Source organism: Hyla sarda, chromosome 11 (assembly GCF_029499605.1).
Source record: "Hyla sarda isolate aHylSar1 chromosome 11, aHylSar1.hap1, whole genome shotgun sequence".
NCBI lineage: Eukaryota > Metazoa > Chordata > Amphibia > Anura > Hylidae > Hyla > Hyla sarda.
The window spans coordinates 90511989-90656167 of record NC_079199.1 but is presented as its reverse complement, the minus strand read 5'-3'; the positions used below and the strand labels follow the sequence as shown (position 1 = coordinate 90656167).

General features: G+C 42.0%; 1 protein-coding gene and 1 long non-coding RNA gene across 2 annotated transcripts; both read right to left on the bottom strand.

Annotated features, from left to right (window-relative positions):
* Window positions 1-49209: 49209 nt before the first annotated feature.
* On the bottom strand, window positions 49210-57836 carry LOC130295917 (uncharacterized). Its single transcript, XR_008849046.1, has 3 exons — window positions 57455-57836; window positions 55598-56195; window positions 49210-49718 (listed from the first exon to the last, which is right to left on the bottom strand). It is a non-coding gene; the product is annotated as an uncharacterized LOC130295917 (long non-coding RNA).
* Window positions 57837-81009: 23173 nt separating this feature from the next.
* ZC3H6 (zinc finger CCCH-type containing 6) lies at window positions 81010-143216 on the bottom strand. Its single transcript, XM_056547241.1, has 12 exons — window positions 142833-143216; window positions 122075-122273; window positions 120601-120711; window positions 111395-111617; window positions 108252-108382; window positions 98718-98834; window positions 93981-94092; window positions 91985-92094; window positions 91448-91515; window positions 86534-86883; window positions 86322-86417; window positions 81010-83036 (listed from the first exon to the last, which is right to left on the bottom strand). The coding sequence occupies exons 1-12, from the start codon at window positions 142913-142915 to the stop codon at window positions 81583-81585; spliced, it is 3054 nt and encodes a 1017-aa protein (XP_056403216.1). The 5' UTR covers window positions 142916-143216; the 3' UTR covers window positions 81010-81582.
* Window positions 143217-144179: the final 963 nt, after the last annotated feature.

The following is a 144179-nucleotide window of genomic DNA, read 5'->3' as shown; positions in this document are numbered from 1 at the left end:
TAACTCCACTTGGCAATTCAATGTCGGTAGGCACCTTTGCATGTAACCATGCCAGATGCCTTTGTTGCTCCTAGATACCACCTGGTGGCATCAAAGAATTTTCATCAAGATCCACAGGTGAAAAATTTGTGCTAAAAATTTCTGCTACCTGTTCCTCTTCATTTGTGGTATATTTACTAACATGCACTCGGCATCCAGTACGTCGGCCGCACTACACAAACGTTACGTGCTAGAATGAATAATATTAATAACAAATTCACGTTACATAGTTTTTCTCGCCATGTAACACTGGTACATGGTGGAGATATAAATGGTTTTTCCCTTTGCGTAATAGACTTTATCCCCATGGACAGCACCAATTATTTACAACAACTTATTAATCGGGAGTCCTACTGGATTCTTAAGATTCATACTTTGAATCCAGATGGATTAAATGAGATGATTGAAAGAACTTCCAGATAACAAAATTAAATATTTTTTTTAGTCTATTAATTTTTATATAGTATTTATTGTTTTTTTTTAAATACTATATATATATATTTGTATTTTGTGCAAGCATTTTATTGAATTGCTTATGGTCTATTATGTTTACAAGTGATTCTGACTGTGGACGCCTTTTTGTCTGTTACCTGTTGAATTTACCTGAAATGTACTGTTGTCACTTCCGTGACCAAATATGTGCTCATTATCACTAATTGTTTCTACCTATATATACAGGCTTTTTAGCTTATTGTGCATGCCTGATGAAAAAGCCAGTTCGGCTTTGAAACGCATTGTATGCTTAAATAAAAATTCTTCTACAATACCTGGCCTTCCGAGTATCTTCCAGAGATTGGCAGAGCGGGACATCTTCCAAAATTTCCCAGTGTGCTTGTTTGAGTATGGATTATAAAAGGGTAGCAACATAGAAGAAAATTACACATTTTGAACCCAAAAACCCATTTGAGTTTTTAAGTACAAAATACAGGCCTACCTCCTCCCCTTCAGCCTGCCTGTCCATCTCCAAAAACAGCCTTTTCAACAATGATACACTCCTCTTTTGGTTTTAAAAATGCAAACAGTAAAGTTGCCATATGATGCCATCCTTTAATTCATTTGTCCTTCTACACCCATTTTCCCAAACCATCTCACAATCATACTGTTTTCACGTCGCCAAGTTATCGGACTACCTGGCCCAAAAATTATGGATTATAAAAGGGTAGCGGCATAAAGGAAAATTATACATTTTGAACCCAAAAACCCATTTGAGTTTTTGAGTACAAAATACAGGCCTACCTCCTCCCCTTCAGCCTGCCTGTCCATCTCCAAAAATAGTCTTTTTAACAATTATATAATCCTCTTTTGCTTTGAAAAAATGCAAACAGTACAGTTGCCATATGCTGCCATCCTTTAATTAATTTGTCCTTCTACACCCCTTTTCCCAAACCATCTCACAATCATACTGTTTTCACGTCGCCAAGTTATCGGACTACCTTGCCCAAAAATTATGGATTATAAAAGGGTAGCAGCATAAAGGAAAATTATACATTTTGAACCCAAAAACCCATGTGAGTTTTTAAGTTCAAAATACAGGCCTACCTCCTACCCTTCAGCCTGCCTGTCCATCTCCAAAAATAGCCTTTTTAACAATGATACGCTCCTCTTTTGGTTTGAAAAAATGCAAACAGTAAAGTAGCCATATGCTGCCATCCTTTAATCCATTTGTCCTTCTACACCCATTTTCCCAAACCATCCCACACTCATACTGTTCTCATGACGCCAAGTTATCGGACTACCTGGCGCAAATATTATGGATTTTAAAAGGGTAGCAGCATAAGGGAAAATTACACATTTTGAACCCAAAAACCCATTTGAGTTTTTGAGTTCAAAATACAGGCCTACCTCCTCCCCATCAGCCTGCCTGTCCATCTCCAAAAATAGTCTTTTTAACAATGATATGCTCCTCTTTTGCTTTGAAAAAATGCAAACAGTACAGTTGCCATATGATGCCATCCTTTAATCCATTTGTCCTTCTAGACTGGATGTCAGCGCTTTGTATTCTAATATATTGGAAGATAAAGGGATCAGTGCAATAAAACATTTTTTTGTATTCAGACACCCTGATTTGTGACGTACAATCACAGTTTTTATTTGATTCTATTTCATGCATTCTACGGAACAATGTTTTTACGTTTAATGACCAGGTGTTCAGACAGGAGCGGGGCTGTGTGATGGGGACTCGATTCGCCCTCAGTTATGCAAATTCCCTATTTGTCGCACAGTCCCGCTGGTATGGAAAGGAAATTTTATTTTATCGGCGTTTTATAGACGATTTACTGTTTATGTGGCATGGCAGTGAAACAAAGGCACTTGAATTTGTGAAGCACCTCAATACTGATGACTGGGGCTTGACTTTTACCCCTAATTTTTCACCTACCAGTATTGTATTTTAGGATTTAGACATTTTTAAAGATACTAATAGTTGTTTATGAACAAAAACACATTTTAAAAAAGTTGATGTAAACAGTTTTTTTTAGATTTTTCAAGTTGCCATTACCCTAAATGGGTAAAAAATTATACCCTATGGCCAATATCAACGTATACGAAAAAATTATGGTTCGGATCAGGATTTAAAAATTCAATCTGATCTGTTACGGGAACGTTTTAAAAATAAAGGATATCAGAAAAAAAGTTTAAAGCGATGCTTTTAATAAAGTGAACAAATTTGAACAGAAAGATCTTGTAAATAATTCAAGCAGAAGTGATAAAAATAACAATGACAATAAAAATAACTCCAGTAGAAAATGTAACTTCATGACCAACTATAATTCATGTACCACGAACATTCGAAAAATCCTATCAAAACATTGGTCTGTTCTTCTTTTAGATCCGGTATTAAAATGAGTGATTCCACAAAAACCAGGGCTTACCTCTCGACGGGCTAAAAGATTACGCAACTATTTAGCCCCGAACCGAATTAGGAAATTTAATAAACAAAAATATTTAACTCCACTTGGCAATTCAATGTCGGTTGGCACCTTTGCATGTAACCATGCCAGATGCCTTTGTTGCTCCTAGATACCACCTGGTGGCATCAAAGAATTTTCATCAAGATCCACAGGTGAAAAATTTGTGCTAAAAATTTCTGCTACCTGTTCCTCTTCATTTGTGGTATATTTACTAACATGCACTCGGCATCCAGTACGTCGGCCTCACTACACAAACGTTACGTGCTAGAATGAATAATATTAATAACAAATTCACGTTACATAGTTTTTCTCGCCATGTAACACTGGTACATGGTGGATATATAAATGTTTTTTCCCTTTGCGTAATAGACTTTATCCCCATGGACAGCACCAATTATTTACAACAACTTATTAATCGGGAGTCCTACTGGATTTTTAAGATTCATACTTTGAATCCAGATGGATTAAATGGGATGATTGAAAGAACTTCCAGATAACAAAATTAAATATTTTTTTAGTCTATTAATTTTTATATAGTATTTATTGTTGTTTTTTTAAATACTACATATATATATATATATATATATATATATATATATATGTGTATTTTGTGCAAGCATTTTATTGAATTGCTTATGGTCTATTATGTTTACAAGTGATTCTGACTGTGGACGCCTTTTTGTCTGTTACCTGTTGAATTTACCAGAAATGTACTGTAGTCACTTCCGTGACCAACCATGTGCTCATTATCACTAATTGTTTCTACCTATATATGCAGGCTTTTTAGCTTATTGTGCATGCCTGATGAAAAAGCCAGTTCGGCTTTGAAACGCATTGTATGCTTAAATAAAAATTCTTCTACAATACCTGGCCTTCCGAGTATCTTCCAGAGATTGGCAGAGCGGGACATCTTTCAAAATTTCCCAGTGTGCTTGTTTGAGTATGGATTATAAAAGGGTAGCAACATAGAAGAAAATTACACATTTTGAACCCAAAAACCCATTTGAGTTTTTGAGTACAAAATACAGGCCTACCTGCTCCCCTTCAGCCTGCCTGTCCATCTCCAAAAACAGCCTTTTTAACAATGATACACTCCTCTTTTGGTTTGAAAAATGCAAACAGTAAAGTTGACATATGCTGCCATCCTTTAATTCATTTGTCCTTCTACACCCATTTTCCCAAACCATCTCACAATAATACTGTTTTCACGTCGCCAAGTTATCGGACTACCTGGCCCAAAAATCATGGATTATAAAAGGGTAGCGGCATAAAGGAAATTATAAATTTTGAACCCAAAAACCCATTTGAGTTTTTAAGTTCAAAATACAGGCCTACCTCCTCCCCTTCAGCCTGCCTGTCCATCTCCAAAAATAGTCTTTTTAACAATTATATGCTCCTCTTTTGCTTTGAAAAAATGCAAACAGTACAGTTGCCATATGCTGCCATCCTTTAATTAATTTGTCCTTCTACACCCCTTTTCCCAAACCATCTCACAATCATACTGTTTTCACGTCGCCAAGTTATCGGACTACCTTGCCCAAAAATTATGGATTATAAAAGGGTAGCAGCATAAAGGAAAATTATACATTTTGAACCCAAAAACCCATGTGAGTTTTTAAGTTCAAAATACAGGCCTACCTCCTCCCGTTCAACCTGCCTGTCCATCTCCAAAAATAGCCTTTTTAACAACGATACGCTCCTCTTTTGGTTTGAAAAAATGCAAACAGTAAAGTAGCCATATGCTGCCATCCTTTAATCCATTTGTCCTTCTACACCCATTTTCCCAAACCATCCCACACTCATACTGTTCTCATGACGCCAAGTTATCGGACTACCTGGCGCAAATATTATGGATTTTAAAAGGGTAGCAGCATAAGGGAAAATTACACATTTTGAACCCAAAAACCCATTTGAGTTTTTGAGTTCAAAATACAGGCCTACCTCCTCCCCATCAGCCTGCCTGTCCATCTCCAAAAACAGCCTTTTTAACAATGATACACTCCTCTTTTGGTTTGAAAAATGCAAACAGTACAGTTGCCATATGCTGCCATCCTTTAATTCATTTGTCCTTCTACACCCATTTTCCCAAACCATCTCACAATAATACTGTTTTCACGTCGCCAAGTTATCGGACTACCTGGCCCAAAAATCATGGATTATAAAAGGGTAGCGGCATAAAGGAAATTATAAATTTTGAACCCAAAAACCCATTTGAGTTTTTAAGTTCAAAATACAGGCCTACCTCCTCCCCTTCAGCCTGCCTGTCCATCTCCAAAAATAGTCTTTTTAACAATTATATGCTCCTCTTTTGCTTTGAAAAATGCAAACAGTACAGTTGCCATATGCTGCCATCCTTTAATTAATTTGTCCTTCTACACCCCTTTTCCCAAACCATCTCACAATCATACTGTTTTCACGTCTCCAAGTTATCGGACTACCTTGCCCAAAAATTATGGATTATAAAAGGGTAGCAGCATAAAGGAAAATTATACATTTTGAACCCAAAAACCCATGTGAGTTTTTAAGTTCAAAATACAGGCCTACCTCCTCCCCTTCAGCCTGCCTATCCATCTCCAAAAATAGCCTTTTTAACAATGATACGCTCCTCTTTTGGTTTGAAAAAATGCAAACAGTAAAGTAGCCATATGCTGCCATCCTTTAATCCATTTGTCCTTCTACACCCATTTTCCCAAACCATCCCACACTTATACTGTTCTCATGTCGCCAAGTTATCGGACTACCTGGCGTAAATATAATGGATTTTAAAAGGGTAGCAGCATAAGGGAAAATTACACATTTTGAACTCAAAAACCCATTTGAGTTTTTGAGTTCAAAATACAGGCCTACCTCCTCCCCTTCACCCTGCCTGTCCATCTCCAAAAATAGTCTTTTTAACAATTATATGCTCCTCTTTTGCTTTGAAAAAATGCAAACAGTACAGTTGCCATATGCTGCCATCCTTTAATCCATTTGTCCTTCTAGACTGGATGTCAGCGCTTTGTATTCTAATATATTGGAAGATAAAGGGATCAGTGCAATAAAACATTTTGTTGTATTCAGACACCCTGATTTGTGACGTACAATCACAGTTTTTATTTGATTCTATTTTATACATTCTACGGAACAATGTTTTTACGTTTAATGACCAGGTGTTCAGACAGGAGCGAGGCTGTGTGATGGGGACTCGATTCGCCCCCAGTTATGCAAATTCCCTATTTTTTAGCACAGTCCCGCTGGTATGGAAAGGAAATTTTATTTTATCGGCGTTTTATAAACTATTTACTGTTTATGTGGCATGGCAGTGAAACAAAGGCACTTGAATTTGTGAAGCACTTCAATACTAATGACTGGGGCTTGACTTTTACCCCTAATTTTTTACCTACCAGTATTGTATTCTAGGATTTAGACATTTTTAAAGATACTAATAGTTGTTTATGCACAAAAACACATTTTAAAAAAGTTGACGTAAACATTTTTTTTTAGATTTTTCGAGTTGCAATTACCCTAAATGGGTAAAAAAAATATACCCTATGGCCAATATCAACGTATACAAAAAAATTATGGTTCGGATCGGGATTTAAAAATTCAATCTGATCTGTTACGGGAACGTTTTAAAAATAAAGGATATCAGAAAAAAAAAGTTTAAAGCGATGCTTTTAATAAAGTGAACAAATTTGAACAGAAAGATCTTGTAAATAATTCAAGCAGAAGTGATAAAAATAAAAATAACAATGACAATAAAAATAACTCCAGTAGAAAATGTAACTTCATGACCAACTATAATTCATGTACCACGAACATTCGAAAAATCCTATCAAAACATTGGTCTGTTCTTCTTTTCGATCCGGTATTAAAATGAGTGATTCCACAAAAGCCAGGGCTCACCTCTCGACGGGCTAAAACATTACGCAATTATTTAGCCCCGAACCGAATGAGGAAATTTAATAAACAAAAATATTTAACTCCACTTGGCAATTCAATGTCGGTAGGCACCTTTGCATGTAACCATGCCAGATGCCTTTGTTGCTCCTAGATACCACCTGGTGGCATCAAAGAATTTTCATCAAGATCCACAGGTGAAAAATTTGTGCTAAAAATTTCTGCTACCTGTTCCTCTTCATTTGTGGTATATTTACTAACATGCACTCGGCATCCAGTACGTCGGCCGCACTACACAAACGTTACGTGCTAGAATGAATAATATTAATAACAAATTCACGTTACATAGTTTTTCTCGCCATGTAACACTGGTACATGGTGGAGATATAAATGGTTTTTCCCTTTGCGTAATAGACTTTATCCCCATGGACAGCACCAATTATTTACAACAACTTATTAATCGGGAGTCCTACTGGATTCTTAAGATTCATACTTTGAATCCAGATGGATTAAATGAGATGATTGAAAGAACTTCCAGATAACAAAATTAAATATTTTTTTTAGTCTATTAATTTTTATATAGTATTTATTGTTTTTTTTTAAATACTATATATATATATTTGTATTTTGTGCAAGCATTTTATTGAATTGCTTATGGTCTATTATGTTTACAAGTGATTCTGACTGTGGACGCCTTTTTGTCTGTTACCTGTTGAATTTACCTGAAATGTACTGTTGTCACTTCCGTGACCAAATATGTGCTCATTATCACTAATTGTTTCTACCTATATATACAGGCTTTTTAGCTTATTGTGCATGCCTGATGAAAAAGCCAGTTCGGCTTTGAAACGCATTGTATGCTTAAATAAAAATTCTTCTACAATACCTGGCCTTCCGAGTATCTTCCAGAGATTGGCAGAGCGGGACATCTTCCAAAATTTCCCAGTGTGCTTGTTTGAGTATGGATTATAAAAGGGTAGCAACATAGAAGAAAATTACACATTTTGAACCCAAAAACCCATTTGAGTTTTTAAGTACAAAATACAGGCCTACCTCCTCCCCTTCAGCCTGCCTGTCCATCTCCAAAAACAGCCTTTTCAACAATGATACACTCCTCTTTTGGTTTTAAAAATGCAAACAGTAAAGTTGCCATATGATGCCATCCTTTAATTCATTTGTCCTTCTACACCCATTTTCCCAAACCATCTCACAATCATACTGTTTTCACGTCGCCAAGTTATCGGACTACCTGGCCCAAAAATTATGGATTATAAAAGGGTAGCGGCATAAAGGAAAATTATACATTTTGAACCCAAAAACCCATTTGAGTTTTTGAGTACAAAATACAGGCCTACCTCCTCCCCTTCAGCCTGCCTGTCCATCTCCAAAAATAGCCTTTTTAACAACGATACGCTCCTCTTTTGGTTTGAAAAAATGCAAACAGTAAAGTAGCCATATGCTGCCATCCTTTAATCCATTTGTCCTTCTACACCCATTTTCCCAAACCATCCCACACTCATACTGTTCTCATGACGCCAAGTTATCGGACTACCTGGCGCAAATATTATGGATTTTAAAAGGGTAGCAGCATAAGGGAAAATTACACATTTTGAACCCAAAAACCCATTTGAGTTTTTGAGTTCAAAATACAGGCCTACCTCCTCCCCATCAGCCTGCCTGTCCATCTCCAAAAACAGCCTTTTTAACAATGATACACTCCTCTTTTGGTTTGAAAAATGCAAACAGTAAAGTTGACATATGCTGCCATCCTTTAATTCATTTGTCCTTCTACACCCATTTTCCCAAACCATCTCACAATAATACTGTTTTCACGTCGCCAAGTTATCGGACTACCTGGCCCAAAAATCATGGATTATAAAAGGGTAGCGGCATAAAGGAAATTATACATTTTGAACCCAAAAACCCATTTGAGTTTTTAAGTTCAAAATACAGGCCTACCTCCTCCCCTTCAGCCTGCCTGTCCATCTCCAAAAATAGTCTTTTTAACAATTATATGCTCCTCTTTTGCTTTGAAAAAATGCAAACAGTACAGTTGCCATATGCTGCCATCCTTTAATTAATTTGTCCTTCTACACCCCTTTTCCCAAACCATCTCACAATCATACTGTTTTCACGTCGCCAAGTTATCGGACTACCTTGCCCAAAAATTATGGATTATAAAAGGGTAGCAGCATAAAGGAAAATTATACATTTTGAACCCAAAAACCCATGTGAGTTTTTAAGTTCAAAATACAGGCCTACCTCCTCCCCTTCAGCCTGCCTATCCATCTCCAAAAATAGTCTTTTTAACAATTATATGCTCCTCTTTTGCTTTGAAAAAATGCAAACAGTACAGTTGCCATATGCTGCCATCCTTTAATCCATTTGTCCTTCTAGACTGGATGTCAGCGCTTTGTATTCTAATATATTGGAAGATAAAGGGATCAGTGCAATAAAACATTTTGTTGTATTCAGACACCCTGATTTGTGACGTACAATCACAGTTTTTATTTGATTCTATTTTATACATTCTACGGAACAATGTTTTTACGTTTAATGACCAGGTGTTCAGACAGGAGCGAGGCTGTGTGATGGGGACTCGATTCGCCCCCAGTTATGCAAATTCCCTATTTTTTAGCACAGTCCCGCTGGTATGGAAAGGAAATTTTATTTTATCGGCGTTTTATAAACTATTTACTGTTTATGTGGCATGGCAGTGAAACAAAGGCACTTGAATTTGTGAAGCACTTCAATACTAATGACTGGGGCTTGACTTTTACCCCTAATTTTTCACCTACCAGTATTGTATTCTAGGATTTAGACATTTTTAAAGATACTAATAGTTGTTTATGCACAAAAACACATTTTAAAAAAGTTGACGTAAACATTTTTTTTTAGATTTTTCGAGTTGCAATTACCCTAAATGGGTAAAAAAAATATACCCTATGGCCAATATCAACGTATACAAAAAAATTATGGTTCGGATCGGGATTTAAAAATTCAATCTGATCTGTTACGGGAACGTTTTAAAAATAAAGGATATCAGAAAAAAAAAGTTTAAAGCGATGCTTTTAATAAAGTGAACAAATTTGAACAGAAAGATCTTGTAAATAATTCAAGCAGAAGTGATAAAAATAAAAATAACAATGACAATAAAAATAACTCCAGTAGAAAATGTAACTTCATGACCAACTATAATTCATGTACCACGAACATTCGAAAAATCCTATCAAAACACTGGTCTGTTCTTCTTTTCGATCCGGTATTAAAATGAGTGATTCCACAAAAGCCAGGGCTCACCTCTCGACGGGCTAAAACATTACGCAATTATTTAGCCCCGAACCGAATGAGGAAATTTAATAAACAAAAATATTTAACTCCACTTGGCAATTCAATGTCGGTAGGCACCTTTGCATGTAACCATGCCAGATGCCTTTGTTGCTCCTAGATACCACCTGGTGGCATCAAAGAATTTTCATCAAGATCCACAGGTGAAAAATTTGTGCTAAAAATTTCTGCTACCTGTTCCTCTTCATTTGTGGTATATTTACTAACATGCACTCGGCATCCAGTACGTCGGCCGCACTACACAAACGTTACGTGCTAGAATGAATAATATTAATAACAAATTCACGTTACATAGTTTTTCTCGCCATGTAACACTGGTACATGGTGGAGATATAAATGGTTTTTCCCTTTGCGTAATAGACTTTATCCCCATGGACAGCACCAATTATTTACAACAACTTATTAATCGGGAGTCCTACTGGATTCTTAAGATTCATACTTTGAATCCAGATGGATTAAATGAGATGATTGAAAGAACTTCCAGATAACAAAATTAAATATTTTTTTTAGTCTATTAATTTTTATATAGTATTTATTGTTTTTTTTTAAATACTATATATATATATTTGTATTTTGTGCAAGCATTTTATTGAATTGCTTATGGTCTATTATGTTTACAAGTGATTCTGACTGTGGACGCCTTTTTGTCTGTTACCTGTTGAATTTACCTGAAATGTACTGTTGTCACTTCCGTGACCAAATATGTGCTCATTATCACTAATTGTTTCTACCTATATATACAGGCTTTTTAGCTTATTGTGCATGCCTGATGAAAAAGCCAGTTCGGCTTTGAAACGCATTGTATGCTTAAATAAAAATTCTTCTACAATACCTGGCCTTCCGAGTATCTTCCAGAGATTGGCAGAGCGGGACATCTTCCAAAATTTCCCAGTGTGCTTGTTTGAGTATGGATTATAAAAGGGTAGCAACATAGAAGAAAATTACACATTTTGAACCCAAAAACCCATTTGAGTTTTTAAGTACAAAATACAGGCCTACCTCCTCCCCTTCAGCCTGCCTGTCCATCTCCAAAAACAGCCTTTTCAACAATGATACACTCCTCTTTTGGTTTTAAAAATGCAAACAGTAAAGTTGCCATATGATGCCATCCTTTAATTCATTTGTCCTTCTACACCCATTTTCCCAAACCATCTCACAATCATACTGTTTTCACGTCGCCAAGTTATCGGACTACCTGGCCCAAAAATTATGGATTATAAAAGGGTAGCGGCATAAAGGAAAATTATACATTTTGAACCCAAAAACCCATTTGAGTTTTTGAGTACAAAATACAGGCCTACCTCCTCCCCTTCAGCCTGCCTGTCCATCTCCAAAAATAGTCTTTTTAACAATTATATAATCCTCTTTTGCTTTGAAAAAATGCAAACAGTACAGTTGCCATATGCTGCCATCCTTTAATTAATTTGTCCTTCTACACCCCTTTTCCCAAACCATCTCACAATCATACTGTTTTCACGTCGCCAAGTTATCGGACTACCTTGCCCAAAAATTATGGATTATAAAAGGGTAGCAGCATAAAGGAAAATTATACATTTTGAACCCAAAAACCCATGTGAGTTTTTAAGTTCAAAATACAGGCCTACCTCCTACCCTTCAGCCTGCCTGTCCATCTCCAAAAATAGCCTTTTTAACAATGATACGCTCCTCTTTTGGTTTGAAAAAATGCAAACAGTAAAGTAGCCATATGCTGCCATCCTTTAATCCATTTGTCCTTCTACACCCATTTTCCCAAACCATCCCACACTCATACTGTTCTCATGACGCCAAGTTATCGGACTACCTGGCGCAAATATTATGGATTTTAAAAGGGTAGCAGCATAAGGGAAAATTACACATTTTGAACCCAAAAACCCATTTGAGTTTTTGAGTTCAAAATACAGGCCTACCTCCTCCCCATCAGCCTGCCTGTCCATCTCCAAAAATAGTCTTTTTAACAATGATATGCTCCTCTTTTGCTTTGAAAAAATGCAAACAGTACAGTTGCCATATGATGCCATCCTTTAATCCATTTGTCCTTCTAGACTGGATGTCAGCGCTTTGTATTCTAATATATTGGAAGATAAAGGGATCAGTGCAATAAAACATTTTTTTGTATTCAGACACCCTGATTTGTGACGTACAATCACAGTTTTTATTTGATTCTATTTCATGCATTCTACGGAACAATGTTTTTACGTTTAATGACCAGGTGTTCAGACAGGAGCGGGGCTGTGTGATGGGGACTCGATTCGCCCTCAGTTATGCAAATTCCCTATTTGTCGCACAGTCCCGCTGGTATGGAAAGGAAATTTTATTTTATCGGCGTTTTATAGACGATTTACTGTTTATGTGGCATGGCAGTGAAACAAAGGCACTTGAATTTGTGAAGCACCTCAATACTGATGACTGGGGCTTGACTTTTACCCCTAATTTTTCACCTACCAGTATTGTATTTTAGGATTTAGACATTTTTAAAGATACTAATAGTTGTTTATGAACAAAAACACATTTTAAAAAAGTTGATGTAAACAGTTTTTTTTAGATTTTTCAAGTTGCCATTACCCTAAATGGGTAAAAAATTATACCCTATGGCCAATATCAACGTATACGAAAAAATTATGGTTCGGATCAGGATTTAAAAATTCAATCTGATCTGTTACGGGAACGTTTTAAAAATAAAGGATATCAGAAAAAAAGTTTAAAGCGATGCTTTTAATAAAGTGAACAAATTTGAACAGAAAGATCTTGTAAATAATTCAAGCAGAAGTGATAAAAATAACAATGACAATAAAAATAACTCCAGTAGAAAATGTAACTTCATGACCAACTATAATTCATGTACCACGAACATTCGAAAAATCCTATCAAAACATTGGTCTGTTCTTCTTTTAGATCCGGTATTAAAATGAGTGATTCCACAAAAACCAGGGCTTACCTCTCGACGGGCTAAAAGATTACGCAACTATTTAGCCCCGAACCGAATTAGGAAATTTAATAAACAAAAATATTTAACTCCACTTGGCAATTCAATGTCGGTTGGCACCTTTGCATGTAACCATGCCAGATGCCTTTGTTGCTCCTAGATACCACCTGGTGGCATCAAAGAATTTTCATCAAGATCCACAGGTGAAAAATTTGTGCTAAAAATTTCTGCTACCTGTTCCTCTTCATTTGTGGTATATTTACTAACATGCACTCGGCATCCAGTACGTCGGCCTCACTACACAAACGTTACGTGCTAGAATGAATAATATTAATAACAAATTCACGTTACATAGTTTTTCTCGCCATGTAACACTGGTACATGGTGGATATATAAATGTTTTTTCCCTTTGCGTAATAGACTTTATCCCCATGGACAGCACCAATTATTTACAACAACTTATTAATCGGGAGTCCTACTGGATTTTTAAGATTCATACTTTGAATCCAGATGGATTAAATGGGATGATTGAAAGAACTTCCAGATAACAAAATTAAATATTTTTTTAGTCTATTAATTTTTATATAGTATTTATTGTTGTTTTTTTAAATACTACATATATATATATATATATATATATATATATATATGTGTATTTTGTGCAAGCATTTTATTGAATTGCTTATGGTCTATTATGTTTACAAGTGATTCTGACTGTGGACGCCTTTTTGTCTGTTACCTGTTGAATTTACCAGAAATGTACTGTAGTCACTTCCGTGACCAACCATGTGCTCATTATCACTAATTGTTTCTACCTATATATGCAGGCTTTTTAGCTTATTGTGCATGCCTGATGAAAAAGCCAGTTCGGCTTTGAAACGCATTGTATGCTTAAATAAAAATTCTTCTACAATACCTGGCCTTCCGAGTATCTTCCAGAGATTGGCAGAGCGGGACATCTTTCAAAATTTCCCAGTGTGCTTGTTTGAGTATGGATTATAAAAGGGTAGCAACATAGAAGAAAATTACACATTTTGAACCCAAAAACCCATTTGAGTTTTTGAGTACAAAATACAGGCCTACCTGCTCCCCTTCAGCCTGCCTGTCCATCTCCAAAAACAGCCTTTTTAACAATGATACACTCCTCTTTTGGTTTGAAAAATGCAAACAGTAAAGTTGACATATGCTGCCATCCTTTAATTCATTTGTCCTTCTACACCCATTTTCCCAAACCATCTCACAATAATACTGTTTTCACGTCGCCAAGTTATCGGACTACCTGGCCCAAAAATCATGGATTATAAAAGGGTAGCGGCATAAAGGAAATTATAAATTTTGAACCCAAAAACCCATTTGAGTTTTTAAGTTCAAAATACAGGCCTACCTCCTCCCCTTCAGCCTGCCTGTCCATCTCCAAAAATAGTCTTTTTAACAATTATATGCTCCTCTTTTGCTTTGAAAAAATGCAAACAGTACAGTTGCCATATGCTGCCATCCTTTAATTAATTTGTCCTTCTACACCCCTTTTCCCAAACCATCTCACAATCATACTGTTTTCACGTCGCCAAGTTATCGGACTACCTTGCCCAAAAATTATGGATTATAAAAGGGTAGCAGCATAAAGGAAAATTATACATTTTGAACCCAAAAACCCATGTGAGTTTTTAAGTTCAAAATACAGGCCTACCTCCTCCCGTTCAACCTGCCTGTCCATCTCCAAAAATAGCCTTTTTAACAACGATACGCTCCTCTTTTGGTTTGAAAAAATGCAAACAGTAAAGTAGCCATATGCTGCCATCCTTTAATCCATTTGTCCTTCTACACCCATTTTCCCAAACCATCCCACACTCATACTGTTCTCATGACGCCAAGTTATCGGACTACCTGGCGCAAATATTATGGATTTTAAAAGGGTAGCAGCATAAGGGAAAATTACACATTTTGAACCCAAAAACCCATTTGAGTTTTTGAGTTCAAAATACAGGCCTACCTCCTCCCCATCAGCCTGCCTGTCCATCTCCAAAAACAGCCTTTTTAACAATGATACACTCCTCTTTTGGTTTGAAAAATGCAAACAGTACAGTTGCCATATTGTCACGATGCCGGCTGGCAGGTGGTGGATCCTCTGTGCCAGAGAGGGATTGGCGTGGACCGTGCTAGAGGATCGGTTCTAAGTCACTACTGGTTTTCACCAGAGCCCGCCGCAAAGCGGGATGGTCTTGCTGCGGCGGTAGTGACCAGGTCGTATCCCCTAGCAACGGCTCAACCTCTCTGGCTGCTGAAGATAGGCGCGGTACAAGGGAGTAGACAGAAGCAAGGTCGGACGTAGCAGAAGGTCGGGGCAGGCAGCAAGGATCGTAGTCAGGGGCAACGGCAGAAGGTCTGGAATCACAGGCAAGGAACACACAAGGAACGCTTTCACTGGCACTAGGGCAACAAGATCCGGCGAGGGAGTGAAGGGGAAGTGAGGTGATATAGGGAAGTGCACAGGTGTAAACACTAATTGGAACCACTGCACCAATCAGCGGTGCAGTGGCCCTTTAAATCGCAAAGACCCGGCGCGCGCGCGCCCTAGGGAGCGGGGCCGCGCGCGCCGGGACAGAACTGACGGGGAGCGAGTAAGGTACGGGAGCCGGGGTGCGCATCGCGAGCGGGCGCTACCCGCATCGCGAATCGCATCCCGGCCGGAGGTGGTAACGCAGCGCCCCGGGTCCGTGGAACCGACCGGGGCGCTGCAGTGAGGGAAGTGTAGCGAGCGCTCCGGGGAGGAGCGGGGACCCGGAGCGCTCGGCGTAACAGTACCCCCCCCCTTGGGTCTCCCCCTCTTCTTGGGGCCTGAGAACCTGAGGATCAGACTTTTGTCCAGGATATTGTCCTCAGGTTCCCAGGACCTCTCTTCTGGACCACAACCCTCCCAATCCACTAAAAAAAAAGTTCTTCCCCTGACCTTTTTAGAGGCCAAAATCTCTTTGACAGAGAAGATGTCCGAGGAGCCGGAAACAGGAGTGGGAGGAACAGATTTAGGAGAAAAACGGTTGAGGATGAGAGGTTTAAGAAGAGAGACGTGAAAGGCATTAGGGATACGAAGAGAAGGAGGAAGAAGAAGTTTGTAAGAGACAGGATTAATTTGGCACAAAACTTTAAAAGGACCAAGATAGCGTGGTCCCAACTTATAGCTCGGGACACGGAAACGGACATATTTAGCGGAGAGCCATACCTTGTCTCCAGGGGAAAAAATGGGAGGAGCTCTTCTTTTCTTATCTGCGAATCTCTTCATGCGAGAAGAAGCCTGTAAGAGAGAATTTTGGGTCTCTTTCCATATGGTGGAAAGATCACGAGAAATTTCATCCACAGCGGGCAGACCAGAGGGCAAGGGGGTAGGGAGGGGGGGAAGAGGGTGACGGCCGTACACCACGAAAAACGGAGATTTGGAGGAAGATTCAGAGATTCTGAAATTATACGAGAATTCGGCCCAAGGTAGAAGATCTGCCCAGTCATCCTGGCGGGAGGAAACAAAATGTCGTAAATAGTCACCCAAGATCTGGTTAATTCTCTCTACTTGTCCATTGGATTGAGGATGGTATGCAGAAGAAAAATTTAATTTAATCTTGAGTTGTTTACAGAGAGCCCTCCAGAATTTAGACACAAATTGGACGCCTCTATCCGAGACGATCTGTGTAGGCAACCCGTGAAGACGAAAAATGTGTACAAAAAATTGTTTAGCCAACTGAGGCGCTGAAGGAAGACCAGGAAGAGGGATGAAATGTGCCATTTTGGAGAATCGATCAACGACCACCCAAATAACAGTGTTGCCATGGGATGGGGGTAAGTCAGTAATAAAATCCATACCAATCAGAGACCAAGGTTGTTCGGGGACAGGTAGAGGATGAAGAAAACCAGCGGGCTTCTGGCGAGGAGTCTTATCCCGGGCACAGATAGTGCAGGCTCGCACAAAGTCCACCACATCAGTCTCTAGAGTCGGCCACCAATAGAAGCGAGAGATGAGTTGCACAGATTTCTTGATGCCCGCATGACCTGCGAGATGGGAGGAGTGACCCCATTTGAGGATCCCAAGGCGTTGGCGTGGAGAAACAAAGGTCTTTCCTGGAGGAGTTTGCCTGATGGAGGCTGGAGAAGTGGAAATCAGGCAGTCAGGAGGAATGATGTGTTGAGGAGAGAGTTCAATTTCAGAGGCATCTGAGGAACGAGAGAGAGCATCGGCCCTAATGTTCTTATCAGCAGGCCGAAAGTGAATTTCAAAATTAAATCGGGCAAAGAACAGAGACCACCTGGCCTGACGAGGATTCAGCCGTTGGGCAGACTGGAGGTAGGAGAGGTTCTTGTGATCGGTGTAAATAATAACTGGAAATCTTGATCCCTCCAGCAGATGCCTCCATTCCTCAAGTGCTAATTTAATGGCTAGAAGCTCTCGATCCCCGATGGAGTAGTTCCTCTCCGCCGGAGAGAAGGTCCTGGAAAAAAAACCACAAGTAACAGCATGCCCGGAAGAGTTTTTTTGTAGAAGGACAGCTCCAGCTCCCACTGAGGAGGCATCAACCTCCAATAGGAAGGGTTTAGATGGGTCAGGTCTGGAGAGCACGGGAGCCGAAGAAAAGGCAGACTTGAGTCGTTTAAAGGCGTCTTCCGCTTGAGGAGGCCAAGACTTGGGATCGGCATTTTTTTTTGTTAAAGCCACAATAGGAGCCACAATGGTAGAAAAATGTGGAATAAATTGCCTGTAATAATTGGCGAACCCCAAAAAACGTTGGATGGCACGGAGTCCGGAGGGGCGTGGCCAATCTAAGACGGCAGAGAGTTTATCTGGGTCCATTTGTAGTCCCTGGCCAGAGACCAAGTATCCTAGAAAAGGAAGAGATTGGCATTCAAACAGACATTTCTCTATTTTGGCATAGAGTTGATTATCACGAAGTCTCTGAAGAACCATACGGACATGCTGGCGGTGTTCTTCAAGATTGGCAGAAAAAATCAGGATATCGTCCAGATATACAACAACACAGGAGTATAGGAGATCACGAAAAATTTCATTAACAAAGTCTTGGAAGACGGCAGGGGCGTTGCATAGACCAAAGGGCATGACCAGATACTCAAAGTGTCCATCTCTGGTGTTAAATGCCGTTTTCCATTCATCCCCCTCTCTGATGCGGATGAGATTATAAGCACCTCTTAAGTCCAGTTTGGTAAAAATATGGGCACCTTGGAGACGATCAAAGAGTTCAGAGATGAGGGGTAGGGGGTAGCGGTTCTTAACCGTGATTTTATTAAGACCGCGGTAGTCAATGCAAGGACGTAGAGAGCCATCTTTTTTGGACACAAAGAAAAATCCGGCTCCGGCAGGAGAGGAGGATTTACGGATAAAGCCCTTTTTTAAATTTTCTTGGACGTATTCAGACATGGCAAGAGTCTCTGGGACGGACAGAGGATAGATTCTGCCCCGGGGTGGAGTAGTGCCCGGGAGGAGGTCAATGGGACAATCATAAGGCCTGTGAGGAGGTAGAGTCTCAGCTTGTTTTTTGCAAAAAACGTCCGCAAAGTCCATATAGGCCTTAGGGAGACCGGTTACATGAGGAAGCACAGGGACACGGCAAGGTTTACTGGGAACCGGTTTTAAGCAGTCCTTGGAACAAGAGGGCCCCCAACTCTTGATCTCCCCAGTGGACCAATCCAGGATTGGGGAATGGAGTTGAAGCCAGGGAAGTCCAAGAAGGATTTCAGAAGTGCAATTGGGGAGGACCAATAGTTCAATCCTCTCGTGATGAGATCCGATGCACATTAGAAGGGGCTCCGTGCGGAAACGTATAGTACAGTCCAATCTTTCATTGTTTACACAATTGATGTAGAGGGGTCTGGCGAGACTGGTCACCGGGATGTTGAACCTGTTGACGAGAGAGGCTAAGATAAAATTTCCTGCAGATCCAGAGTCCAAGAAGGCCACAGCAGAGAAGGAGAAGGCAGAGGCAGACATCCGCACAGGTACAGTAAGACGTGGAGAAGCAGAGTAGACATCAAGGACTGTCTCACTTTTGTGCGGAGTCAGCGGACGTCTTTCCAGGCGGGGAGGACGGATAGGACAATCCTTCAGGAAGTGTTCGGTACTAGCACAGTACAGGCAGAGATTCTCCATGCGGCGTCGTGTCCTCTCTTGGGGTGTCAGGCGAGACCGGTCGACCTGCATAGCCTCCACGGCGGGAGGCACAGGAACAGATTGCAGGGGACCAGAGGAGAGAGGAGCCGGGGAGAAGAAACGCCTCGTGCGAACAGAGTCCATATCCTGGCGGAGCTCCTGACGCCGTTCGGAAAAACGCATGTCAATGCGAGTGGCAAGATGGATGAGTTCATGTAGGTTAGCAGGGATTTCTCGTGCGGCCAGAACATCTTTAATGTTGCTGGATAGGCCTTTTTTAAAGGTCGCGCAGAGTGCCTCATTATTCCAGGATAATTCTGAAGCAAGGGTACGGAACTGTACGGCATACTCGCCAACGGAAGAATTACCCTGGACCAGGTTCAACAGGGCAGTCTCAGCAGAAGAGGCTCGGGCAGGTTCCTCAAAGACACTTCGAATTTCCGAGAAGAAGGAGTGTACAGAGGCAGTGACGGGGTCATTGCGGTCCCAGAGCGGTGTGGCCCAAGCCAGGGCTTTTCCAGACAGCAGGCTGACTACGAAAGCCACCTTAGACCTTTCAGTGGGGAACTGGTCCGACATCATCTCCAAGTGTAATGAACATTGGGAAAGAAAGCCACGGCAAAACTTAGAGTCCCCATCAAATTTATCCGGCAAGGATAGTCGTATTCCAGAAGCGGCCACTCGCTGCGGAGGAGGTACAGGAGCTGGCGGAGGAGATGATTGCTGGAGCTGTGGTAGTAACTGTTGTAGCATAACAGTCAGTTGAGACAGCTGTTGGCCTTGTTGCGCAATCTGTTGTGACTGCTGGGCGACCACCGTGGTGAGGTCAGCGACAACTGGCAGAGGAACTTCAGCGGGATCCATGGCCGGATCTACTGTCACGATGCCGGCTGGCAGGTGGTGGATCCTCTGTGCCAGAGAGGGATTGGCGTGGACCGTGCTAGAGGATCGGTTCTAAGTCACTACTGGTTTTCACCAGAGCCCGCCGCAAAGCGGGATGGTCTTGCTGCGGCGGTAGTGACCAGGTCGTATCCCCTAGCAACGGCTCAACCTCTCTGGCTGCTGAAGATAGGCGCGGTACAAGGGAGTAGACAGAAGCAAGGTCGGACGTAGCAGAAGGTCGGGGCAGGCAGCAAGGATCGTAGTCAGGGGCAACGGCAGAAGGTCTGGAATCACAGGCAAGGAACACACAAGGAACGCTTTCACTGGCACTAGGGCAACAAGATCCGGCGAGGGAGTGAAGGGGAAGTGAGGTGATATAGGGAAGTGCACAGGTGTAAACACTAATTGGAACCACTGCACCAATCAGCGGTGCAGTGGCCCTTTAAATCGCAAAGACCCGGCGCGCGCGCGCCCTAGGGAGCGGGGCCGCGCGCGCCGGGACAGAACTGACGGGGAGCGAGTAAGGTACGGGAGCCGGGGTGCGCATCGCGAGCGGGCGCTACCCGCATCGCGAATCGCATCCCGGCCGGAGGTGGTAACGCAGCGCCCCGGGTCCGTGGAACCGACCGGGGCGCTGCAGTGAGGGAAGTGTAGCGAGCGCTCCGGGGAGGAGCGGGGACCCGGAGCGCTCGGCGTAACACATATGCTGCCATCCTTTAATTCATTTGTCCTTCTACACCCATTTTCCCAAACCATCTCACAATAATACTGTTTTCACGTCGCCAAGTTATCGGACTACCTGGCCCAAAAATCATGGATTATAAAAGGGTAGCGGCATAAAGGAAATTATAAATTTTGAACCCAAAAACCCATTTGAGTTTTTAAGTTCAAAATACAGGCCTACCTCCTCCCCTTCAGCCTGCCTGTCCATCTCCAAAAATAGTCTTTTTAACAATTATATGCTCCTCTTTTGCTTTGAAAAATGCAAACAGTACAGTTGCCATATGCTGCCATCCTTTAATTAATTTGTCCTTCTACACCCCTTTTCCCAAACCATCTCACAATCATACTGTTTTCACGTCTCCAAGTTATCGGACTACCTTGCCCAAAAATTATGGATTATAAAAGGGTAGCAGCATAAAGGAAAATTATACATTTTGAACCCAAAAACCCATGTGAGTTTTTAAGTTCAAAATACAGGCCTACCTCCTCCCCTTCAGCCTGCCTATCCATCTCCAAAAATAGCCTTTTTAACAATGATACGCTCCTCTTTTGGTTTGAAAAAATGCAAACAGTAAAGTAGCCATATGCTGCCATCCTTTAATCCATTTGTCCTTCTACACCCATTTTCCCAAACCATCCCACACTTATACTGTTCTCATGTCGCCAAGTTATCGGACTACCTGGCGTAAATATAATGGATTTTAAAAGGGTAGCAGCATAAGGGAAAATTACACATTTTGAACTCAAAAACCCATTTGAGTTTTTGAGTTCAAAATACAGGCCTACCTCCTCCCCTTCACCCTGCCTGTCCATCTCCAAAAATAGTCTTTTTAACAATTATATGCTCCTCTTTTGCTTTGAAAAAATGCAAACAGTACAGTTGCCATATGCTGCCATCCTTTAATCCATTTGTCCTTCTAGACTGGATGTCAGCGCTTTGTATTCTAATATATTGGAAGATAAAGGGATCAGTGCAATAAAACATTTTGTTGTATTCAGACACCCTGATTTGTGACGTACAATCACAGTTTTTATTTGATTCTATTTTATACATTCTACGGAACAATGTTTTTACGTTTAATGATCAGGTGTTCAGACAGGAGCGAGGCTGTGTGATGGGGACTCGATTCGCCCCCAGTTATGCAAATTCCCTATTTTTTAGCACAGTCCCGCTGGTATGGAAAGGAAATTTTATTTTATCGGCGTTTTATAAACTATTTACTGTTTATGTGGCATGGCAGTGAAACAAAGGCACTTGAATTTGTGAAGCACTTCAATACTAATGACTGGGGCTTGACTTTTACCCCTAATTTTTTACCTACCAGTATTGTATTCTAGGATTTAGACATTTTTAAAGATACTAATAGTTGTTTATGCACAAAAACACATTTTAAAAAAGTTGACGTAAACATTTTTTTTTAGATTTTTCGAGTTGCAATTACCCTAAATGGGTAAAAAAAATATACCCTATGGCCAATATCAACGTATACAAAAAAATTATGGTTCGGATCGGGATTTAAAAATTCAATCTGATCTGTTACGGGAACGTTTTAAAAATAAAGGATATCAGAAAAAAAAAGTTTAAAGCGATGCTTTTAATAAAGTGAACAAATTTGAACAGAAAGATCTTGTAAATAATTCAAGCAGAAGTGATAAAAATAAAAATAACAATGACAATAAAAATAACTCCAGTAGAAAATGTAACTTCATGACCAACTATAATTCATGTACCACGAACATTCGAAAAATCCTATCAAAACATTGGTCTGTTCTTCTTTTCGATCCGGTATTAAAATGAGTGATTCCACAAAAGCCAGGGCTCACCTCTCGACGGGCTAAAACATTACGCAATTATTTAGCCCCGAACCGAATGAGGAAATTTAATAAACAAAAATATTTAACTCCACTTGGCAATTCAATGTCGGTAGGCACCTTTGCATGTAACCATGCCAGATGCCTTTGTTGCTCCTAGATACCACCTGGTGGCATCAAAGAATTTTCATCAAGATCCACAGGTGAAAAATTTGTGCTAAAAATTTCTGCTACCTGTTCCTCTTCATTTGTGGTATATTTACTAACATGCACTCGGCATCCAGTACGTCGGCCGCACTACACAAACGTTACGTGCTAGAATGAATAATATTAATAACAAATTCACGTTACATAGTTTTTCTCGCCATGTAACACTGGTACATGGTGGAGATATAAATGGTTTTTCCCTTTGCGTAATAGACTTTATCCCCATGGACAGCACCAATTATTTACAACAACTTATTAATCGGGAGTCCTACTGGATTCTTAAGATTCATACTTTGAATCCAGATGGATTAAATGAGATGATTGAAAGAACTTCCAGATAACAAAATTAAATATTTTTTTTAGTCTATTAATTTTTATATAGTATTTATTGTTTTTTTTTAAATACTATATATATATATTTGTATTTTGTGCAAGCATTTTATTGAATTGCTTATGGTCTATTATGTTTACAAGTGATTCTGACTGTGGACGCCTTTTTGTCTGTTACCTGTTGAATTTACCTGAAATGTACTGTTGTCACTTCCGTGACCAAATATGTGCTCATTATCACTAATTGTTTCTACCTATATATACAGGCTTTTTAGCTTATTGTGCATGCCTGATGAAAAAGCCAGTTCGGCTTTGAAACGCATTGTATGCTTAAATAAAAATTCTTCTACAATACCTGGCCTTCCGAGTATCTTCCAGAGATTGGCAGAGCGGGACATCTTCCAAAATTTCCCAGTGTGCTTGTTTGAGTATGGATTATAAAAGGGTAGCAACATAGAAGAAAATTACACATTTTGAACCCAAAAACCCATTTGAGTTTTTAAGTACAAAATACAGGCCTACCTCCTCCCCTTCAGCCTGCCTGTCCATCTCCAAAAACAGCCTTTTCAACAATGATACACTCCTCTTTTGGTTTTAAAAATGCAAACAGTAAAGTTGCCATATGATGCCATCCTTTAATTCATTTGTCCTTCTACACCCATTTTCCCAAACCATCTCACAATCATACTGTTTTCACGTCGCCAAGTTATCGGACTACCTGGCCCAAAAATTATGGATTATAAAAGGGTAGCGGCATAAAGGAAAATTATACATTTTGAACCCAAAAACCCATTTGAGTTTTTGAGTACAAAATACAGGCCTACCTCCTCCCCTTCAGCCTGCCTGTCCATCTCCAAAAATAGTCTTTTTAACAATTATATAATCCTCTTTTGCTTTGAAAAAATGCAAACAGTACAGTTGCCATATGCTGCCATCCTTTAATTAATTTGTCCTTCTACACCCCTTTTCCCAAACCATCTCACAATCATACTGTTTTCACGTCGCCAAGTTATCGGACTACCTTGCCCAAAAATTATGGATTATAAAAGGGTAGCAGCATAAAGGAAAATTATACATTTTGAACCCAAAAACCCATGTGAGTTTTTAAGTTCAAAATACAGGCCTACCTCCTACCCTTCAGCCTGCCTGTCCATCTCCAAAAATAGCCTTTTTAACAATGATACGCTCCTCTTTTGGTTTGAAAAAATGCAAACAGTAAAGTAGCCATATGCTGCCATCCTTTAATCCATTTGTCCTTCTACACCCATTTTCCCAAACCATCCCACACTCATACTGTTCTCATGACGCCAAGTTATCGGACTACCTGGCGCAAATATTATGGATTTTAAAAGGGTAGCAGCATAAGGGAAAATTACACATTTTGAACCCAAAAACCCATTTGAGTTTTTGAGTTCAAAATACAGGCCTACCTCCTCCCCATCAGCCTGCCTGTCCATCTCCAAAAATAGTCTTTTTAACAATGATATGCTCCTCTTTTGCTTTGAAAAAATGCAAACAGTACAGTTGCCATATGATGCCATCCTTTAATCCATTTGTCCTTCTAGACTGGATGTCAGCGCTTTGTATTCTAATATATTGGAAGATAAAGGGATCAGTGCAATAAAACATTTTTTTGTATTCAGACACCCTGATTTGTGACGTACAATCACAGTTTTTATTTGATTCTATTTCATGCATTCTACGGAACAATGTTTTTACGTTTAATGACCAGGTGTTCAGACAGGAGCGGGGCTGTGTGATGGGGACTCGATTCGCCCTCAGTTATGCAAATTCCCTATTTGTCGCACAGTCCCGCTGGTATGGAAAGGAAATTTTATTTTATCGGCGTTTTATAGACGATTTACTGTTTATGTGGCATGGCAGTGAAACAAAGGCACTTGAATTTGTGAAGCACCTCAATACTGATGACTGGGGCTTGACTTTTACCCCTAATTTTTCACCTACCAGTATTGTATTTTAGGATTTAGACATTTTTAAAGATACTAATAGTTGTTTATGAACAAAAACACATTTTAAAAAAGTTGATGTAAACAGTTTTTTTTAGATTTTTCAAGTTGCCATTACCCTAAATGGGTAAAAAATTATACCCTATGGCCAATATCAACGTATACGAAAAAATTATGGTTCGGATCAGGATTTAAAAATTCAATCTGATCTGTTACGGGAACGTTTTAAAAATAAAGGATATCAGAAAAAAAGTTTAAAGCGATGCTTTTAATAAAGTGAACAAATTTGAACAGAAAGATCTTGTAAATAATTCAAGCAGAAGTGATAAAAATAACAATGACAATAAAAATAACTCCAGTAGAAAATGTAACTTCATGACCAACTATAATTCATGTACCACGAACATTCGAAAAATCCTATCAAAACATTGGTCTGTTCTTCTTTTAGATCCGGTATTAAAATGAGTGATTCCACAAAAACCAGGGCTTACCTCTCGACGGGCTAAAAGATTACGCAACTATTTAGCCCCGAACCGAATTAGGAAATTTAATAAACAAAAATATTTAACTCCACTTGGCAATTCAATGTCGGTTGGCACCTTTGCATGTAACCATGCCAGATGCCTTTGTTGCTCCTAGATACCACCTGGTGGCATCAAAGAATTTTCATCAAGATCCACAGGTGAAAAATTTGTGCTAAAAATTTCTGCTACCTGTTCCTCTTCATTTGTGGTATATTTACTAACATGCACTCGGCATCCAGTACGTCGGCCTCACTACACAAACGTTACGTGCTAGAATGAATAATATTAATAACAAATTCACGTTACATAGTTTTTCTCGCCATGTAACACTGGTACATGGTGGATATATAAATGTTTTTTCCCTTTGCGTAATAGACTTTATCCCCATGGACAGCACCAATTATTTACAACAACTTATTAATCGGGAGTCCTACTGGATTTTTAAGATTCATACTTTGAATCCAGATGGATTAAATGGGATGATTGAAAGAACTTCCAGATAACAAAATTAAATATTTTTTAGTCTATTAATTTTTATATAGTATTTATTGTTTTTTTTTTAAATACTACATATATATATATATATATATATATGTGTATTTTGTGCAAGCATTTTATTGAATTGCTTATGGTCTATTATGTTTACAAGTGATTCTGACTGTGGACGCCTTTTTGTCTGTTACCTGTTGAATTTACCAGAAATGTACTGTAGTCACTTCCGTGACCAACCATGTGCTCATTATCACTAATTGTTTCTACCTATATATGCAGGCTTTTTAGCTTATTGTGCATGCCTGATGAAAAAGCCAGTTCGGCTTTGAAACGCATTGTATGCTTAAATAAAAATTCTTCTACAATACCTGGCCTTCCGAGTATCTTCCAGAGATTGGCAGAGCGGGACATCTTTCAAAATTTCCCAGTGTGCTTGTTTGAGTATGGATTATAAAAGGGTAGCAACATAGAAGAAAATTACACATTTTGAACCCAAAAACCCATTTGAGTTTTTGAGTACAAAATACAGGCCTACCTGCTCCCCTTCAGCCTGCCTGTCCATCTCCAAAAACAGCCTTTTTAACAATGATACACTCCTCTTTTGGTTTGAAAAATGCAAACAGTAAAGTTGACATATGCTGCCATCCTTTAATTCATTTGTCCTTCTACACCCATTTTCCCAAACCATCTCACAATAATACTGTTTTCACGTCGCCAAGTTATCGGACTACCTGGCCCAAAAATCATGGATTATAAAAGGGTAGCGGCATAAAGGAAATTATAAATTTTGAACCCAAAAACCCATTTGAGTTTTTAAGTTCAAAATACAGGCCTACCTCCTCCCCTTCAGCCTGCCTGTCCATCTCCAAAAATAGTCTTTTTAACAATTATATGCTCCTCTTTTGCTTTGAAAAAATGCAAACAGTACAGTTGCCATATGCTGCCATCCTTTAATTAATTTGTCCTTCTACACCCCTTTTCCCAAACCATCTCACAATCATACTGTTTTCACGTCGCCAAGTTATCGGACTACCTTGCCCAAAAATTATGGATTATAAAAGGGTAGCAGCATAAAGGAAAATTATACATTTTGAACCCAAAAACCCATGTGAGTTTTTAAGTTCAAAATACAGGCCTACCTCCTCCCGTTCAACCTGCCTGTCCATCTCCAAAAATAGCCTTTTTAACAACGATACGCTCCTCTTTTGGTTTGAAAAAATGCAAACAGTAAAGTAGCCATATGCTGCCATCCTTTAATCCATTTGTCCTTCTACACCCATTTTCCCAAACCATCCCACACTCATACTGTTCTCATGACGCCAAGTTATCGGACTACCTGGCGCAAATATTATGGATTTTAAAAGGGTAGCAGCATAAGGGAAAATTACACATTTTGAACCCAAAAACCCATTTGAGTTTTTGAGTTCAAAATACAGGCCTACCTCCTCCCCATCAGCCTGCCTGTCCATCTCCAAAAACAGCCTTTTTAACAATGATACACTCCTCTTTTGGTTTGAAAAATGCAAACAGTAAAGTTGACATATGCTGCCATCCTTTAATTCATTTGTCCTTCTACACCCATTTTCCCAAACCATCTCACAATAATACTGTTTTCACGTCGCCAAGTTATCGGACTACCTGGCCCAAAAATCATGGATTATAAAAGGGTAGCGGCATAAAGGAAATTATAAATTTTGAACCCAAAAACCCATTTGAGTTTTTAAGTTCAAAATACAGGCCTACCTCCTCCCCTTCAGCCTGCCTGTCCATCTCCAAAAATAGTCTTTTTAACAATTATATGCTCCTCTTTTGCTTTGAAAAAATGCAAACAGTACAGTTGCCATATGCTGCCATCCTTTAATTAATTTGTCCTTCTACACCCCTTTTCCCAAACCATCTCACAATCATACTGTTTTCACGTCGCCAAGTTATCGGACTACCTTGCCCAAAAATTATGGATTATAAAAGGGTAGCAGCATAAAGGAAAATTATACATTTTGAACCCAAAAACCCATGTGAGTTTTTAAGTTCAAAATACAGGCCTACCTCCTCCCGTTCAACCTGCCTGTCCATCTCCAAAAATAGCCTTTTTAACAACGATACGCTCCTCTTTTGGTTTGAAAAAATGCAAACAGTAAAGTAGCCATATGCTGCCATCCTTTAATCCATTTGTCCTTCTACACCCATTTTCCCAAACCATCCCACACTCATACTGTTCTCATGACGCCAAGTTATCGGACTACCTGGCGCAAATATTATGGATTTTAAAAGGGTAGCAGCATAAGGGAAAATTACACATTTTGAACCCAAAAACCCATTTGAGTTTTTGAGTTCAAAATACAGGCCTACCTCCTCCCCATCAGCCTGCCTGTCCATCTCCAAAAACAGCCTTTTTAACAATGATACACTCCTCTTTTGGTTTGAAAAATGCAAACAGTACAGTTGCCATATGCTGCCATCATTTAATTCATTTGTCCTTCTACACCCATTTTCCCAAACCATCTCACAATAATACTGTTTTCACGTCGCCAAGTTATCGGACTACCTGGCCCAAAAATCATGGATTATAAAAGGGTAGCGGCATAAAGGAAATTATAAATTTTGAACCCAAAAACCCATTTGAGTTTTTAAGTTCAAAATACAGGCCTACCTCCTCCCCTTCAGCCTGCCTGTCCATCTCCAAAAATAGTCTTTTTAACAATTATATGCTCCTCTTTTGCTTTGAAAAATGCAAACAGTACAGTTGCCATATGCTGCCATCCTTTAATTAATTTGTCCTTCTACACCCCTTTTCCCAAACCATCTCACAATCATACTGTTTTCACGTCGCCAAGTTATCGGACTACCTTGCCCAAAAATTATGGATTATAAAAGGGTAGCAGCATAAAGGAAAATTATACATTTTGAACCCAAAAACCCATGTGAGTTTTTAAGTTCAAAATACAGGCCTACCTCCTCCCCTTCAACCTGCCTGTCCATCTCCAAAAATAGCCTTTTTAACAACGATACGCTCCTCTTTTGGTTTGAAAAAATGCAAACAGTAAAGTAGCCATATGCTGCCATCCTTTAATCCATTTGTCCTTCTACACCCATTTTCCCAAACCATCCCACACTCATACTGTTCTCATGACGCCAAGTTATCGGACTACCTGGCGCAAATATTATGGATTTTAAAAGGGTAGCAGCATAAGGGAAAATTACACATTTTGAACCCAAAAACCCATTTGAGTTTTTGAGTTCAAAATACAGGCCTACCTCCTCCCCATCAGCCTGCCTGTCCATCTCCAAAAATAGTCTTTTTAACAATGATATGCTCCTCTTTTGCTTTGAAAAAATGCAAACAGTACAGTTGCCATATGATGCCATCCTTTAATCCATTTGTCCTTCTAGACTGGATGTCAGTGCTTTGTATTCTAATATATTGGAAGATAAAGGGATCAGTGCAATAAAACATTTTTTTGTATTCAGACACCCTGATTTGTGACGTACAATCACAGTTTTTATTTGATTCTATTTTATACATTCTACGGAACAATGTTTTTACGTTTAATGACCAGGTGTTCAGACAGGAGCGAGGCTGTGTGATGGGGACTCGATTCGCCCCCAGTTATGCAAATTCCCTATTTGTCTCACAGTCCCGCTGGTATGGAAAGGAAATTTTACTTTATCGGCGTTTTATAGACTATTTACTGTTTATGTGGCATGGCAGTGAAACAAAGGCACTTGAATTTGTGAAGCACCTCAATACTAATGACTGGGGCTTGACTTTTACCCCTAATTTTTCACCTACCAGTATTGTATTCTAGGATTTAGACATTTTTAAAAATACTAATAGTTGTTTATGCACAAAAACCCATTTTAAAAAAGTTTACGTAAACAGTTTTTTTTTAGATTTTTCGAGTTGCGATTACCCTAAATGGGTAAAAAAAAATATACCCCATGGCCAATATCAACGTATACGAAAAAATTATGGTTCGGATCGGGATTTAAAAATTCTATCTGATCTGTTACGGGAACGTTTTAAAAATAAAGGATATCAGAAAAAAGTTTAAAGAGATGCTTTTAATAAAGTGAACAAATTTGAACAGAAAGATCTTGTAAATAATTCAAGCAGAAGTGATAAAAATAACAATGACAATAAAAATAACTCCAGTAGAAAATGTAACTTCATGACCAACTATAATTCATGTACCACGAACATTCGAAAAATCCTATCAAAACATTGGTCTGTTCTTCTTTTAGATCCGGTATTAAAATGAGTAATTCCACAAAAACCAGGGCTTACCTCTCGACGGGCTAAAAGATTAAGCAACTATTTAGCCCCGAACCGAATGAGGAAATTTAATAAACAAAAATATTTAACTCCACTTGGCAATTCATTGTCGGTAGGCACCTTTGCATGTAACCATGCCAGATGCCTTTGTTGCTCCTAGATACCACCTGGTGGCATCAAAGAATTTTCATCAAGATCCACAGGTGAAAAATTTGTGCTAAAAATTTCTGCTACCTGTTCCTCTTCATTTGTGGTATATTTACTAACATGCACTCGGCATCCGGTACGTCGGCCGCACTACACAAACGTTACGTGCTAGAATGAATAATATTAATAACAAATTCACGTTACATAGTTTTTCTCGCCATGTAACACTGGTACATGGTGGAGATATAAATGGTTTTTCCTTTTGCGTAATAGACTTTATCCCCATGGACAGCACCAATTATTTACAACAACTTATTAATCGGGAGTCCTACTGGATTCTTAAGATTCATACTTTGAATCCAGATGGATTAAATGAGATGATTGAAAGAACTTCCAGATAACAAAATTAAATATTTTTTTTAGTCTATTAATTTTTATATAGTATTTATTGTTTTTTTTTTTAAATACTATATATATATATTTGTATTTTGTGCAAGCATTTTATTGAATTGCTTATGGTCTATTATGTTTACAAGTGATTCTGACTGTGGACGCCTTTTTGTCTGTTACCTGTTGAATTTACCTGAAATGTACTGTAGTCACTTCCGTGACCAACCATGTGCTCATTATCACTAATTGTTTCTACCTATATATGCAGGCTTTTTAGCTTATTGTGCATGCCTGATGAAAAAGCCAGTTCGGCTTTGAAACGCATTGTATGCTTAAATAAAAATTCTTCTACAATACCTGGCCTTCCGAGTATCTTCCAGAGATTGGCAGAGCGGGACATCTTTCAAAATTTCCCAGTGTGCTTGTTTGAGTATGGATTATAAAAGGGTAGCAACATAGAAGAAAATTACACATTTTGAACCCAAAAACCCATTTGAGTTTTTGAGTACAAAATACAGACCTACCTGCTCCCCTTCAGCCTGCCTGTCCATCTCCAAAAACAGCCTTTTTAACAATGATACACTCCTCTTTTGGTTTGAAAAATGCAAACAGTAAAGTTGACATATGCTGCCATCCTTTAATCCATTTGTCCTTCTACACCCATTTTCCCAAACCATCTCACAATAATACTGTTTTAACGTCGCCAAGTTATCGGACTACCTGGCCCAAAAATCATGGATTATAAAAGGGTAGCGGCATAAAGGAAATTATAAATTTTGAACCCAAAAATCCATTTGAGTTTTTGAGTACAAAATACAGGCCTACCTCCTCCCCTTCAGCCTGCCTGTCCATCTCCAAAAATAGTCTTTTTAACAATTATATGCTCCTCTTTTGCTTTGAAAAAATGCAAACAGTACAGTTGCCATATGCTGCCATCCTTTAATTAATTTGTCCTTCTACACCCCTTTTCCCAAACCATCTCACAATCATACTGTTTTCACGTCGCCAAGTTATCGGACTACCTTGCCCAAAAATTATGGATTATAAAAGGGTAGCAGCATAAAGGAAAATTATACATTTTGAACCCAAAAACCCATGTGAGTTTTTAAGTTCAAAATACAGGCCTACCTCCTCCCCTTCAGCCTGCCTGTCCATCTCCAAAAATAGCCTTTTTAACAATGATACGCTCCTCTTTTGGTTTGAAAAAATGCAAACAGTAAAGTAGCCATATGCTGCCATCCTTTAATCCATTTGTCCTTCTACACCCATTTTCCCAAACCATCCCACACTCATACTGTTCTCATGACGCCAAGTTATCGGACTACCTGGCGCAAATATTATGGATTTTAAAAGGGTAGCAGCATAAGGGAAAATTACACATTTTGAACCCAAAAACCCATTTGAGTTTTTGAGTTCAAAATACAGGCCTACCTCCTCCCCATCAGCCTGCCTGTCCATCTCCAAAAATAGTCTTTTTAACAATGATATGCTCCTCTTTTGCTTTGAAAAAATGCAAACAGTACAGTTGCCATATGATGCCATCCTTTAATCCATTTGTCCTTCTAGACTGGATGTCAGCGCTTTGTATTCTAATATATTGGAAGATAAAGGGATCAGTGCAATAAAACATTTTTTTGTATTCAGACACCCTGATTTGTGACGTACAATCACAGTTTTTATTTGATTCTATTTCATGCATTCTACGGAACAATGTTTTTACGTTTAATGACCAGGTGTTCAGACAGGAGCGGGGCTGTGTGATGGGGACTCGATTCGCCCTCAGTTATGCAAATTCCCTATTTGTTGCACAGTCCCGCTGGTATGGAAAGGAAATTTTATTTTATCGGCGTTTTATAGACGATTTACTGTTTATGTGGCATGGCAGTGAAACAAAGGCACTTGAATTTGTGAAGCACCTCAATACTGATGACTGGGGCTTGACTTTTACCCCTAATTTTTCACCTACCAGTATTGTATTTTAGGATTTAGACATTTTTAAAGATACTAATAGTTGTTTATGAACAAAAACACATTTTAAAAAAGTTGATGTAAACAGTTTTTTTTAGATTTTTCAAGTTGCCATTACCCTAAATGGGTAAAAAATTATACCCTATGGCCAATATCAACGTATACGAAAAAATTATGGTTCGGATCAGGATTTAAAAATTCAATCTGATCTGTTACGGGAACGTTTTAAAAATAAAGGATATCAGAAAAAAAGTTTAAAGCGATGCTTTTAATAAAGTGAACAAATTTGAACAGAAAGATCTTGTAAATAATTCAAGCAGAAGTGATAAAAATAACAATGACAATAAAAATAACTCCAGTAGAAAATGTAACTTCATGACCAACTATAATTCATGTACCACGAACATTCGAAAAATCCTATCAAAACATTGGTCTGTTCTTCTTTTAGATCCGGTATTAAAATGAGTGATTCCACAAAAACCAGGGCTTACCTCTCGACGGGCTAAAAGATTACGCAACTATTTAGCCCCGAACCGAATTAGGAAATTTAATAAACAAAAATATTTAACTCCACTTGGCAATTCAATGTCGGTTGGCACCTTTGCATGTAACCATGCCAGATGCCTTTGTTGCTCCTAGATACCACCTGGTGGCATCAAAGAATTTTCATCAAGATCCACAGGTGAAAAATTTGTGCTAAAAATTTCTGCTACCTGTTCCTCTTCATTTGTGGTATATTTACTAACATGCACTCGGCATCCAGTACGTCGGCCTCACTACACAAACGTTACGTGCTAGAATGAATAATATTAATAACAAATTCACGTTACATAGTTTTTCTCGCCATGTAACACTGGTACATGGTGGATATATAAATGTTTTTTCCCTTTGCGTAATAGACTTTATCCCCATGGACAGCACCAATTATTTACAACAACTTATTAATCGGGAGTCCTACTGGATTTTTAAGATTCATACTTTGAATCCAGATGGATTAAATGGGATGATTGAAAGAACTTCCAGATAACAAAATTAAATATTTTTTTAGTCTATTAATTGTTATATAGTATTTATTGTTTTATTTTTGAAATACTACATATATATATATATATATATATATATATATATATATATATATGTGTATTTTGTGCAAGCATTTTATTGAATTGCTTATGGTCTATTATGTTTACAAGTGATTCTGACTGTGGACGCCTTTTTGTCTGTTACCTGTTGAATTTACCAGAAATGTACTGTAGTCACTTCCGTGACCAACCATGTGCTCATTATCACTAATTGTTTCTACCTATATATGCAGGCTTTTTAGCTTATTGTGCATGCCTGATGAAAAAGCCAGTTCGGCTTTGAAACGCATTGTATGCTTAAATAAAAATTCTTCTACAATACCTGGCCTTCCGAGTATCTTCCAGAGATTGGCAGAGCGGGACATCTTTCAAAATTTCCCAGTGTGCTTGTTTGAGTATGGATTATAAAAGGGTAGCAACATAGAAGAAAATTACACATTTTGAACCCAAAAACCCATTTGAGTTTTTGAGTACAAAATACAGGCCTACCTGCTCCCCTTCAGCCTGCCTGTCCATCTCCAAAAACAGCCTTTTTAACAATGATACACTCCTCTTTTGGTTTGAAAAATGCAAACAGTAAAGTTGACATATGCTGCCATCCTTTAATTCATTTGTCCTTCTACACCCATTTTCCCAAACCATCTCACAATAATACTGTTTTCACGTCGCCAAGTTATCGGACTACCTGGCCCAAAAATCATGGATTATAAAAGGGTAGCGGCATAAAGGAAATTATAAATTTTGAACCCAAAAACCCATTTGAGTTTTTAAGTTCAAAATACAGGCCTACCTCCTCCCCTTCAGCCTGCCTGTCCATCTCCAAAAATAGTCTTTTTAACAATTATATGCTCCTCTTTTGCTTTGAAAAAATGCAAACAGTACAGTTGCCATATGCTGCCATCCTTTAATTAATTTGTCCTTCTACACCCCTTTTCCCAAACCATCTCACAATCATACTGTTTTCACGTCGCCAAGTTATCGGACTACCTTGCCCAAAAATTATGGATTATAAAAGGGTAGCAGCATAAAGGAAAATTATACATTTTGAACCCAAAAACCCATGTGAGTTTTTAAGTTCAAAATACAGGCCTACCTCCTCCCGTTCAACCTGCCTGTCCATCTCCAAAAATAGCCTTTTTAACAACGATACGCTCCTCTTTTGGTTTGAAAAAATGCAAACAGTAAAGTAGCCATATGCTGCCATCCTTTAATCCATTTGTCCTTCTACACCCATTTTCCCAAACCATCCCACACTCATACTGTTCTCATGACGCCAAGTTATCGGACTACCTGGCGCAAATATTATGGATTTTAAAAGGGTAGCAGCATAAGGGAAAATTACACATTTTGAACCCAAAAACCCATTTGAGTTTTTGAGTTCAAAATACAGGCCTACCTCCTCCCCATCAGCCTGCCTGTCCATCTCCAAAAACAGCCTTTTTAACAATGATACACTCCTCTTTTGGTTTGAAAAATGCAAACAGTAAAGTTGACATATGCTGCCATCCTTTAATTCATTTGTCCTTCTACACCCATTTTCCCAAACCATCTCACAATAATACTGTTTTCACGTCGCCAAGTTATCGGACTACCTGGCCCAAAAATCATGGATTATAAAAGGGTAGCGGCATAAAGGAAATTATAAATTTTGAACCCAAAAACCCATTTGAGTTTTTAAGTTCAAAATACAGGCCTACCTCCTCCCCTTCAGCCTGCCTGTCCATCTCCAAAAATAGTCTTTTTAACAATTATATGCTCCTCTTTTGCTTTGAAAAAATGCAAACAGTACAGTTGCCATATGCTGCCATCCTTTAATTAATTTGTCCTTCTACACCCCTTTTCCCAAACCATCTCACAATCATACTGTTTTCACGTCGCCAAGTTATCGGACTACCTTGCCCAAAAATTATGGATTATAAAAGGGTAGCAGCATAAAGGAAAATTATACATTTTGAACCCAAAAACCCATGTGAGTTTTTAAGTTCAAAATACAGGCCTACCTCCTCCCGTTCAACCTGCCTGTCCATCTCCAAAAATAGCCTTTTTAACAACGATACGCTCCTCTTTTGGTTTGAAAAAATGCAAACAGTAAAGTAGCCATATGCTGCCATCCTTTAATCCATTTGTCCTTCTACACCCATTTTCCCAAACCATCCCACACTCATACTGTTCTCATGACGCCAAGTTATCGGACTACCTGGCGCAAATATTATGGATTTTAAAAGGGTAGCAGCATAAGGGAAAATTACACATTTTGAACCCAAAAACCCATTTGAGTTTTTGAGTTCAAAATACAGGCCTACCTCCTCCCCATCAGCCTGCCTGTCCATCTCCAAAAACAGCCTTTTTAACAATGATACACTCCTCTTTTGGTTTGAAAAATGCAAACAGTACAGTTGCCATATGCTGCCATCCTTTAATTCATTTGTCCTTCTACACCCATTTTCCCAAACCATCTCACAATAATACTGTTTTCACGTCGCCAAGTTATCGGACTACCTGGCCCAAAAATCATGGATTATAAAAGGGTAGCGGCATAAAGGAAATTATAAATTTTGAACCCAAAAACCCATTTGAGTTTTTAAGTTCAAAATACAGGCCTACCTCCTCCCCTTCAGCCTGCCTGTCCATCTCCAAAAATAGTCTTTTTAACAATTATATGCTCCTCTTTTGCTTTGAAAAATGCAAACAGTACAGTTGCCATATGCTGCCATCCTTTAATTAATTTGTCCTTCTACACCCCTTTTCCCAAACCATCTCACAATCATACTGTTTTCACGTCGCCAAGTTATCGGACTACCTTGCCCAAAAATTATGGATTATAAAAGGGTAGCAGCATAAAGGAAAATTATACATTTTGAACCCAAAAACCCATGTGAGTTTTTAAGTTCAAAATACAGGCCTACCTCCTCCCCTTCAACCTGCCTGTCCATCTCCAAAAATAGCCTTTTTAACAACGATACGCTCCTCTTTTGGTTTGAAAAAATGCAAACAGTAAAGTAGCCATATGCTGCCATCCTTTAATCCATTTGTCCTTCTACACCCATTTTCCCAAACCATCCCACACTCATACTGTTCTCATGACGCCAAGTTATCGGACTACCTGGCGCAAATATTATGGATTTTAAAAGGGTAGCAGCATAAGGGAAAATTACACATTTTGAACCAAAAAACCCATTTGAGTTTTTGAGTTCAAAATACAGGCCTACCTCCTCCCCATCAGCCTGCCTGTCCATCTCCAAAAATAGTCTTTTTAACAATGATATGCTCCTCTTTTGCTTTGAAAAAATGCAAACAGTACAGTTGCCATATGATGCCATCCTTTAATCCATTTGTCCTTCTAGACTGGATGTCAGTGCTTTGTATTCTAATATATTGGAAGATAAAGGGATCAGTGCAATAAAACATTTTTTTGTATTCAGACACCCTGATTTGTGACGTACAATCACAGTTTTTATTTGATTCTATTTTATACATTCTACGGAACAATGTTTTTACGTTTAATGACCAGGTGTTCAGACAGGAGCGAGGCTGTGTGATGGGGACTCGATTCGCCCCCAGTTATGCAAATTCCCTATTTGTCTCACAGTCCCGCTGGTATGGAAAGGAAATTTTACTTTATCGGCGTTTTATAGACTATTTACTGTTTATGTGGCATGGCAGTGAAACAAAGGCACTTGAATTTGTGAAGCACCTCAATACTAATGACTGGGGCTTGACTTTTACCCCTAATTTTTCACCTACCAGTATTGTATTCTAGGATTTAGACATTTTTAAAAATACTAATAGTTGTTTATGCACAAAAACCCATTTTAAAAAAGTTTACGTAAACAGTTTTTTTTTAGATTTTTCGAGTTGCGATTACCCTAAATGGGTAAAAAAAAATATACCCCATGGCCAATATCAACGTATACGAAAAAATTATGGTTCGGATCGGGATTTAAAAATTCTATCTGATCTGTTACGGGAACGTTTTAAAAATAAAGGATATCAGAAAAAAGTTTAAAGAGATGCTTTTAATAAAGTGAACAAATTTGAACAGAAAGATCTTGTAAATAATTCAAGCAGAAGTGATAAAAATAACAATGACAATAAAAATAACTCCAGTAGAAAATGAAAACTTCATGACCAACTATAATTCATGTACCACGAACATTCGAAAAATCCTATCAAAACATTGGTCTGTTCTTCTTTTAGATCCGGTATTAAAATGAGTAATTCCACAAAAACCAGGGCTTACCTCTCGACGGGCTAAAAGATTAAGCAACTATTTAGCCCCGAACCGAATGAGGAAATTTAATAAACAAAAATATTTAACTCCACTTGGCAATTCATTGTCGGTAGGCACCTTTGCATGTAACCATGCCAGATGCCTTTGTTGCTCCTAGATACCACCTGGTGGCATCAAAGAATTTTCATCAAGATCCACAGGTGAAAAATTTGTGCTAAAAATTTCTGCTACCTGTTCCTCTTCATTTGTGGTATATTTACTAACATGCACTCGGCATCCGGTACGTCGGCCGCACTACACAAACGTTACGTGCTAGAATGAATAATATTAATAACAAATTCACGTTACATAGTTTTTCTCGCCATGTAACACTGGTACATGGTGGAGATATAAATGGTTTTTCCTTTTGCGTAATAGACTTTATCCCCATGGACAGCACCAATTATTTACAACAACTTATTAATCGGGAGTCCTACTGGATTCTTAAGATTCATACTTTGAATCCAGATGGATTAAATGAGATGATTGAAAGAACTTCCAGATAACAAAATTAAATATTTTTTTTAGTCTATTAATTTTTATATAGTATTTATTGTTTTTTTTTTTAAATACTATATATATATATTTGTATTTTGTGCAAGCATTTTATTGAATTGCTTATGGTCTATTATGTTTACAAGTGATTCTGACTGTGGACGCCTTTTTGTCTGTTACCTGTTGAATTTACCTGAAATGTACTGTAGTCACTTCCGTGACCAACCATGTGCTCATTATCACTAATTGTTTCTACCTATATATGCAGGCTTTTTAGCTTATTGTGCATGCCTGATGAAAAAGCCAGTTCGGCTTTGAAACGCATTGTATGCTTAAATAAAAATTCTTCTACAATACCTGGCCTTCCGAGTATCTTCCAGAGATTGGCAGAGCGGGACATCTTTCAAAATTTCCCAGTGTGCTTGTTTGAGTATGGATTATAAAAGGGTAGCAACATAGAAGAAAATTACACATTTTGAACCCAAAAACCCATTTGAGTTTTTGAGTACAAAATACAGACCTACCTGCTCCCCTTCAGCCTGCCTGTCCATCTCCAAAAACAGCCTTTTTAACAATGATACACTCCTCTTTTGGTTTGAAAAATGCAAACAGTAAAGTTGACATATGCTGCCATCCTTTAATCCATTTGTCCTTCTACACCCATTTTCCCAAACCATCTCACAATAATACTGTTTTAACGTCGCCAAGTTATCGGACTACCTGGCCCAAAAATCATGGATTATAAAAGGGTAGCGGCATAAAGGAAATTATAAATTTTGAACCCAAAAATCCATTTGAGTTTTTGAGTACAAAATACAGGCCTACCTCCTCCCCTTCAGCCTGCCTGTCCATCTCCAAAAATAGTCTTTTTAACAATTATATGCTCCTCTTTTGCTTTGAAAAAATGCAAACAGTACAGTTGCCATATGCTGCCATCCTTTAATTAATTTGTCCTTCTACACCCCTTTTCCCAAACCATCTCACAATCATACTGTTTTCACGTCGCCAAGTTATCGGACTACCTTGCCCAAAAATTATGGATTATAAAAGGGTAGCAGCATAAAGGAAAATTATACATTTTGAACCCAAAAACCCATGTGAGTTTTTAAGTTCAAAATACAGGCCTACCTCCTCCCCTTCAGCCTGCCTGTCCATCTCCAAAAATAGCCTTTTTAACAATGATACGCTCCTCTTTTGGTTTGAAAAAATGCAAACAGTAAAGTAGCCATATGCTGCCATCCTTTAATCCATTTGTCCTTCTACACCCATTTTCCCAAACCATCCCACACTCATACTGTTCTCATGACGCCAAGTTATCGGACTACCTGGCGCAAATATTATGGATTTTAAAAGGGTAGCAGCATAAGGGAAAATTACACATTTTGAACCCAAAAACCCATTTGAGTTTTTGAGTTCAAAATACAGGCCTACCTCCTCCCCATCAGCCTGCCTGTCCATCTCCAAAAATAGTCTTTTTAACAATGATATGCTCCTCTTTTGCTTTGAAAAAATGCAAACAGTACAGTTGCCATATGATGCCATCCTTTAATCCATTTGTCCTTCTAGACTGGATTTCAGCGCTTTGTATTCTAATATATTGGAAGATAAAGGGATCAGTGCAATAAAACATTTTTTTGTATTCAGACACCCTGATTTGTGACGTACAATCACAGTTTTTATTTGATTCTATTTTATACATTCTACGGAACAATGTTTTTACGTTTAATGACCAGGTGTTCAGACAGGAGCGAGGCTGTGTGATGGGGACTCGATTCGCCCCCAGTTATGCAAATTCCCTATTTGTCTCACAGTCCCGCTGGTATGGAAAGGAAATTTTACTTTATCGGCGTTTTATAGACTATTTACTGTTTATGTGGCATGGCAGTGAAACAAAGGCACTTGAATTTGTGAAGCACCTCAATACTAATGACTGGGGCTTGACTTTTACCCCTAATTTTTCACCTACCAGTATTGTATTCTAGGATTTAGACATTTTTAAAGATACTAATAGTTGTTTATGCACAAAAACCCATTTTAAAAAAGTTTACGTAAACAGTTTTTTTTTTAGATTTTTCGAGTTGCGATTACCCTAAATGGGTAAAAAAAAATATACCCCATGGCCAATATCAACGTATACGAAAAAATTATGGTTCGGATCGGGATTTAAAAATTCTATCTGATCTGTTACGGGAACGTTTTAAAAATAAAGGATATCAGAAAAAAGTTTAAAGAGATGCTTTTAATAAAGTGAACAAATTTGAACAGAAAGATCTTGTAAATAATTCAAGCAGAAGTGATAAAAATAAAAATAACAATGACAATAAAAATAACTCCAGTAGAAAATGTAACTTCATGACCAACTATAATTCATGTACCACGAACATTCAAAAAATCCTATCAAAACATTGGTCTGTTCTTCTTTTAGATCCGGTATTAAAATGAGTAATTCCACAAAAACCAGGGCTTACCTCTCGACGGGCTAAAAGATTAAGCAACTATTTAGCCCCGAACCGAATGAGGAAATTTAATAAACAAAAATATTTAACTCCACTTGGCAATTCATTGTCGGTAGGCACCTTTGCATGTAACCATGCCAGATGCCTTTGTTGCTCCTAGATACCACCTGGTGGCATCAAAGAATTTTCATCAAGATCCACAGGTGAAAATTTTGTGCTAAAAATTTCTGCTACCTGTTCCTCTTCATTTGTGGTATATTTACTAACATGCACTCGGCATCCGGTACGTCGGCCGCACTACACAAACGTTACGTGCTAGAATGAATAATATTAATAACAAATTCACGTTACAAAGTTTTTCTCGCCATGTAACACTGGTACATGGTGGAGATATAAATGGTTTTTCCTTTTGCGTAATAGACTTTATCCCCATGGACAGCACCAATTATTTACAACAACTTATTAATCGGGAGTCCTACTGGATTCTTAAGATTCATACTTTGAATCCAGATGGATTAAATGAGATGATTGAAAGAACTTCCAGATAACAAAATTAAATATTTTTTTTAGTCTATTAATTTTTATATAGTATTTATTGTTTTATTTTTTTATACTATATATATATATATATATATATTTGTATTTTGTGCAAGCATTTTATTGAATTGCTTATGGTCTATTATGTTTACAAGTGATTCTGACTGTGGACGCCTTTTTGTCTGTTACCTGTTGAATTTACCTGAAATGTACTGTCGTCACTTCCGTGACCAACCATGTGCTCATTATCACTAATTGTTTCTACCTATATATACAGGCTTTTTAGCTTATTGTGCATGCCTGATGAAAAAGCCAGTTCGGCTTTGGAACTTATTGTATGCTTAAATAAAAATTCTTCTACAATACCTGGCCTTCCGTGTATCTTCCAGAGATTGGCAGAGCGGGACATCTTCCAACATTTCCCAGTGTGCTTGTTTGAGTATGGATTATAAAAGGGTAGCAACATAGAAGAAAATTACACATTTTGAACCCAAAAACCCATTTGAGTTTTTAAGTACAAAATACAGGCCTACCTCCTCCCCTTCAGCCTGCCTGTCCATCTCCAAAAACAGCCTTTTTAACAATGATACACTCCTCTTTTGGTTTGAAAAATGCAAACAGTAAAGTTGCCATATGATGCCATCCTTTAATCCATTTGTCCTTCTAGACTGGATGTCAGCGCTTTGTATTCTAATATATTGGAAGATAAAGGGATCAGTGCAATAAAACATTTTTTTGTATTCAGACACCCTGATTTGTGACGTACAATCACAGTTTTTATTTGATTCTATTTCATACATTCTACGGAACAATGTTTTTACGTTTAATGACCAGGTGTTCAGACAGGAGCGGGGCTGTGTGATGGGGACTCGATTCGCCCCCAGTTATGCAAATTCCCTATTTGTCGCACAGTCCCGCTGGTATGGAAAGGAAATTTTATCGGCGTTTTATAGACGATTTACTGTTTATGTGGCATGGCAGTGAAACAAAGGCACTTGAATTTGTGAAGCACCTTAATACTAATGACTGGGGCTTGACTTTTACCCCTAATTTTTCACCTACCAGTATTGTATTTTAGGATTTAGACATTTTTAAAGATACTAATAGTTGTTTATGCACAAAAACACATTTTAAAAAAGTTGACGTAAAGTTTTTTTTAGATTTTTCGAGTTGCCATTACCCTAAATGGGTAAAAAATATATATCATATGGCCAATATCAACGTATACGAAAAAATTATGGTTCGGATCGGGATTTAAAAATTCAATCTGATCTGTTACGGGAACGTTTTAAAAATAAAGGATATCAGAAAAAAAAGTTTAAAGCGATGCTTTTAATAAAGTGAACAAATTTGAACAGAAAGATCTTGTAAATAATTCAAGCAGAAGTGATAAAAATAACAATGACAATAAAAATAACTCCAGTAGAAAATGTAACTTCATGACCAACTATAATTCATGTACCACGAACATTCGAAAAATCCTATCAAAACACTGGTCTGTTCTTCTTTTAGATCCGGTATTAAAATGAGTAATTCCACAAAAACCAGGGCTTACCTCTCGACGGGCTAAAAGATTACGCAACTATTTAGCCCCGAACCGAATGAGGAAATTTAATAAACAAAAATATTTAACTCCACTTGGCAATTCAATGTCGGTAGGCACCTTTGCATGTAACCATGCCAGATGCCTTTGTTGCTCCTAGATACCACCTGGTGGCATCAAAGAATTTTCATCAAGATCCACAGGTGAAAAATTTGTGCTAAAAATTTCTGCTACCTGTTCCTCTTCATTTGTGGTATATTTACTAACATGCACTCGGCATCCAGTACGTCGGCCGCACTACACAAACGTTACGTGCTAGAATGAATAATATTAATAACAAATTCACGTTACATAGTTTTTCTCGCCATGTAACACTGGTATATGGTGGAGATATAAATGTTTTTTTCCTTTGCGTAATAGACTTTATCCCCATGGACAGCACCAATTATTTACAACAACTTAATAATCGGGAGTCCTACTGGATTCTTAAGATTCATACTTTGAATCCAGATGGATTAAATGAGATGATTGAAAGAACTTCCAGATAACAAAATTAAATATTTTTTTTAGTCTATTAATTTTTATATAGTATTTATTGTTGTTTTTTTTAAATACTATATATATATATATATTTGTATTTTGTGCAAGCATTTTATTGAATTGCTTATGGTCTATTATGTTTACAAGTGATTCTGACTGTGGACGCCTTTTTGTCTGTTACCTGTTGAATTTACCTGAAATGTACTGTCGTCACTTCTGTGACCAACCATGTGCTCATTATCACTAATTGTTTCTACCTATATATACAGGCTTTTTAGCTTATTGTGCATGCCTGATGAAAAAGCCAGTTCGGCTTTGAAACGCATTGTATGCTTAAATAAAAATTCTTCTACAATACCTGGCCTTCCGTGTATCTTCCAGAGATTGGCAGAGCGGGACATCTCCCAAAATTTCCCAGTGTGCTTGTTTGAGTATGGATTATAAAAGGGTAGCAACATAGAAGAAAATTACACATTTTGAACCCAAAAACCCATTTGAGTTTTTAAGTACAAAATACAGGCCTACCTCCTCCCCTTCAGCCTGCCTGTCCATCTCCAAAAACAGCCTTTTTAACAATGATACACTCCTCTTTTGGTTTGAAAAATGCAAACAGTAAAGTTGCCATATGCTGCCATCCTTTAATCCATTTGTCCTTCTAGACTGGATGTCAGCGCTTTGTATTCTAATATATTGGAAGATAAAGGGATCAGTGCAATAAAACATTTTTTTGTATTCAGACACCCTGATTTGTGACGTACAATCACAGTTTTTATTTGATTCTATTTCATACATTCTACGGAACAATGTTTTTACGTTTAATGACCAGGTGTTCAGACAGGAGCGGGGCTGTGTGATGGGGACTCGATTCGCCCCCAGTTATGCAAATTCCCTATTTGTCGCACAGTCCCGCTGGTATGGAAAGGAAATTTTATCGGCGTTTTATAGACGATTTACTGTTTATGTGGCATGGCAGTGAAACAAAGGCACTTGAATTTGTGAAGCACCTTAATACTAATGACTGGGGCTTGACTTTTACCCCTAATTTTTCACCTACCAGTATTGTATTTTAGGATTTAGACATTTTTAAAGATACTAATAGTTGTTTATGCACAAAAACACATTTTAAAAAAGTTGACGTAAAGTTTTTTTTAGATTTTTCGAGTTGCCATTACCCTAAATGGGTAAAAAATATATATCATATGGCCAATATCAACGTATACGAAAAAATTATGGTTCGGATCGGGATTTAAAAATTCAATCTGATCTGTTACGGGAACGTTTTAAAAATAAAGGATATCAGAAAAAAAAGTTTAAAGCGATGCTTTTAATAAAGTGAACAAATTTGAACAGAAAGATCTTGTAAATAATTCAAGCAGAAGTGATAAAAATAACAATGACAATAAAAATAACTCCAGTAGAAAATGTAACTTCATGACCAACTATAATTCATGTACCACGAACATTCGAAAAATCCTATCAAAACACTGGTCTGTTCTTCTTTTAGATCCGGTATTAAAATGAGTAATTCCACAAAAACCAGGGCTTACCTCTCGACGGGCTAAAAGATTACGCAACTATTTAGCCCCGAACCGAATGAGGAAATTTAATAAACAAAAATATTTAACTCCACTTGGCAATTCAATGTCGGTAGGCACCTTTGCATGTAACCATGCCAGATGCCTTTGTTGCTCCTAGATACCACCTGGTGGCATCAAAGAATTTTCATCAAGATCCACAGGTGAAAAATTTGTGCTAAAAATTTCTGCTACCTGTTCCTCTTCATTTGTGGTATATTTACTAACATGCACTCGGCATCCAGTACGTCGGCCGCACTACACAAACGTTACGTGCTAGAATGAATAATATTAATAACAAATTCACGTTACATAGTTTTTCTCGCCATGTAACACTGGTATATGGTGGAGATATAAATGTTTTTTTCCTTTGCGTAATAGACTTTATCCCCATGGACAGCACCAATTATTTACAACAACTTAATAATCGGGAGTCCTACTGGATTCTTAAGATTCATACTTTGAATCCAGATGGATTAAATGAGATGATTGAAAGAACTTCCAGATAACAAAATTAAATATTTTTTTTAGTCTATTAATTTTTATATAGTATTTATTGTTGTTTTTTTTAAATACTATATATATATATATATTTGTATTTTGTGCAAGCATTTTATTGAATTGCTTATGGTCTATTATGTTTACAAGTGATTCTGACTGTGGACGCCTTTTTGTCTGTTACCTGTTGAATTTACCTGAAATGTACTGTCGTCACTTCTGTGACCAACCATGTGCTCATTATCACTAATTGTTTCTACCTATATATACAGGCTTTTTAGCTTATTGTGCATGCCTGATGAAAAAGCCAGTTCGGCTTTGAAACGCATTGTATGCTTAAATAAAAATTCTTCTACAATACCTGGCCTTCCGAGTATCTTCCAGAGATTGGCAGAGCGGGACATCTCCCAAAATTTCCCAGTGTGCTTGTTTGAGTATGGATTATAAAAGGGTAGCAACATAGAAGAAAATTACACATTTTGAACCCAAAAACCCATTTGAGTTTTTGAGTACAAAATACAGGCCTACCTCCTCCCCTTCAGCCTGCCTGTCCATCTCCAAAAACAGCCTTTTTAACAATGATACACTCCTCTTTTGGTTTGAAAAATGCAAACAGTAAAGTTGACATATGCTGCCATCCTTTAATTCATTTGTCCTTCTACACCCATTTTCCCAAACCATCTCACAATAATACTGTTTTCACGTCGCCAAGTTATCGGACTACCTGGCCCAAAAATCATGGATTATAAAAGGGTAGCGGCATAAAGGAAATTATACATTTTGAACCCAAAAACCCATTTGAGTTTTTAAGTTCAAAATACAGGCCTACCTCCTCCCCTTCAGCCTGCCTGTCCATCTCCAAAAATAGTCTTTTTAACAATTATATGCTCCTCTTTTGCTTTGAAAAAATGCAAACAGTACAGTTGCCATATGCTGCCATCCTTTAATTAATTTGTCCTTCTACACCCCTTTTCCCAAACCATCTCACAATCATACTGTTTTCACGTCGCCAAGTTATCGGACTACCTTGCCCAAAAATTATGGATTATAAAAGGGTAGCAGCATAAAGGAAAATTATACATTTTGAACCCAAAAACCCATGTGAGTTTTTAAGTTCAAAATACAGGCCTACCTCCTCCCCTTCAGCCTGCCTGTCCATCTCCAAAAATAGCCTTTTTAACAATGATACGCTCCTCTTTTGGTTTGAAAAAATGCAAACAGTAAAGTAGCCATATGCTGCCATCCTTTAATCCATTTGTCCTTCTACACCCATTTTCCCAAACCATCCCACACTTATACTGTTCTCATGTCGCCAAGTTATCGGACTACCTGGCGTAAATATAATGGATTTTAAAAGGGTAGCAGCATAAGGGAAAATTACACATTTTGAACTCAAAAACCCATTTGAGTTTTTAAGTTCAAAATACAGGCCTACCTCCTCCCCTTCAGCCTGCCTGTCCATCTCCAAAAATAGTCTTTTTAACAATTATATGCTCCTCTTTTGCTTTGAAAAAATGCAAACAGTACATTTGCCATATGCTGCCATCCTTTAATCCATTTGTCCTTCTAGACAGGATGTCAGCGCTTTGTATTCTAATATATTGGAAGATAAAGGGATCAGTGCAATAAAACATTTTGTTGTATTCAGACACCCTGATTTGTGACGTACAATCACAGTTTTTATTTGATTCTATTTTATACATTCTACGGAACAATGTTTTTACGTTTAATGACCAGGTGTTCAGACAGGAGCGAGGCTGTGTGATGGGGACTCGATTCGCCCCCAGTTATGCAAATTCCCTATTTTTTAGCACAGTCCCGCTGGTATGGAAAGGAAATTTTATTTTATCGGCGTTTTATAAACTATTTACTGTTTATGTGGCATGGCAGTGAAACAAAGGCACTTGAATTTGTGAAGCACCTCAATACTAATGACTGGGGCTTGACTTTTACCCCTAATTTTTCACCTACCAGTATTGTATTCTAGGATTTAGACATTTTTAAAGATACTAATAGTTGTTTATGCACAAAAACACATTTTAAAAAAGTTGACGTAAACAGTTTTTTTTAGATTTTTCGAGTTGCCATTACCCTAAATGGGTAAAAAAAATATACCCTATGGCCAATATCAACGTATATGAAAAAATTATGGTTCGGATCGGGATTTAAAAATTCAATCTGATCTGTTACGGGAACGTTTTAAAAATAAAGATATCAGAAAAAAAAAGTTTAAAGCGATGCTTTTAATAAAGTGAACAAATTTGAACAGAAAGATCTTGTAAATAATTCAAGCAGAAGTGATAAAAATAAAAATAACAATGACAATAAAAATAACTCCAGTAGAAAATGTAACTTCATGACCAACTATAATTCATGTACCACGAACATTCGAAAAGTCCTATCAAAACATTGGTCTGTTCTTCTTTTCGATCCGGTATTAAAATGAGTGATTCCACAAAAGCCAGGGCTCACCTCTCGACGGGCTAAAACATTACGCAATTATTTAGCCCCGAACCGAATGAGGAAATTTAATAAACAAAAATATTTAACTCCACTTGGCAATTCAATGTCGGTAGGCACCTTTGCATGTAACCATGCCAGATGCCTTTGTTGCTCCTAGATACCACCTGGTGGCATCAAAGAATTTTCATCAAGATCCACAGGTGAAAAATTTGTGCTAAAAATTTCTGCTACCTGTTCCTCTTCATTTGTGGTATATTTACTAACATGCACTCGGCATCCAGTACGTCGGCCGCACTACACAAACGTTACGTGCTAGAATGAATAATATTAATAACAAATTCACGTTACATAGTTTTTCTCGCCATGTAACACTGGTACATGATGGATATATAAATGGTTTTTCCCTTTGCGTAATAGACTTTATCCCCATGGACAGCACCAATTATTTACAACAACTTATTAATCGGGAGTCCTACTGGATTTTTAAGATTCATACTTTGAATCCAGATGGATTAAATGAGATGATTGAAAGAACTTCCAGATAACAAAATTAAATATTTTTTTTAGTCTATTAATTTTTATATAGTATTTATTGTTTTTTTTTTAAATACTATATATATATATTTGTATTTTGTGCAAGCATTTTATTGAATTGCTTATGGTCTATTATGTTTACAAGTGATTCTGACTGTGGATGCCTTTTTGTCTGTTACCTGTTGAATTTACCTGAAATGTACTGTCGTCACTTCCGTGACCAACCATGTGCTCATTATCACTAATTGTTTCTACCTATATATACAGGCTTTTTAGCTTATTGTGCATGCCTGATGAAAAAGCCAGTTCGGCTTTGAAACGCATTGTATGCTTAAATAAAAATTCTTCTACAATACCTGGCCTTCCGAGTATCTTCCAGAGATTGGCAGAGCGGGACATCTTCCAAAATTTCCCAGTGTGCTTGTTTGAGTATGGATTATAAAAGGGTAGCAACATAGAAGAAAATTACACATTTTGAACCCAAAAACCCATTTGAGTTTTTAAGTACAAAATACAGGCCTACCTCCTCCCCTTCAGCCTGCCTGTCCATCTCCAAAAACAGCCTTTTTAACAATGATACACTCCTTTTTTGGTTTTAAAAATGCAAACAGTAAAGTTGCCATATGCTGCCATCCTTTAATTCATTTGTCCTTCAGTTGCTTTTAATTCCAGACAAATTTTCTCTCTAAAAGCCCAATGGCACTCCTCCTCTTCTGAGCATTGTAGTTTGCCCGCAGAGCACTTTACATCCACATATGGGGTATGTTCTTACTAAGGAGAAATGGGATTACAAATTTTGTTTAGTTTTTTCCTATTTTCCCTCGTGAAAATGAAAAATTTGTCAAACACCTGTGGGGTGTTAAGGCTCACTATACCCCTTGTTACATTCCGTGAGGGGTGTTGTTTCCAAAATGGGGTCACACGTGGGCATTTATTTTTTGCGTTTGCATCAGAACCGCTGTAAAATCAGCCACCCCTGTGCATATCTTCAATTTAGGCCTCAAATGTACTTAGTGCGCTCTCACTTTTGAGCCTTGTTGTGCGTCCGCAGGGCATTTCATGCCCACATATGGGGTATTTCCGTACTCAGGAGAAATTGTGTTACACATTTTGGGGTCTTTTTTCCTCTTGTGAAAATGAAAAAGTATGGGGCAAAACCAGCATGTTAATGTAAAAAAAAAAAAAATTACACTAACAGGCTGGTGTAGATCCCAACTTTTCCTTTCCATAAGGGGTAAAAGGAGAAAAAGCCCCCAAAAATTTGTAAAGCGATTGCTCCTGAGTATGGAAATACCCTAAATGTCGCCCTAAACTTTTTCCTTGAAATACAGAGCGCCATGCACATTTGGGGACTAAACTAGGGATTGCATAGGGGTGGACATAGGAGTATTCTATGCCAGTGATTTCCAGGGTGCCTCCAGCTGTTGCTAAACTCCCAGCATGCCTAGATAGTCAGTGGCTGTCCAGAAATGCTGGGAGTTGTTGTTTTTCAACAGCTGGCGGCTCAGTTTGTGGAAACACTTCTGTACAATACGTTTTTTTTTTATTGGGGGGGACAGTGTAAGGGGTGTATATGTAGTGTTTTAGCCTTTATTATGTGTTAGTGTAGTGTTTTTCGGGTACATTGGCACTGGCGGGAGTTTGCACTGTGGTGAAAAATTTGCTGCAGCTCAAACTTGAAGCAAGAAACTCACTGTAAACCTGCCCGTGTGAATGTACCCTGTTTCAAAACTACAACTCCTAGCATGTACTGACAGACCGTGCATGCTGGGAGTTGAACTTTTGCAACAGCTGGAGGCACACTGGTTGGAAAACCTTCAGTTAGGTTCTGCTACCGAACTCAGTATTTTCTAACCAGTCTGCCTCCAGCTGTTGCAAAACTACAACTCCCAGCATGTACTGATTGCCGAAAGGCATGCTAGGAGATGTAGTTGGAGGTATGCAACTACAACTCCCAGCATGACGAGACAGCTGTTTGCTGTGTGGGCATGCTGGGAGTTGTAGTTTTGCAAGATTTGGAGGGCCACGGTTTAGAAACCACCGCACAGTGATCTCCAAACTGTAGCCCTCCAGATGTTGCAAAACTACAAATCCCAGCATGCTCAAACAGCTGTCTGGGCATGCTGGGAGTTGTAGTTTTGCAACATCTGGAGGGCTACAGTTTAGAGACCACTGTATAGTGGTCTCCAAACTGTAGCACTCCAGATGTTGCTAGGCAACAACTCACCGGCTTCAGGGAGCCAGCCGCACCTCATCGTCGCCCGCTGACGGTAAGTCACTTCCGGCGCTGGTCACTCTGCTCTGCCCGGACAACAGTGGGTGGCCAGAGCGGGGCACCGAACTTTAACCCCCCACACCCCCCCCCCGCCCCCGATCTGCTATTTGTCCTTAAGTACCAGGGAGCCAGGGTGTACCTGTACGCCCTGTGTCCTTAGGTGGTTAAGTGAAATGTTCTTATCACCGCATGATTAAACCAATATACAGAGGTCAGCTGGAGGGGCCTAGAGACTCAGTGGGGGATATTTATCAAAATCTGTGCAGCCTAAGAGTGGTGCAGTTGCCCATAGCAACCAAATAGCATCTTTCATTTTGCAAAAGGCCTCTAAAAGATAAGGGGGAGATTTATCAAGACCTGTGCAGAGGAAAAGTTGCCCAGTTGCCCATAGCAACCAATCAGATCGCTTCTTTCATTTTTAACAAGGCCTCTGCAAAATGAAAGAAGCGATCTGATTGGTTGCTATGGGCAACTGGGCAACTTTTCCTTTGCACAGATTTTGATAAATCTCCCCATTTATCTCTAAAGGATGAAAGATGATTCTCTTCCTGGACGTAGGTTTTGATAAATCTCCCCCGTGTGTCTAGAAGTTCAGCCCTGAGGCCATTGAAATGATTGTGTTAGTTACATGAATCTGGTGGAATAGGGAGAAATGTATAGAAAAACATATAGGAGGAGATTTATCAACCCCTGTCCAGAGGAAACGTTGCTGAGTTGCCCATAGCAACCAATCAGATCGCTTCTTTCATTTTTTTAAAAAGGCCTCTGTAAAATGAAAGAAGCCATCTGATTGGTTGCTATGGGCAACTCAGCAGCTTTTCCTCTGGACAGGTTTTGATAAATCTCCCCCGTAGTGTCCTACCTGTGCCGTCCATCTGATGAATGTTGCTGGATCCTAGGAGTTTGTTAAAGTCAGGGCCGGACTGGGGATGAAAACCAGCCATGGAAATTACTGTATACCAGCCCCACAGCATTGTGTCATTGTGCCAGCAAACGGCCACCGAGCACAGGCGTATCACTTTGCGTGGCTCTATATATATATATATATATATCACAGAAGGAATACACCAGTACTTTGCAAATGTTTCAATAAAGTGGTGTCAGCGTCCAAGACCCGATCATAGTCCACCACAAATTCAAAAAGTAAAATGGCACAACACTCCCTTATAATCAGGGCCGGTTTTAGGCTTAGCGTGGCCCTGGGCAAAATCAAAAGTGGGGCCCCAAAAGTCGTAATAGTGCACTAACCAGATTTGAACATTTTTGTTTTTGGTCACTTCAGATACTATAAAAAAAATATCTAAAAAGCTATTGAAAAGTCCCATCAAAACAAAAATGGTACCGATAAAAACTACAAATCACAGCGCAAAAAATGACCCTCATACATCCCCATATACAGAAAAATAAGAGTTACAGGGATCAAAATAGTACAATTTTATATTTTTGTATAGTTCCCCCCACATTAGGTAAACTCCCCCACATTAGGTTGGCAGTTAGAGATGAGCGAACTTACAGTAAATTCGATTCGTCACGAACTTCTCGGCTCGGCAGTTGATGACTTTTCCTGCATAAATGAGTTCAGCTTTCAGGGGCTCCCGTGGGCTGGAAAAGGTGGATACAGTCCTAGGAGACTCTTTCCTAGGAATGTATCCACCTTTTCCAGTCCACCGGAGCACCTGAAAGCTGAACTAATTTATGCAGGATAAGCATCAACTGCCGAGCCGAGAAGTTTGTGACGAATCGAATTTACTGTAAGTTCGCTCATCTCTATTGGCAGTATAGTTCCCCCACATTAGGTGCAGTATAGTTCCCCCACATTAGGTGCAGTATAGTTCCCCCACATTAGGTGCAGTATAGTTCCCCCACATTAGGTGCACTATAGCTCCCCACATTAGGTGCAGGATAGCTCCCCACATTAGGTGCAGTATAGTTCCCCCACATTAGGTGCAGTATAGTTCCCCACATTAGGTGCAGTATAGCTCCCCACATTAGGTGCAGTATAGTTCCCTCACATTAGGTGCAGTATAGTTCCCCACATTAGGTGCAGTATAGTTCCCCACATTAGGTGCAGTATAGTTCCCCACATTAGGTGCAGTATAGTTCCCCACATTAGGTGCAGTATAGTTCCCCCACATTAGGTGCAGTATAGCTCCCCACATTAGGTGCAGTATAGTTCCCTCACATTAGGTGCAGTATAATTCCCCACATTAGGTGCAGTATAGCTCCCCACATTAGGTGCAGTATAGTTCCCCCACATTAGGTGCAGTATAGCTCCCCACATTAGGTGCAGTATAGTTCCCTCACATTAGGTGCACTATAATTCCACCACATTAGGTGCAGTATAGTTCCCCACATTAGGTGCAGTATAGTTCCCCACATTAGGTGGAGTATAGTTCCCCACATTAGGTGCAGTATAGTTCCCCCACATTAGGTGCAGTATAGCTCCCCACATTAGGTGCAGTATAGTTCCCTCACATTAGGTGCAGTATAATTCCCCACATTAGGTGCAGTATAGTTCCCTCACATTAGGTGCAGTATAGTTCCCCCACATTAGGTGCAGTATAGTTCCCCCACATTAGGTGCAGTACAGCTCCCCCACATTAGGTGCACTATAATTCCACCACATTAGGTGCAGTATAGTTCCCCCACATTAGGTGCAGTATGTTCCCCTACAGACATACAGCCTTCAGCCATATACAGTGTATGGCTGGAGGCTGTATGCCTGTTTACTGCCCCACTTGAGTATTCCGACCACCGCTCCGGGGTCACGATCTACTGCTATGGCCCATCCCGGGAACAATGAAGATGACCGCAGGTCACTTACCATACCCGCGCGTCCTCCTCACTGCTGCGCTCTGCTGTACTGTTGCTATGGGCGCACGCACGTGACGTCAGTGACGTCACTGCGTGTGCTTCCTCCCAACGGCCCCAGTGTTTTTAAAGTTAACGCGGGGCCACTATGAGGTAAACGGGGCATCCTTGTGTCCTAAAAAGATTTTTCGGGACACAGGGATGTCCCGTATGTGACGGGGGCCCTCTGCGGGCACGGGGCCTGGAGCTGGTCACTGTTTTAAAGTGGCCGCGGCCAGGCTGCTAATCTTTAACAAGCAGCCAACGCTGCGGCCACTTTAAAGCAGGTTAAAAAAGGATATATGTGAAAATCCGGTATACAAGGAGGAAAATTATCAACATACATATTACCATCATACTGTTACTGACCAATTCCTGTATGTTGAGAGTAATATTACCAATAATACAGTGGTCCCTCAACATACGATAGTAATTCGTTCCAAACGAGCCATCGTTTGTCGAATCCATCGTATGTTGAGGGATCCGTGCAATGTAAAGTATAGGAAGCTGTACTCACCTGTCCCCGCCGCTCGAGATGGTGTCCCCGCCGCTCCCGATGGTGATCCTGGGCCTCCGCTGGGCTCTCCGCTGTCTTTTCCGGTCCTCCGCTGTCTTCTCCGGTCTTCTTCTGTCTTCTCCGGTCCTCTTCTGTCTTCCGCAAGGCCTTACTGGGCCTGCGTAGCGACGTCATTACGCCGCTGAGTACGCCATTCCTATTGGATGGCGTGCGCAGCAGCGTATTGACGCCATCGGAGAGGGCCGAGAAGACGCCGGAAGACCAGCGCTGGACCCGGAGGGCACCCCGGAGCATCGTGGAGGGGTAAGTAATACTTACCGCACCACACGGGGAACATTAAGCTGCTATCCGGCAGCAGCTTAAGCATTTGGCGCTGCCGGATAGCACTAAATGCGATGGCCCCGACATAAAAAAGCATTGTATGTCGATGCTGACATCGACATGCGATGGCCTCTGAGAGGCCATCGTATGTCGATTTCATCATATGTCGGGGACATCGTAGGTCGGGGGGTCACTGTACTAGTATACAAGGAGGAATATTATCCCCATACATATTACCAGCCCCCCACACAATCACATGTCCCCCCTCTCCAGCCCCCCACATCACATGTACCCCCTCTCCAGCCCCCCACATCACATGTCCCCCCTCTCCAGCACCCCACATCACATGTCCCCCCTCTCCAGCACCCCACATCACATGTCCCCCCCTCTCCAGCCCCCCACATCACATGCCCCCCCTCTCCAGCCCCCCACATCACATGTCCCCCCTCTCCAGCACCCCACATCACATGTCCCCCCTCTCCAGCACCCCACATCACATGTCCCCCCTCTCCAGCCCCCCACATCACATGTCCCCCCTCTCCAGCTCCCCACATCACATGTCTCCCCTCCCCAGCACCCCACATCACATGACCCCCCTCTCCAGCACCCCACATCACACACTACATAACAGGACTCTCTCCCCTTTCCCCTTACATAGTAATAGCATTAGGTCCCCTTTCCTCTCACCCTGCATAGTAGATCTTCCCCCTAGCAGCTGCAGTCACTGTGCCGACAGGAGGAGGGACCAGGAGCAGTGAGAAGGCAGAGAGTAGAGGCCGAGGTGAGTGTCTTCTCTGTACAGCTCCCAGTACAGACTCTGTCCTCCGGACCTCCCCTCACGGTATCAGCTGTCAGGCGTCTCAGGATCTGTGTGTAATGCTGCAGCTGCCGAGCACACAGGTCCTGACAGACTGATACAGTGATTTGTCGGGACTCAGGCAGCCTGTCCTCCAGACACTGCCGGCCCAGAGGGCACGCGGCCTAGCGGCAATTTTCCCGGTATCCCGCTAGGCCAGTCCAGCCCTTGTTAAAGGGAATAGACAACAGAGCTATTTGTTTCCGAAAATCACACACAACATTAGGACAGAGGTGGGGCAGTTTTTAGAAGAAATCGGCTCTGATTTTCTCATCCTGGATGACCCCTTTCAACTTCTCTTTGCTGAATGTTGTCCTTATCCTGTCCTAGGTGTTTTGCTGAGAACCAATCTTCTTGGTTTGTTGTTGTATTCGGCTGCTCCTGATCATCCTCCCTCTGATCCATGACATTTCTTGTCTTCTTTGGTGCCTGATTATAAGAAAGGCAAAGATATAGCTAATCCCTTGTGAGGTCACATGTGTGATGTCACCAACCTTGTCTAACAGTCCTATAACCGAGGGAAGAAATGTAAACACACAGACATATTATATATATTTATATATATATATATATATATATACATATCACTATTGCTAAGGAAAAGGGTGATTTTTTGCATTTACCCCTACATAACACTTCTATTCTGTCTTTATCTATATATAAAACTCTATAGGGGACATTTAACAATGTTGCTGTAGATGTTCTTATCACCGCATGATTAAACCAATATACAGAGGTCAGCTGGAGGGGCCTAGAGACTCAGTGGGGGATATTTATCAAAATCTAAGAGTGGTGCAGTTGCCCATAGCAACCAAATAGCCTCTTTCATTTTTCAAAAGGCCTCTAAAAGATAAAGGGGGAGATTTATCAAGACCTGTGCAGAGGAAAAGTTGCCCAGTATCCCATAGCAACCAATCAGATCGCTTCTTTCGTTTTTAACAAGGCCTCTCCAAAATGAAAGAAGCGATCTGATCGGTTGCTATGGGCAACTGGGCAACTTTTCCTTTGCACAGATTTTGATAAATCTCCCCATTTATCTCTAAAGGATGAAAGATGATTCTCTCCCTGGACGTAGGTTTTGATAAATCTCCCCCCGTGTGTCTAGAAGTTCATCCCTGAGGCCATTGAAATGATTGTGTTAGTTACATGAATCTGATGGGAATAGGGAGAAATGTATAGAAAAACATATAGGAGGAGATTTATCAAAACCTGTCCAGAGGAAACGTTGCCCAGTTGCCCATAGCAACCAATCAGATCGCTTCTTTCATTTTGCAGAGGTCTTGTTAAAACTGAAAGGGGCGATCTGATTGGTTGCTATGGGCAACTGGGCAACTTGGCAACTTTTCCTCTGGACAGGTTTTGATAAATCTCCCCCGTGTGTCTAGAACAGTGGTCTCCAACCTGCGGACCTCCAGATGTTGCAAAACTAAATCTCCCCCGTGTGTCTAGAACAGTGGTCTCCAACCTGCAGACCTCCAGATGTTGCAAAACTACAACTCCCAGCATGCCCGGACAGCCAACGGCTGTCCGGGCATGCTGGGAGTTGTAGTTTTGCAACATCTGGAGGTCCGCAGGTTGGAGACCACTGGTCTAGAAGTTCAGCCCTGAGGCCATTGAAAGGATTGTGTCAGTTACATGAATCTGGTGGTAATAGTGAGAGATGTATAGAAGGACATATAGTGACCTACCTGTGCCGTCCATCAGATGAATGTTGCTGGATCCTAGGAGTTTGTTAAAGGGAATCGAAAACAGAGCTATTTGTTTCCGAAAACAGCGCCAAACCTGTCCTCATGTTGTGTGTAGTATTACAAGTTTTCTCACATTCACTTTCTAAGAACTGAGCGGCGATATCACACACAACATTAGGACAGAGGTGGGGCAGTTTTTAGAAGAAATTAGCTCTGATTTTCTCATCCTGGATGACCCCTTTCAACTTCTCTTTGCTGAATGTTGTCCTTATCCTGTCCTAGGTGTTTTGCTGAGAACCAATCTTCTTGGTTTGTTGGTTGTATTCGGCTGCTCCTGATCATCCTCCCTCTGATCCTTGAAATGTCTTGTCTTCTTTGGTGCCTGAGTATAAGAAAGGAAAAGATATAGCTAATCCCTTGTGAGGTCACATGTGTGATGTCACCAACCTTGTCTAACAGTCCTATAAGCGAGGGAAGAAATGTAAACACACACACATATTATATATATATATATATATATATATATATATATATATATATATATATATATATATATACATATCATTATTGCTAAGGAAAAGAGTTATTTTTGCATTTACCCCTACATAACACTTCTATTCTGTCTTTATCTATATATAAAACTCAATAGGGGATATTTATCAATGTTGCTGTAGATGTTTTTTGTAGATAGTTTTGATTGCACCAAATTTTCCATACTTGTGCAAGCCACATGATACATTTTGTGCAAAGTTCTAAATCCCCACACAGTTCTGTTTGGAATCAGCTGGGGGCCGGCCGGCATGACGTGGACTCGAGTCAGGACCCTGCGTCATACACAGCTCTCCGTGTCAGGACGAGCCGGCTCATCCTTAGATGCAATCCTATGGGAAATATATGTTACTGCATAACTTCTGTACGGCTGGAGATATTTTGATAATACTTGGTCACATGTTACTTATATGTCAAATAAAAGTATATAATAGTTAAATTAACCCCTAACCTATCCCCATATGTGAAGGATGGGTTTTTTGTTTCAAGTCCCATGCAAGTATATAGGACTTCTGGTACCTTACTCCACAAGCTCCGCTCTGCATCTCCTGATAAATGTGTCAGTCCGGCTGGCAGGCCACACCCTCCCTGCATTCTATGCCCCATCTTGCAAACACACGCCCTTTAAGCAACACCCCTTTTATTTTCAGCTTACAATATCTTTACCACAACGCAGCTTCACCTGAAGACGGGATATGAGAATTAGAAATGACAATTAGATATGAGGACGGGATATGGAGTTGGCATATTAGGTTGGGATATGAGGACGGGCTATGAGGTCGGGATATGGGGTTGGCATATGAGGACGGGCTATGAAGTTGGGATATGAGGTCGGGCTATGAGGTCGGGATATGGGGACGGGATATGAGATCAAGATATGAGGGCAGGATATGAGGTTGGGAAATGGGGATGAAATATTGGGATGGGAACTGAGGACGGGACATGAGGATGGGATATGAGGACGGGATATGGGGTCGGAATATGAGGTCGGAATATGGGGACGAGATATGGGGACGAGATATGGGGACAGGATATGAGGTCGGGATATGAGGATGGGATATGAGGACGGGATATGAGGACGGGATATGGGGTCGGAATATGAGGTCGGAATATGGGGACGAGATATGGGGACAGGATATGAGGTCGGGATATGAGGACGGGATATGAGGTTGGAATAGGAGGAGGGGATTTGGGGTCAGCATATGAGGAGGGGATATGGGGTAAGGATTTAAGCATGGGATATTAGGACAAAAGCTTCTTCCTATGCTGCTTTTCCTTCCCCAAAAACAGGGCCGGGTTTAGACTAAGTGTGGCCCTGGGCAAAAATAAAAATGGGGCCCATGGGTCACATGACCAAAGATCACCATGTTGAATTGTGTTGCATCTCCGCTGAAGACCACAACACAAATGCATTATAGGGTCCAAATCAAAGCTATATAGGGGGAGATTTATGAAAACCCGTGCAGAGAATCAGTGGTGGAGTTGCCCATAGCAACCAATCAGAGGCCTTTTTTAAAAATGAGAGTAGCATCCTCGGCTTTCATAAATCTCCCCCATAGTGAATACTTTTTGTTTAAAGCGCCACTGTCACATAAAAATAGTTCAATAACCTGTCAGCACAGCACAAGCCGATCACTGGTATACTGCAGCCATACATTTGTTTTGGCACTCCTTGTCTTCTATTCTGTAAAAAGGACATTTATCTACAGATGCCAAAAGTCAGAGAGGCTTAGTCAGGGATCTGTAATCTCTTTTCCAACATCACAGCACTGCCCCAGCACAGCTCACTAACTTAGAAAGAAACAGAGCTGCGTGCCAGTCAGACTGGGGCACTGCTGTGATGCCAGAGAAGAGAGTCTTGGCAGCCCCGGGGCATTGTAGATCCCTGGAAACTCCTCTCTGACTTTTGGCAACTGTGGGTAAAAGTAATTTTTACAGCATAGAAGACACAAAGTGCCAAAACAGAGAGATGGCTGCAGTATACCAGTGATCAGCTCCTAGGCCACAGTATACCAGTGATCAGCTCGTAGGCCTCAGTATACCAGTGAGATCAGCTCCTGGGCCGCAGTATACCAGTGATCAGCTCGTAGGCCGCAGTATACCAGCGATCAGCTCGTAGGCCGCAGTATATCAGTGATCAGCTCGTAGGCCGCAGTATACCAGTGATCAGCCCGTAGGCCACAGTATACCAGCGATCAGCTCGTAGGCCGCAGTATACCAGTGATCAGCTCGTAGGCTGCAGTATACCAGAGATCAGCTTGTAGGTCGCAGTATACCAGTGATCAGCCCGTAGGCCGTAGTATACCAGTGATCAGCCCGTAGGCTGCAGTATACCAGTGATCAGCTTGTAGGTCGCAGTATACCAGGGATCAGCTCGTAGGCTGCAGTATACCAGTGATCAGCTCGTATGCCGCAGTATACCAGTGATCAGCTTGTAGGTAGCAGTATACCAGTGATCAGCCCGTAGGCCGCAGTATACCAGCGATCAGCTCGTAGGCCGCAGTATATCAGTGATCAGCTCGTAGGCCGCAGTATACCAGTGATCAGCCCGTAGGCCGCAGTATACCAGTGATCAGCTCGTATGCCGCAGTATACCAGTGATCAGCTTGTAGGTAGCAGTATACCAGTGATCAGCCCGTAGGCCGCAGTATACCAGTGATCAGCTCGTAGGCTGCAGTATACCAGTGATCAGCTCGTAGGCTGCAGTATACCAGTGATCAGCTCGTAGGCTGCAGTATACCAGAGATCAGCTTGTAGGCCGCAGTATACCAGTGATCAGCTCGTAGGCTGCAGTATACCAGTGATCAGCCCGTAGGCCGCAGTATACCAGTGATCAGCTCGTAGGCTGCAGTATAACAGTGATCTGCTCGTAGGCCGCAGTATACCAGTGATCAGCTCGTAGGCCGCAGTATACCAGAGATCAGCTCGTAGGTCGCAGTATACCAGTGATCAGCTCGTAGGCCGCAGTATACCAGAGATCAGCTTGTAGGTCGCAGTATACCAGTGATCAGCTCGTAGGCTGCAGTATACCAGTGATCAGCTCGTAGGCTGCAGTATACCAGTGATCAGCTTGTAGGCTGCAGTATACCAGTGATCAGCTTGTAGGCTGCAGCATACCAGTGATCAGCTTGTAGGCTGCAGTATACCAGTGATCAGCCCATAGGCCGCAGTATACCAGTGATCAGCTCGTAGGCCGCAGTATACCAGTGATCAGCTCGTAGGCTGCAGTATACCAGTGATCAGCTTGTAGGATGCAGCATACCAGTGATCAGCTTGTAGGCTGCAGTATACCAGTGATCAGCCCATAGGCCGCAGTATACCAGTGATCAGCTCGTAGGCCGCAGTATACCAGTGATCAGCTCGTAGGCCGCAGTATACCAGTGATCAGCTCGTAGGCTGCAGTATATCAGTGATCAGCTCATAGGTCACAGTATACCAGTGATTAGCTCATAGGCTGCAGTATACCAGTGATCAGCTCGTAGGCTGCAGTATATCAGTGATCAGCTCATAGGTCACAGTATACCAGTGATTAGCTCATAGGCTGCAGTATACCAGTGATCAGCTCGTAGGCTGCAGCATACCAGTGATCAGCCCATAGGCCGCAGTATACCAGTGATCAGCTCGTAGGCCGCAGTATACTAGTGATCAGCTCGTAGGCCGCAGTATACCAGAGATCAGCTTGTAGGTCGCAGTATACCAGTGATCAGCTCGTAGGCTGTGCTGATGGTTATTGACTTATTTTTATGCGACAGTTGCGCTTTAACCATTAAAATAAATCAGACCCTAAAACACTCCTGTATCGTGGCCATGTTAGAGCAGCTCTCACCAGATCAGAAGCAGTCACAGCATACAGGACTATTAGATCCAGTGACCACAGGGGGCGTCTTCTCTGATTGTACTTGTTCTCTTTCCCATCCAGCCCAGGCAAATATAATGATGTCTCCTGATGACTAAAGACTATACCAAGACATCTGTGCCCCCTTCTGCAGTCTACCCAAAACTCTATAGTAACACAACCCCCATCCTTTACACGGACAACCTGCTTTGCTTGCTGCTGCCCCATTACCATGTCTACAGCATATCCAGGGGACAGTGTAAAAATCTTATCGGTAGGATCCGACCACTGGAACCTCTGGGTGATTGGAGCAGCAGCACATGATCCCATGTCACTCCATTCATTCTCTATGGGGTCTCCATACATGTGAGGGCAGCGATCAGCAATGTTTATAAGTCCCATAGAGAACAAATGGAGCTGCAGGTGATCATGTGCTGCTGCTCCATTCATTTGGGGGACAAGGGACCTCTCTCCTCATGATCGGTGGTGGTCCCAGGTCTCACAGGATCAGATATTCTGTGTATTGGTGATGACCTTTGGTGTACAGACCCCACACTGAACAAAAAGACCCTCCCCCCTCCACGCATTGCCCCCAATGGCCCTGTCTCATATATACTGTTCTGTATGACCCCGAATTTCACATATATACTGCTCCCTATGACTCCCTATCATATATATACTGCTCCCTATGACTCCCTATCACATATATACTGCTCCCTATGACCCCCTATCACATATATACTGCTCCCTATGACTCCCTATCACATATATACTGCTCCCTATGACCCCTATCACATATATACTGCTCCCTATGACCCCCTATCACAAATATACTGCTCCCTATGACTTCCTATCACATATATACTGCTCCCTATGACCTCCTATCACATATATACTGCTCCCTATGACCTCCTATCACATATATACTGCTCCCTATGACCTCCTATCACATATATACTGCTCCCTATGACCCTCTATCACATATATACTGCTCCCTATGACCTCCAATCTCATATATACTGCTCCCTGTGACCTCCTATCACATATATACTGCTCCCTATGACCTCCTATCTCATATATACTGCTCCCTATGACCTCCAATCTCATATATACTGCTCCCTATGACCTCCAATCTCATATATACTGCTCCCTATGACCTCCAATCTCATATATACTGCTCCCTATGACCTCCAATCTCATATATACTGCTCCCTATGACCTCCAATCTCAATCTCATATATACTGCTCCCTATGACCCCCTATCACATATATACTGCTCCCTATGACCTCCAATCTCATATATACTGCTCCCTATGACCTCCTATCACATATATACTGCTCCCTATGACCCCCTATCACATATATACTGCTCCCTATGACCCTCTATCACATATATACTGCTCCCTATGACCTCCAATCTCATATATACTGCTCTCTATGACCTCCAATCTCATATATACTGCTCTCTATGACCCCCTATCACATATATACTGCTCCCTATGACCTCCAATCTCATATATACTGCTCCCTATGACCTCCAATCTCATATATACTGCTCCCTATGACCTCCAATCTCATATATACTGCTCCCTATGACCTCCAATCTCATATATACTGCTCCCTATGACCTCCAATCTCATATATACTGCTCCCTATGACCTCCTATCATATATATACTGCTCCCTATGACCTCCAATCTCATATATACTGCTCTCTATGACCTCCAATCTCATATATACTGCTCCCTGTGATCTCCTATCACATATATACTGCTCCCTATGACCTCCAATCACATATATACTGCTCCCTATGACCTCCAATCTCATATATACTGCTCCCTATGACCTCCAATCTCATATATACTGCTCCCTATGACCTCCAATCTCATATATACTGCTCCCTATGACCTCCAATCTCATATATACTGCTCCCTATGACCTCCAATCTCATATATACTGCTCTCTATGACCTCCAATCTCATATATACTGCTCTCTATGACCCCCTATCACATATATACTGCTCCCTATGACCTCCAATCTCATATATACTGCTCCCTATGACCTCCAATCTCATATATACTGCTCTCTATGACCCCCTATCACATATATACTGCTCCCTATGGCCTCCAATCTCATATATACTGCTCTCTATGACCCCCCTATCACATATATACTGCTCCCTATGGCACCCTTCTCCCATTATACACTGCTTCCTATGCTCCCCATATATTGATAACTTTACCCCCTATATACAGTTTATATGCCCCTCATCACATGTACTGGTCTCCCCACCTTCCTCACAGCCCCCTCCTTCCATGCTTTACCCTATTACCTCTTCCTCTTTGTACACTGTATGGTAAAGGACCTGACATCATAGGGAAGGTCCTTTACCACACAGTGTGAGTGTCTATTCTGCTCTGTGGGCTCTCTGAAGCCAGGGCTCCCACAGGGCCACTCTCACATTACTGTAGTCTGACACAATTTGCCTATTTCACCGCGATCGTGGCAAAATGCAGTGATGTTCCTCTAGAGCTCAGAGGGCCCTTTTGGATATAGGGGCCCTGGTCAATTGCCCAGGTTGAAGTCTGTTTCTGACCGTTTGAGTGGACACATGCACATTTGTGGCCTGCTGGAGGTCATTTTGCAGGGCTCTGGCAGTGCTCCTCCTTGCACAAAGGCGGAGGTAGTGGTCCTGCTGCTGGGTTGTTGCCCTTCTACGGCCTCCTCCACGTCTCCTGATGTACTGGCCTGTCTCCTGGTAGCGCCTCCATGCTCTGGACACTACGCTGACAGACACAGCAAACCTTCTTGCCACAGCTCACGTTGATGTGCCATCCTGGATGAACTGCACTACCTGAGCCACTTGTGTCAGTTGTAGACTCCATCTGAAGCACCGCCAGCATTCAAAGTGACCAAAACATCAGCCAGGAAGCATAGGAACTGATAAGTGGTCTGTGGTCACCACCTGAAGAACCACTCCTTTATTGGGGGTGTCTTGCTAATTGCCTATAATTTCCACCTGTTGTCTGTTCCATTTGCACAACAGCATGTGAAATAGATTTTGAGCAGTGTATATCCAGTGTGTGCCATTACACGCCCTTGCTTGTATAGTAGCCATAGCCTTTATCTGAGTTTACCTATTGAGTTATTGTTTTTTCACATGCATGGCTATTACATTTTTTGCTAACATTACTATATCTATCTATCCATGCCTAATTGTTGCTCTGAGGTTTTGGTTGATGTCTGAGTGCTGCATAGACATTACTGCATATAATCTATCTACTACAAGACACGCCATTCTAGCTCTATCTTAGTTGCTATGTTTGTTCTTACTGTCATCTAGGCGCATTACCACTTGGGCAATTTAGAGCCGTGTTGCTTCTTTTAAATAAAGAATTTTCAACTCAATTGCATTTGGATGGTCATTTTTGTAAGATATTATTTTGGATAGAGTGGTCCTTTGGTTCCCTGATGAACCTGTGACTGATTGGATGGGGGGAAACGCGTAGGAACTAGAGATGAGTGAACTTACAGTAAATACGATTCGTCACGAACTTCTCAGCTCGGCAGTTGATGGCTTTTCCTGCGTAAATTAGTTCAGCCTTCAGGTGCTCCGGTGGGCTGGAAAAGGTGGATACATTCCTAGAGTCTCCTAGGACTGTATCCACCTTTTCCAGCCCACCGCAGCACCGGAAAGCTGAACTAATTTATGCAGGAAAAGTCATCAACTGCCGAGCTGAGAAGTTCGTGACGAATCGAATTTACTGTAAGTTCGCTCATCTCTAGTAGGAACATGTGACCAAACAAGTTGATCATTATTTTCTTAAGCATATGATTAGATGCTTTAAGATTCACCTGTAAATACTTTTGTTTTGACACTGTGCCACTAGTGTGACAGGCTTGGGTGACATCATCCTTCTGTATACCTCCACCTTCCCACTTTTTTTTTTTGTTTTCTCCCCTCTCTTACACCAGGAGAGGGAATGTCTTCATGGTTGAGCCCACCCTGTTAAGGAGGTGGGTCCCTCAAAAGGCAGGGACGGCTGGCGAGGGAGACAGTGTTAGAGGGCGCTTTCCCCTTTCATTTCTCTGCTTCTAGTTATTTGCCATCTTCTGAAGCATTTTCAACAGCTGTATCTAACCCTCCAGCTCTACAAGCTAACCCTCCACATCTACAAGCTAACCCTCCACATCTACAAGCTAACCCTCCACATCTACAAGCTAACCCTCCACATCTACAAGCTAACCCTCCAGCTCTACAAGCTAACCCTCCAGCTCTACAAGCTAACCCTCCAGCTCTACAAGCTAACCCTCCACATCTACAAGCTAACCCTCCACATCTACAAGCTAGCCCTCCAGCTCTACAAGCTAGCCCTCCACATCTACAAGCTAACCCTCCAGATCTACAAGCTAACCCTCCAGATCTACAAGTTAACCCTTCAGCTCTACAAGCTAACCCTCCACATCTACAAGCTAACCCTCCAGCTCTACAAGCTAACCCTCCACATCTACAAGCTAACCCTCCAGATCCACAAGCTAACCCTCCACATCTACAAGCTAACCCTCCAGATCCACAAGCTAACCCTCCAGATCCACAAGCTAACCCTCCAGATCCACAAGCTAACCCTCCAGATCCACAAGCTAACCCTCCAGATCCACAAGCTAACCCTCCAGATCCACAAGCTAACCCTCCAGATCCACAAGCTAACCCTCCAGCTCTACAAGCTAACCCTCCACATCTACAAGCTAACCCTCCAGATCCACAAGCTAACCCTCCAGATCCACAAGCTAACCCTCCAGATCCACAAGCTAACCCTCCAGCTCCACAAGCTAACCCTCCAGCTCCACAGGCTAACCCTCCAGATCCACAGGCTAACCCTCCAGCTCCACAAGCTAACCCTCCAGCTCCACAAGCTAACCCTCCAGCTCCACAAGCTAACCCTCCAGCTCCACAAGCTAACCCTCCAGATCCACAAGCTAACCCTCCAGATCCACAAGCTAACCCTCCAGATCCACAAGCTAACCCTCCACATCTACAATCTAACCCTCCAGATCTACAAGCTAACCCTCCACATCTACAAGCTAACCCTCCACATCTACAAGCTAACCCTCCACATCTACAAGCTAACCCTCCAGCTCTACAAGCTAACCCTCCACATCTATAAGCTCCTCTCTAGCAGCACTCATTACTATTAATACTGTATCAATTACTTTATTGACTGTCCCCACCCTGTCACCCAGGGGCACGTGCTTTTTGAGGTTTTGGACGTGTGCACACACTTTTTGAGGTGACTTATTTTTGTTCAAGTACTTTAACTAATCTGTCATCAAAGGTTATGTTTTGGTCTGCTGTTCTGGCACCATGGGAAGTTTGTAAATGCACAAGATCCCCCCCCCCCCCCCCCCCCGTCTTCAACTCCAGCAAAATTCCCTCTCCAAAAGTACAATGGCGCGCCTCTGTTCTGCGACTTGTAGTGCACCAGCAGAACACTTTACGTCCACATATGGGGTGTTTTTTTTTTTTTTGTTTTTTTAATCATGAGAACTTGGGCTTCCCATTTTGGGGTCCATTTTCTCCATGTGAAAATGAAAAATTTGGCCTAACACCATAATTTTAGTGTTAAAAAATCACTGTTCAAAAAAAACTGTGGGCTGTAAGGACTTACTGCAACCCTTTTTACGTTACTGGAGGGGTGTAGTTTCCAAAATGGTGTCACATGTGGGGGGTTTCGGCTGTTCTGGCTCCATGGGAGGTTTGTAAATGCACATGGCCGACTTCAATTCCAGCAAAATTCTCTCTACAAAAGTCCAATAGCGCTCCTCTTCTGGGACCTGTAGTGCACAAGCAGAGCACTTAATGTCCACATATGAGGCATTTTTTTTATTGGGAGAAATTGGGTTTCAAATTTTGGGGTTCATTTTCTCCTATTAGACCATGTAAAAATGAAAAATTTGGAGTAACACCATTTAGTGTTAATTTTAATTTATTTTGGCGTCAAAGTTTAACCACTTAGGGACCAAGGATGTACAGGTATGCCCTGACGCCCTGGTACTTAAGAACCAAGGCCATACCTGTACGCCCGTGGGAATTCAGGTCCCCGCCGCGAGCTGGGCCGGGACCCCGTGCAAACCCCTGGGGGGAGGTCCTGAGACACCCAAAGGGGATTCCAGGCTGATCGCCCAAAAAATAGGGATGATCAGAGACCGGACTGGCAGCAGATACCTGGAGGACACGCGGGGACCAGCCGCAGAAACGAGGCTCAGGCAACAGAGGCAGCAGTGAAGATCGCTGTAAAGTGAACGTCACTGCTGCTTCTAAGAGTTTCAAAACTACAACTCCCAGCATGCCCAGACAGCCTTTGGCTGTCTGGGCATGCTGGAAGTTGTAGTTTTGTAACATCTGGAGGGCCACAGTTTGGACACCACTGCAGTGGTCTCCAATCTGTTCCCTTCCAGATGTTGCAAAACTACAACTCTCAGCATGCTCAGACAGTCCAGGCATGCTGGGAGTTGTAGTTTTTTAACATCTGGCCCTTCAGTCTCGGCATGCTGGGAGTTATAATTTTGCAACATCTGGAAGGACACAATTTGGAGACCACTATACAGTGGTATCCAAACTGTAGCCCTCCAGATGTTGCAAAACTTCAACTCCAAGCATGTAGAGACTATCCAGGCATGCTGAGAGTTGTAGTTCGGCAACATCTGGCCTTTCGGATGTTGCCAAAATACAACTACCAGCATGCCTCTGCATGCTTGGAGTTGAAATTTTGCAACATCTGGAGGGCTACAGTCTAAAGACCACTACACAGTGGTCTCCAAACGTTTCTCCTCCAGTTGTTGCAAAACTACAACTCCCAACATGCCCTTCGGCTGTCTGGGCCTGATGGGAGTTGTAGTTTTGCAACAACTGGAGGCACACTGGTTGGGAAAATGTCTATTTACAAACTCAGTGTTTCCCAAACCGTGTGCCTCCAGCTGTTGCAAAACTATAACTCTCAGCATGCACTGACAGACCATGCATGTTGGGAATTGTAGTTTTGCAACAGCTGGAGAACACGGTTTGGGAAACACTGAGTTAAGTAAACTCTGTGTTTTGCAACCAGTGTGCCTCCAGCTGTTGCATAACTACAACCCCCAGCATGCACGGACAGCCAAAGTGCATGCTGAAAGTTGTAGTAGTATGCCTTCAGCTGTTGCATAACTACAAGTCCCATCATGCCCTTCCGCTGTCACTGCATGCTAAGAGTTGTAGTTTTAGCAACAGCTGGAGGTACACTGGTTGCAAAACACTAAGTTTGTTCCCTAACTCACGGTTTCGCAACCAGTTTGCCCCCAGCTGTTGCAAACGACAACTCCCAGCATGCACTGATAGACCGTATATGCTGGGAGTTGTAGTTTTGCAACAGCTGGAGGTACACTGGTTGCAAAACACTAAGTTTGTTACCTAACTCACGGTTTCGCAACCAGTGTGCTCCCAGCTGTTGCAAAGACAACTCCCAGCTGTTGCAAAGACAACTCCCAGCATGCACTGATAGACCATACATGCTGGGAGTTGTAGTTTTGCAACAGCTGGAGGCACACTGGTTGCAAGAACATCTGGTTTTATCCAAGACACAAAAGTACTGCTAGGGGCTGTTTCCCATTTAAAATGGCATGAAAAATGTATGTGTGTGTCATGTGACATAGTGTCTTTGTACATTTGTATCCTGCATAATCTTAGCTGTCCAGGCAATCAAATATCATCTTGAACATTACAGTAATTATTACTCTGATTTACAAGGGTATATACTGGATGTATTGATTTTTCTGTTTTCAACACAACTATTTTACATTTAATGGTTCCTACTAGAGAAGAGCGAAGTTACAGTGATTCGATTCATCATGAGCTTCTCGGCTCGGCAGTTGCTGACTTTATCCTGCATAAAGCTTTCAGGTGCTCCGGTGGCTGGAGACTCTCCTAGGACTGTATCCACCTTTTCAAGGCCACTGGAGCACCTGAAAGCTGAACTAATTTATGCAGGATAAAGTCAGAAACTGCCGAGCCGAGAAGTTTGTGACGAATCGAATCACTGTAACTTCGCTTTTCTCTAGTTCCTACTATGTTCAGATCTCAGGTTGCTCGATGAGGGCGAAATTTTGGCCATCCCTGGTGAATCTTTACATGGCCTTCTGGGAGGAGAATCGTCTATATGCCGCCAGTAATTTAATTCAACAACATATTTTATGGTACGGCCGTTATATAGACGATCTCCTTCTAGTATGGCAGGGGCCCCAAGATGACGTCGTCCCTTTTATTGATTTTCTTAACGATAATGATTTAAACTTACAGTTTACCTACCACACCACAGCAGGTCAAATTGATTTTTTGGATCGGACACTCACAGGTAATGTCACGACTGGCAAAATGGACATGAAGCTATACCGTAAACCGACGGCTGCAATAACATTCTACACACACATAGCGGTCATCCAAGTCACACAACCAAAAATCTCCCCATGGGGGAGTTTATTAGAGCAAAAAGAGCTTGTTCTGATCATATGTCATACGCGCTAGCAAGTTGTGAGATAACTATTCGTCTATCACAGAGAGGTTACACCTATGGTGTGCTAAAAAGAGCAAAACCCCATAGCGGATTCTAAAACTCGAGAACAATATTTAACCAAAAGAATTAACCTACAGCATACCACGACGGAAAAATGCCTCACTTTTTCACCACTGTACAGTGTCAATTTTAACCAGATACGGATATTCTTGTCAGACATTCTGTTTTACACCACGACTCCATCCTTGCTCAAATTCTCCATTCAGCTTTCTAGTGTGTAGCCAAAAGGGCCAAACCTCTGGGCAATCTATTATCACCCGATGATTTTTCTTCCCATGAAGCAACTGAAACGTGGCTTGGTACTAAGGGATGTTATAGATGTGGGGGAGCCCGTTGCAATCTTTGCAGACACATTAAAACCTCTAATATCTTCACATGAGCTGAAATGGGACACACCTACCCCATAAAAACCCTCATTAAAGGGGTACTCCGGTGAAATTTTTTTTTTTTTAAATCAACTGGTGCCAGAAAGTTAAACAGATTTGTAAATTATACAATGCAAAGAGGTAGCGTGCACTCACCGCGGTTAAACAGCTGCAGGCCCAAGGTCCGGGATCACCACGGCATAGACAAAGACGGTAAGGGGCGCTCAGAGGCGCCTCTGAGCGCCCCTTACCGTCTTTGTCTATGCCGTGGTGATCCCGGACCTTGGGCCTGCAGCTGTTTACCCGCGGTGAGTGCACGCTTCCTCTTTGCATTGTATTGTTTGATACTTTATCTAGTGTGTGCACCCCGCAGGTGCTGCGTTGTTACTTATCGGGTCCGGAGGCTGACAGTGTACACCAGCGGTATGGTATATCTGCATGTTTAGCTGCACGGTGTGCTCTCTCCCCTTCTAGTGGCTTAAGATTTGTAAATTACTTCTTAAAAAATCTTAATCCTTCCAGTACTTATTAGCTGCTGAATACTACAGCGGAAATTCTTTTCTTTTTGGAACACAGTGCTCTCTGCTGACATCTCTGTCCATTTTATGAACTGTCCAGAACAGCATATGTTTGCTATGGGGATTTCCTTTTACCCTGGACAGTTCCTAAAAATGGACAGAGATGTCAGCAGAGAGCACTGTGCTCGTGATTCAGCAGACAGCTCTGTGTTTCAAACGGAAACGAATTTCCACTGTATTATTTAGCCGCTAATAAGTACAGGAAGGATTAAGATTTTTTAATAGAAGTAATTTACAAATCTGTTTAACTTTCTGGCACCAGTTGATTTAAAAAATTAAAAAAGGTTTTCACCGGAGTACCCCTTTAACTGTGAATCCTCCCACACTGTATACTGCGCTATGTGCACAGTTTGCAACACACTCTCCCCCAATATGTGGGATGTACAGCAAGAAAACAAACACAGAATAGCAGAACACATGAGGGATAGCAGAGATACATCCAACCATTCCATTTTAGGTCTATCTAAGCACATCAATGAAACCCATTCAGGTTCTTGTGACAGTATCATCATCCAGGGAATTGAAAAGGTTAATCACCCCAGACGAGGAGGTGACTGGTCACACGCCCTGTACACCAGGGAAGCTTTCTGGATCTTAAATCTAGAAACTAGAGCACAACAAGGTCTGAATTACTGCAACAATCTTATGTTTTTTATTAACGAAAATGTATTATATTTACAGATCTTAATGTAAGATCTGTGGTATTGTATCCACCTCACAGTAGGTGAAATACTTAAAGGGGTACTCCGGTGCTTAGACATCTTATCCCCTATCCAAAGGATAGGGGATAAGATGCCTGATCGCAGGAGTCCCACCGCTGGGGACCCCCGTGATCTTGCACGCGGCACCCCGTTTGTAATCAGTCCCCGGAGCGTGTTCGCTCCGGGACTGATTACCGGCGACTACAGGGTGGCGGCGTGTGACGTCACGCCCCCGTGTGATGTCACGCTCTGCCCCTCAATGTAAGCCTACGGGAGGGGGCGTGATAGCTGTCACGCCCCCTCCCGTAGGCTTGCATTGAGGGGCAGAGCATGACATCACACGGGGGCGGTGGCGTGACGTCACACGCCGCCCGCCCTATAGTTGCCGGTAATCAGTCCCGGAGCGAACACGCTCCGGGGACTGATTACAAACAGGGTGCCGCATGCAAGATCATGGGGGTCCCCAGCTGCGGGACGCCCTCGATCAGGCATCTTATCCCCTATCCTTTGGATAGGGGATAAGATGTCTAAGCATCGGAGAACCCCTTTAATGACTCTTCCCAGCAAGAATGATAAATAATAAAGGGGAATAAAACCATAGGAAGTGCTAAAACATAACTTTTACTGGTATTAGGTTAACTCGGATATCAATTGTACCAATCTATATATATAGCCCAACGCGTTTCTGCTGCATAAAGCAGCTTCCTCAGGGGAAACAGTTATATATAGAGGTACAGTTAATTATAACCTTAGTCCTTGGTCTGATGCGTCAGACCACAGAGTACAGGAATCCAACAATGAAAAGGGTCCAGCTATTGCTGTTTATATATGCATAGTGTAGTATTTTGAACATACATAGATTGACACTGAAAGTCCAACCATCAGGTCAGGTCTATCTATGAGTGTCCATAATACTACACTATGCATATATAAACAGCAATAACTGGACCCTTTTCATTGTTGGATTCCTGTACTTTGTGGTCTGACACATCAGACCAAGGACTAAGGTTATAATCAACTGTACCTCTATAACTGTTTCTCCTGAGGAAGCTGCTTTATGCAGCAGAAACACGTTGGGCTATATACATATATTGGTACATTTGATATCACAGCTTAATTAAATTTTACTGGGTCACTATATAGGTGTATTTTAACCTAAAACTAGTAAAAGTTATGTTTTAGAGCACTTCCTATGAGTTTATTCCACTTTATTATTTATATATTTACAGATCTCCCGTATAATGTAATGTTGTGTATTTGCATATTCCTGACGGGTCTATTTCAAAGCCCTAAATTTACTGTTTATATCCACAACTTTTCATTCATACACTTATAGATCTTCTGTAGCATCATATTCTGTTCATATGCCTTTCTTCTTCCGCACCACATATACTGTATATACATCCTTTAGCCACATGTGTTTTGCTGCAGATATATTTTAATGATTTATATCATTTTCTGAAATGTGACGTGTTCTGTGCAGCCGGACTCCACAAACCTTTCCTCTGTTATATCAATACAGTTCTCCTTCCCTCCCCATATGTGTATATTTACCGCTCTATTTAGAAACTTTATCCATGTATTTACAAACAGGAATTATATGGGCAGGAGAGCAGTTCAATCTGAGTTACAGGTGTGGTTACCTTGACTACAGGACGCTTTCAACGGGAAATACGCTGTGGGTTTTTTAAAGGAAATAGGTATGTGTGAACATACCCTTTGCAACGAGTTCAATGTTCTCCCGGAATTTTGCGAGGGGATTTTCCGGGTGGAAAGACTGCCTCAAAAACTCTGCAGTTTGCATTTCTGTAGCATAATTCCATTGCCAGCAATGGGACTCCGGGCTGCACCGGAATTTCCAAATGAAATTCCACTCGGAAATTCCGTAGTGTGAACCCGGCCTTAGTGTTCCTTGTACAGTAACCCCCCCGACATGCGATGGCCCCGACATATGATCAAATCGACATATGATGGCCTCTCAGAGGACATCGCATGTCGATGTCAGCATCGACATACGATGCTTTTATATGTCGGGGCCATCGCAATAACTGCTATCCGACAGCGCAAAATGCTTAAGCTGCTGTCGCATAGCAGTGTAATGTGCCCCAGCAGGTTCACTTACCTACCCCCGACTTCGCGATCCTCCGCTGTTTTCTGCATCTTCTCCAGGGTCCGGGCCTCGCTTTCCGGCGACGTTATTACGTCGCTGCACACGCCGTCCCGGCGCCGCAAAATAATAACGTCACCAGAAAGCGAGGCCTGGACACCGGAGAAGATGCGGAAATAGCCGGAGGATCCCGAAGAAAACGCCGGAGCAGCGAGACAGCATCGGGAGCGGTGAGGACGCGGTCCGGAGCGGCGGGGACAGGTGAGTAGAACTTCCTATACTTTACATTGCACGAATCTCTCAACATACGATGGATTCGACAAACGATGGGTCGTTTGGAACGAATTACCATGGTATGTTGAGGTACCACTGTATAACTGTATCATGTTCTGCCTTCTTAGGTGCATAACAGTGTAACAGGTTGAAGTATATGGTGAATACAGCAGGCTTTGAAATCCTTTAAAGGGATACTTCACTGCCCCAGCATTCGAAACATTTTGTTCCCAAAACTGAGTGCGGGGGTCTTGATGTCAAGGGCCACGCCCCTTGTGACATCACACCCCCTCAATGTAAGTCTATGGGAGGGGGCGTGGCGAATGCCACGCCCCCTCCTAAAGACTTGCATTGAGGGGGAGTTGTGTGACATCATAAGGGGCGTGGCTGTGACCTCACAACCCCAGCAGCCCACACTTAGTGTTCCAAACGCTGGGGCAGCAGGGTATCCCTTTAAATATTTAGAAAAGCAAAATGAACCAAGAGCAAAGGATCCTTTAAATGTATCAACACTTTATGAGCATAAATTCCGTGCACAGGTGAAAAGAAGCACATACAAAATAATAGTACGACATATATTTCCAATAATGGTTTTTTACAAGCAGTAAACCATAAAATAAAAAAATAATCCCAAAGCTGTGCTCTAAAACAGGGAAGTGTTGCAGCTTAAATATTCGGTTAAAACATCAGATTATGTAAGTACTGAAAATACACAAAAATATGCAAGTACAAAATGCCATGCTAAATTTATCATCATCTATACAATACACGTTAATGACGGCAAAAAAAGAAATGTGTTCATTATGTATAAAAAATAATAATAATAATAATCCGGGCATATTTCCTCCTCATAATCACAAGATTCTAGAACTTTCTGTTCACTTTACAGCTATATCATAAAATTGCTTAAAACGTCATTCACCTATGAGAATAAGTGAGCATGATTTTATATAGGACTGGTGGCGACGCTCCATCTCTTCGGCCATTTTAACGGACGCGGTAGGGATTTGCATTCTGGGTGTTTTCCTAATATTTAGGTAAAGGAGTGGGTTACAGCAGCAGGGGTCAGGTACATGAATGAACCCCCACTCTCTCCATTCATTCAGCAGATACAGCTATGACATCTCTAGGGGACACGGGAAACTTTTTTTTGCTTTTTTTTCTGCTTCCGCTCTCCTGTTACCTCAACAAAATTATTTTTTTTTAATCAGGAAAATCACTCAAAATCAAATTCTCTAATATTAAAGTGGCTAAAAATGTAGAGTTTATCTTAAAGTGTTCTTCCTTGTAGTTTTGCTTTACTACATATTGTCCATACACTGTACATTCTGCCTTCCATACATAGCACTGTAAACCCGGACGACTGCCGGGCTTGAAGGAAAAGGACACTTACACATCAGCCATTAGGATACAGTCAATGAAGTAACCACTAGGGGGAGCTGAACAGATTGTGTCACTTTTAAACCTGCTTGCTACATATAACACATATAGAAGAGGGAGGTGTTACAGGAGATCTCCAGCAAAAAATAACCAGAGGATAGGGGATAAGTTGCCGATTGTGGGGGTTCAACCACCAGGGCCACCTGCAATCACCTCAAAAGGGACCTGGCCTATCAGTGAGGAGCGCGTGGTGCCACCGGCATGCGCTCCATTCATTTCTATGGGAGCGCCGAAAAGACCAGAGTACAGCTCTCGGGCATCGTCGGCGCTCCCATAGGAATGAGCGGAGCGTGTGTCGTATACCAGTAGATGACACGTGTTCCTCACTGAGAGCGCCAGGGTCCCGTCCTGGTGATTGTGTGGGGCCCCAGCGGTCGGGTCACCCCCCCCCCCCAAATCAGCTACTGATCCTGTGGATAGGGAATAAGTACATTTTCGTCAGGCTACTCCTAAAGGAGAACTCCGGAATAGGAAAATTATCGTCCATACTGCTGGCAGTAAAAAAATAAACAGGTACATACCTTCCGTCGCTCCCCCGGTGCCTCCGGTAACCCGCTCCGGCCTCTGCCGTGATCCTCTTCCTGGTTGCCAGTGGTCGGCGAGTCATACTGCACTCAGCCACTCACCGGCTGCAGCGAAGTCCTGACTCGTCTGGCTGGAAGAGGATCGCGGCAGAGGCCGGAGCCGGTTACCAGAGGAGCGAAGGAAGGTATGTAGCTGTTTGTTTTTTTTTACTGCCGGCAGTATGGACGATAATTTTCCTTTTCCGGAGTTCTCCTTTAAGGTGAAACTACAGATGCCATCAGCTGCATTTGGCCAAAATGCAGCATCGCTTCCAGTAAACTCATGGAGGGATTTGCGATCACATTTTGGCTGCAAGAGGCTCGTGTGGTTTCACCGTTCGGTCTTCTGGTAGAAAACAGCCATGAATTTGCATTGTCAGGTTTAAGACTTGTGTGTGAATGTTTCAGGAACTTAAACTTTTTTCCAAGGAGTCCCCTTTTTTGAGTTTAAAGGGGCACTCCACTGGAAAACATTATTTTTTTTTTTAAATCAACTGGTGCGAGAAAGGTAAACAGATTTGTAAATGACTTCTATTTAAATATCTTAATCCTTACAGTACTTATCAGCTGCTGTATGCTACACAGGAAGTTATTTTCTTATTACATTTCCATTCTGTCTGACCAGTGCTCTCTGATGACACCTCTGTCCATTTTAGGAACTAAAATACTATACTATAGTACTATCCTGCTCTAGACAGTTCCTGACATGAACAGAGGTGTCAGCAGAGAGCACTGTGGTCAGATGGAAAGGAAATTCAAAAAGAAAATAACTTCCTGTGGATCATAAAGCAGCTAATAAGTACTGGAAGGATTAAGATTTTTTTTTAATAGAAGTAATTTACAAATCAGCTTAACTTTCTGGCACCAGTTGATTTAAAAAATAATAAAATGTTTTCCAGTGGAGTATACCTTTAAGGGCCTGTGCACACATACAGTATCTTGTGCATATTTCATGTGGAGGATTTGAAGCTGCAGATTTCAATTTAAACTAAATGACTCAACACAGCTTCAAATCCTGCGTATCGAATATACGCAGGATGCTGTATGTGTGAATACACCCATAAGAGACAACATCTCCCAAAACTTATTTCCCTACTTATTATATTTTATTTTACACAAAATTGTATAAATTGGTGTAAAATTTTAATGTTTCCGTACTGATTTTTGTCTGTAATCCGTAAAAAAAAAAAAAAGCCAAATTTGCTGTTGCGTTTCATGGATTTTCATCTATAATTACTGATAAAGTGTCTGCAAAAAAATTTTGGCCTGTTTTTTTGCGGCTATTGGCCCTCATTTACTATTGCAAACCCGACATGTTTTGTCGGGTTGTGCGCCAGACTCTGTCACATTGCGCCAGATTCTGTCAAGATTTTGTACCAGAAATGAAAAAACCCCCGACTAACTCTCCATTTTGCTTAGAAAAGGGGGCGTGGCTGCCGGGAAACGGGGGCGTGGTCTCCAAAAGAGGGGCGTGGTCTCAACATTTTCACAAAAAACCAACATATTTACTAAGGTTTCCACAGAAAATGTGGTAGATTTGAGCTGAGGAAAACCAGACAGATCAGAACATGTGAAAAAAAAGCAAAGTGTAGGGAAAGTGGAAAATGTAACGAAGCCTTAGTAAATACCGTGGAAAATAAATTGTAGGGAATTAAAACCCACAAACAAACCTACACAACACTCTTAGTAAATCAGGGCCAATGTATCAACAGCTACATACTAAAATCAGTGCATGAAATGCACCAAAGAATTTTCCAATGCGTGAACCCGGCCTTAGTGCATAGTCTAGTGTTTCCCAACCAGCGTGCCTCCAGCTGTTGCAAAACTACAACTCCCAGCGTTTTTTGTCTTGTCCACAGTGCTCTGTGTTAACACCTGCTGCCCTTGTCAGGAACTGTATAGAGAAGGAGAAAATCCCCATGGCAAACCTCTCCTGCTCCGGACAGTTTCTGATACGGACAGAGGTGTCAGCAAAGAGCAATGTGGACAAGACAAAAAAATAAAAAAAGATTAAGAAAAGAATTTCCTCTGTAGCATACAGCTGCTAAAAAGTACTGGAAGGGTAAAGATTTTTTAATTGAAGTCATTTACAAATCTGTTTAGGTTTCTGGCACCAGTTGATTTAAAAAAAAAATGTTTTCCACTGGAGTACCCCTTTAAGGAGGAAATACCTAAAAAAAATCGGCAGCAGGACTACAGTGTCATTTGAAAAAAAATGTAAGATGTCAAAAGTTGGGATCGCATCGGGTCCCAGACCTGAGACAATGGCCCTCATTTACTATTGCAAACCCGACATGTTTTGTCAGGTTGTGCGCCAGATTCTGTTGCATTGCGCCAGAATTGAAAAAACCCTGACTAACTCTCCATTTTGCTAAGAAAACCCGAAAAAGGGGCGTGGTCGGTGGGGAAAGGGGGAGTTGTCTTTAAAAGGGGGTGTGTTTCCGACATTTAAAAAAAAAAAAAAAAACAACATATTTACTAAGGTTTCCACATAAAATGTGGTGGATTTGAGCTGAGGAAAACCCGACAGATCAGAGCATGTGCAAAAAAAAGCAAAGTGTAGGGAAAGTGGAAAATGTAGGGAAACCTTAGTAAATACCGTGGAAAATAAATTGTAGGGAATTAAAACCCACAAAGAAACCTACACAACACTCTTAGTAAATCAGGGCCGATCTGCGATCCCAAGTTTCAGCCAGGTCAAGTGTGTGGCAGCGTGGGCCTCATTCATCGGCTGTCACTAAAACCTCATTCACTCACTATAGACAGCAATGCAGTGACAGAGTCAGACAGCCGGAGAGTGGAGTTCACTCCAGATTATAACTCGCGATCGCAGATTGTCTCAGAACCGGGACCTGGTGTGATGGCGAGTTATAAATCGGTAGTCTCAGGACTAAGACTATGTGCGATCTGAACTTTTTAACATGTCCAAACAGTTTCCCAACGACAATGACGTTGAGTAAATTCCACCATTTGTGTTTTACCTCCTTACTAGTTTTAAGATCTCTTCTTCCTGCCAGTGAATGGAAAGAGAGTGAAAATCGGTCCTGATCACGTCTGTCCCAGTCAGGACCACAAACAAGCTGTGGACGTGATCAAGACCGGTTCATAACCTCTGGGCTATAAACATTCCATGACAGCAAACAAGGAGAAGGAAAAGCATGGTAAAAGTTTGCAAAAAATTCCATCATACACTGAACAAACTCCCTTAAAGGGGTATTCCAGGAAAATTTATATATATATATATATATATATATATATATATATATATCTATATATATATCTACTGGCTCCAGAAAGTTAAAAAGATTTGTAAATTACTTCTATTAAAAAAAAAATATTAATCCTTCCAATAATTATCAGCTGTATAAGTTGAGTAGTTCTTGTGTGTCTGGCAACAGTGCTCTCTGCTGACATCTCTGCTTGTCTTGGGAACTGCACAGAGTAGAAGAAGTTTGCTATGGGGATTTGCTTCTACTCTGGACAGTTCCCGAGACAGGTGTCATCAGAGAGCACTTAGACAGAAAAGAACAACTCAACTTCAGCAGCTCATGAGTACTGAAAGGATTAAGATTTTTTTTATTAGAAGTAATTTACAAATCTGTAGCCAGTTGATGTTGAGATATATATATATATATATATATATATATATATATATATATATATATATACATACACAGACAAAGCAAATATGATGCAGCACTCCACAAGTAGCAAAGAAGGTGGTTTTTATTCCATCATGTGCATAGACAACGTTTTACCAGTCTCACACTGGCTTTTTCAGTGTGAGACTGGTAAAACGTTGTCTTTGCACATGATGGAATAAAAACCACCTTCTTTGCTACTTGTGGAGTGCTACATCATATTTGCTTTGTCTGGATTAAAGGGGTAGTCCAGTGGTGAAAAACTTATCCCCTATCCTAAGGATAGGGGATAAGTTTGAGATCGCGGGGGGTCCGACCGCTGGGGGCCCCCGCGATCTCTCTGTACAGGGCACCGGCTCTCCGCCGAGATAGCGGGTGTCGACCCCCGCACGAGGCGGCGGCCGACACGCCCCCTCAATACATCTCAAAGGCAGAGCCGGAGATTGCCGAAGGCAGCGCTTCGGCTCTGCCATAGAGTTGTATGGAGGGGGCGTGTCGGCCGCCGCTTCGTGCGGAGGTCGACGCGCCCCCTTCCCGCGGGCTGTCGGGGCTCCGTACAGGAGATCGCGGGGGGCTCCAGGGGTCGGACCCCCCGCGATCTGCAACTTATCCCCTATCCTTAAGATAGGGGATAAGTTGTAAACCACTGAGTCACCACTGGACTACTCCTTTAAGGAACCGGCGGACCCAAGTTCCAGATATGCGGGCACCCCGAATTTCTTCTTTACTCTGGATATTGGTTGTGCCGTTTTTATGTGCTTTGTATATATATATATATATAACTTTTTTTTTTCCTGGAATACCCCCTTTAAGTTCTGTGTAATCTCTACACCAGTGTTTCCCAACCGGGGTGCTTCCAACTGTTGCAAAACTACAACTCCCAGCATGCCCGGACAGCCTTCGGCTGTCAGGGCATGCTGGGAGTTGTAGTTTTGCAACAGCTGGAGGCACCCTGGTTGGAAAACAATGCTCTACACAGATGCATTGACTCTCTGTATGTAGTAAAGCAAAGTAAACCTTCCCGACAGCAATAAAATATCATTTACACAGAAATGGAGCCTCACATACCTCCCCAGGCTTGTACAGTTATATATATATATATATGGTCAATAGATTTCCATACGCCATGACATCTAATTTACACTGTATTGCTCAATACCACGCAGTGATACGATAGTGCTGTGAGTCCATGAGCAGAGCACATACCGTATACATGTATCCTCTTCACATTATGTTCTATTTACAATGAAAGTGCTTTATGGTAGCCTATGATATCACTTTCTCTATCAAATGATTGACTAAAAAAAAATAATAATACAATACCACAGAGAACGCAGTCAGCATAGCCGTAATCTACACTGGGAGCAGCAGGAGGTATGTGGTTTACTGTACAAATAAATAAGGGAAGAAGCCAGATATAGGAAAGAAAATACAAAATGGTTCCTGGGAGAAACGGGGGGGGAAGGGGTGTCGCTAACAGAATGGAGAAGCCGTGGGGTCAAAGGTCTTGAAAACTTCTTTCAGAGGCTTGTCATCACCTTCCCCCTCGGCGTTAGTGTCTTGGGCTTGGCTAACAGGAGCGGCTGGTTTGTTCTGCCTTGGATCACTGTACTGAGGCCTTATGAGTCCGGCCAAAGCAGAAACGGGGAGGTTGTGAACTGCTGGTGGTGGGGGGCACGCCTGCGCTGTAGCGGTTTTATTTGTTGCGTCCATTTTGTCATCAGGACAGTCAGTTTTGTCCTCAGGGTCGTCCTCACTTTTAACACTCGGTCCTCCGCTGGGTTGCTGCACCTCCTGCGTTTCTTCAGGCTCACTTTTGGGCGGCTTGCCCGCATCGACGGTCTTTTTCTCATGGTCTCCGTTTTCGCCTACAGGAAGTGGGACGCTCTCTGCGGAGGTTGTGGCACTGTCTCGTTGGCTGTACAGAATGATGTTTTTCAGTATAGACGCAGGACTACTCAATCTACTAGCAGAAGGGGACACCTTTGGAGCGTAGGACGACAAGATGTCTTGGGCAGGTTTAACGGATGTTGGCGGTGATCCTATAGATGATCTTGCTGCCAAGCGGGGATCGACTTTCGGCTCTTTTGCGGCGCCGTGTTGGCTATCAGAGCTGAGTGATCGGTGCAGTCTGGACTGGAGGCTTTTTTGCAGACGAGGATCGTTCATTTTGTTAATAGTCACATGTAAATCTGCTGGTTCCACATAGCTGCCTTTAGCTGAAATGCTCGCTTGTTTCGCTTTCTGTTCCAGTCTGGGGTCCACCCTTTCCAGTCTTGGGTCAGACTGATGCACCTCCGTGACCAGGGACTTGGGTTTGTTAAGCCTCTGGTCAGCAATAAGTGGAGGTAACGGCAAATTTATGGATGAAACAGGGTCTGGTTTTGGAGGGGGAACTGGAAGTAGATCCTCTGGGGCCCAGACAACAAGTTTCGCAAAGTTAGGTTTGGAGAGTACAATATCCATTTTAATGTGGCTAAACTGCCTGAGCTTACAACGTGGGTCCCGTAAACTTACACCTGGTAACGTGTCTAACGGTATGAAGGCGGTTTTCTCTCTCAGCTCCCTTTCTGCATCTTCATCCTCATCATCCATCCCTTTCTGCTTGACATTACCTCCAGAGTGGGGGAGGTGAGTTACAGGAGAGGCCTCAGGCTTTACCTTCCTAGGGTCACGTGCAATCCTTGGGTCAGATGTGGCACTCTCAGTGTGATGTCCAGGACTTTGGTTAAGTCTAAGTCTAGGATCAAATGGCGGACCAGGAGCAGCTCGGTCTTTTGCCAATCTTGGGTCACAACTTTGAGGGGCCGCCTGCTGATCTGCAGAGTTACTTCTAGCCAGCTTGGTTTGGTTTCTTAGTGTTTTTAAGATGGAACTAACGCCGCTACCATCCTCTTCTTCACTGCTATACCAGTTCGCAAATTCATCTGAGAAAGAAAAAAATATATATTTATGGGTAACCTTTATACCAATGACTTCATGGGGAGAAAAAAGGTGACAAACAGAGAAAGAAAATAAATTACAATTGCTCAGGATGGCCCTGTAGTCTGAATTGTACATTAGTTTTAGACCGGCCGCAGACAGCGGGGGACAGGCGGCGGAGAGGACCAGGTGGCATCGGCGGAGACAGGCAGCAGTGAAGATCTGGTAAGTTATCTTCACTGCTGCCTTGTAGTTTCACAACTACAACTCCCAGCATGCCCAGACAGTCAAAGCTGTCTGGGCATGCTGGGAGTTGTAGTTTTGCAACATCTGGAGGGCTACAGTTTGGACACCACTGTATAGTGATCTCCAAACTGTGCACTTCCAGATATTTCAAAACTACAACTCCCAGCATGCCGAGACTGTCCGGGCATGCTGGGAGTTGTAGTTCGGCAACATCTGAAGGGCAATATGTTGCAGAACTACAATACTCAGCATGCCTGGACTGTTTGGGCATACTGAGTATTGTAGTTCTGCAACATATTGCCCTTCAGATGTTGCCGAACTACGACCCCCAGCATGCCTGGACAGTCTCGGCATGCTGGATGTTGTAGTTTTGCAATATCTGGAAGTGCACAGTTTGGAGACCACTTTACAGTGGTGTCCAAACTGTAGCCCTCCAGATATTGCAAAACTACAACTCCCAGCATGCCCAGACAGTCCAGCCATGGTAAGCATTGTAGTTTGGCAACATCTGAAGGCCAAGATGTTGTAGAACTACAACTCCCAGCATGCCTGGGCAGTCTAGGCATGCTTGGAGTTAAACTGGTGGCACACGAGTTGGAAAACACTGTCTATTTTCTAACTCAGTGTTTCCCAACCCATGTGCCTCCTGCTGTTGCAAAACTACAACTCCCAGCACGCACGGTCTGTCAGTGCATGGTGGGAGTTGTAGTTTTGTAACAGCTGAAGGTTTGACCTCCCCTGCCTGTATGAATGTACCATAAAAACACTACACTACACTACATTAAATAAAGGGTAAAAAAAACACTACATATACACACACCCTTACACTGCCTGCACAACCCCCCCCCCCCCCCCCCCCCAAATAAAAATAAAAAAGTCTTGTACGGCACTGTTTCCAAAACGGAGCCTCCAACTGTTGCAAAATAACTCACAGTTTTGTCGGACAGCCACTGACTGTCCACGCATGCTGGGAGTAAAAAATTCTTTTTTACACTAACATGCTGGTATTGCCCCATGCTTTTCATTTGCACAAGAGGTAAAAGGAAAAAAAAAAATAAAAAATTGTAACACAATTTCTCCGGAGTACAGAAATACCCCATATGTGGGTGCAAAGTGCTCTGTGGGCGCAAAACAAGGCTCAGGAGTGAGAGCGCCATGTACATTTGAGGCCTAAATTGGTTTTGCACAGGGGTCGCTGATAGTTACAGTGGTTCTGACATAAACGCAAAAAACAAACAAAAAATCAAACAATCAAAAAAAAAAAACACATGTAACCCCATTTTGGAAACTACACCCCTCACGGAATGTAACAAGGCTATAGTGACCCTTAACATCCCACAGGTGTTTGACAAATTTTGGTTAAAGTTGGACGTGAAAATGAAAAATGTGATTTTTTTCACAAAAATTTTGGGGTTAGCCTTTTTCATTTTCACAAGGGGTAATAGGAAAAAATTCCCCCCAAACTTTGTAACCCCATTTCTTCTGAGTGTATTAATACCCCATGTATGGACGTAAAGTGCTCTGCGGGCGCACTACAATGCTTAGAAGAAAAGGAGCGCCATTGGGCTTTTGGAGAGAGAATTTGGCTAGAATTGAAGGCCATGTGTGTTTACAAAGCCCTCATGGTGCCAAAACAGTGGATCCCCCCCCACATGTGACCCCATTTTGGAAACTACACCCCTCAGGGAATGTAATAAGGGGTGCAGTGAGCATTTACGCCCCACTGGTGTCTGACAGATTTTTGGAACAGTGGTCCATGAAAATGAAAAATGTAACTTTGTACTTTTTGATCAAAACGTATATACTAACTACCTGTTAGTTTTTGATATTATGCTGAGAAGCAATTAGATCATTGTGCAAAATTGTAGATGTGCGACCATGTCTGTTTTCTACTTGAGTACATAATTTTTCATTTTCACAGCCCATTGTTCCAAAGATCTGTCAAACGCCAGTGAGGTGTAAATACCTTATTAAATTCTGTGAGGGGTGTAGTTTCCAAAATGGGGTCACATGTGGGGGGATCCACTGTTCTGGCACCACGGGGGGCTTTGAAAACGCATATGGCACCCGACTTCCATTCCAACCAAATTCTCTCTCCAAAAGCCTATTAGTGCTCATTCTCTTCTGAGCCCTGTAGTTCGCCTGCAGAACAATTTACATCTACATATGGGTTATTTCCATACTCAGAAGAAATGTGGTTACAAATTTTTATTTTTATTTTTTCTCCTACTACCCCTTGTGAAAAAGATTTTTTTTTCATTTTCACATCTAATTTGTCAAACACCTGTGGGGTGTAAAGGCTCACTGCACCCTTTGTTACATTCCTTGAGAGGTGTAGTTTTCCAAATAGTGTGCCATATGTTTTTTTTTTTTTGCTGTTCTGGCACCATGGGGGCTTCCTAAATGAGACATGCCCCCCAAAAACCATTTCAGCAAAATTCGCTCTCCAAAAGCCCATTGTTGCTCCTTCCCTTCTGAGCCCTCTACTGCACCCACAGAGCACTTTACATCCAGATATGGGGTATATCCTTACTCGAGAGAAATGGGTCTAAAAATTTTAGGGAACATTTAGGGAGCAGTGCTGAGCTTGTCTGTGTCCCGGCTGCAGTCTGAGATTTAGGACTCCAGCATGAGTCTGAAATCAATAATAAAAAAAAAAAAGCTTGCAACCAGACCCCTAGTGGTCATTTTTTCAAAGTGGAAAATTAAACAGAAAGAAGCATATTTTTTTATAACAGTGTATTGGAAAGTTATGCTGCATATATTAATCTTTAATATATCAAAAGCTTTTTTGATAAAAGATACCCTTTAAGTCCAATTTATATATTTATCTGTTTTATTTATTAACTACAATTTATTTATTTATTTATTTTTTGCTGTTTTGGTCATCAGGATAAGCCTATAGCTGTAAAAGAATGACATTCAGATGACAGATCCGCTTTAACCAGCCAATCTGAGTATGTCAAGAACAAAAGTAAACTGATAGGTGAAGGAGAAAGGGGTGGAATATTTTCCGGATACTACAAAGTACAAGGCATACATACCCTCTTCTCTACTCATGGATCGCTGTGGTGGAGGCTGATTCGTTTCCGCACCATCCATTGCTTTTCCAATTCTTGAAAATAAAACTTTATGCATAGCTAAACATCAAAAATACACAAAAATATGTAAATTAGAGCTGTTTTAAAAGTGATCTGGACACTATCTGTCAAATGTTTTAGGTTCATTTATGTCTACATTCTAGAAGGGAACTTACATTCAGGTACGCTGGATTTCACATTGTGAACAGCTTGCTGGGAGTAGTAGTTCTCATAGTATCCAGGCGCGCTTTGTCCGGACTGATAACTGTTCTGCTGTGGCATGCCATGTGGTTTCTCATCTACATTGTGGTGGTAGGGTGGTATGTGTATATTGGGAACCTCTCTCTGATGGTTCATTCCATGGCCTGGACCGGGAGGTGAGTTGAATGATGCATTCATGCCAGGATTCCCGTACATTGGCGGTGGAGGCAAGGGCCCTGGTTCAGGCAGCGGCTCGGAATTGTACATAGATGGGTGATTTCCCTGGTACTGCATTCCCATATATTGCTGATTGTAAAACTTAGACCTGCACAGAAGAGGACAAACTTCATGTTTTACTTAAGACTTAACACACAAAATGTCAGATAAAAATGATTTAAAAAGTGTACCTGTCGTCAACAAAAACTTTTTATATAATGTAGACAATACCATTATATGTATATTTGTAATATACATTTGTTAGAAAATGTGTATATTTTTGTCCCTGCAGCTATTGCCTGTGTGTCTCTATGAGGAGACCAAATACAGGAAGTGAGGGTGGGACAAGCAGGGATCTGTTCACTGAGGCTCTACAAAACATGCTCCAGGTTCATACATCAGGATGATTGACAAGCCAGGAGTCTGCACAGATCCCCGATTGTCCTACCCTCACTTCCTGTTTTTGGACTCCTCATAGAGACACACAGACAATAGCTGCAGGGACAGCATTTTTTCACCCAAAAATATACCCAAATTTTACCCAATGTATATTCAAAAATATACATATAATGGTATTATCTACATTATATAAAAAGTTTTTGTTGACGACAGGTACACTTTAAAAAAAACAAAACAACAACAACATAATACCATTAGGATTAATATAGTTCTACCTACACCAACCTGCCAGTCGGTCAACAAATAACAGACCATGACAAGTCACCTGACAGCGTTCTGAGAAAACTTTGGTCAGTAACTTTTCTTCTTCTGTCAACTCTGCGGGAACAGAGAGACAAATCACAACTCCGTCCAATCTCAGACACTGAAGACCACGGCTAATATTTAGGGAACAATAGAATAAGGAGATTTTTTTGTACTCACCGTAAAATCTCTCTCTCTTAGCCTGATGACATCGATACTGATGGGTATATGTTCTTGCCACTAGGAGTCGCTGACACTAAGAAAAAGTGTCGGCTCCTCCCTGATAGGATATACCTGCCCACTGGAAGTGAGGTAATCAGTTTTATCACAAAGCAGTAGGAGAAGCCAACAAAGAAACATGTCCGAAGGACCCTAGAAAAGAATCCCGGATAAAATACCCAAAAACCGGAAGAGAGTATCCGGACAAAAAATATGAAGAAATGGGTGGGTGCGGTGTCCCCCATTGAAGGCTAGGAGAAAGAGATTTTACGGTGAGTACAAAAAAAATCTCCTTTTCTCGGTCGCTCTTCATTGGGGGACACAGATACTGATGGGATGTTCCAAAGCAGTCCCCTAGGGTGGGAAAACAACCAAAAAAACAACCACCAGAGAAAGGAAAACAGTCCAGAGACCGAACCCACTCGACCGTAAGGATTGCGGATGAGATCCCGGACAGAGACAACCGAGGCCCACAAACTGAGCTCCCGGAAGAACCCCCATCTATGGAAATGGACTAGCACACCAAAAGGAAGAGAACATCCTATGTAGAGACTCTAAACCTACGGTCTATATAGAGAGACAAGAAAAGGGGGCTAGGAAGCCAGATGGGCTCGAATTATCCCGGGAGGAGGTAGGAAATCAACTCCAAGGAAGAGAGAACCAGACAGAGGGCTAGCCCAAAAGGGCACAGGAGAGCCCCATCCTGATTCAACCGATTCAAGAGAACATGGCAGAAAAAACCCCAGGGAGAGCAGCATACGCCGAGCAGAAGGCGAACACAGGAGGTGGAGACCAGAAAACCACTGGAAAAAAGAAAGATGGAGACCGGCTCTAGATAGAGGCCTTGTGCCCAAAATCGATGACCTTAATAGTTGCAGCCCCAAAACCTTGGTCCCAGGGGCCCACCACGAACACCTGGGATGCGAAATAAGCTTGAGTAGCTTGATCCGGATAATAGGAATGCCCTCCACCTCAGGAATAATGGCCAAAAGGGAGCAAAACTGCCTGAAAAGGGGCATCCCGGAACCCTGGGGTGACCAACATGGGAATTGGAGGTTCCTGAGTCGCCTGGAAGACGTACACCTGTAGGAGAAAGAAACCCAAAGTCTGCGAAGGGCTCTGGGTGGCAAACTTCTATGTCGAGACAAAAAGAAGTGCGGTACAGAAAGACCGGCGGAGGAAACCAAGCAGACTACTGTCTGGCTTACTGGTATGGGTCCATAGTATGCAACGGGTCACTCCTTTGGATACCTAGCACAGCAGTGGGAGTACAGGAACTCCAGGGGCAGATACATCAGCCGTGTGATGAGTGACAGGCGGTATGCTGGAATAAAACTGCAGGGGGGCCAGGGAACTTATAGCGGGACGCAGCCGCCCCCTCCGTCACCTGGTCGCATGAAACGGGAGCCAGCCGAACGATCGGCGGTTGTTAAAGGTACAGGGATGGGCAGGTAGAATGACGCGGCCGTGTGGGACCACAGCAGATTAGGTAACGCGGCCAGGACACTGAGTCTGGCCGCAGCTAAGAGCAGTAAATAGGCTGGTGTGCCCGCACTAAGGAACGTGGTCGGCCACATGGGACCGGAGACCTGCTGCCTGTAGCTGTAGGTCTCCGGTCAGCCTAATAAAGAACGTGGCCAGGACACTGCGCCTGGCCGCAACATAATAGTAATAAGCGGGCTGTGTGCTCGCCACGAGGAGGCAGTCGGCCGCGTGGGACCGGGGACCCGCTGCCTGCAGCTGTAGGTCTCCGGTCATTCTAATAAAGAAAGCCTGTCCGCAACTAAGAGTAGTAAGCAGGTTATTGCGCCCTCACTGGGGAAGCGGACGGCCGCGTGGGACCAGAGACCCGCTGCCCCAGTTTGAAACTGGGGCAGCATTAATGAGTCTCTGGCCAAATGAGAAGGGAACGCGGCCAGGGCAGTGTGCCTGGCTGCATACATGTGGGGCCTGAAGAGGGGGGAGGGTAGGTCCACCGGACTGTCCCCTCCAGAATGGCGCCAGAGGCCATGAGGGGTCTGGCCCAGCACAGCCACGTGTAATGGTGGATGAGGAGCTGGACACATCAGAGAAAAGGGACCCTGGATGAGCGAGGGAGAGGAGGAAGGGGGGGGGGGGGGTGTAGAACATATTCACCTTGAAGTCTTCAGCCAGCTAAAGGCCTCGCTGCATCTCAACCGGGCTACCATAGCGAGGCGGGCATGGGCAAGTGGGGGACGCGGACCCAAGGTACTACCTCCAGGCGCTGGCCGTTGGCGATAAGGGGTTGACGGCCCATACTCTTATGCACCGTGCCCCTTTGTCGCATGTGGGAGATCAGGTAGCGCCATGCTCCTGTCGCCCAACCTAGAAAAATAACAAAGGAAAAAAGAACCTAACTAGACATACTGAATTAGAAAATAATAAAATAAAAGACCAGGTCTGGAAGAGCTCCCAGACATGTGTCTTGCCTTCTACCGACAACAGCTGAAACTGGTTACCTCACTTCCAGGGGGTGGGTATATCCTGCCAGGGAGGAGCAGACTTTTTTCCCTAGTGTCAGCGCCTCCTAGAGGCAAGAGCATATACCCATCAGTATTGGTGTCCCCTAATAAAGAGCAACCAAGAAAAGTTACATTTAAAATAACTCATGAAGCTCTGTGATCTAGGCCATGTATTGTTGTTCTCAAAGACAGGGCCTTCTTTGGCAAGGTTGTGTATTTATAGAGTTCTTCCAATTAAAGGAATGTGTAAGTAGGTCCCATGCACTGACAGGTAAGTGCCGCTACAGTAAACTAGTGCAACAAGTACACAATAATTGGAGCCATTTGCGTCCGGTCCCGTTCACTCTGCTGATTGGTAGGGATGAAATATGTCCGTGTATACAGTAATGCCAGATATCAGAAACCCTCACGGAAAAGAACAGAAAAATACTATGTTGTCCCTAAAGACTGAAGTGCCGTACGGCACTTCAGTCTTTAGGGACAACATAGTATTTTTCAATTGGTAGCAATGCCAAGTGTTGGCACCCTGCTGATCCTACATGGAGGGTTTATGAGAGGCCATTAACGTAAAAGTCACAGAAAACTTCTCTAAATTTATGACATAGCAATTGGATATACTATACAATACCAAGCAGAAGTCAAAAGCACTGTTCAGAGGATTACTACACTTTCCTATTTAAAGTGTACCTGTCGTCAACAAAAACTTTTTATATAATGTAGATAATAACATTATAAGTATATTTGTAATATACATTGGTTAAAAAATTAGTAAATTTTTGGGTGAAAAAATGCTGTCTCTGCAGCTATTGCCTGTGTGTGTCTATGAGGAGTCCAAATACAGGAAGTGAGAGCAGGACAAGGTGGGCTCTGTGCAGGCTCCTGGCTTGTCAATCATCCTCATGTGTGAGCCAGGGGAATGTCATAGAGCCTCAGTGTGCAGAGCCCTGCTTGTCCTCCCACACTTCCTGTATTTGGTCTCCTTATAGAGACACACAGGCAATAGCTGCAGGGACAAAAACACACATATTTTTTAACCAATGTATATTACAAATATACATATAATAGTATTATCTACAATATATAAAAAGTTTTTGTTGACGACAGGTACACTTTAAGTGAATTGGAGTTACTAAACAACACCAGATTGGGAGTGGTGCAGAGCAAAGAAAAATAAAATCTAAAGTGACTATTGTATTTTACTACCTCCTTAGATCAGCTGTCAAAAGGCAGAATATGGTAAAGGAAAGTGAATCTTTTCTTATAACTCACCCATGTCGTGGCACTTCCTCCAACTCCTCATCCATTTCATGCTGTGCCTCTTCTTCAGTGTTTAAAACCTGCAGAAAACAAATGAAGGAGATCTCATTGATATTTTGTTGTTATTTACCAAATGCACTAAAGCCTTGTCCTATCCTGAAAACCCCTTATAAAACTAAGAAACCAGAGCCAGCAGCTGAAACCTCCTCTCGTACATCACTATGCACAGAGGTTGCCATAATGGAGACAACCCCGTTTAATTCCCATCATCAGTAAATTATGACTATGCAGAAAAGATCTAAATCATCATAAAACAACTGATCACGGCTCTTTCTGTAGTCACCATAGTATCATTTTAAAGGGGTACTCCACTGCTCAGCGTTTGGAACAAACTGTTCCGAACGCTGGAGTCGGGAGCTCATGACGTCATACCCCCCCCAATGACATCACTCCCTGCCCCATCAATGCAAGCCTATGGGAGGGGGCTTGTTCCAAATGCTGAACAGCGAAGTACCCCTTTAACTTTATTTCTGCGCCTTAGGCCATTACCTTGTGCAATAACTCTCTGGAATCATCATTAAGAGGGTCGTGAGAAAATTTGCAGTTGTCTCCTTGGTAGCACTTTGCCCCTGTATGGTGAAACTTACAAGGAAATTCACGTATGGCACAAAATGTTAAGGACAATCAGAGGGAGTTATATAGTGCAAGTCAAAGTACAAAGAACTGGGACAGCAACTCACTTATTGCAACATTTTTACTAGAGATGAGCGAACTTACAGTAAATTCGATTCGTCACGAACTTCTCAGCTCGGCGGTTGGTATGTGACTTTTCCTGCATAAATTAGTTCAGCTTTCAGGTGCTCCTAGGACTGTATCCACCTTTTCCAGCCCACGGGAGCATCGGAAAGCTGAACTAATTTATGCAGGAAAAGTCATGAACTGCCGAGCTGAGAAGTTTGTGACAAATCGAATTTACAGTAAGTTCGCTCATCCCTCATTTTTACACAAGATAAGCACATAAGTAAAAAGTACATAAGTAAAAATATATTTGTTTTCCATGTCCAAGATTTCCATAGCCTTTAAAGGGGTACTCCGCTGCTCAGCATGCTGAAAAACGTATCCCCTATCCTAAGGATAGGGGATAAGTTTCAGATCGCGGGGTCTGACCGCTGCCCCCCCCCCCCCCCCCCCCCCCGATATCTCCTGTACCGTGCACCGGCAGCCCGGGAAAGGGGGTGTGTTGACCACCGAACTAAGTGGTGGCTGACACGCCCCCTCAATACAACTCTATGGCAGAGCCGGAGCGCTGCCTTCGGCAACCTCCAGCTCTGCCATAGCTTCATGCGGTGGTCGACACCCGCTATCTGGCCAGCGAACCGGGGCCCTGTACAGGAGATTGCGCGGGGGCCCAAGCAGTCGGACCCCCCGCGATCTGAAACTTATCCCTTATCCTTAGGATAGGGGATACGTTTTTTAGCACTAGACTACCCTTTTAAGGACACAAGACGTACATCCTGTGTCCACTCCCACCGTCAGAAGCTGAGCGTGATTTACACCCGGTGGATTCCAGCAGCCAAGACTCACAGCTAATGCCAGACATTGCAAATTGGGTCCATGTTTAGGATTACATTTTTAAATGCCGCAAAGAAATTTGATAGCGGCATCTAAAAGCGTTAAAAACTAATGCTGGTTAGCAGAGAGCTGATTGGGACCACCAAGACGAAATCGCAGGGTCCCATTCAGCTGAAAGGAAAGACTGGAGGTCACTTACCCTCTCCCATCTTTCCTATTGGCGCTCTAATAAGCCGAGCAGCCTCAGCAGTCAGTACTAATCAGGCGTCAATAACACTGATCAATGATGTGCTATGGCATAGCGTGGTTCAGTGTATGCAGTCGAAAGATTGCATGTTATAGCCCTCCTCTTGGGACTAAAATATAGTTTAAAAAAATAAAAGTTTAAAATGATCCCTCCCCCTTTACGAATAAAATATAAACAAAAATAAACATTTGTGGTATCGCCACAAGCATAAATGTCCAAAATATTGAAATATAAAGTTAATGAAACCACATGATTAATGGTGTAAATGTAAGAAAAATACCAGTCCAGAATTGCAGAATTTTGGTCACTTCATATAGCAGAAAGATTTTCATAAAAGCAGTCAAAAAGTCCCATCAAAACAAAAATGGTAATGATTAAAACTACAGGTCACGGCACATCCCCATATATGGGAAAATAATAGTTATAGGGGTCAGAAGAGGACTGATTACAAAGTACAATTGGTGGCAAAAAAAAACAAGCCCTCATATTGGTTTGTAGGTGAAAATTTGAAAGCATTATAGCTATTAGAAGGCAAAATAAAATAAAAAAGTGCAAAAAATGAAAACTCCCCGTGTCCTTGATGAGTCGGATCAACAGAAGAATATTTTGTTTTATCACATCAGTAGTAATACTGCACCCAGACTTCCTGGGAGGGGGTCTCTGTGAGCAGTGAATGCCTTTGGATCTCTAATAAAGCAAAAGACATTTTACAAATAAAAAGGATATTGTGCATATAAATACAGTTTTCTCCTCTTGTACAATATCCTTGTATGTAAAATTTACAGATTTCTTTCTTCTTTTCTACTTCTGCATCGTGATCAAACTTGCATTGATCCCCCTGAAATAAAACAGGAAAATAATCATAAATTCTGTTTCACAAAATAACCACCACCAACATAAATATAGCGTTCCTCTTTAAATCCCAGGTCAGTTACCTCATGACATGTCTCCACGTGTAGTTAAATGGGATCTCATAATGAATTCATATTTGTTTAAATCTGATTAACACAGTGTCAAAGGTTAATATGGCCTGGGCAATGATAAGCCCTGAGCTCAGTGTTAGATGCCTTGAAGACCCGATTAATATGAGGCATAATAATTATGAACAAATTGCCTAGTAACCTCTTGTAGAAGTCAGTGCTTGTCAGACTGTGTGTATTCCTGGAAATCTGTTTTACATGAGTTCTTTTCAGTTTAAAGCTGCATTACAACTAAAACTTTCACAAAACTTCATATTTTTTACTTTGGTTAGCAAAGTGGCATTTAATTATGTATATTCTGAGTTAAAGGTGTACTCTGCAGCTCAGCATTTGGAACAAACTGTTCCGAACGCCGGAGCCGGCTTCAGGAGCTCGTAACGTCATAGCCACGCCCCCTCATGACATCACACCCCACCCCCTCAATGCAAGTCTATGGGAGGGGCGTCTCCCGATCAGCTAGGACGATCCGATCAGTGATTGATTGCTCCAAGCCTGAGATCCAGGCTTGAGCAATCGAACGCTGATAACACTGATGTAATGTAAACAATGTAATGCTATGGCATAGCATTGATCAGTGCTGGCAATCAATCTAATGCATGTTATAGTCACCTTCCCTAATAAAAGTTAGAATCAGCCCCCCTTTTCCCATAAAAAAAAAAAAATGTAAATAAAAAGAAATATAAACATATGTGGTATCGCCACATCATGGCGCAAAAAATTAGTCCTCATAATTTTTAAACATTTTAATTTTTTTTGTGCATGTAGTTATGACTTTTTCCAGAAGTAGACCTACAGAATAAAGAGATGGCGTAATTTTTACCAAAAAATGCACTGCGTAGAAACAAAAGCCCCCAATATTTACAAAATTGTGGGGTTTTTTTTCTTCAATTTTGTCGCACAAAAATGATTTCTTTTTTGGTTTTGCTGTAGATTTTTGGGTTAAAATGACTAATATCATTACAAAGTAGAATTGGTGGTGCAGAAAAAAAACGCCATCATATGGGTCTGTAGGTGCAAAATTGAAAGGGTTATGATTTTCAAAAGGTGAGGAGGAAAAAACCCTGAGTTCCCAAGGGGTTAAGGAAAAAGGCAATGTAAGGTCAAGCAGGTGTTTTATAGCAAAAGCATCTACTCAGTATGCCATATGCAGATGAGCTGAGGTTCAACCACTGTGACCCCCACAGCCACTGGCCTTAGTGTAGAGAGAACACACAGGACTTTTTCATTTGGAAAACTGGCCAGGTACTGTCAATCTTATGATCTGTTGGGGTTCCAGATCATACACAAAATGAATATCCCATTAAACTGTACCTGTCATAACTTTTGACATGTCACAGAGACTTGGCAAAAAGGAGATTTTTTTTTGTACTCACCGTAAAATCACTTTCTCGTAGCCTTCATTGGGGAACACAGGAGACCATGGGAACACAGGAGACAATGGGTATATGCTGCTGTCCACTAGGAGGCTGACATTAGGCAAAAAAAATAAGTTGGCTCCTCCCAAAGCCAAAAACAACAAAGGAGATGCGTCCAAAGGACACCAGAAATTAACAACAGACAACAAACAACGTGACCAGGAACCGTAAATGGGTGGGTGCTGTGTTCCCCAATGAAGGCTACAAGAAAGAGATTTTATGGTGAGTACAAAAAAAAATCTCCTTTTCTAAGTCGCCTCTTTGGGGAACACAGGAGACCATGGGAGGTCCCAAACCAGTCCCTGGGGTGGGAAAAACAACCACCAGAGAAGTAAGGGTCAGACCAAAGACTGAGCCCTGTCCCTTCCCAGAAGAAAGTAGGCTAGGCCCAGAGGAAACCAGAATTCAACCACCCGGAAGCCCCTACAAAATATGAAGGGGAGCTAGGACCCAAAAGTGAGACCGGGGTCCGAGAGCTGACCAAAAACAGCAAGAAAAGGATGTTCCAGAGGCCTTCCGGACCGAACCCGTCCTGGAAGGAGGGAGGAAAACGCCCCTGAAGACAAGACAAAAGACGCAGGACCACAAAGGCCTGGCCAAAAATGGGAAGAGAACATGCCAGAGAGAGTCAAGGGAAAGTCCTGTCAGAAGGCCAGTCGCTACTGAAGGACAGAGGATGAGGAGGGAGAACGACAAGCAAAAGGCAGCTGAGCACAGCCAGCAAGAAGACTCAGAAGGTGGAAACCAGAGTCGCCAGAAGGGAACCAAGAAAGAAAAACTCTCGCACTCGTTGACCACCCGAACTGAGAGGCCAGACTAACACCTAACAGCTCCAAGGCCACCCATGTAAAACCAGATGGAAGAGAAAATCCAAAGAGTATGTTGCATAGTCAAGAAGGCAGAAAAGGGCAAGTGACAAGATGACAGATATTGGACGTATCAGATGAGAAACTAAGAACAGATACTACACTTGATTCTACTTAAAAAGTCTGAGAAGTGAGCTTAGGAGAGTACGCCAGTAAAAAAAAAAAAAAAAAACACCTGCAGATTGCCCTACTTATAGGGGCACGTAGAAAGCCACAGAATACAGTAGTACAGAGTACAGTATCAACTTTTGGCCACCAGAGGGAGGCCAAGCACAAGAATGGAAACAGAAGAGCTGCGTATGAAACAGCCACCAGAGGGCGCAGAGAGCCCGGGAAAATTGAAGTAATTTTTTTTTTACTTTTACTTTGAAGAGCAGCTCACTGGCACGGAACACCACCCCCAAGAGATGCCAGAGACAGGCTAACAAAGTAAGGAGGAGGCCGGGGCTAAGAAGAGTGGGGAAAAAGACAGAGACCGGGCCGGGGCTATATGAAGAGGCCGGTCCCTCCGTCACCTGGCCGCACGATCATGCGGCTGATTCAAGGACCGGGCCAGGGGACTGGTAGTTTGACGCGGCCAGCTCCTCCCCCACTGGGGAATCGTCCTGCTGCATGAGACCGCTGCCCCCAAAAGCCTAATACCAGGGCAGCAGTAGCGAGAATGTGACCAGGACTCTGCGCCTGGCCGCAACATCTGTGGCAAGAGGGCTGGTTGCGCCCCCCTTGGGAAAGTGGTCAACCGCTTGGGACCGGAGACCCGCTGCCCCAGAAGACTGACCCTGGGGCAGCAAAGGGAATAAAACGAGGCCAGGTCACTGGGCCTGGCCGCAAAACATTTGCGGCAAGGGAGGACATTTAGTGGAGGAACCCATTAATCCTATAACCGGCAGAGGGGATGCGGTGGTTCAGCCCACCGTGTTGTCCCCTCCAGCATGGCGCCAGAGGCCATGAAGGGTCCAGCCCAGCACAGCCACGTGTAATGGCAGCTGAGGAGCTGGGCACTACAGAACAAGGGGGACCCATGATGAACATAAGGAAGTGAGAGGAGGAAGGGAGGGGGAGGGGGATATAGTACATACTCACCCACAGCTCCATCTTCTCATACTGACCCTGAAGTCTTCAATCAGCTAATGGCCGCACTGCATCGTGCCAGGCTGCCATAGCGAGGCGGGCAGGGGAAAGTGGGGGACCTGGACCCAGGGTACTACCGCCAAGCGCTGACCGTTGGCAAGAAGGGGTTGATGGTACTCTATGCACCGTGCCCTTTTGTCGCATGTGGGCAATCAGGTAGCGCTGTGCTCCTGTCGTCCAACCTAGAAAAATAACAAAGGAAAAAAAATGCTAACTAGACATCCCTAGCTAGAAAATAATAAAAGATAAAAGACCAGGTCTGGAAAGAGCTCCAGACCTGTATCTGCCTCCTACTGACACTAAGCTAAAACTGATTGGCTCCGTGCCTGTGAGTGGCTATATCCTGCTGGGAGGAGCCGACTTCTTCTTTGCCTAGGGTCAACCTCCTAGTGGACAGCAGCATATACCCATGGTCTCCTGTGATCCCCTATGAGGCGACCGAGAAAGTTTTCATTGGTCAGCATCCTAGTGCTGAGATCCCCAACGATCAGGAGAACAAGCGGGACAAGTATGAGGTGCCAAGTTTACTTCACAGATTTCAGTAATCTTTGTCTCAATACCCACAGACTTATAATGGAGCAGTGAAACAAAGATTGCTGACAGATAGCTTATTCCCACTTGTTCACCTGATCAGCAATAATTGATCCAAAAAAATAAATAATTATATATATATATCTATATATAGAAATCAAAAGAGAGCAGCACTCCTGTAAATGTTCACAAGAATGATGGGGTGCACACAGTCACAGCAGATTCAGGTCACAGATCTCCATAGGTAGCAGACGAATAGTCGCCACCATGTCTACGTGAATAAAGACCGCTTATTTACACCTTATGGGAGTGCTGTCGCCTATTCATCTGCTATACATATATATATATATATATATATATATATATATATATATATATGAAAATATAAATAGCATTAACATTTTTTGTAAAATAATCTATTTCAGGACAGGGGTATAGTACTTTAACTTCACCTAAATTCACTAAGCTGTCCGCAAGTAGAAGCGGCTCTATCAACCCTGATGCCTGCTTCTGTTCTGTGCAGATTGACTTTATTTTTACCTTGATACAACGTCCTTCCAAGAAATACTTGCAGATCTGTTTTCCTTTGCGTTCCACTGTATGCTGATTGATGAATTCCTGACTCATGGCCACCCACTTCTTCGCCGGTTTGCCCTCCTATTGGACAAAGTGCAGATTGTTAGTGCTACAATACTGGAAGTTCTCTTTCCAGCCCAGCAATAAAGATGTATATGAATTGAGGCATTCTTTACCCAATTCTAATTTTCATTCCAGTTTAGAAAACAATGTGAACTGATCGTCAGAATATTCACAACAGCACAATGACTTAAAGGACACAAAGACTTCCTACTAGAAACAGTACTCCAGGCCCTAATCATTTGTCACCTCCATTACTGTAAGCCATTGTTTCCCAACCAGAGTGCATCCAGCTGTTGCAAAACTACAACTCCTCAACTCCCAGCATGCCCGGACAGCGATGCTGGGAGTTGTAGGTTTGCAACAGCTGGTGTTACCCTGGTTGGGAAACACTGCTGTAAGCCCTAGTATACGGCACATTAAAGGATTGCAGTAACACATGTTTTGCTATGCACGTTTATTCCCTTTGTGTGTATTGGAACTATACCAAAAAAGGGAGGAAAAAAAGCAAATTGGACATAATGTCACCAAACTCCAAAAATGGGCTGGACAAAATTATTGGCACCCTTTCAAATTTGTAGAAAAAAGGAGATTTTTATTTACTTACCGTAAAATCTCTTTCTTGGAGGATCCATTGGGGGACACAGACCGTGGGTGGATGCTGCTGTCTCTAGGAGATGTGACACTATGGTAATAAAAAAAAGTCGGCTCCTCCCAGCAGGATATACCCGCCTTCAGGCCCTGAGGTAATCAACTTAAGTTCCAGAGCAATAGGAGGAGACCAACAGGTCAAAGGAAACGCAAACTGTCCGAGAACCAGAAGAAAAAACATAACTTAACACACCCTCGGACAGAGAAACAAAGGAAACCCCAAAAAGGGCGGGAGCTGTGTCCCCCAATGGATCCTCCGAGAAAGAGATTTTACGGTAAGTAAACAAAAATCTTTTCTCTATCGGCTCCATTGGGGGACACAGACCGTGGGACGTACCAAAGCCGTCCCTTGGGTGGGCAGATAAGCAGTCAGGCAGACGGCCGTTCCACTGTCGCCTGCAGCACTTTACGGCCCAGACTAGCATCGGCCGATGCGAAGGTATGAACTCGGTAGAACCTCGAGAAAGTGTGCAAAGATGACCAGGTAGCCGCCTTGCAAATCTGCAAGGCCGAAGCTCTGTTCTGGAGAGCCCAGGATGCCCCAACAGAACGGGTAGAATGAGCCACAACCCTGAAAGGAGGAATCCTCCCCTTACAGCGAAGGCTTCATAAATGGTGGACCGAATCCACCGAGAAATGGTGGCCTTGGAAGCAGATTGTCCCTTACGATGATCTTCTATAAGGATGAAAAAGGAATCACACAGACGAAACGAAGAAGTGATAGAGAGATAAGACCGAACAGCCGAACTACATCCAGCTTGTGTAGTAAGTGCTCCTTAGGATGAGAAGGAGAAGGACAAAAAGATGGGGGGACAATGTCCTCATTGAGATGAAAGGCCGAAACCACCTTAGGCAAAAAGGAAGGATCTGGCCGGAAAAACAACCTTGTCCTGATGGATCACCAGAAACGGAGAACGGCAGGAGAGAGCTGCCAATTCAGACACCCTCCGGATGGAGGTGATAGCAACAAGAAACGCCAATTTCCAAGAAAGGAGGCAGGGAGGCACCTCTCTAAGGGGCTCAAAGGGTTCACCCTGGAGGGCACTCAGAACCAGATGCAAGTCCCAAGGGGAAGAGGATGACCGAAAAGGAGGAACAGTATGCGTCACTCCTTGAAGGAAGGTCCGGACATGAGAATTAGAAGCCAGTGGCTACTGGAAAAGAATAGCAAGGGCCGAAACCTGACCTTTAAGGGAACTGAGAGACAACCCCAGTTCCAAACCCGACTACAAAAAGGAGAGAAGACGGGGAACCGAGAAGGTTACAGGTAATAAGTCCTGAACTTCATACCAACGAAAATAAGACTGCCAAGTACGGTGGTAAATTTTTGCCGAGGAGGGCTTACGAGCCCTGAGCAAGGTGTGAATGACTTGGGAAGAGAACCCGCGGGCCCTCAAAACCGCGGTCTCAACCGCCACGCCGTCAAATGCAGCGACTGTAAATTGGGGTGGCAAAGAGGACCCTGAGAGAGCAGGTCCGGACGAAGCAGAAGGCGCAGTGGAGCGTCGTCCAGGAGCCTGACTACGTCGGCGTACCACGACCTTCGGGGCCAATCTGGAGCTACCAGAATGGCGGGGACGTCCTCTGTTTTGAGCTTCCTCAGAACCCTGGGAAGGAGAGCAAGGAGAGAAAACAGAGAGGGCAGGAGAAACCCTGCCCAAGGAATCCCAATGGCAGCCACGGCTAGAGCCAGGGGGTCCCGGAACTTCGACACAAATGAAAGAATCTTCAGATTGTGCCGGACACGAAAAGGTCTCTGTCTAGAATGCCCCAGAGGTCGCAGACTACTGGATGTAGAGACCACTCGCTGGGGTCGGCTGAGGACCGGCTAAGGAAGTCCGCTTCCCAGTGAGCACACCCGGAAGGAACCGCCTAAAAAGGCCGGAAAAATACGTTCCGTCCAGAGGAGAATCTTTGACACCTCGGCCATGCTGCCGAACTGCGAGCGCCGCCGTGCAGACTGATGTCGAGGCTTTGTCCGACTGGGTGCGGACAGGACGGGACAGAAGATGGGACTCCCAATGAAGAAGACAAAGAAGAATCGCCCCCAGGTCCAGAATGTCTATTGGAAGAAGGGCTTCCCAGAGAGACCAGAGGTCCTGAACCGACCAATACCTGAATACACCTCCCCAGCCCGACAGAGTTGCATCTGTCGTGACTAGCTGCCCGTGGAGGGAAGGAATGGTCACCCCTGAAAATGAAGGGGGGACCGGAGCCACCAGAGCAGAGACCGACGGATCCGACGAGGGAGAGCAACCTTGCGACCGAGAGACAGAGGAGATCTGTCCCATAGAGAGAATCGCCAGTTGAAGGGGACGGTAAAGAAAACTGGGCAACGGGTACGGTCTCCATGGCCGCTACCATCTGACCCAAGACTTCCATACGAATTCGGATGGAAACTGGGGCCTTGGCCCGAAGAGAGCGGACTCCAGACAGGATCGTCAGATGGTTGTCCGGCGGAAGACAAATCTGGCCAGAGACCGTGGAGTGAAGTCCCAGAGGATCAGAGACTGGGTGGGAGAGAGAACAGACTCGTCTCGGCTAAAGGTCCACCCGAAGCGATTTAGGGTCTGGAGAGTAAGATCCACAGTTTCTAGAGGCTAGACTATGATGAGAGCCTTGATGAGAAGGTCGTCCAGGTAAGGAATCACTGAGACTCCGCACGACCGCAACAGGACTATCACTGGTGCAAGGATCATGGTAAAGACCCGATGAGCAGTGGCCAGACCAAAGGGTAGGGCTACGAATTGAAAAAGCCCCTCCGGAACCGGGAAATATAGGAATATGAAGGTAGGAAAGAAACTGCTCTTGTGCCCGGGATGCCATGGAAGTGGCAGAGAAGATGACGGTGAGACGCTTGAGGCCCAGAATCGGCCGCACAGAACCGCCTTCCTGGGAGACCACAAAAAAGGTGGAATAAAAACCCCCGAAAATATTCCCCTGTAGGAACGGGGACAATGACTCCCTGGGCAGGGACTAAAGGGCCTCCCAAGACTGCTTCCCGGAGGAGGAGACCAGGGTGTTCAGGACTTCCTGAATGTGTGTTGTCCCGATGTCTCGAAGAAGTAAGAGACGACCTCCCACCTGAGAAAAACCTGCGGGTGGTGGCTGCACTCCATGTGGAAGTGGAATTGCGGTTACCCGATTTGGTCAGAACAGTTGGTGTCTGACCTCCAAGACGAACGCGCCCGGAAAGAGGGAGACCTCTTATCCCGCGAAGGCGCCTGCCGAGACCCCTTATTGGGGCCAAAGGTCCGAAATGACCGAAAGGAAGAGGACTTCCCCTGGGAAGAAAAGCGAGCCTTATTTTGAGGCAACAAGTAACTTTTACCCCCCGTCGCCACAGAGATAATCTCGTCAAGGTGCTTGTCAAAGAGATGGGTAAAAGTAAAAGGCAACTCGGTAAGAGACCTTTTGTAGGCGGCATCCGCATCCCACGCCCTAAGCCACATGGGGAGGCGGAGGGCCGCTAGGATACCTACAGCAAAGGCAGCACAATGGACTGACTGCATGGAAGCTGTGCACAGAAGTCCCCAGCATTGGAGAACCAAAGCAAGATAGATCCTCCAGGGGGAAATCCCGCCAGGATACCCTGACTGAGTTGCGAGCACCACAACAAGAGGGCCTTGGACCCAGAGCCTGCTGCGTCCGAGGCAAACTCCGCTAAGGCCTCCACCGTCTGGTCTGTCGAGTCCTTGAAGGCAGCTGCATCTGCCAGCGGCAGTGTAGTAGCCTAGAGAGGCGGGAAATTGGTGGAACCATTGAGAGAGGGGAAACCACCTTAGAGGCAAGGTCCTTGGCGAATGGGTAACACACTTGAACCCTCTTCATTCCCGTGAACCTTTTGTCTGGATGTTTCCATGCAGATTCCAGAAGGATGTGAAGTTCAGCGAGAGAGCTGAACCCTTGAGGTGCTGGTTGAGCACGATGAAAGGATACTTCAGGAGTAACGTCCGAAGATCCTGGGTCCTCTAAGTGAAAGGAGTCTCTTATGGCTGTAACCAATGAGTTCACCGTTTCAACTATATCCGACCAGTCCTCTGAGTCAGATGCCGATTCGGAAGCCTCATCCGCCAGTTCACCAGGAGAAAGTGAAGACGTGGAGGCAGCCCTGGAGGGGGGCGACCCTGACCGGGTACGCGGCTCTGGCGTGGTAGAGCGGCGATTCCGGAAACGTCCTGTGGAGGAGCGACGTCTGTGACCAGATGACACGGGGAGGCGAGACCCACGGAAGGACGCCCACGTCTACCTGGAGACTCAATGTAAAAGTCAGACAAAACACCCCTAAGTACCCTTCGCGAGAGCATGAGGCTTGTGGAAAAGAGGAGCGGGACCCACCAGAGGGCCGGCACAGGGAAGACCTCTTCAAGGTAAACACCATGTCACGTGAGGCCTCAGCCACCACAAGGGGGACTTGAGTCAAGTCAGCCATATACTGGGATAGGAAGAAAACCCAGGCTGAAGGGGTGGCCGAATCCACCGGAACTGTAACATCCGGCGAAGCTAGGGGGTCTGGGGGAGCAGTGGAGCAGGCAGAGTCAGTGGGAATTTTAGGAATAATATGTCATATAGACAAAATAGAAGACTAGTAGTCTAGTTGTCAGTTTAGAGGGAGGAACAGAATAGCGTCTCCTATGAAAGTAAAGGGTTAACCCCTGAGAGGGGCGTTCCCAGAGCAGGAGCACTGACCGATTGGCCCCCCGCCACCTGGATCGTGCGCTCAGCGCTGATTGGAGGGCGATTCGCGCCTCCAGTAAGCTGCGGCGGCCCTGTGGGCGGAGCTATAGCGCCCCCGGCCACCGAAAAGAACCACAGTAGTGGAGCCCGCTCCTTGGCCCGGGCGCACATGTTAGCCGCATATGCGCCCGCAGGGAAGTGAGCGGGCGATACAAATATCCCCCGGCAGCCGTCTGCTGCCGAAGTGAAAGTAAGACGGCGCTTCATGCGCCCGACAGCATCCCCTTATCCACACACACCACTGCATAATAAGCGCCTCCAGAGAGTTCCGACCCCTGGGGGCGGAGCTATGTAGAAGTCGGGGATGAAGCAGTAATGGCGCCCGCTCCCTGTCCCGAGCGCACATGTCAGCAGCATATGCGCTCGGGGGAAATGAGCGGGCGGCATACAAACCGGCAGCAGCTGCCGGAGAAAATGAAAGTAAGCCAGCGCTCCGTGCAGTAAAAGCGTCGCGGCTGTCAGTCACATATAAGGCGCTGCGGCTACAGCCGCATAGTAAAACACACACACACAGTGTAAAAAGAAAAAAACACCTACACACCACAGTGTAATAAAAGAAATCATGCCCCCAAGATGCCACTGCTCGCCCCAGTACCAGCCAGCCCCATAAACCTGAAAGGTGGGCAAAAAACTGAGGGTCTCCAGAGGTTGCAAGTTCTTGAACCTAAGGGAGAAAGGGAAATGTACTCACCTCAGTCAGAAGAACTTACTTAATGGAGTCTTCTGTTAAGTCTTCAGTCATCTTTTTGTCCCTGCATCACGCCTAGCTGTTATGCGCGAGCGAGGCGAGCAGAGAAATAGGGGGAGCTGGACCCATGAGGTACCAACCCAGGCGCTGACCGTTGGCAGGGGGGGGGGGTTTGGTGAACAGCATATACGCAATGTCTGTGCCCCCTTACTCGCAATGGGGAAACAGGGAACCGGAGTCCCTGAGTCCCCCCCTGAAAACATGAAAGAAAAAGGAATGAAAAAAAACTAACACGTCCCTATACTAGGAAAACAATAAATCAGAAGACCTGGTCTGGAGAATTCCAGACCATGTCCACCTCCTTCAGACACTAAGCTTAAACTGATTACCTCAGGGCCTGAAGGCGGGTATATCCTGCTGGGAGGAGCCTACATTTTTTTATTACCATAGTGTCACACCTCCTAGAGACAGCAGCATACAACCATGGTCTGTGTCCCACAGTCTGTGTCCCCCAATGGAGCCGATAGAGAAATAAGATTATTTCAAGCATGTGATGCTCCTTTAAACTCACCTGGGGCAAGTAACAGGTGTGGGCAATATAAAAATCACACCTGAAAGCAGATAAAAAGGAGAGAAGTTCACTTAGTCTTTGCATTGTGTGTCTGTGTGTGCCACACTAATGCACAGAGGAGAAGATAACTGTCTGAGGACTTGTGAACCAAAATTGTGGAAAAACATCAACAATCTCAAGGTTATAAGTCCATCTCCAGAGATCTAGATTTGCCTTTGTCCACAGTGCACAACATTATTAAGAAGTTTGCAACCCATGGCACTGTAGCTAATCTCCCTGGGCATGGACGGAAGAGAAAAATTGATGAAAGGTGTCAACACAGGATAGTTTGGATGGTGGATAAGCAGCCCCAAACAAGTTCCAAAGATATTCAAGCTGTCCTGCCGGCTCAGGGAGCATCAGTGTCAGCGCGAACTATCCGTCGACATTTAATTGAAATAAAACGCTATGGCAGGAGACCCAGGAGGACTACATTTTGCCAAAATGAACTTGAGTAAGCCAAAAATCGTTCTGGGAAAACATCTTGTGGACAGATGAGACCAAGATAGAGCTTTTTGGTAAAGCACATAATTCTACTGTTTACCGAAAACTGAATGAGGCCTACAAAGAAAAGAACACAGTACCTACAGTGAAATATAGTGGAGGGTCAATGATGTTTTGGGGTTGTTTTGCTGCCTCTGGCACTGGGTGCCTTGAATGTGTGCAAGGCATCATGAAATCTGAGGATTACCAACGGATTTTGGGTCGCACTGTACAGCCCAGTGTCAGCTGGGTTTGCGTCCGAGATCTTGGGTCTTCCAGCAGGACAATGACCCCCAAACATACGTCAAAAAAGCCCCCAGAAATGGATGGCAACAAAGCGCTGGAGAGTTCTGAAGTGGCAGCAATGAGACCAGATCTAAATCCCATTAATCCCAATCTTAAAATTGCTGTTGGGAAAAGGCGCCTTCCAATAAGAGAGACCTGGAGCAGTTTGCAAAGGAAGAGTGGTCCAACATTCCGGCTGAGAGGTGTAAGAAGCTTATTGATGGTTATAGGAAGCTACTGATTTCAGTTATTTTTTCTTAAGGATGTGCAACAAAATATTAAGTTATGGGTAATAATAATTTTGTCCAGCCCTTTTTGTGACATTATGTCCAATTTGCTTTTTTCCTCCTTTTTTGGTTTAGTTCCAATACACACAAAGCGAATAAACATGTGTATAGCAAAACATGTGTTACTGCAATCCTTTTCTGTGAGAAATACTTCAGTTTCTAGAAACATTTCAGGGGTGCCAACATTTATGGCCATGACTTTAAGTGACAAGTGTGAACTCCGCACATAATTTTTAAACTTTTACTATTTGCAAATGTTGTGCATGTATAAATCTGTTGGGTGTGTGAAGTGTCTGTCATAAATTATATGAACATGTGGATATCCGACTTTTCATTTCATAATTCAGGAGTGGGGGAGGGGGGTTTAAAACTGCAAAAATAGTTTCAAATCCTGGCAGCAAAAGGGTTTATCTTGGCATGGTTTAGATTGTGTTTAATATAACAGGAAATGTACTTTACCTATCACTTGGTTTCAATGTTATTTTACTAGTAATTGGCTTCAACTGGCTTAAGACAAACTGTACCAATACTACTTTAGTAACAATTTCCTATTTAACCCCTTAAGGACGCAGGGTTTTTCCATTTTTGCACTTTCATTTTTTCCTCATCACCTTCTAAAAATAATAACGCTTTCAATTTTGCACCTACAGACTAATATGAGGGCTTTTAAATTTTTTTTTTTTTGCGCCACCAATTGTACTTTATGACATCAATCATTTCACCATAACATTTACGGCGAAAGCAGAAAATAAAATATTTGTGGGGCAAAATTGGGGGGAAAAAAAGCCATTTTGTAATTTTGGGGGCTTCCGATTCTATGCAGTGCACTTATTGGCAAAAATGACACCATATCTTTATTCTGTAGGTCCATACGGTTACAAGGATACCGTATATACTTGAGTATAAGCCGACCCGAATATAAGCAGAGGCCCCTTATTTCACCCCTTATCATCCAGACCCCCATCATCATCACCCTGTCATCATCCTCCCACTTCATCATCACTGCCTGTCATCATCACCCCGTCATCATCCCCCCCCCCCCCCCTTTCATCATCACCGCCTGTCAATCCCTTCATCAGTGGTCTTCAAATTGCGGACCTCCAGATGTTGCAAAACTACAACTCCCAGTATGCCCAGACAGCCATCGGCTGTCCGGGCATGCTGGGAGTTGTTGTTTTGAAACATCTGGAGGTACACAGGTTGAAGACCACTGCGGCCTTCATCATCATCCAGACCCCCCTTTAGTTTTCTACTCACCTCCCCTCGGTGGGAAGGAAGGGTGAGCTGGTCCGGGTCATCTATGCTGCAGGGACTGTCCGGTGGGGAGGGTTAGTCGTTCCGGGCTGTCCATCTTCACCGGGAGGCCCTCTTCTCTGCTCCGGGCCCGGACTAGTGACGTTGCCTTGACGACGACGCACAGGGACGTTCATGTCAAGGCAACGTTACTAGTCCGGGTCCGGAGCGGAGAAGAGGGCCTCCCGGTGAAGATGGACAGCCCGGAACGACTAACCCTCCCCACCGGACGGAAGAGCATTAAGTGTTTTTATCTTATTTATTACGAATGCAACATCTGAATCCAATGAAGGGTCCAGGAAGCCATTAATTATTTTGGTATATTACTATACAAATCTAACCGCATTCAGGACTCAAGTAGACAATGAACTGCGATATTATATGACATGATGTGTGGTACCCACCTCTTGGAAGCCATCCTGATAATAAGGGCTCGGACCTTTATGAGCGCCTCTTCCTCTGCCTCGCTCTTTATGTATTGTTTTCTTGTGGGGACCAAGGCCACGTCCATAATAATACCCTTTCTGCTCTGGTCCTGAAAAACATCACGTTTTTAATTTCTGAAGAAATGTAACTAATGAAAATGTAAACTATTGTCAATATCTCCTAACAACAGCATCATACTTGCAGCTCAGTTACAGGTAAATTAAGCAAAGTAAAAAGAACACACACAACCTGAGGACAAAATTACACACAACCTGAGGAGAGGTGTGTGTGTAAGCCCTTTAAAAGGGTAGGCCAGCTTTTTTTGTTTGTTCAGTATGTTATTCACCTTATTTTTCTTTACTTATGGTTGTTCTACTATTTGTATTATACCGGGTTTGTCTGGTTTACGTGTATTCGAAAAACGTAATAAAAAAATTAAAAAAAGGTTAACATGTCCCCTCCCCTCCATGCATCTCTATGGGAGAGCCAGAAAGAGTACAGCGCTCATGTATTTCTGGTTCACCCATAGAGATGCATGGAGGGGGCATGCTGACCCCCGATCTGCGCACGAAGAGAAAGAGGGGTCACAGCGGTTGGACCCCCCCCTCCGTGATCAGACCCGTATATCACCCTATCCTCTTTGGATAGCGGATAAGAAGTAATACTGGACAACCCCTATAAGCTCTTTTGTAATTTACACATAACAAACCATATATTTCTGTAAGTAGACACTTCGCTTACTGTGAAAATATCACTAGTAGTTTTCATATACAGTGGTCCCTCAACATACGATGGTAATTCGTTCCAAACGACCCATCGTTTGTCGAATCCATCGTATGTTGAGGGATCCGTGCAATGTAAAGTATAGGAAGCTGTACTCACCTGTCCCCGTCGCTCCGGACCAGGTCCTCACCGCTCCCGCTGCTGTTCCAGGGGCTCCCGATGCTGTCCCGCTGCTCCGGTGTCTTCTTCGCGATCCTCCGGTGTCTTGCGCATCTTCTGCAGGGTCCGGGCCTCGCTTTCTGGTGACGTTATTACGTTGCGGCGCCGGCGCGGCGTGCGTAGTGACGTAATAACGACGCCGGAAAGCGAGGCCCGGACCCTGGAGAAGATGCGCAAGACACCGGAGGATCGCGAAGTGGACCCGGAGCAGCGGGAATAGGTAAGTGAACATGCTGGGGCACATTACACTGCTATCCGACAGCAGCTTAAGCATTTTGCGCTGTCGGATAGCAGTTAATGCGATGGCCCCGACATATAAAAGCATCGTATGTCGATGCTGACATCAACATGCGATGGCCTCAGAGGCCATCGTATGTCGATTTTATCATATGTCGGGGCAATCGTAGGTCGGGGGGTTACTGTATAGGCTCCTTTATGTGATTTAGTTTAAAGGGGTATTCCAGGAAAAACCTTTTTTTTTATATTAACTGGCTCCAGAAAGTTAAACAGATTTGTAAATGACTTCTATTGAAAAATCTTAATCCTTCCAATAATTATCAGCTGCTGAAGTTGAGTTGTTCTTTTCTGTCTGTCATCAGTGCTCTCTGCTGACATCTCTGCTTGTTCCGGGAACTGCACAGAGTAGAAGAGGTTTGCTATGAGGATTTGCTTCTACTCTGGACAGTTCCCGAGACAGGTGTTATCAGAGAGCACTTAGACAGTAAAGAAAAACTCAACTTCAGCAGCTCATAAGTACTGAAAGGATTAATACTTTTTAATAGAAGTAATTTACAAATCTGTTTAACTTTCTGTAGCCAGTTGATATATAAATTTTTTATATATATTTTTTTTCCTGGATAACCTCCCTTTAAAAAATTGTTGTGCGTGTCATCTTGGCACATATCTGCACATAAATCATCAAGAGATAACACACACAAAAAAGTCCAAATAGCAAAAGGGATATGCAAAAGAGGTTATGTATCTCTGTGATCCATTATGTATGACACAATACGTAAGTGTCTGATGTGTTATATTTTAACCTATTTAGTGCATGAAACACACCCCATGTGCTCTCTTACTTGAAACAGGGGGTGATAACACGAAGAAAAGTTCATCTATTATATCCCTGGTGCCACTGAAAAGTCATGCAGGAGAAAATATCACATCACTAGGATGTAATGTTTCTTCTTGCTCTCACCAGCACTGAGATGAGCGAAATTACAGTAAGTTCGATTCGTCACGAACTTCTCGGCTCGGCAGTTGATGACTTTTCCTGCATAAATTAGTTCAGCTTTCCGGTGCTCCGGTGGGCTGGAAAAGGTGGATACAGTCCTAGGAGACTCTTTCCTAGGAATGTATCCACCTTTTCCAGCCCACCGGAGCACCGGAAAGCTGAACTCAAGTATGCAGGATAAGTCATCAACTGCCGAGCCGAGAAGTTCGTGACGAATCAAATTTACTGTAAGTTCGCTCATCCCTAACTGACACAAAGCCAGGGAGTCCATCTCTTCCTCCTGCTCTCTGAATATTGCAGCTATAAGCTAAACAGTTATGATAGTGAAAGGGTTAAACCATTGTTTCCCGACCAGGGTGCCTCCAGCTGTTGCAAAACTACAACTCCCAGCATGCCCGGACAGCCAAAGGCTGTCCGGGCATGCTGGGAGTTGTAGTTTTGCAACAGCTGGAGGCACCCGGGTCGGGAAACACTGAAACACTGAAAATCTGCAGCGGATTTTGCTACCAATCTTCAATGGGTCCGAAGGAAAATCTGCAAATCTATCTCTATTGTGGATTTTCTGCTGACCCATTGAAGTCAACGGTAGCAAAATCTGCTGCGGATTTTGCGCAGCAAATACACTGCGGAAATTCTGCAGGTAATACGCCTGTGTGAACATACCCATATGGTACGTTCACATGGGCAGATTTATTTGCTGTGTATTTGAAAGGGGGCGGCTGTCTGAGGAAAATCTGCCGCAGGCCCTATTGACCTCAATGGGGCTTGTGGCAGATTTTCCTCAGCCTTTGGCTCTCTGGGCATGCTGGGAGTTGTAGTTTTGCAACAGCTGGAGGCACCCTGGTTGGGATACGCTGGGTTAACCACATCCAAACAGAGAAACTTGCTTTACAATGAATCAGGACAACGCTAAATGGACGTCAGTAAGTGCCTGAAAGTGGTTACCTGGAGGCATTCCTTTCATGGACATCTTCTTATATGGAGGTTCGCGTGGTTCGCTGATGTCGGGGTTCTCCTTCGCTTGCCTGTAGTGTTTCAGCTGCTCAGCATAATCCTCCTCATCTTCTTCATTGTAATTCCCATCGCTGTAGTTGCTGTAGTTGTCGTAGTCAGGTGGGTTTTTCTTGCTATGCATAGATTTTGAGGACATGTAATTGCCGCGTCCATGCTGTAACAAGGGAGAACTCAAAGTTACACACTTGCGATAAAAACACTTGCAGTTAAAGGGGTACTCCAGTGGAAAACATTATTATTATTTTTTTTTTTATCAAATGGTGCCAGAAAGTTGAACAGATTTGTAAATTACCGTATTTTTCGCCCTATAGGACGCACCGGCGTACAAGACGCACCCAATTTATAGGTGCAAAATCTATAAAAATAAAGATTTTGAACCCAATAGTGGTCTTCAACCTGCGGACCTCCAGATGTTGCAAAACTACAACTGCCAGCATGCCAGGACAGCGAACGGCTGTCCGGGCATGCTGGGAGTTGTAGTTTTGCAACATCTGGAGGTCCGCAGATTGAAGACCACTGCATAGGAGGTAATAATCATGTGTCCCCGCCGCTCGGACCCGTCACCGCTGCCCTGGATGTCGCTCCATCGCTGTCGCCGTGTCCCCGTCGCTCCGGAACATCTCTGCTGCCGGACGGGTATCCTCGCACTTCGTCGCCGCCATCACGTCGTTACGCACGCCGACGCACGTACGCGACGACGTGATGACGAGGAAGGAGAGCGCCGGCCATACAGGGGATCCCTGAACAGAGAAGACACCGAGGAGGCAGGTAAGGTCCCTCCCGGTGTCCTGTAAGCACTAACCCGGCTGTTCGGGACCGCCGCGGTGAAATCGCGGCGGTCCCGAACAGCCGCACTGAACAGCCGGGTTAGTGTCACTTTCGCTTCAGATGCGGCGGTCAGCTTTGATCGCCACGTCTGAAGGGTTAATACAGGGCATCACCGCGATCGGTGATGTCCTGTATTAGCCGCAGGTCCCAGCAGTTAATGGCCGCAGGGACCGCCCCGATAGGTGTGTATTCGCCGTATAAGACGCACCGACTTTTCCCCCCCCAGTTTTGGGGAAGAAAAAGTGCGTCTTATACGGCGAAAAATACGGTACTTCTATTAAAAAAAATCTTTACCCTTCCAGTACTTATTAGCAGCTGTATCCTACAGAGGAAATTCTTTACTTTTTTAATTTATTTTTGTCTTGTCCACAGTGCTCTCTGCTGACACCTGATGCCTGTATGAGGAACTGTCCAGAGCAGGAGAAAATCCCCATAGGAAACCTATGCAGCTCTGGACAGTTCCTGACACGGACAGAGGTGTCAGCAGAGAGCACTGTGGACAAGACAAAAAAGAAATTCAAAAAGAAAAGAATTTCCTATGTAGCATACAGCTGCTAAAAAGTACTGGAAGGGTTAAGATTTTTTAATAGAAGTCATTTACAAATATGTTTAACTTTCTGGTACCAGTTCATTTAAAAAAAAAAGTTTGTCACCAGAGTACCCCTTTAATAGCGTGTGTGGTATCTAAGGTGCCTGACAGGAGAGAAGGGCTATCCCACTATCAGCACAATGGAATGTCAAAGGGTTACCATGGTAGCCTGGGGCCTAATAAAAGCCCTTCTGCCAATACGGTTATTTGTTCACATTGCAGGTATAACAACCCATAGAATAACGTTCATGTGAATTTTACTGTGGTAAACAAAAATCCTAAAAATAAAATTGCAGTTTTTTTTCCATCCAATATGATAGACTAAAACATAATGGTGGGTTGCTGTTTTTTTTTTTTTTTTTTTTTTTTTTTTTTAAATCACCTTAAAAAATAGTCTAAAAAGAATCAAACTATTTGTACCCCAAAATGGCACCAAGAATTCATCAAGCTGTTTAGAATTTTTTTTTATCTAAAATTGTCGCACAAAAAGTCTCAGTCCGTTCCCTTGCGGCTTTTGTGAGACTTTTGCTATAGATCATATCTGAAAGTGAGCAGCCATGTGCAGTGCTTTAGACTAGTTTTATGCAGTGGGCACTGATTCATTATGTGCGACTTTTCTCCGAAAGTCTCAGAAAAGTCTCAAAAAAGTTGCAGCGCCGCAATTTACACACAAACTCACACCAGGTCACTTCAGCCCTGGAAAGCAGTCTAAATGAGTAGCATTTGGGGACAGGTGGAACACATCCCCCTGATGAACTAACGTGATGTTGGTCCTCTGATGCCCCCCCCCCCCCCCTCAACTGTGCCCGCAGGATCATTTAGGATAACGGGCGGCAGGGGGAGGATGATGATGCCAAACAGGCAGCCTGTTTCCATTGCTTAGTTTTTTTCCAGTGCCGCACGCTGCTGGAACAGGTGGGAAAAATAGAAGGACTCTGAGGTAATGTTCCCATGCGCCAAATTCATCAAATGGCGTGTGACTTTTGGTGAATTTGGTGCAGGCAGGTGTATTCTTAGGCAACTTTTCACATCTATAATAGCACATATACTAGTAAAATATTGATGAATGCCTCTCATAGTTTCTAAATGTATACAAGTTGACATTAAATAAACAACCTGCAGAATAAAGTCAAGCAGATTTTAGACAATTTTTTATTTTATTTTACTAAATATAATAGTCTGCGAGGTCACAAAGGAACCCACGGTAACCGCTTATAAACATTATCAGGTGTAGGCAGAATAACAGTAATCTGTATGGCAGGAATACAAAGAGAAAGCTGCTGCCTCCAAAAAAAAAAAAAAAACATTGCTGCCTGTCTGCAGTTTGCTAACACTACATTCCAGCATAAAGACCTTATATCCTCTGTAAAGGCTGTAAATTCATTGTGGGAGATTTATCAAAACCTGTCCAGAGGAAAAGTTGCTGAGTTGCCCATAGCAACCAATCAGATCGCTTCTTTCATTTTTCAGAGGCCTTAACAAAAATTAAAGAAGCAATCTGATTGGTTGCTATGGGCAACTCAGCAACTTTTCCTCTGGACGGGTTTTGATAAATCTCCCCCATTGTTTGGGCCTATTTGCTCCATCTGGGCCAGGATGACTTGCCATAATTGATGGATCAATGAATTCTAAACTAGAACGGTAAATTCTAAAGGAAAATGTCAGCTATCTATAGGATAGCTAAATCTCAAGAGAGCATGGGCCATGCAGCCAGACAAACACCTTACCTAAACCCAAGTAGAATAAAGTAAAAATGTTGGTATGGCCAAGTCAAAGTCCCGGCCTTAATCCTGTATAAATGTTGTGGAAGGACCTGAGGTGGGCAGTGCATGGGAAATTAGTCTGTTTCCTCTCTTATATTGAGGGGTTAAGTTCCTCCAAACCGATATGCACAACTAATCAACAATTATCCCGGAAAACTTTAAGATGTACCGTATATACTCGAGTATAAGCCGACCCGAATATAAGCCGAGGCCCCTAATCTCACCCCAAAAACCCAGGAAAACTTATTGGCTCGACTATAATCCTAGGGTGGGAAATACATCACCCCCCCCTGTCATCATCCAGACCTCCGTCATCGTCACCCCCGTCATCGTCAACCACCCCCCTTCATCATCACTGCCTGTCAATCCGGGCCTTCGTCATTATCCAGGCCCTCTTCTCCACTCCGGGCCGGCCCCGGCCTAGTGACATTGCCTTGACGACAACGCACAGGGACGTTCATGCGCAGGGACGTCCCTGTGCGTCTTCGTCAAGGCAACGTCACTAGTCTGGGGCCGGCCCGGAGCGGAGAAGGGGGCCTCCCGGTGAAGATGGACAGCCCGGAACAACTAACCCTCCCCACCGGACAGTCCCTGCAGCATAGATGGCCCGGACCAGCTAACCCTTCCTTCCTTCCCACCGAGGGGAGGGGAGTAGAAAACTAAAGGGGGGTCTGGATGATGACGAAGGCCGCAGTGGTCTTCAACCTGCTGACCTCCAGATGTTTCAAAACTACAACTGCCTGGCTGTCCGGGCATGCTGGGAGTTGTAGTTTTGCAACATCTGGAGGTTGAAGACCACTGAGAAGGGAATGACAGGCAGAGAGTACACTCGAGTATAAGCCGAGGGGGCGTTTTCAGCACGAAAAATCGTGCTGAAAAACTAGGCTTATACTCGAGTTATTAATGCACAAGGGGGTCATACCACATACTAAATGACCTATAGCCCTTATATACAGTTGCAAGAAAAAGTATGTGAACCCTTTGGAATAATATGGTCTTCTGCACAAATTGGTCATAAAATGTGATCTGATCTTCATCTAAGTCACAACAATAGACAATCACAGTCTGCTTAAACTAATAACACACAAATAATTAAATCTTACCATGTTTTTATTGAACACACCATGTAAACATTCACAGTGCAGGTGGGAAAAGTATGTGAACCCTTGGATTTAATAACTTGTTGAATCTCCTTTGGCAGCAATAACTTCAACCAAACATTTCCTGTAGTTGCAGATGAGAAAAGCACAAAGGTCAGGAGTAATTTTTGATCATTCCTCTTTACGGAACAGTTTCAGTTCAGCAATATTCTTGGGATGTCTGGTGTGAATCGCTTTCTTGAGGTCATGCCACAGCATCTCAATCAGCTTGAGGTCAGGACTCCGACTGGGCCAAGCCAGAAGGCGTATTTTCTTCTGTTTAAGCCATTCTGTTGATTTACTTCTATGCTTTGGATCGTTGTCCTGTTGCAACACCCATCTTCTGTTGAGCGTCAGCTGGTGGACAGATGGCCTTAAGTTCTTCTGATAAACGTCTTGATAAACTCGGGAATTTATTTTTCCTTCGATGATAGCAATCGGTCTAGGCCCTGATGCAGCAAAGCAGCCCCAAACCATGATGCCCCCACCATACTTCACAGTTGGGATGAGGTTTTGATGTTTGTGTGCTGTGCCTCTTTTTCTCCACACATAGTGTTGTGTGTTTATTCCAAACAACTCCACTTTTGTTTCATCTGTCCACAGAATATTTTGCCAGTACTGCTGTGAAACATCCAGGTGCTCTTGTGCAAACTGTAAATGTTCAGAAATGTTTTTTTTTTTTGGACAGCAGTGGATTCCTCTGTGGTATCCTCCCAAGAAATCCATTCTTGTTTAGTGTTTTACGTATCGTAGATTCACTAACAGGGATGTAAGCATATGCCAAAGACTTTTGCAAGTCTTTAGCAGACACTGTAGGAGCCTTCTTCACCTCATTGAGCAGTCTGCGCTATGCTCTTGCAATCATCTTTATAAGACAGCCACTCCTAGGGAGGGTAGCAGCAGTGCTGAACTCTCTCCATTTATAGACAATTTGTCTTACTGTGGACTGATGAAAAGCAAGGCTTTTGGAGATTCTTTTAGAACCTTTCCAGCTTATGCAAGTCAACAATTCTTAATCGTAGGTCTTCTGAGAGCTCTTTTGTGAGAGACATCAATCACATCAGGCAATGCTTCTTGTGAAAAGCAAACCCAGAACTGGTGGGTGTTTTTTTATTTTTTTTTATAGGGCAGGGCAGCTGTAACCAACACCTCCAATCTCATCTCATTGATTGGACTCCAATTGGATGACACCTCACTCCAATTAGCTCTTGGAGATGTCATTAGTCTAGGGATTCACATACTTTTTCCACCTGCACTGTGAATGTTTACATGGTGTGTTCAATAAAAACATGGTAACATTTAATTCTTTGTGTGTTATTAGTTTAAAGGGGTACTCCGGAGATCAACATGTTTTTCCGGTTTTGACTTACCCTATTTGTTTTGTTTAATTTCTATTCTTGTTGTTTAGCCTACTCTATTTCCGTTCTTTGTTGTCTTTTTATCCCCCACTTTGTTTTCCTATCTTTGCTTCTATTTCATGTTTCTTGCTGTGCTGAAAACTACAAATCCCAGCATGCCACATGTCTTGCTGGTTTGGGGCAGCTCTTTTTTTGTTTGTTTGTTCCGCCCTTTACCCACCCTACTATTTTCCCGGGTTGGCCCCCTTATATACAGCACACTAATATAATCAGCCTTGGTTGGAATACACTATCATACACACACAAAAGGGACTACAACTCCCAGCATGTGTCATTCAGGAGTCTTCAGTCTGTGGTATAACACCAGCATGCTGCCTCTGTAGTCTCCTGGGGGTTGTAGTTCACCACACCTCTATATGGCATACACCAGTGTTTCCCAACCAGGGTGCCTCCAGGTGTTGCAAAACTACAACTCCCAGCATGCCCTGACAGCCTTTGGGCATGCTAGGAGTTGTAGTTTTGCAACAGCTGGAGGCACACTGGTTGGGAAAAACTGGTGTAACATGATGTATATGCTGAATAGGCTAGAACAGTGTTTCCCAACCAGTGTGCCTCCAGCTGTTGCAAATCTACAACTCCCAGCATGCCCAAAGTTTGTCAGGGCATGCTGGGAGTTGTAGTTTTGCAACAGCTGGAGGCACACTGGTTTGTAAACATTAGCATACACACAACAGGGACTACAACTCCAAGCATGTGTCATTCAGGAGTTCCCCCTCCCCCTTCACATATAGAGATCATTCCCAGTATGAGATTTTTTCCCCTGCGTCCATATATCCCCAGCCTGTGCACCTTCTCATCCTCCCCTTCAGATAAGGCTGGGTTCACACTACGTTTTGTCCCATACGGGAGCGCATACGGCAGGGGGGAGCTAAAAGCTCGCGCTCCCGTATGTCATTCATTTCAATGAGCCGACCGGAGTGAAACGTTCGGTCCGGTCGGCTCATTTTTGCGCCGTATGCGCTTTTACAACCAGACCTAAAACCGTGGTTGACCACAGTTTTAGGTCCGGTTGTAAAAGCGCATACGGCGCAAAAATGAGCCGACCGGACCGAACGTTTCACTCCGGTCGGCTCATTGAAATGAATGACATACGGGAGCGCATACGGTCACATACGGGAGCGCGAGCTTTTAGCTCCCCCCTGCCGTATGCGCTCCCGTATGGGACAAAACGTAGTGTGAACCCAGCCTTACACTTATCTTCTCTGTGTTCCTTCTCCTGTGCAGACCTGGGTCCTTAGAATACAGAGAAGGGGCGAGGGGAGGTAAGGAGCTGTGTAATCAGCTGGAAGAGATGAGGGGCGTGCCTTATTTTTCTCATGCAGACAGAGGGGGGGAAAAAAAGCTGTGACATCTTGTCCACAACAGACTCAGAACTGTGGACAAGAGTAAAAGAAAACCCTCTGAACTACAGAACTTCCTGCCCAACAAACAGGTAAGCAAAACACACACATGCTGAAACATATAACACATGTATATTGCAAAAAAACTAAACTTACAAAGAAGATGCCATATAGTCAAAAAAATGTACCACCAGAGTACCCCATTAAGCAGACTGTGATTGTCTATTGTTGTGACTTAGATGAAGATCAGATCACATTTTATGACCAATTTGTGCAGATATCCATATAATTCAAAAGGTTCACATACTTTTTCTAGCAACTGTATTTGACTTGTTTGGTTTGTATTTGACTTCTTCTGATGTACTTTTAGGAAAATCTTTAATTTTAGGTTAAATTTATGCTAAAATATAGAAAATTCTGTAAGGTCAAATCATTTGGTTCAGAGTTAGGGTACTGCATATTCTGCCGATTTTTATGATTTGTTCAACTATTGATTTAGATTGAGTACTGCATTATAAAATCTGCAACCTATAGAGTAGTGTTTCCCAACCAGAGTGCCTCCAGCTGTTGCAAAACTACAACTCCCATGCTGTGAGTTGTAGTTTTTCAAAAGCTGGAGGCACCCTGGTTGGGAAACACTGCTATAGAGTAAGTGTGAATGTACCACAGAAGGCCTAAAATAAAAATGGAGGTGGATAAATGAAAAACAAATTAGGGTAAATGGATATAATTTTCTTGACTTAGATGTGTAAAGTACGGTGCAGACCTATATGTTTTGGTCCTGTTACTTTTTGCATTATTCTTTCTTTACTAGGGAGTGACATCCTATAGTCCATGTTGTGGTGGGAGTTTTTTAGTTTTTGTTTGATGTGTAGGGGGATGGATGTTTGTAAACATACTGTTACATTTATGTAATTATAAGAATAAATAAAAAAGTTATATGAAAACAAATTAAAAAAGAAATAAATATATAAATAAATAAATAAATAGAGGCCTAAACTGCTCAGATATGCCCTCCCCTAATGTGAGTACCGTATTTATCTGCATATAACACGCATTTTATAAGCTAACATTTTTAGCTTAAAGTTAGAGATGAGCGAACTTACAGTAAATTCGATTCGTCACAAACTTCTCGGCTCGGCAGTTGATGACTTTTCCTGCATAAATTAGTTCAGCTTTCAGGTGCTCCGGTGGGCTGGAAAAGGTGTATACAGTCCTAGGAGACTCTTTCCTAGGAATGTATCCACCTTTTCCAGCCCACCGGAGCACCGGAAAGCTGAACTAATTTAGGCAGGATAAGTCATCAACTGCCGAGCCGAGAAGTTCGTGACGAATCGAATTTAATGTAAGTTCGCTCATCTCTACTTAAAGTCTATCTGCGTCTTATACACTGATAACCTCATTCTGGCCCCGCAAAAGCCGCTGTGATTCAACGATTTAAAGCGGATGCTTTAAATCATGTAACTGCAGCGGCTTCTGCGGGGCCAGAGTCCCGCAGCCGCTGCCCAATTCCTCCCCATCCCCATCTTTCCTATTTGCCTGTCCTGGGGCGCACTCCTGCAGTCTCCAGTACCGGCGGCATCCTCTGCTGTCGCTGTGTGCTGACGAGTGACGTCCTCCACGCGAGGTCCCTTGCGCAGCGCCCAGCGACAGCGGAGGACGCCGCCGGAGCTTACAGGAGCGTGCCCCAGGACAGGTAAGTATGAAAGCCGGGGATGGGGAGTGAATCTGGTGGCGGCAGCGGGACTCTGGCCCCGCAGAAGCTGCTGCAGTTACCGCAGCAGCTTTAGCGAGGCCAGAGTTTATCGGGGTATACATACACCCTCGTTTTAACAAGGATATTTGGCTAAAAAAAAACTTTTTTTACCCAAATTTCCTTGGAAAATTTAGGGTGCGCGTTATAGGCCGGTGCGGGGTATACCACGATAAATACGGTATACATAGCATATATACATAAACTATTTGGAAAATTAAGCTAGCAGTAGCACAAACAAGGATCGAGGGACGACCAAATATGTCCTGTTAAAATGAAAGTATGTATTTAGTGACTGAAAGCTTACATGTTTATAATGGGAGTCGTAATCTCTGTACGGAGGAGGTTTACGTGGCCTCTCAGTGTGGTCGTCATCCGAGCTGTAGTCCGAGCTCTCATCGCTGGATGGTGCACTGTGCTGGAGAAACATGAATTGGAAAGTTTTATTTACAGATTAAACCTTCAGGGCAGTGTTTTCCAAACAGTGTGCCTCCAGCTGTTGCAAAACTACAACTTCCAGCATGCCCGGACAGCCGTTGGCTGTCCGGGCATACTGGGAGTTGTAGTTTTGCAACAGCTGGAGGCACACTGTTAGAAAAACATTGCTTTAAAGAGGTACTCCGGTGGAAAACATTTTTTTTTTTTAATCAACTGTTGCAGAAAGTTAAAGGGGTACTCCGGTGGAAAACATTTTTTTTTTTTTAATCAACTGGTGCAGAAAGTTAAAGGGGTACTCCGGTGAAAACCTTTTTTCTTTTAAATCAACTGGTGCCAGAAAGTTAAACAGATTTTTAAATTACTTCTATTAAAAAATCTTAATCCTTCCTGTACTTATTAGCTGCTGAATACTTCCGAGGAAATTCCTTTCTTTTTGGAACACTGATGACATCACGAGCACATTTCTCTCTGCTGACGTTATTATAATAATAATACTTTTATTTATTGTCCTTATTGGGATTTGAACCCAAGTCCCCAGCACTGCATGGCAGCAGTGCTAACCACTGAGCCACCATGCTGCCATTAGCATACATTTGCTATGCACGGTTGCTAAAATGGACTCAGATGTCAGCAGAGAGCACTGTGCTCGTGATGTCATCAGTGTTCCAGAAATAAAGGAATTTCCTCTGTAGCATTCAGCAGCTAATAAGTACTGGAAGGATTAAGATTTTTTTTTTAATACAAGTAATTTACAAATATGTTTAACTTTCTGGCACCAGTTGATTTAAAAGAAAAAAGGTTTTCACCGGAGTACTCCTTTAAACAGATTTGTAAATGACTTCTATTAAAAAATCTTAATCCTTCCAGTACTTATTAGCAGCTGTATGCTACAGAGGAAATTCTTTTCTTTTTTAATTCCTTTTTTATATTGTCCACAGTGCTCTCTGCTGACATCTGATGCCCTTATCAGGAACTGTCAGGAGCAGGAGAAAATCCCCATAGCAAACATATGCTGCTCTGGACAGTTCCTGACACGGACAGAGATGTCAGCAGAGAACACTGTGGACAAGACAAAAAAAAAAAGAAATTCAAAAAGAAAAGAAGTTCCTCTGAAGCATACAGCTGCTAATACGTACTGAAAGGATAAAGATTTTTTTTAATAGAAGTAATTTACAAATCTGTTTAACTTTCTGGCACCAGTTGATTTAAAAAAAAACAATATTTTCCACCGGAGGACTCCTTTAAGCAAAGGCAGATAAGGTTTTAAACCTTTAAAGGATAAAAAGTTCATATGCAGGGGAATAAAGGTGGGGGAAAAAAAACACATAAAAAGCTGAAACTACCTTATGCTTTGTTTTATGGCGTCGTTTCTTCTTCACTTTCACGTCCTTTTTACTCTTTTTCCGCTTTTTAGACTTTTTATGAGACCTTTCTTCTTGCGGCTCCTCCTCATCTTCTTTCACCTCTTCCTTCACTTCTTCAATTTTTTCCTCCTCAAATCCGGCGTCATCTATTTCGCCGTCTTCTAACTCGCCCTCCTTTCTGTAATGGAATAGAACAAGCTCATATTAAAGACTGCTCAGCAACAGGGATTAAAGGGGTATTCCAGGCAAAAACTTTTTTTATATATCAACTGGCTCCGGAAAGTTAAACAGATTTGTAAATGACTTCTATTAAAAAATCTTATTCCTTCCAATAGTTATTAGCTTCTGAAGTTGAGTTGTTGTTTTCTGTCTAACTGCTCTCTGATGACTCACGTCCCGGGAGCTGTGCAGCTCCTATGGGGATATTTTCCCATCATGCACAGCTCCCGGGACGTGACATCATCAATGAGCAGTTAGACAGAAAACTTCAGAAGCTAATAACTATTGGAAGGATTAAGATTTTTTAATAGAAGTAATTTACAAATCTGTTTAACTTTCCGGAGCCAGTTGATATATAAAAAAGTTTTTGCCTGGAATACCCCTTTAATGAAAACAGTCTCTGTCGTTTACGTGATGCAGCGCTAAAACACCAGCCTTCGCATATATATATATATATATATAAAATAATGTTTTCCAGTGGAGTACCCCTTTAGGGTGCGTTCACACACTCTTTGTTCTTGCGGGTTTTCCGCTGCGTATTTGAAAGTGGGCGGGCTCTTCTCGGCTGTCCCTAGCAGATTTTCCGCGGCGGAATTTACGCTGCGAAAAATCCGCCGAAATCCCTACTGAATTCAATGGGGCTTGCGGCGGATTTTCCGCAGCGTAAATTCCTCCGTGGAAAATCTGCTGCGGATAGCCGAGAAGAACCCACCCACTTTCAAATACGCATCGGAAAACCCACAAAAACAAAGAGCGTGTGAACGCACCTTTAAAGGGGTTGTCCTGTGAAAGACAATTTATCCCGAATCACCTGAAAGGAACATCGGCTATCTGAGATGAGCAAGTGCCGTCCATTCATTTCTAGGGGAGTTCTGGAGACTTGGGTCTCTTCAGCGTTCCTCTAGAGAATTAATGGAGTGTGCGCTGTCTGTAGCACACACTCCTCACAGGGAGGCTGGGGTCCCATTCAAGAGATTATGGGGTAACCTTCAATGGGATCTCATGAAGAACGCACCATCAATCAGCTCCTGGAACCTGCGGCAAGCCATAAATTCTTATGCTAGGTTCACATGTGCATCGGAGCTCCATCACAGACTCCATTTTCCTGCACAACAAAAACCAATGGGTCCTGATCCTGGATCCCATTGGCTTTAATTGGGTCCATTTGGATTCCGTCTGGGGTCTTTTATTTAGCAGGATTAGAGTTTGCAGTTTTATTGGATTCTGCAAACGGAGCTCCAACACTGATGTGAACCAAGCCTTAGGCCATGTTCACATGGCCGAAAAATGGACAGAATGTCTGCCCATTTTAGTGTTCTGGTGGGCGCTAGGACCGCTCGGAAATTTGCCGTCTATTAGACAGCAATGCATTTCCAAGAAGAATCCACAGAAAGGACAGAGAAAAGAAACATCTGTCCCAGGAATTCCGCCGTGTGCATAGTGCAGCAGAATCCCGTTGAAATCAATGGGACTCTGCTGCAGTGGAATGTCTGCACCGAATATTCCAGCAGACATTCTGCCGTGCGGACATACCCTAAGGCAGTGTTTCCCAATCAGGGTGCCTCCAGCTTTTGCTAAACTACAACTCCCAGCATGCCTGGACAGCCTTTGGCTGTCCAAGCATGCTGGGAGTTGTAGTTTGGCAACAGCTGGAGGCACCCTTGTTGGGAAACACTGCCCTAAGGGTACGTTCACAAGGGCCAATTACCTGCGGAAAAATCTGCAGCGGATTTTGCTACCAAATTTTAATGGGTCCGAAGGAATATCTGCAAATCTGCCTCTATTGCGGATTTTCTGCTGACCCATCGAAGTCAACGGTAGCAAATACACTGCAGAAATTCTGCAGGTAATACGCCTGTGTGAACATACCCATAGGGTACGATCACACGGGCAGATTTATTTGCGGGTTTCCCGCTGTGTATTTGAAAGGGGGCGGCTGTCTGAAGAAAATCTGCTGCAGATGCCGGACCCCCGCGATCAGCTACTTATCCTCTATCTTGCGGATAGGGGATAACTTAATTTTCAACAGTGATCTCCTTTAATATATTTGGTTACATTTACTTAAGGACGTTATGGTCTGCTTGGAAATAGCATTAACAGTAATTCCCTATTAAAGGTCTATATAAAAAATAAATAAATAAATACTCATTAGTTCAGGGATGTGGAATTCCTATCGCCCGACGCCCGGGACAAGCAGTCCCGGGCGCCGGGCAGGTGAATTTGTCCGGCCCTTAGCCCAGCTTCAGGCAAGCAGGGCCGGACCTGACAAGCGCGGTGGTGATCTGCAGTCTGTATGGAGCGGGCTCCCGACTCCTGCCCGCTCCATATTCTGCAGCACCCGGCTGTTCTCAGTAGCCGGGGGGCGCCGCTAATAGCCAGCATGCAGCAATCGCCGCGGCTGGCTATTAACCCTTTAGATCACCGCTGTCAAAGCTGACAGCGGCGTCTAAAGGGACATGTGAATGCTCCCTGGTGGGCTAGTGGGGTGGATCTCCCCCCCCCCCCCCCCCCCCCCCGCCCCGCGCGCAGCGCAATCGCGGGGGGAGATCCACTATAGAGGTAGCCGGAGGACTTACCTCTGCTTCCTCCTGTCCCGCTCTGTCATTGATACATCCTGGCCGGACCAGGCTCTATCAATGGATCACAGAGCTCACAGATCAATGAGTTCAATAGAACCCTATTCATCTGTCTGAGGAATCTAATGATTCCTCATATAAGTGTAATGCAGTGTTAAAAAAAAAAAGTTTTAATAAAAGTTTGAAAAACACACATTAACCCAGTGGTCTCCAAACTGTGGCCCTCCAGATGTTACAAAACTATAATTCCCAGCATGCCAGAACAGCCGTTGGCTGTCCGGGCATGCTGGGAGTTGTAGTTTTGCAACATCTGGAGGGCCACAGTTTGAAGAATGCTGCATTAACCCCTTCCATGTTAAAAGTTCAAATCACCCCCTTTTCCTATATAAAAACATGTAAACATAATAAAAATAAACATATTCGTTATCGCTTCGTACGTAATTGTACAACCTATTAAAATATAACATTATGTATCCCGTACGGTAAATGTAAAAAAAAATACCAAACCACAGATTTGCAATTTTTATAATATCCCAGAAAAAAAAGTTAAAAAGCGATTAAAAAATCAGATCAATACCAAAATGGTACCGATACAAAAAAACAGATTATGGCGCAAAAAATGAGCCCTCATACAGCCTGGTATGAGGAAAAAAAATAAAGCTACAGGGGTTAAAAAATGGCAATTAAAAAAATTAGAAAAAGTCCAGAATTAGTAAAACATGACGTAAACGATACAAATCTGGCATTGCTGTAACCAGGCGCCTAAAGTATAAAACTAACATGTTATCTGACCACAAGATAAATGGCGCAGAAAAGAAAAACCACCAAATCTGCAAAATTATCTTTTACTATTTCAATTTCACTTCCCTAAATATATATATATTTTTTGGTTTGGAGAATATGTTATTGAAAAATTAAAAGGTATCATTATAGTAGGTAGTTATGGCTATTAAAGGGCGAGGAGGAAAAAATGAGAGAGTAAAAGCGAAAATTGGCCCGGACAAGTGGATCGTCATGAGGGACAAGTAGATTTTGCTCCATTTTAGTCCCGTGGACAAGTACTTATTTTTTATAAAATTTCCACACCCCTGCATTAGTTACTTATATAGTAAGCAATAACAATTCAGTAGACCTGTTATCTTCACACACCGCAGAACCTACACTTAATGGTCCAAGATCTGATATTAAAGAGGTACTCCGGTGAAAACCTTTTTTTCTTTCAAATCAACTGGTGGCAGAAAGTTAAACATATTTGTAAATTACTTCTATTAAAAAATCTTAATCCTTCCTGTACTTATTAGCTGCTGAATACTACAGAGGAAATTCTTTTCTTTTTGGAATGCTCTCTGATGACATCACGAGTACAGTTCTCTCTGCTGACTTTATTATAATAATAATGTTTTATTTATTGTTTCCTTAGAGGGATTTGAACCAAAGTCCCCAGCACTGCAAGGCAGCAGTGCTAACCACTGAGCCACCATGCTGCCCTTAGCATACATATGCTATGCATGGTTGCTAAAATGGACAGAGATATCAGCAGAGAGCACTGTGCCCGTGATGTCATCAGTGTACCAAAAAGAAAGGCATTTCCTCTGTAGCATTCAGCAGCTAATAAGTACTGGAAGGATTAAGATTTTTTAATAAAAGTAATTTACAAATATGTTTAACTTTCTGCCACCAGTTGATTTAAAAGAAAAAAGGTTTTCACCAGAGTACCCCTTTAATGCAATTACCTAATGTGGTCTAGAAAGCATTTACGCATTAAAGGGGTTATCCAGGAAAAACTTTTATATATATATATATATATATATATATATATATATATATCAACTGGCTCCAGAAAGTTAAACAGATTTGTAAATTACTTCAATTAAAAAATCTTAATAATTTCAGTACTTATGAGCTTCTGAAGTTAAGGTTGTTCTTTTCTGTCTAAGTAATCTCTGATGACACGTGTCTCGGGAACTGTCCAGAGTAGAAACAAATTCCCATAGCAAACCTCTTCAAAACTGGGCGGTTCCCGAGACACGTGTCCCAGAAGAGAATAAGAAAATAAAAATGAATATGCATACTACAACCCTTCACTTCACATCAACACCTATAACCATACGAAACATCGCATAAACCTATGGCTACACCTATACCTCATTATACATCACATCTACACCTCATTATACATCACATCTACACCTATACCTCATTATACATCACATCTACACCTATACCTCATTATACATCACATCTACACCTATACCTCATTATACATCACATCTACACCTATACCTCATTATACATCACATCTACACCTATACCTTATTATACATCACATCTACACCTATACCTCATTATACATCACATCTACACCTATACCTCATTATACATCACATCTACACCTCATTATACATCACATCTACACCTATACCTCATTATACATCACATCTACACCTATACCTCATTATACATCACATCTACACCTATACCTCATTATACATCACATCTACACCTATACCTCATTATACATCACATCTACACCTATACCTTATTATACATCACATCTACACCTATACCTCATTATACATCACATCTACACCTATACCTCATTATACATCACATCTACACCTATACCTCATTATACATCACATCTACACCTCATTATACATCACATCTACACCTATACCTTATTATACATCACATCTATACCTCATTATACATCACATCTACACCTATACCTCATTATACATCACATCTATACCTCATTATACATCACATCTACACCTATACCTCATTATACATCACATCTACACCTGTACCTCATTATACATCACATCTACACCTATACCTATTATACATCACATCTACACCTATACCTTATTATACATCACATCTACACCTATACCTTATTATACATCACATCTACACCTATACCTTATTATACATCACATCTACACCTATACCTTATTATACATCACATCTACACCTATACCTCATTATACATCACATCTACACCTATACCTCATTATACATCACATCTACACCTATACCTTATTATACATCACATCTACACTTATACCTCATTATACATCACATCTACACCTCATTATACATCACATCTACACCTACACCTTATTATACATCACATCTACACCTATACCTCATTATACATCACATCTACACCTGTACCTCATTATACATCACATCTACACCTATACCTTATTATACATCACATCTACACCTATACCTCATTATACATCACATCTACACCTATACCTCATTATACATCACATCTACACGTATACCTCATTATACATCACATCTACACCTATACCTCATTATACATCACATCTACACCTATACCTCATTATACATCACATCTACACCTATACCTCATTATACATCACATCTACACCTATACCTTATTATACATCACATCTACACCTATACCTTATTATACATCACATCTACACCTACACCTTATTATACATCACATCTACACCTATACCTCATTATACATCACATCTACACCTATACCTCATTATACATCACATCTACACCTATACCTCATTATACATCACATCTACACCTATACCTCATTATACATCACATCTACACCTATACCTCATTATACATCACATCTACACCTATACCTTATTATACATCACATCTACACCTCATTATACATCACATCTACACCTATACTTTATTATACATCACATCTACACCTACACCTTATTATACATCACATCTACACCTCATTATACATCACATCTACACCTCATTATACATCACATCTACACCTATACCATATTATACATCACATCTACACCTATACCATATTATACATCACATCTACACCTATACCATATTATACATCACATCTACACCTATACCTCATTATGCATCACATCTACACCTATACCTCATTATACATCACATCTACACCTACACCTTATTATACATCACATCTACACCTATACCTTATTATACATCACATCTACACCTATACCTCATTATACATCACATCTACACCTATACCTCATTATACATCACATCTACACCTATACCTCATTATACATCACATCTACACCTATACCTTATTATACATCACATCTACACCTATACCTCATTATACATCACATCTACACCTATACCTCATTATTCATCACATCTACACCTCATTATACATCACATCTACACCTATACCTCATTATACATCACATCTACACCTATACCTCATTATACATCACATCTACACCTATACCATATTATACATCACATCTACACCTATACCTCATTATGCATCACATCTACACCTATACCTTTTTATACATCACATCTACACCTATACCTTTTTATACATCACATCTACACCTATACCTTATTATACATCACATCTACACCTATACCTTATTATACATCACATCTACACCTATACCTTATTATACATCACATCTACACCTATACCTCATTATACATCACATCTACACCTATACCTTATTCTACATCACATCTACACCTATACCATATTATACATCACATCTACACCTACACCATATTATACATCACATCTACACCTATACCTTATTATACATCACATCTACACCTATACCTTATTATACATCACATCTACACCTATACCTCATTATACATCACATCTACACCTATACCTCATTATACATCACATCTACACCTATACCTCATTATACATCACATCTACACCTACACCTTATTATACATCACATCTACACCTACACCTTATTATACATCACATCTACACCTATACCTCATTATACATCACATCTACACCTATACCTTATTATACATCACATCTACACCTATACCTTATTATACATCACATCTACACCTATATACCTCATTATACATCACATGTACACCTATACCTCATTATACATCACATCTACACCTATACCTTATTATACATCACATCTACACCTATACCTCATTATACATCACATCTACACATCACATCTACACCTATACCTCATTATACATCACATCTACACCTATACCTTATTATACATCACATCTACACCTATACCTCATTATACATCACATCTACACCTACACCTTATTATACATCACATCTACACCTATACCTCATTATACATCACATCTACACCTATACCTCATTATACATCACATCTACACCTATACCTTATTATACATCACATCTACACCTATATACCTCATTATACATCACATGTACACCTATACCTCATTATACATCACATCTACACCTATACCTCATTATACATCACATCTACACCTATACCTTATTATACATCACATCTACACCTACACCTTATTATACATCACATCTACACCTATACCTCATTATACATCACATCTACACCTATACCTCATTATACATCAAATTTACACCTATACCTTATTATACATCACATCTACACCTATATACCTCATTATACATCACATGTACACCTATACCTTATTATACATCACATCTACACCTATACCTCATTATACATCACATCTACACCTATACCTCATTATACATCACATCTACACCTATACCTTATTATACATCACATCTACACCTACACCTTATTATACATCACATCTACACCTATACCTCATTATACATCACATCTACACCTATACCTCATTATACATCACATCTACACCTATACCTCATTATACATCACATCTACACCTATACCTTATTATACATCACATCTACACCTATACCTTATTATACATCACATCTACACCTATACCTTATTATACATCACATCTACACCTATATACCTCATTATACATCACATCTACACCTATACCTCATTATACATCACATCTACACCTATACCTTATTATACATCACATCTACACCTACACCTTATTATACATCACATCTACACCTATACCTTATTATACATCACATCTACACCTACACCTTATTATACATCACATCTACACCTATACCTTATTATACATCACATCTACACCTATACCTTATTATACATCACATCTACACCTATACCTTATTATACATCACATCTACACCTATACCTTATTATACATCACATCTACACCTATACCTCATTATACATCACATCTACACCTATACCTCATTATACATCACATCTACACCTATACCTTATTATACATCACATCTACACCTATACCTTATTATACATCACATCTACACCTATACCTTATTATACATCACATCTACACCTATACCTTATTATACATCACATCTACACCTATACCTTATTATACATCACATCTACACCTATACCTCATTATACATCACATCTACACCTATACCTCATTATACATCACATCTACACCTATACCTCATTATACATCACATCTACACCTATACCTCATTATACATCACATCTACACATCATTATACATCACATCTACACCTCATTATACATCACATCTACACCTTATTATACATCACATCTACACCTATACCTCATTATACATCACATCTACACCTATACCTCATTATACATCACATCTACACCTATACCTCATTATACATCACATCTACACCTCATTATACATCACATCTACACCTATACCTTATTATACATCACATCTATACCTCATTATACATCACATCTACACCTATACCTCATTATACATCACATCTACACCTCATTATACATCACATCTACACCTTATTATACATCATATCTACACCTATACCTCATTATACATCACATCTACACCTATACCTTATTATACATCACATCTACACCTATACCTTATTATACATCACATCTACACCTATACCTCATTATACATCACATCTACACCTATACCTTATTATACATCACATCTACACCTATACCTCATTATACATCACATCTACACCTATACCTCATTATACATCACATCTACACCTATACCTATTATACATCACATCTACACCTATACCTCATTATACATCACATCTACACCTATACCTTATTATACTTCACATCTACACCTATACCTCATTATACATCACATCTACACCTATACCTTATTATACTTCACATCTACACCTATACCTCATTATACATCACATCTACACCTATACCTCATTATACATCACATCTACACCTCATTATACATCACATCTACACCTATACCTCATTATACATCACATCTACACCTATACCTCATTATACATCGCATCTACACCTATACCTCATTATACATCACATCTACACCTATACCTTATTATACATCACATCTACACCTATACCTCATTATACATCACATCTACACCTATACCTCATTATACATCACATCTACACCTATACCTTATTATACATCACATCTACACCTATACCTTATTATACATCACATCTACACCTATATACCTCATTATACATCACATCTACACCTATACCTTATTATACATCACATCTACACCTATACCTTATTATACATCACATCTACACCTATACCTTATTATACATCACATCTACACCTATACCTCATTATACATCACATCTACACCTATACCTCATTATACATCACATCTACACCTATACCTCATTATACATCACATCTACACCTATACCTCATTATACATCACATTTACACCTATACCTCATTATACATCACATCTACACCTCATTATACATCACATCTACACCTATACCTTATTATACATCACATCTATACCTCATTATACATCACATCTACACCTATACCTCATTATACATCACATCTACACCTATACCTCATTATACATCACATCTACACCTATACCGTTTTATACATCACATCTACACCTATACCTTATTATACATCACATCTACACCGATACCTCATTATACATCACATCTACACCTATACCTTATTATACATCACATCTACACCTATACCTCATTATACATCACATCTACACCTATACCTTATTATACATCACATCTACACCTATACCTTATTATACATCACATCTACACCTATATACCTCATTATACATCACATCTACACCTATACCTTATTATACATCACATCTACACCTATACCTTATTATACATCACATCTACACCTATACCTTATTATACATCACATCTACACCTATACCTCATTATACATCACATCTACACCTACACCTCATTATACATCACATCTACACCTATACCTCATTATACATCACATTTACACCTCATTATACATCACATCTACACCTCATTATACATCACATCTACACCTATACCTTATTATACATCACATCTACACCTATACCTCATTATACATCACATCTACACCTATACCTCATTATACATCACATCTACACCTATACCTTATTATACATCACATCTACACCTATACCTCATTATACATCACATCTACACCTATACCTCATTATACATCACATCTACACCTATATCTTATTATACATCACAACTACACCTATACCTTATTATACATCACATCTACACCTACACCTTATTATACATCACATCTACACCTATACCTCATTATACATCACATCTACACCTATACCTTATTATACATCACATCTACACCTATACCTCATTATACATCACATCTACACCTATACCTCATTATACATCACATCTACACCTATACCTCATTATACATCACATCTACACCTATACCTTATTATACATCACATCTACACCTACACCTTATTATACATCACATCTACACCTCATTATACATCACATCTACACCTATACCTTATTATACATCACATCTACACCTATACCTTATTATACATCACATCTACACCTATACCTCATTATACATCACATCTACACCTATACCTTATTATACATCACATCTACACCTATACCTCATTATACATCACATCTACACCTATACCTCATTATACATCGCATCTACACCTATATCTCATTATACATCGCATCTACACCTATACCTCATTATACATCACATCTACACCTATACCTCATTATACATCACATCTACACCTTATTATACATCACATCTACACCTATACCTCATTATATATCACATCTACACCTATACCTCATTATACATCACATCTACACCTATACCTTATTATACATCACATCTACACCTATACCTCATTATACATCACATCTACACCTATACCTCATTATACATCACATCTACACCTATACCTCATTATACATCACATCTACACCTATACCTCATTATACATCACATCTACACCTATACCTCATTATACATCACATCTACACCTACACCTTATTATACATCACATCTACACCTATACCTCATTATACATCACATCTACACCTATACCTCATTATACATCACATCTACACCTATACCTCATTATACATCACATCTACACCTATACCTCATTATACATCACATCTACACCTATACCTCATTATACATCACATCTACACCTATACCTCATTATACATCACATCTACACCTATACCTCATTATACATCACATCTACACCTATACCTTATTATACATCACATCTACACCTACACCTTATTATACATCACATCTACACCTATACCTCATTATACATCACATCTACACCTATACCTCATTATACATCACATCTACACCTATATACCTCATTATACATCACATGTACACCTATACCTCATTATACATCACATCTACACCTATACCTCATTATACATCACATCTACACCTACACCTTATTATACATAACATCTACACCTATACCTTATTATACATCACATCTACACCTATACCTCATTATACATCACATCTACACCTCGTTATACATCACATCTACACCTATACCTTATTATACATCACATCTACACCTACACCTTATTATACATCACATCTACACCTATACCTTATTATACATAACATCTACACCTATACCTTATTATACATCACATGTACACCTATACCTCATTATACATCACATCTACACCTACACCTTATTATACATAACATCTACACCTACACCTCATTATACATCACATCTACACCTATACCTTATTATACATCACATCTACACCTATACCTCATTATACATCACATCTACACGTATACCTCATTATACATCACATCTACACCTATACCTCATTATACATCACATCTACACCTATACCTTATTATACATCACATCTACACCTACACCTTATACATCACATCTACACCTATACCTCATTATACATCACATCTACACCTATACCTTATTATACATCACATCTACACCTATACCTCATTATACATCACATCTACACGTATACCTCATTATACATCACATCTACACCTATACCTCATTATACATCACATCTACACCTATACCTTATTATACATCACATCTACACCTATACCTCATTATACATCACATCTACACATCACATCTACACCTATACCTCATTATACATCACATCTACACCTATACCTTATTATACATCACATCTACACCTATACCTCATTATACATCACATCTACACCTATACCTCATTATACATCACATCTACACCTATACCTCATTATACATCACATCTACACCTATACCTTATTATACATCACATCTACACCTATACCTCATTATACATCACATCTACACCTACACCTTATTATACATCACATCTACACCTATACCTCATTATACATCACATCTACACCTATAACTCATTATACATCACATCTACACCTATACCTCATTATACATCACATCTACACCTATAACTCATTATACATCACATCTACACCTATACCTCATTATACATCACATCTACACCTCATTATACATCACATCTACACCTATACCTTATTATACATCACATCTACACCTATACCTTATTATACATCACATCTACACCTATACCTCATTATATATCACATCTACACCTATACCTTATTATACATCACATCTACACCTATACCTCATTATACATCACATCTACACCTATACCTCATTATACATAACATCTACACCTACACCTCATTATACATCACATCTACACCTCATTATACATCACATCTACACCTCATTATACATCACATCTACACCTATACCTATACCTTATTATACATCACATCTACACCTATACCTCATTATACATCACATCTACACCTATACCTTATTATACATCACATCTACACCTACACCTTATTATACATCACATCTACACCTATACCTTATTATACATCACATCTACACCTATACCTCATTATACATCACATCTACACCTATACCTCATTATACATCACATCTACACCTATACCTCATTATACATCACATCTACACCTATACCTCATTATACATCACATCTACACCTCATTATACATCACATCTACACCTATACCTTATTATACATCACATCTATACCTCATTATACATCACATCTACACCTATACCTCATTATACATCACATCTACACCTATACCTCATTATACATCACATCTACACCTCATTATACATCACATCTACACCTTATTATACATCATATCTACACCTATACCTCATTATACATCACATCTACACCTATACCTCATTATACATCACATCTACACCTCATTATACATCACATCTACACCTATACCTCATTATACATCACATCTACACCTATACCTCATTATACATCACCTCTACACCTATACCGTATTATACATCACATATACACCTATACCTCATTATACATCACATCTACACCTATACCTCATTATACATCACATCTACATCTACACCTATACCTCATTATACATCACATCTACACCTATACCTCATTATACATCACATCTACACCTATACCTCATTATACATCACATCTACACCTATACCTCATTATACATCACATCTACACATCACATCTACACCTATACCTCATAATACATCACATCTACACCTATACCTTATTATACATCACATTACACCTATACCTCATTATACATCACATCTACACCTATACCTATACCTCATTATACATCACATCTACACCTATACCTCATTATACATCACATCTACACCTATACCTCATTATACATCACATCTACACCTATACCTTATTATACATCACATCTACACCTATACCTCATTATACATCACATCTACACCTATACCTCATTATACATCACATCTACACCTATACCTCATTATACATCACATCTACACCTATACCTCATTATACATCACATCTACACCTATACCTTATTATACATCACATCTACACCTATACCTCATTATACATCACATCTACACCTATACCTCATTATACATCACATCTACACCTATACCTTATTATACATTACAACTTTTCCTCTGGACAGGTTTTGATAAATCCCCCCCTTAGAGTCCATTACTAAACATCTACATCAGGGCTTGACAAACTTGTTATGAATTTAGGAGCCAAAAAAAAAAAAGTTAAGAGCCAGGATGCTGCACATCACATAATGTTACATCATAGGTTCAGATATTAGTTTTCCCTCATCTCCCCAGTGTCACAGTCAAAAGTGTCCCCTCATCTTTCTGTGTCACAGTCATTGTTGTCCCCTCATCTCCCCCATGTCAGTCATAAGTGTTCTCTTATTTACCTGGTGTCATAGTCTTTATTGTCCTCTCAACTCTTCCTGTGTCACAGTCATTAGGGTCCTCTTATCTACTTGGTGTCAGTTATTGGTGTCCCCTCATCTCTCCGTGTTGCATCAATAAGTATCCCCAGATCTCTCCCTGTGTCAGTCATTACGGTCCCCTTATCTCCCCCTATGTCAGTCATTAGTGTCCCCTAATACAGTCATGGCCGTAAATGTTGGCACCCCAGAAATTTTTCTAGAAAATTAAGTATTTTTCACAGAAAAGGATTGCAGTAACACATGTTTTGCTATACACGTTTATTCCCTTTGTGTGTATTGGAGCTAAACCAAAAAAGGGAGGGAAAATAAAAGCAAATAGGACATAATGTCACCAAACTCCAAAAATCGGCTGGCCAAAATTATTGGCACCCTTTCAAAATTGTGGAAAAATAAAATTGTTTCAAGCATGTGATGCTCCTTTAAACTCACCTGGGGCAAGTAACAGGTGTGGGCAATATAAAAATCACACCTGAAAGCAGATAAAAGGAGAGAAGTTCACTTAGTCTTTGCATTGTGTGTCTGTGTGTGCCACACTAAGCATGGACAGCAAAAAGAGGAGAAGAAGAGAACTGTCTGAGGACTGGAGAACCAAAATTGTTGAAAAATATCAACAATCTCAAGGTTACAAGTCCATCTCCAGAGATCTAGATTTGCCTTTGTCCACAGTGCGCAACATTATCAAGACGTTTGCAACCCCTGGCACTGTAGCTAATCTCCCTGGGCGTGGACGGAAGAGAAAAATTTATGAAAGATGTCAACGCAGGATAGTGCGGATTGTGGATAAGCAGCCCCAAACAAGTTCCAAAGATATTCAAGCTGTCCTGCAGGCTCAGGGAGCATCAGTGTCAGCGTGAACTATCCATCAACATTTAAATAACATGAAACGCTATCGAGGAGACCCAGGAGGACCCCACCTGCTGACACAGAGACATAAAGAAGAAAGACTACATTTTTCCAAAATGAACTTGAGTAAGCCAAAATCCTTCTGGGAAAATGTCTTGTGGACAGATGAGACCAAGATAGACATTTTTGGTAAAGCACATCATTCTACTGTTTACCGATAACGGAATGAGGCCTACAAAGAAAAGAACACAATACCTACAGTGAAATATGGTGGAGGTTCAATGATGTTTTGGGGTTGTTTTGCTACCTCTGGCACTGGGTGCCTTGAATGTGTGCAAGGAATCATGAAATCTGAGGATTACCAATGGATCTTGGGTCTTTCAGCAGTACAGTGACCCCAAACATACGTCAAAAAGCACCAGAAATGGATGGCAATAAAGCGCTGGAGAGTTCTGAAATGGCAGCAATGAGTCCAGATCTAAATCCCATTGATCACCTGTGGAGAGATCTTAAAATTGCTGTTGGGAAAAGGCGCCTTCCAATAAGAGAGACCTGGAGCAGTTTGCAAAGGAAGAGTGGTCCAACATTCCGGCTGAGAGGTGTAAGAAGCTTATTAATGGTTATAGGAAGCGACTGATTTCAGTTATTTTTCCCAAAGGGTGTGCAACCAAATATTAGGTTAAGGGTGCCAATAATTTTGTCCGGCCCATTTTTGGAGTTTGGTGACATTATGTCCAATTTGCTTTTTTTCCTCCCTGTTTTGGTTTGATTCCAATATACACAAAGGGAATAAACATGTGTATAGCAAAACGTGTGTTACTGCAATCCTTTTCTGTGAGAAATACTTACTTTTCTTGAAAAATTTCAGGGGGGCCAACATTAACGGCCATGACAGTATTTCTCTGTCACAATTATTAGTGTCCTTTCATATTTCCCTGTGTCACAGTCATCAGTATCTCCATCTCTCTTTGGTGTCACAGTCATCATTGTCCCCTCATCTCTTCCTGTATCAGTCATAAGTGCCCCCTCATCTCTCCATGTGTCACAGTCATTGGTGTCCCCTCATGTCTTCCAGTGTCAGTCATTGGTGTCCCCTCATTTCCCCCTTTTCAGTTATTAATGTCCCCCTCATCTCTGTGTCACCTCATTTCCCTATGTCACAGTCATTAGTGTCCCATTATTTCCCCCATTATTAGTCATCACTTTCCCCTCATCTCCCCGCTGCACAATTAATGTCCCCTCATCTCCCCGTTGCAGTCATTAGTGTCCCCTCATGTCTCTCCCTGTGTGACCGTCATTTATGTCCCCTCATCTTTCCATGTCACAAACATTAGTGTTCCCTCCATAGTCAGCCATTAGTGTCCCCTTATATCCCTCTGTGTCACAGTTATTAGTGTCCTCTCATCACTCAGTGTGTTACAGTAATTATTGTCCCCTCTTTTTCCCTGTCCCACAAACATTAGTGTTCCCTCATCTCTCCCAGTCAGGAATTAGTGTCCCCTTATATCCCTCTGTGTCGCAGTCATTAGTGTCCTCTCATCACTCAGTGTGTTACAGTAATTATTGTCCCCTCTTTTTTCCCTGTCCCACAATCATTAGTGTCCCCTCATCTCTCCGTGTCAGTTATTAATGTCTCATTTCCCCGTGTCACAGTCAATAGTTTATCTTAATTCCCCCAGTGTCACAGAATTAGTGCTGCCTCATCTCTCCCTGTGTTACAGTCATAGTTGTCCCCTTGCTGTCCATCGCATACATCCCTACACCTATATCTTTCTATACATCAGATAAAACCCACCTCTACAACTATATCTTACTATTCATCCCATCACTACACATACACACCTGAAACTCACACATCACTCATACATCGCATACAACCAATCTCTACCTACAACTTACCATGCATCCCATCACATCCAACCCCTCTCTACATATACACCTATACATTCCCGTAAATCACATCTATACGCACCTAAACAGTCATCTCTACACCCACATCTAGAAATCATAGACATTAACATACATTCTGACATCTCAGCGATCGCTCCCATGATTTCTGACATGTCCATGTCTACCTGATTGTCCGCTTGAAACTCAAAATGCGTTTTTTTTTTTTATAACTGCCTCATCCACGATGGGGGAGATTTATCAAAACCTGTCCAGAGGAAAAGTTGCTGAGTTGTCCATAGCAACCAATCAGATCGCTTCTTTCATTTTTCAGAGGCCTTTTTTTCGAAAATGAAAGAAGCGATCTGATTGGTTGCTATGGGCAACTCAGCAACTTTTCCTCTGGACGGGTTTTGATACATGTCCCAAAATTACTTTAAATATTACATACAAATAAAAAAAAATCCCAATACAAAACACGACCTCCCTGTACACTTCCAGCAACATAATTTCTACGTACTATAACTCGTACCGTCTATGGCCGCCATTATTTACAGCTTCTCCCTTTTTCACGCCATCTCTTTGCTTTTTCCTTACAGTACATGAGATAAAGGAATTAAATATAAATATATATATATATATATATATATATATATATATAGGTATATGTGTGTGTGTGTGTGTGTGTGTGTGTGTTTTTTTTTTCTTCGCCTAGATCAGTGATCTCCAAACTGCAACACCCTCCGGATATTGCAAAACTACAACTCCCAGCATGGCCGTACAGAATCCGGAGGGCCGCAATCACTGCCCTAGATAAAATTAAATAAAGTTAGAAAAAAAAAATCCGAAAACAAGACACAACCTCCCCGTACACTTCCAGTACCATAATTTCTACGTATGATAACTTGTACCCTCAATGGCCGCCATTATTTACATTTTCTCCCTATTTTCACGCCATCTCTATGCTTATTCCTTACGGTACATGAGATAAAGGAATTAAAGTGTACCTGTCATCAACAAAAACTTTTTATACAATGTAGATAATATCATTATATGTATACTTGTAATTAGTGCTGGGCGGTATGACCTAAAATTGATATCACAGAATTTTTTTTAATTATGGCGGTATCACGGTATTACCGCTCTACTACATGTCATCCCTGACTCTCCCGCACTCTCCCTGCCTTCTCACGGGTCTCACCGGCTGATGTCGGCCGGCAGCTGCTTTTCATGGAGGGAGGGAGGGAGAATTCTAGTATACCGCCGGGGAAGGAGCACGTTACACGGGGAGGGGCGCCGGTTACAGGATTCTCCGTTCATCACGCACCGAGTAACAAGCGTTTGCCCGACTTCCTGTCATGCCCGTACACTCTGGAAACTGCCTCTATGGTTCTGGAGGACTGTCAATACTCCAGAACCATAGATATAGTTTCCAGAGTGTACGGGCATGACTGGAAGCCGGGCACACGCTTGTTACTTGCTACGGACCCCCTGCTCATGGTCCGGGAACGGTAAGGGCTCCGCTGGCTGGGCTCTATAATTAATTTGGAGGGTGGGGCCCAACCGGTATAGCGGTATGGGCAAAAATCCCTACCGTGGGGGGGAAAAAAAAAAAAAAACGGTATCCGATATGAACCGGTATACCGCCCAGCACTACTTGTAATATACATTGGTTAAAAGATATGTATATTTTTGTCCTGGCAGCTATTGCATGTGTGTCTCTATGAGAAATCCAAATACAGGAAGTGAGGGCAGGACAGGCAGGGGCAGTGTGCGCCGGGAACAGGCGGGGGCAGTGTGCGCCGGGAACAGGCGGGGGCAGTGTGCGCCGGGAACAGGCGGGGGCAGTGTGCGCCGGGAACAGGCGGGGGCAGTGTGCGACGGGAACAGGCGGGGGCAGTGTGCGACGGGAACAGGCGGGGGCAGTGTGCGACGGGAACAGGCGGGGGCAGTGTGCGACGGGAACAGGCGGGGGCAGTGTGCGCCGGGAACAGGCGGGGCAGTGTGCGCCGGGAACAGGCGGGGGCAGTGTGCGCCGGGAACAGGCAGGGCAGTGTGCACTGAGATTGTCCTGTCCTCACTTCCTGTTTTTGGACTCATCATAGAGACACAAAGACAATAGCTGCAGGGACAGCGTTTTTTTCACTCAAAAATATACACAATTTTTAATGTATATTACAAATATACATATAATAGTATTATCTACATTATATTAAAACGTTTTTGTTGACGACAGGTACACTTTAAAAAAAAAATATTTGTTTTTTTTTCTTCGCCTAGATCAGTAATCTCCAAACTGCGGCACCCTCCGGATGTTGCAAAACTACAACTCCCAGCATGCCCGGACAGCCAACGGCTGTCCGGGCATGCTGGGAGTTGTAGTTTTGCAACATTCGGAGGGCCTAGATAGATATACAGAGTCAATGAATGAGGCCCCCCCAAAAAAAAAAGTCGTGCAGGGCGAAGAGATCTGGTAGCCATGGTAATACAGAGGTGCACTGAAGATGGCTGCCAGCAGTACATGTACATGATACACAACACATCCCATAGTAATCATCATGAGAGAAGAGACAGATGAGAGAAGACATTACTGAGCCGCCCCCCATCCCCCGGACATGATACACAAGGAGAAGAAGAAGAAGAAGTAATTACTCGACCTTTCGTCCCCTGCATGCTGACACTCTCCTGTCATGTGGGTGTCTGGGTTGGGGGGTCTGGAGAACAGGCTCTCAAAGGCCATGTCTGCTGAGAGAACCCGCCTGCCCTACACACTCTCTCTACTCTTTAGTTTCTTATGAATTTTAGTTATTTCTTTCTTTTCTTTTTTTTTTTTTTACACTGAAACCACGAGGAGGAGGTGGAGGCCGCGTACGGCAGACATCCCAGCTGCACGGCCGAAGCCGGTACAACACCGCCGCCGTGTAACGGGTGAATACGGTGCCACCGGAAGCAATGAGGGGAGCTAGAATGACCACTTCCGGTCCTTCTTTCCGCAGACTTCCCGCCTTAAACGGCCTCTGGCCAATAAGCGCGCGGCTCTTACAGAGGTGTGGGCGCAGCGGCTTGTGTAAAGTGATCAGCGATTGGCCGGCTGCGCTAATGGGCGGGGCCGGGCGCATTGTGTGGTTCGCGGGAGCTCCCGGACTACGAGTCCCAGAGTTCCTGCTGTGGATGGTTTCTTTAGAAGGCGTCGGCAAAGCATTCTGGGATTTGTAGTTTTTGTGCGGTTCGAACCTAGATACTGCGTATAGGGCCGTGTGGGACTACAAGTTCCAGAAACGTTATTAGAATGTGTTAGGATGTGGGGGACATGTTCACACGTGCAGGGTTTTTTTTGTAATTAATTTACTAAATCTGCTGCAGAAAAACGTACATGTGAACGCACCCTAAGGGCTTATTCACACTACAGAGTTTCCCATGTTGAGGTTGCAACTGCACTTCTTTATATTTGTCCACACACCCAGCAGTATGAGGGCTTGTGTTCCACAGCAACAATTAGATTTTTTTAATGACACTTTTCAACAACATGCTGGGAGTTGTAGTTTTGAAACAGCTGGAGGCACACTGGTTGGGAAACACTGATCTATACTAAATACTACTATATAGTCCAACATGCTGGGAGTTGTAGTTTTGCAACAGCTGGAGGCACACTGGTTGGGAAACACTGACCTGTACTAAATACTACTATATAGTCCAACATGCTGGGAGTTGTAGTTTTGCAACAGCTGAAGGCACCCCTGGTTGGGAAACACCAATACTATGTACTACTGCATAGAACAACATGCTGGGAGTTATAGTTTTGAAACAGCTGGAGGCCCACTGGTTGGGAAACCCTGACCTATACTAAATACTACTATATAGTCCAACATGCTGGGAGTTGTAGTTTTGCAACAGCTGGAGGCACCCCTGATTGGGAAACACCAATACTATGTACTACTGCATAGAACAACATGCTGGGAGTTGTAGTTTTGCAACAGCTGGAGGCACCCCTGATTGGGAAACAC

What these genes read in the sequence shown, in the direction of transcription:
- ZC3H6 (XM_056547241.1), bottom strand. Translation starts at nt 142,915, where the DNA reads ATGGCCTTTGAGAGCCTGTTCTCCAGACCCCCCAACCCAGACACCCAC. An exon ending in CCAGAGAGTTATTGCACAAG is followed by an intron (nt 91,516 to 91,984) that starts GTAATGGCCTAA and finishes TGTTTTCTGCAG; the next exon opens with GTTTTAAACACTGAAGAAGA. An exon ending in ATCCATGAGTAGAGAAGAGG is followed by an intron (nt 83,037 to 86,321) that starts GTATGTATGCCT and finishes TTTCTTTCTCAG; the next exon opens with ATGAATTTGCGAACTGGTAT.